General features: G+C 39.2%; 1 protein-coding gene across 1 annotated transcript; it reads right to left on the bottom strand.

Moving 5' to 3' along the window:
- Positions 1-3,869: 3,869 nt before the first annotated feature.
- LOC121179767 (metabotropic glutamate receptor 4-like) lies at positions 3,870-118,545 on the bottom strand. The gene is made up of 10 exons (XM_041034788.1): positions 117,979-118,545; positions 68,933-69,149; positions 38,615-38,750; positions 38,256-38,410; positions 37,813-37,953; positions 28,624-28,824; positions 19,106-19,242; positions 16,844-17,779; positions 8,183-8,429; positions 3,870-5,674 (listed from the first exon to the last, which is right to left on the bottom strand). Exons 1-10 carry the CDS (start codon positions 118,543-118,545, stop codon positions 5,625-5,627), a joined length of 2,787 nt encoding a protein of 928 aa, XP_040890722.1. The 3' UTR covers positions 3,870-5,624.
- Between the last annotated feature and the right edge of the window lie 25,634 nt (positions 118,546-144,179).

Below are 144,179 nucleotides of genomic sequence, written 5' to 3' on the forward strand. Positions count from 1 at the left end.
TATCCATATTGGTCATGACAAACTGAATTACGGGGTGTGGTTATCGACCCTGAGATTCTATCTCTGATACATACTAGTAAAAAAAAAATTGAATAAACTGAAGTGTAGAAATGTAACTGAATAAAAGGAGGTGCAAAGCGTGCACGAGTGAAAAAGCAAGGTACTGGTCACAGTGTCACAATAGACAAAAGGTGAATCTATGTAGCTTTATTGCTATCTGATAATGTAACAGCTGTACTGAAAGGTGCACGTCTTCTGTATAGAATATTTAGAAATACATGTTCAGTTTATGCAATAAATTCATTTATTTATCTGTTTTTTCCTGTAGGGAGGAACCCATCCAACACTTTGTCTTTACGCAGTCACTGAACTGATCAGAACATTATTCCTTTTATTGTGCAATAACTGCAGGATATTCATGAGGTACTGTTTCCTAGCAACATAGTGTATGCACTGTGTATAAGCTACAGTAAGCACATCTCCGACCATTCGTCATTATCAAAGACAAAAGCTGAATGAAATTTTAATTGAATATTTGAAAAAATGCAAGGCTACGATTCCTTAAACACAAGCAGGGCAAGCTTTTGTTTTTAGTTAATTTCCTTTACATTGAGTTATATATCTCCTTTTTAAAAAAAAAAAAACTTCATTCATACATTCAGTCACTTCTTTCCGTCAGGCTTGCTCCTCTATCTCTGTGAATTGTTGAGTTCTGTCTGTCTCTTCTTTTGGAAAATCGCGCCTCTAGATCAGGCTCCTTACAGCAAAGCATCCACTGTCAGTGTTGAGTCTGTTTACGATTGTATACACTAGCATTTCTGCACAGCTGAGAGAGCTCAGTCAAAGGACCCCTGAGAGAAACATCGCAGCATTGCCCCTCTCAATCCTGCTGTATATTGGTGCTCAAACGTGCTCATTCTGTCACCGGAGGGCAGTTGTATTGTATTATCTTCAGCTGCACATGGGAGAGGGCTGTACCAAGTGGATAGACATTGTATCTGCTCAGCTATTCATACTTGCACAAGGATTGTCTCAGCATTACTGTGTAAGATAGCTTTGACTTGGTCCCTGTCCACCGCAATAAAATACACTTTAAATGGTTAATGAAATTAAATTAGTTTTTGATGACTAAAACCAAATGAAATTACTTTTTGAGAGCTTTCTTGCGAGAAAAGACGGTTCGCGTTTACACTTTGTAGGGACTTTGACATGGTTCAATTGTCTTAGGAAAGTGCTCTGAGACCATTTCGAGAACATGTGAAAGGATTAATAATTGCACTGTGATCCACTGCTTGTGTGATGGGTTTTGTATATTCTCATTTTAATATTTCTCACTGCTGTGTGCGCAGTATTTGAATTAATTTACTCCACTAATCTGCAGCATTTGTCATTGTCACTGTGATCTCGTAACAATGAAGAGGGGTCTCTGTACAGGAGAAATACTTTTTTTTCTGGATTTTGTTGTCTGCTTTCACATCATAAGACCAGTTCATCCACAATGTGCAGTAATTGCACATATAGGCTATAGTGTCATTAGTTTACATAAGTCATTAGCTTGTGTCGATAAACCTCTTAAACTCCATCCCAGCATTTGTATCTCCCCATCTGCAATTACACAGTTGAGTAAATTGCATTGAACCTCTCAATAGTCATATCATTACAACTGCCCACAGAAATTTGTTTCTGAACGTATTTTGCCATTAGCATGCCGAAAAACAAGTCAAGTTGTCCTAAATATTCTTTGAGTCTACTGAAAATTGCTGGCTTTCAGGCTCAGACGCAATGAAGCAAAGAGAGGCCAGCTGTTGTAGGAATAAAACATACTCGCCTGTCTCCTCCACAGTTAGGAGGGAAGTCCTTAGTTATGGAAGCTAAAGTCTCTACTGAGTGGAGCTGAAAGTTTGCATCTCTTTAAGGTTATTTTTCATCTCTCTGTTGTCGTTTTATGTCTCTTTGTGGTTGTTTTGTCCCTATTTTCCCTCTCTGGTCATTTTGCATCTCAGTTATCTTGTTTTGTCCAGTAAATGATCCATATGGTATTTACTATCATAGAAGGCCAGAACATTTTAAAAGATTTTCTTAACAAATAACTTAAAACAGTCAATTATCAAAATTATTCACCTTTAACATAAACATCATGAAAGGTTTTAACCAGCAGTAGTTAGACTGTAGTGTAGTACACTATCAGTGTCCATCAGTATGTTTTTTTTTTAATGTTGTGTGATTTAATGTCCCACTCACACGGAAAATGTTGCAAGTTGTTTATTCTGCTCGATGCGTCACTGTCAGCATTATGTGGTATTCACCTCCCAGGCAAGATAACAGCTCAGTATAAATACTGAAGTATAGTTTAAGTGGTGGGAGTGGTGTTTTCATTTTATGTAGTTCACCATGTGGCCCTTAGACCAACACTTCTCTCCACTGCACACTACACTACTGTGGTTGTCATGTTCACAGTATGCTGTAGCTGTTCCATCTGCATTCACTGTTGGTAACTTTAAGCCTTCTAGTGAGTTGAAGTAATCATGAACTGTAATAAATTGTCTTTAATTTATTATTAGACAGAGTTTCTTTTTAAACTACAAACAGCATATGCTTTTTTTTTTAGTAGATGTTTTACTGGCTACTGTTCATGTAAGAAATGTTGACTTATCCTCAACATGTCTTGTTGATTTTGTTTGTGGATGTCTTCCAGAGAAGGAACTCTGTAAGATCCTGGTGGGGCTGATTACTGCAGTTTGTAGCTGTGGAGGAAAAACACTTTTAGTTATTTGCAGCTTGTGTTGGTCTTTAGTGTTATTTATTAATAATATATTGATGGACTGATTTATTTAGCTAGCACCAGCATCAGTGTCCTGCAGTGTCTTACAGATATAGATTTTATTTGCTTTATTTATTATGTTTAATGAATTATTTCTTCCCCTCAAAGTCTGTTTGGTGTTGCAGTTTCTTGGTGTGAGCCTGAGACTTTGTGCTGAATTCTCCTGTGAGAGAACTGAGCTATGATACTGTTTTAATAAGACACTTTAAATGCTTTAGCCTGCATCATTTTACTTAAATGGTTACATCATTTTCTAATACTGTGTGTTATTATTGCGGCATGAGATATTTCTTAAGTTGCTCAAACAGAAGAAAAAGGGACTCAGGAAGAATGTATGTCATGAAAACCCTTACATCACCAGTCTAAACACTGCAGACACCTCATTCTGTCTCTGCTGTGTAAAGATGATGTATACTCTGCTCTGTATATTGCAGTAATCTAGTACTTGTGCATGCACTTAGCACCCTCGCTATGCAACAACTGTTATTTCCGTGCCTTTTGTGTATCGGGCTCACTGTATCAGGGAGGCGTGGAGAAGATTATAGATCCTGAGAGCTCGCTGCATGCAGAGGCCTTGGATTCAAGTGGCGGCTAACCATTCATTTTAAATAATTTCATGTTTCCCTCCACCAGTTCTCTGTCCTTCCAGTGTTATTATCAGAGCAATTGTGGCAACATATTATTCAGAGTATGGCAGCCATTGTCTTGTTTCTTCAGGGCTGACAAACTTGTTTTTAATTTGTATTATTTCCTAACAACAGGAATAAAAAAAAAAAATACATACACTCACACAGAAGAGCTGCCAATCATTTAGCTGAGGATAATGTAAGTTTGCTAATGTATCACCCTGTTTTTTGTTTTTTTTTTTAATTGAGGAACATACTATACAAGTCTTGTATTGATAGTAATAACCTGTTAGGGGATATTCTGCTCTTCTTTTTTGTGACAAAGGGATCAAATTAATGAACAAACTAACTTGTAAAGGAAACCAGAAGATTTTCCAGGAACCTCACAAACCTGAAAACCGATGCTGAAGTTTTAAAACATTTTTAATAGAAATAAAATTTTGTATAAAAAAAACTAAACATGCTTCACACACTTCATTAGTTTTCATGAGGATTTACAAATACATAGTCAGATAGCCAGGCACTGTATCTTTTTGTACATTTTCCCCGATTTTAGGATATGTCAGGACATAAAGCAGACATCATCAATCTATTTAATAACATACATTAACTTGCCATTTAATTTGGTCAGCACTCACATTTTATTCTGCAACACAAATGGTGTTGAAAGTAATACAGAGGGAGGCATGAAAAGCAGCATTGAATTCACAACACAAATGACCCCACAATGTTTTCCCCAAGACATTAGAGGGCTTTTATACTGCACGAAGCCAACTATTAATCTGTTCAGCGAGCTGAGGGTGATGGATAGAGATATTGTATACTTTTGCAATTAGATTTTCATTTGTTGAAAAGCCTTACAACTTCCTGACACCTCCTCCGTATCATGAAAGTGCCTGAGGAGGACATGTATAGTAATGAATTTTCTCAGTGGCTGGTCCATTATGGATATCACCTTCAGGGCATATTGCACGATCCTCTCAAGGGCATACTTCATCTTAATCCCTCCCCTAATGGATCTGTACAGCTAAATTTTACCCTTACGCAACATGTGACCGAGAGAGTAGCTGGTGGCAGTGATGGGAGGGTCATCCTGGATGACAGCTTACAGTTAAGATCTCCTGGCTAAAATAGTGTTTATTTTACCCGGGAACTGATGCTTCAAAGCACATACAGGTATGCGGAGGGCAGTGGCAGTCTTGGGCTAGCTGGTAATACAAATCATGGCCTCACTTAAGCACAGATAAACAATCACTCACTAGACCTTCACCATTTGAGGACAGTTTTTAATGTACAATAGGCTTGGGCCCAAACAATTGTTAACAACGCTGCAACAGAGTTTAAACGCATTCCAGAGATATTATTTTTTCATTTTCTTAGTGTCTCTTTTTTTTTTTTTGTAACAACACAACACAGGATGTTGAAACTGGCATGCTCAAAATCAGCAGAGACCGTCTTATACGTGTAGTCATTCTTATTAAGTCAGTGGAAACCTGTAAGAGGAAATAAAAATACATGTGTCTGGTACAGAATTTGTTGCATTGTTGAGATGATCACGGTTTCCAGTCACTTGACTCGTGAGACCGAAATCATTTAGAAATAAAAAAAAAAACCACAAACCCCTCTTAGAAATCCATGGACCACGTTTTCATGCCTTTTTGGTGTTGATTAATCCCTTGTGATGCCTTGAGGATTTTAAGATTAATTATAGTTTGCAAAACCGGCAGACAACATTAAGAACACCTGAACATACTCTTGATTTTAGTTCAGTTTCAGTCAGCGCTGCTCAGGATGACAGGTAAGTCTTTGAAAGAGGGCATAGCTGAAATGTAAACACTCTAAAGGAAAGCTCCATCCTTGAGTCTCCAGGCCTCTGCCATGCGAGTATTTTTCATTATTCTTTTTTTGTGTGTATTCTTGTGAGGCAGACAGATGATGGAACCTTACAATTGTACTGTTACCTGTTCTGGTCCCCTGTTTTGTCCATCGCTGCACCTCTTTGTCACGTCTTTGGGCAATGCTCCTCTGATCTCCACCTGTACAATGACACATCCTCTTTTTTTCTTTTTTTTCTTTTTCTTTTTTTTTTTTTTGCCGGCCATGTGAAATTCCACAGCATGTTTTCTTCTCCATCCATCATGGTGGAAATCCTGGATTATTGTAAGAACCTCCATCCTTTAGATTGCATGGTTGCTGTAGCTGATGTAGGTTTGCTTTGTTGGGAAAGCTGAAAGAGAACAATGAGAAGAGGGGACATTGAGTGTCAAATAAAGTCAAGGTGAACTATTGTGACCTATGAGATGAGGAAGACCAGGGTGTGTGGGCATTTTAGTTTGACTCTGTTTCCCTAAGTGTAAGATGAATAGCTGAAAATTTGTGCTCAGTTGCTGACTCGTTCTCATGCCAAAGTGTAGCATAAAAGCCAATAATTCTTAAAGATGCCTCAGCTCTCTGGCCATATTTCCTTCAAAAATACATATCCTGTATTACCTACAGCACATGGGGGGTTCAGTAAAGCCCAGCGCCCCCCCCACCACCTCCTTTTCCTGCAGCTATCAGGCCTCAACTTTCCAGTTGTCTCCCCAGACCGTGTTAGCCGATTCGCTGAGGTGGAGCAGATAAATCCTGACATATCGCCACCAGATCTCGGCAGTTGAGGAAGCTGGCCCAGACAGGACTTTTTCAATTTCATCAAGCCATATATCCACACTGGCGATGACAATGACAAATGGTGCTTATTTAAATAGCCATGCACTATATAGCCCCTGTAAACGGTAACCCATCAGGATAAATTGCTGCTGGCTATCCATTCTGTGTCTTTGCCTTCGAGCCACTTATTGTAACAAAAGGCCCTATTAACCCTCCACAGAAACTTAAAGCAAGATAGGAATTAATGTTGCACTGCGTAGCTATTCTGATGGGCCTCACAGCAGTGTGCCATTGTTACCACAGTGCATTGTCATACATTTTATATTGATTTCTGCTTTTGTGTTAACAGTAAATGCAATGTCAGCTCTTTTATTCTTCAGTGAAGGGAAACATTTCTCACTACTGTTGGTATTAAGAGTAAGGAGTAAAAACAACTTTAAAATGTGTGACAATAGGCTGGGCTCCCTATTAGCACAGGTCAGACAGAGGGAATGAATCTCTGCTGACAGACGTGACCGACTGAAACCTTTCCCTGCCAGACGCAAGCAGAGGAAGAGCGTCTTGGATGTCCCATGACTAATTTCTGCTGACTCAGCTGCTGAAGTCATTATTTATTTGAGTGTGTCACAGTTACAGTTGTGCCAACCACTTCTTTTTATTTATTTATTTTTGGCATTGAGATTAGAAGGGCGTACGCGCTGAGTGATTCAGCTGCTTCAGGAAGGAGAGCCAGATGCCACTTGATGATTTACAATGTATTTAAACTCGGGCTGCAACAAATAATTTTCATTATTGATATCTTGATTATTATTTCAATCAAGTGATTGATTGATCTATAGCTTGTCAAAACATAGTGAAATATGCCCTTCACTGTTTCCTGGAGCCCAACATGAGGTCTTTGAATTGGTGGTTTTGTCCAAAATTTAAAGATATTGAATCTATATGGAAAAGAAACAGTTAAGAGGTGAAACTTCTTGCATTTGAGAAGCTGGAGCCAGTATGTTTGGCTTCATAAATAACTCAAACCAGTAGATTAAGTAGTTGAAGTAATTTATGAAAACTTTCACTGGCATTGAGATGAAGTTGTTTATCACTAAGACCACATTACAATTGAAGTAATTTATCTGGCTTGCAAATAAATTTCTTCTTGTATTTAGAGAAATCATTTCATTTTTTTGATATTTTTGGAATATGCTTACTCACTACGTGTCCATCAAATAAAGCTAGGTGCCCGACTATTTCCTGGCTGGGAGCAGAGACCAAGAAACCAGCTGCCCTTGAGACCCCTGCCTTTGATAAGTAATTGATTATCAAAATGGTGACTGACTAGTCAATTAATCATCCTAATCCTAAGTGTTTCAACACTAGTTTAAATGTTGCTGGGGTGTAAATAGAGAGAATAACAGTCAAAAGTACATGAAATATGTCAAGTTTCATGTGTAGCCACAAAATTCACTAATGATGAAAAATCAGGTCATCAAACAAAAACTGCAAAAGAACAAAACATGGCTTCTGAAGTATTCAGCAAGTTAAATGTAAGACTTTTTAATAACACACAGCAACTTATGTAATACCTGTTTCAGATGTGTTACGGGTAGGTAGGTATAAAATATAAAATATAATAAAAACCAGTGATAAGGACTGGAATTATTTACCTTCATTATGATTTTACTGACATTTACAAACAAAAACCTTTACCAACTTTACATGTTATAACTAGGCTGCCTAAAGGACTTTTTAATACCTACGGCCTTTTCTGAATACACTTAATTTAAATCTCCCCACACACATAATTGAGAATCCAGTAATGCTTCCTCTTTACACAGAATCCCGCCCCCCCCCCCACCCTTCAATAATGGTGGCACATTTACTGGATTCAATGAAGTGTTAAATAAATTGCTACACAGCTGTTAATTTGTAATTATTTTTTACTATGCTTCCTATCTCTGCATCAATTAATTTGATTTACAGTCACTGAAGGACAAAACATACCTGAAGGAAAAAACAAAACCAACAAAAAACAAAACAAACAACAACCAAAAAAAACCAACCCTAGGTACTTCCTCATTAGCATTCATGTTCTTACATTGTGTTTCGAGGCTTTCGCACAGCTCGGTCTTGGCTTCTCCGTTGGGTCTGAGTCCAGCCTTGGGGTTAAACTTGTTGGACATGGTGGCGGCGGTAACCACGGCCTTGAGGCTGCGTGTACGCTTGGGCACATTCTGCTCGGGGTGGAAGAGAACTACGTAGACCTTAGGCATGTAGAGCAACCCGAGGGACACTGAAGCGCTCAGGCTCACCGAGATGGTCAGCGTGGTCGTTTGGATGTACATCTGCAAGAGGAGAAACACCGAGCATGCAGAACACAAACAGTTTAGCCCTTTTTTGGGGGGGACTGGATGTAACAGATTTTTCTATATGGGCCTGTACGGTGCTGTGTATCATTCAGATTAGAGTGTCCAATGACCCGTTTGTTGGCCAAGCTGTTGTTGAAGTTTCTACTGTGCCCAGTAAAGGCTTCAGAACTATTTAATCCAAGCGACGTGATAAAAATTTGTTTTAAATCAGCATCTCATCTGCTTTTACAGTTCATGTGCTGAACCAGCCAAGGCCACAGTGTTTGTTTAATTTTCTGCCATACTAGTTTTAATATGGCCATCACGTCAACCTGAACACAGATTTGATAACACCAGTCGATTGAATCCTATTCTGACTCATAACAAGCAGGCCTATTAAAAAAGAAACAAGCTCATGAAAATTTTACACATGGTCGAATCCTCTGAATCATGAGGGAGGGCAACACTGAGTATCATTCTCAGGCTTTCCATTTTAACTGTTTGCAAAGCTGCGCCAAATTAATGAGTCATCTTCAGGGAAGCATTTAAGAAGAAGGAAAGCTTCTGTAATTTCTATACATTGCACTGTGCTGTGACTGCTTGACTGGCCATCTGAGAGAAATTAACTTGGAAATTGTGTTAGAGAATTTACAATGTGATGATACTGCAGACTGGAATGCATCCAAACATCCTGGTATTCTCTGCCGCAGGGGTCCCAACCTTCTGCAGACTGGCTGACGAGGGGAGGTGTTGGTACGGGCACAGCCAAAATAAAGTGCAAACATTTGGATATTAAAAACACACATTAGGCCTTTGGTCTCCCTACCACCTCAGAAGAAACGCTCAAGTTCTCAGTCTCTCACTGTTTTTGCTTTTTACTGTCTGCTACCCTGGTATAACAGCAATACGCCGCCTTCACACCATAATCAGGAGTTTCTGTCAAAAATTAAATCCAGTAAGAACACCAATTTACTTAATTTAAAGACCTACTTGCTTGTATGTTTTTGTATTAGTTAACGAACCTTGCAAATACAGTGCGTACTACAATAAAATAAGCTAAATTAAGCTATTCATCTGGTGTGACAGCAAGTCAGTAACCTTCTTAAAATAATGTGGAAAAAGTTGGAATAGCCAGAGATTTTCCTGTTCACCCAGCTCTGCCCGACTCCGTCCGATGGCCAAATGGCTCACTGTTGTACTTGTACATGAAACTAATATACAAGACAGAGGCGTCCACTGCTCTGCATGAATTTATTTTCAATATTGGGATTCAGGATATAGTATATTTACTCTAATGTTGGCAGGAGATGATATTCAGCCTCATCTCAGGAAGAAATCACATATATAAAAATATGAGAGGCCGTTATTATTGGCTGTTACCATGCAGGTGAACGCACTGCATCCAGTGACCCACAGAGTATGAATCCAAATAAAGAAAAGTTTCAGTGTAGTTTGTCACTTTTGCATACCAGTTCAAAGATTTAACAAAACTGTCATCGCTAATCCAAATTCAATCTACCAGTTATTTTCATTATCAATTAACCCAGATAATCTAGATATAAATTGTCAGGAAAAAAGTCATGGTTCTTCAGAGCCCAGTGCTGCTCTTTCATATGTTTCGTTTTGTTGGACCAACAGTCCGGAACCCAGAGATTATAATGATACACAACAGAGAAAAAAACAGCAGGTCCTCACATTTGAGAAGCTGAAATACGCATAAACGACATATACGACAACATAAACCATCTCTAAAGTATTTTCCACTTTAGGTTCCCACACTGCCTGAAGCAGATGCTTATGTTTTTGTTTGTTTTTCACTTTTAATGGCATTTAATAAGACACACTTTCATTTTCTGTCTTCTTAGGTTGGTTTATTAAATACTTAATAAATAATATTTCTTGAGATCAAAAAAAAAAGAAAAGAAAAAAAACTTCCATAAGAGCTAGATTGGTCTTATTTTCTCTGGAGGATGGGACAAGCAGATTTTCAATGTAAAACACTTCTGTGGGCGACAGTGATCTGAATCAATGGAAACAAGTGCAGTGTGGTATTATTTTTCTAAGGCGATCATAAGGACTGATTTATACATTACAAATTAAACCACTGTTGACTGAAATAATAAATAAATGTGATCTAGAAATCAAATCAGAACAGTACTTTTTGTGGCCATGATATTATAAAGAATTGCTCTTATTCAGAGGTGTTGCACTTTTAACTGTATTTTATATGATTCTAACTTTAAAGTAGTAGCTCTGTCTTTTGGCAGGGTGAGTTTTCATCAGCTACTGAGTCGCCCCCAGTAGGTCCCTGCTGGTTTTTCATCAAAGCATTGTAACATTTAGCTCCCCAGATGTGACCTCTGCTTGAATATCTTGTTTGTTTTTATCATTTGTGACTCTCCACGATGCTTTCCCTCCAGACTGGCTGCGTCTCATCTCAGCCAGCCCTGAGACCATGTGGGGACTGCTGCCTGGTGAGAAGAATGGAAGAATGGATGCAGTATGATAGAGGGACAGCTGCAGGGGTCCCCTCCCAGCTGTAGGGAGTGTTAACCAGTGAACTGCTCTGGGCTCGGTTCACTGCTGCCTCAGGGACAGACTGTTGAACCCAAGCTGTTACTCGCATAAACAGAGAAAAAAAATTTCTCTGCTGCTTTTCACCCAAGAATAGCTATCTTCAAAGCCAATCTGTGTGGTCACTGACATGTACTGTAAGATAGTGAGAGAAGAATGAAAAACTGTTCAAAGTTTACAACAGAGATTAGAAATAAGTATCAAGATTTTAAAAATGCATATTTTTTTCTAGATATCAATATATATTAATGTCAATATTAATGCAAAATTAATATTTTAAAATTTGCTCGATACACATGGCAACAGAACATGATTTTCCTGAAATAATAACTGACAATCTATTAATGTTGTTTGACTAGATTCGTAATAAAATAATCATTTCAGCTTTAGTTGAAATAAAATATTGTTCTGTCAGCATCAAGTTTTAAAAGCCAACAAAATGTCAGACAAAACATACAAGGATCATGACAAAAATGTGAAGTATTTGAATTAACATCCACTATCAACGCAATAAATTACGCATAATATCTGTTCTCATTCTTAACCGCTATGTGTTATTTGCAGATACCGTTGCATGTTTTATAAGCTAACCCGGTCTGATTTATCAGTCAGCTCAAAGCACAATATGACCATGTACTCAGAGTATGATTCCACCAAAAGTCTGTACGTATACAATATACAATACTAAATTCATGTCCAGTCCTTACTGGACAAATCAGAATATTTCTAGCTGATAGCATCAAGATGCCACTGTATTAAAAATAACTAAATAAATAAATCCTACTGTACTGCTTCATGGAGCTACAGTACATTTGCTTACAAATGGAGTCCTGTTTTAAGTGTCAGACCAACTCCAGTGTTCAGTACATTCATTTGTTTCCTCCTGATTGCAGTGCACCTGAGCATGCACCGACCGGAGCTCATAAAAGCAAGTTGCTGTATATCTCACACACCTGCCATGCCATCATCAGCTCTTGCCTGAGGCAAAACATAAAATAGAGGAAGCATGGCAGCATTAATGACTGAACGAGATGGGAGAAAAACTATGGGGATGGACGAACACATATGTGACAAAAGGAGGTAAAGGAAATCCCACATCACTGCCCACAGAGAGTGTAAAGAACGTCTGTGATAACTGATAACGTAAGATTAATGTGAGGTTTAATAAATGTAAACAGATTCTATTTTAAACCGGGGACTCCAGAGAGCCTCTGCTTCAGGATGCAAACTATCAAATTCATTTAAACTGCATAATTCCCATTCTACATTAAGCTGCTGGGTTATTGCTCAGCATGCTATAGAAACATTCAGCAGAGGGACTTGCTGCATGAGAATTCACTATAATTGCACTCTAATTAAGCTAATAAACAAATAGAAGCCTTAGGGGACACAATAATATAGCTTCATGGGAGAATGTCATTTATAAAGATCACAATCCTTTGGCCTTGATTAGCTTCACAGCCTGTTCACCCATTACTGGAGCACCCAGAGGTCAACAGCCAAGACCCAGGGGGCTCCTGTGCTGTAGGTCTAATGAACACAACTGCTCTCTGAAGTCCAAGATGTTGCTCAGCTCCCTTTGCTCTGTAGTATCAATCTTCATTATGTATTATTGGGCCTGCAGGACATTATAGTGAATAATGCTGTTTATCTTTGGCCTGAAAAGAGACAAAGAAAGAAATGGAAAGGGCCGCGGGGGTGGTAACAGGTAACAGGGACGAACACGGTGCACACACTGTCAGGAGCACACTCGTGTCTGACATTTGATCTCATTGAACTCCCTGAAACTCCCACTCTTTGTCTGACTAGTGCACTAACAGCAGTTTTTTGTTGTTGAGTTGACAGTGCCAATAGTGTGATGGAGACTTCATAGAGAAATAAACACCACCACTCAATTCATCAGTCCATTCATGCACTGTAATGGCAGGACCTCTTTGTGTGGGCTGATTGAATTCGAATTGAGCCTATTGTGCCGAAGCCTCATTCCCATGCATGCTATTGTCCAACGCCCCTCCTCCTGCCTCTGTCTTAGAGACAGCCGCTGATTTAGACTGTTTCTCCAGGTAAGCAGGTGTCACATCTATTCCTGAAGCTAGCACACAGTTCGGTGATCACGCTCCATAGATAGACCAGATGTCCCTGTTTGAATGATAGAGAATGCCTCCCATGGCATTCGTTACATTTATCCTGGCACCAGATGACAAATAAATGACTGTGCTTGTAATGCTGAGGCAGAGGGGCCTGCTGTAAACTGGTGATGAGAGCATAGGCAGCTAGATAAGGTAAATCAAGGCCTGGAGGAAGTGGAGCATTTAATTGCTCTGAAAGACGTGTCAACGTGGGCTGTGAGGCTTTGTGGGGCCTGTCATTTACAGTACGATGATTATGAGTTGTGTTTGCTTTGACATGTTAATTCCTTAAATAAGAACATTGTTTATGTAACAGCTCAGAGAATCAGTCACAGGGTTTGTTTTCTTCCATGAAGTCTAGCACAGCTAGGCAACAAAAGCCAAACGAAACGACAAAATACGTTGTTTGTAAATGCTCTTCAGATAAACGTATGCAAGTGCTGTGAATACCATCCTGCAGTTGGCTGGATGGTGTCATTTGTCTGTGGTATCCCAAAAAAAAAAAAAAAAATCATTTACATGATGTGACACATGCAGACATGCATGTGTCATTTCCACCAACTTGCCCATATATTTTTAGTCTTTAACAGTCAGGAAAGAGCATAAACCATGCGACTGAGTAAATATACCACACAACACACACAACACGACTGTTCTGCAATGTCTGGGGTTCTGGCAGTAGATGACCCCACAAATCCCAACTGTCATGTGTTCTTGTACCACAACAGACATGGACAGCACCCAGCAGCTGGCACGGTGTATGTGCAGTGCAGTTTGGGCTGAAAAAGCCAAAAAAAGGAGAAGAAAAGTAGGACTGCAAAGTCTGCAGAGGGAACTGGATGTGACTGAACTATGTAAAACAAAGCCAACTTCAGGTAAAGCTGTTTACCAACCGGGCTCTGCTGTCGGGTGACACACAGTGGTCTCTGATGTCAGTCACAAATATCAAATCTGTTTAATATAATCATGTTTAATCAGATCACACACCATCTGATTTTATCTGCTGTCAACACTATGAACAGACCCGGTCCAGCTCGGTCCGATCAGTTGTCAGGCCCAAATGATTTTCATAATCGCCTAAACAGACGTAGTGTGTGTTCCGTCCATTTATTATTGGAACAAACACACAACTTTGCCAGGGTTCAGAAAATGGTTTGGGTAAAAAAATAAGTACATTAGGATTACGTTAGGTTAGGGGTCATCATGGTTACAATAATAACCACAGATATGGAACAATCGTGGTTACGGTTAAAAGAAATGAACGTCAACATCAGCTCACTCAAATGAGTGATTCTGCAGACTTTGTGGCTCTGTGATAGCACCATACTACTACTGTTGCAACAATTAGTCACGACCGGGGACAGTGAAAGCAGTCTACAAAAACAACGAAACTTATAGCTGCACAGTCTGATTAGACTAAACCATACTGGAATGTGAAGTTGTTCAGACTCAACACTCAAAGGCCCTTTTGGTTATATATTAAATATGATTGTTCTCTCTCAAATGAATAAAGAAAAAAATTCAGAACATTTCCCTAAAGCTAAATTTCCATTTTGAGTTCCATTTCATGTCTTACCTTAACACCGCTCACGGCAAATGGTAGAAGTTTTCTGAATGATAAAAGTGGAACTATCTCCCAGCCATTGTGTGTACAGTTTTCTACAGGAAATAATAATTAATGAGTGACTCGTATAATTTAGAGCAAAAAATTGAGTGTCTCATTTTAAGTCTGGATGAGGGAAGTTTTTTTTTTTCTGAGTTTGTAAATTAAATTCATCTGAGGTATGGAAGAGGAAGAAACAAAAAGTAGGGCTTTACTTACCCTTCAAAGATTTTTTTTTTCACTTCTATTTTACTATTCAAAGCCATGCTAGCTAATGGATTACCTCATCCTCCAAAAAAGCTGTTCAATCTCTCTGTGATTGTATAATTCTCTTTCATCTTCAGAGAGGAGATGGGATGATTAAACAAAGAGCATGCTGATATCCATGGCTGCTGTTGACATGCGACTTAAGATGTGCAACACTCCCTTTAAAAAATAATGTGGACTTTGCACTTGGACTGCTTTTTCTTTTCAATGTATGGTATGTGTATGATAATCAAGAATGTATAGCAATGATAGTTGACATTTAAGTACATTTTCCTGAATGTATTTCAGTAATTGTAGCATGAAACAAGCGGTTTCTATTGACCTCAGCGGATCTTTCTTTGTTTTCAAAATCTAGAAGCTGTTGCTCAGTTTTACTGTTGACACCAGTGGATTTATGGGGTATGAAAAGGCCAGTATGGACATCCACAGCAGTTTTAGGCTTTGTGGTGTCAACACAACATGCAGCATATGAAAATCAGTCATTTTAGTGCTGGTCACATACTGCATTATTAATGTAATGCAATTGGCTGCGTCATATGCAGATTTTCTGCAATGCTGTAGACTGTAGAAATTATTTGGGGATGCTGAGCGTGATACAATGCACACACTCGGTCTCTCAAGAATGTTTTTTCACAAAGGTAACTATCACAGCCAGTTTTCCAGGCCAGCATTTTGATGCATTGTCTTGTTTAATCCCAAAGGGGAGGAGGTAAGGATTAATTTGTTGCATCTGTCAGACCCATGCTGGCACTGCTGATAGTGTCCATGCCAGTATGAGGCTTTTCCCTCTTGTCCTCTCTTGTAGCCACTGCCAAAAGACCTCTTTCAACTGGATCTACACATTTCTTCTGTGTCATTGTTGTACCCCTTTGGCGTTGTACCCAGACTGTCTACTCTAGATGTGAGTTCCAAGCCCTTTTGAATCCCTCTTGACCTGTACCCTCCCAGTGGATGTGGTCCAGGACCACGGTTCATGAGGTCAGGCACATTGATTTGACATGGGAATACGAGTGTGAGCTTGTGCTTGTGTAAACAGCTCATGGGTTTCTAATGCATTGTGGCATACAGCCGTCACATATATGTGAGTCACAGGCTTGCATGCAGCCTGGAGAGTTATTAGATAATGCACTCATAAATCTCTGTGTCCACACTTGGTAGATTGTAAGAGTTTTCACAATCTGAGACTTCAACATGACACCCCCTTTTTAGCTGTTGTTTTAGCTGCTGAGTTCTGTTAACCTAATTTCTAAAATGGCTGTTGTCATTAAGCAAAGGCAGGGCTGAACTGGTCATGGCTGGTAGACAACGGCAACCTGTGACGATGGGTTGTGTTACACATCTTTGTTTTGAGGGGTCACAAGCCAAAAAAGGTTGGGAATCACTGGTTTTATCTATGAAGATCAATCAAATTTAGTTTGCTGATCTTGTGTTTTGCCTGTAAAATCATCTGTAAAGTAATTAGCAACTAGAGATATCACACAAATGTAGCACAGTCAAATATTTCTCTTTGAAATGTAGATTAGTAGTACAGAGAAGCAGAAAATGAAAATACCCCAAGCGCAAGTACCTTGAATTGATGTAATGTTTTTGTTAAAATCACTGTCCAGATGTGCATCTGAACACACACTCCTACAATACTGTAAATGGGTTCCAAACAAACCAAAAGGAAATAAGAAAACTAAGAAATTAACAGAGGAATTAAAAAAGGCGAGTTAAAAGATTTGGTATTAGACAAACATTTGTGCGGCTGTGAAGATTTCTAAAACCCTTTAAGTATTGCACAGAGTTAGAAAAAAAAATGTCTGACAAAAGAAAACTAGAAGCATTTGTAAGCTTACCTTTTCTGTGGACTGTGAAGTGCCAAAGAAGATTGGGATGAATGCTAGCCAAATAATGCAGGTGGTGTACATGGTAAAACCAATAGGTTTTGCCTCATTGAAGGTCTCCGGCACCCCTCTGGTTTTAATGGCGTAGACTGTACAGGTGACCATGAGCAGCATGCTGTAGCCCAACAGGCAGATAAGAGACAGGTCAGAGATGTCACACTTGAGCACACCACGAGCCAGCACTGGGTTAGACGTCCTCTGGTCCTCATAGTCAATAATGGCCTTGGAGGGATCTACGCCAAACCAGATGCACACCCCGAGCAGCTGCACTGAGGCCAGGGTGAACGTGATGACTAGTTGGGAGGCTGGAGAGATGAACCTGGGTGCACTCACAGACATGGTTCCCTGCTCAAAGATCCGGTAAATACGATTGGTTTTGGTGAGCAGGGCTGCGTAACTAATGCTCATTCCCAGACCCAAGAAGATCCTGCGCAGGGAGCAGATTCCTACATCAGGGGTAGAAATCATCAGGAATGTTGTGGCATAACAGAGGAAGATGCCAGTTAGCAGCACATAGCTCAGCTCTCGGCCCGATGCTTTGACAATGGGAGTGTCGTTGTGGCGGATGAACGTGACCACCACAAACAAAGTGGCCATGATGCCAACGACTGCAATGAGCACGGGGATGACTGCCCATGGAGAGCTCCACTCCAGCTTAACAATGGGGATTGGAACGCAGCCTGTGTGATTTTCATTGGGCCGCAAATCAAAGCGACACATCTTACATGTGTAGGTGTCCGCCTGGTACTGATAACCATCACATCGCTCACAGTGCCAACAGCACGGGATGCCTTTCACGATCTTCTTGCGCTCACCGGGCTGACAGGGCTGGCTGCAGATTGAAGAAGGGATTTGACGGACACCACCAGGCCACTGCATCGAACGAACCTGCGAGGGAGGCAGAGAGACACAGGCATACATGAATGGACACAAACACCGACGAGAAGAGATTTGTGCTAAGCTGTCTGTATCCTGTAAAACGGTGGCGTGTAGAGATAGTGATGCTTTACTTATCCAAAGAGATCCCCAGCATCCCTGGAGGTGAAGGACAGTCTAGACAGTGGTTATTTGCTGTTCAGATGTTTGAACTTGGGCAAGTATCAATCGGTAAGATCCGATTCTACTTGGTTTTATTTATTTACTTGAGTGAAAGGGTAGCAAAGGTCAATCCAGGGGTCAAGGGGAAATGCTTCTCATAGATTCAGCAAAATCTTCCAGTGGGAGGTCAAATTATCTGAAGGGCAAGACACAGGAGGAAAAGGGGAAACCCACTGTTTGCTCTGCAGGGAACTGACACAGTGCTTCATGCTTTGCTTTTATTTTTTGCTTTGGTAAATGGTTGTTTGTGTTCAAAAATCAATACTCAGCTGTTGCTGATTAGAAGAATGCACGACCCATCCATGTGACAACCCATTTCAGAATACTACTCTCCTTTGTGGATTTTGCCCCTTTTACAAGTGTACTTGTAAAGATAAATGAAATTCCTCATTTCAAATGGCTTCTCTCTGCTCTCTTTAATGTTATGTTATCAATTTTATTCAATTGTGACTGTTTATCCAAAGCTGGTTTGTCTCTAAATGTGCATTTAATTAAGAACTCAAAGAGCACTAATTAAATACAGCCAGCTTTAGAGTCAGAACTGGCACGTTCCACAGTAGGTGCCTACCACAAACCTCGCCTTTTTTTATTTTCTTCCTTTGCACATGTTGTTGAAAGAGGTAAAGAAGACAAAGCTCCTCTCAAGCTGCTTCATGTGTTCAGTTGTACTCTCTTTTACTGGCCCAAGGCCTCCTCTTCATTTTGTCAAAACATAATTTGTTTGGTTCCTTTATGTAATTTACTGTTATAATAACGTTACTTCATCACACCCCCCCCTGCCCACAGTATTGTTTTTGGAAGTCAGTGACGCCGTCTGGAGAGATGATTTTAAATATGTCTGTCCTTAAGCTCTCATAGCTTTCTTTTAATCACAGTCCGCCCTGTTTATCATTTAAAGCGCCCTCTGGATATTTACACCTTTGAAGATGGCACTAAGCGCTATCAAATGGTTTGGGAGGAGTTAGTGAGCACACACGCAGCTGCAGAGCTGGGGAAAACAACTTTTCAGAGTGGGATTTTCATTGCAAGCACTAACACTTTTGAGCTCAATGCAGTCAAACATTTTGTGTTGACACAGTGTGTTTGGGAGCATAGGAGAGAAGGAGCAATGCTTACGTTAAGGTGGAGCTGATCTGTCCAGTGGCCGATGATTTTATATTCAGCCGTTCGGTTTCGGATCTGGTATTGGTAGATCTCGTAGCGTCCGGGGGCATCTCCATTTTCGTTGAACAGCACAGGGTTGCCAGCTATGCCTAAATGAGAGAACAATCATCATCATCATTTACTGCACATCACTGACTTATTTTCTGTGTTGTGAGCTTGAATCTGTGAGAGCAAACTAATGTGCTGCCATTGTTATTGCAGTTATTACAGTTATCATTCCAGCACATTAGAAACCAATATGATGTTTGTGAATCTAAATCACTTTTTCTTTCCTTTCTAATTTGGCAAGATGGCTGAGAACATATTCTCGATTACTGTGTATGAAGGAGACATTTCCTTATGAGAGCATATATACGCTAAGAATTATGGTCATATTGCATGATTCTTGGGCATATGCTGAAAGTTCAATGCCAACATTCAAAGCCATTGCAGGAAGTACAGTTCCTGTTTTGTTGCAAGGCAGAAAGTATGTGTAATGTGTTCTCTGACGTGGAGAATGGGCACGTAGTGTGTCTGATTTTCATGCCGTGAAAGACCAATGATTAATGTTGGCTTTTGTGACCACACGCTTACCAAGCCTGGTTCCAGACTTCTGAATCACTGCCCCCATTTCCGATTTTGTCGAGCAGTTCAAATATGTCTGGTATTTTGCTCAGTGACAGTCGGCTAAACAGAGATCTGCAGATGTAAACTGATATAACTGAGCTCAGCCTGACACCACTCTAACTGGTTAGTTGAGCAACCCCTTGACTTTGGTTGGGCTGAGGACTGATGGACCGGAGGCTGGCATCTATTTCTGCGCTGCCATGTATCGTCTGGGTAACAACAGAATATTCAGTATGTACTGGTCACTCACTCAGTTGGCTTGATACAGTCAGTTAATAACCAGCACTCTCAGGCATATTTCTAATTAACTAAGTTACACAGCCACCAGCTGTCTATTAAGAAAGGGTGTCGGATATATGACAAGTGGAATCACACATTGGACAAACCCTGGTACACTGGTGGGATTTAGAATGGATATGTCATCTTGCTACATAGCTAGCAAGCTGAATTCATAAAAACTACGGACAAGAAAACATCCCAAAAAACGGTTACAATCTCAAGTGTTTTTCTTCTCATCTTAACAAGCAATGTGCAAATACCATAGATAAATAAATAAATTTTAATTATATTCCATCATTAACATTCTGTCTGGCAAAAGGGTTGTGTGCACATATGGAGAACATATGCAGACCCAGGAGCAGCCTTTTGCAACCAGCTCCATTTTCCTTGCTACTGAGCAATGTGCATTAATCTGTTAGAATTTGTGCCACCGGACACAGAAAAACTGCCTTTGAACAGCTGGGTTTCCACAGAAGGTTCAGGGGTTGACAACTGACCCCCCTCCTGACCTCAAACACACTTTCCTCACCATTCATTCTGTCCTCTGCTTTATCACTGTGATAACAGTGTATTCCTGTGTGCTGTTTTAAGACAAGCTGTAACGATGTGTCACAAACAAAGCACTCCAAAGATTTTTCTGTAAGTTCCCCAATGGAAACTTGATGAGCCACGCTTCCAGTCCAGCGATCCGTCTAATCATGATGATACGTGGAAAGGTTCTCCTCAGAGGGAGAATGAGGGAACTTCATGTCTAATTGCTTTTCACATCAACTTTCACAAATGTCTACACCTCCCAACACTGATGAAAGCTGTAAGCCTGTGCAGTTTTTTTTTTTCAGAGCTGGTTTATTATTAAGTCTCCCAAAACACAATGAGCATCCCAGTTAAGAACAAAAGGGTAAACGTAGCCAATTGCTGCTGATGGATTTCTGCTGATGAGTATTTTTTTTTCTTTCTCTTTGTTTCGACGGTGGAGGATGCGGCTCTCTAATCCACATCTCAGTGAGTCAGCCCTGCTGGATTACGGCATTACCTTTTTACTCAGCCTTGCCTGTGTGACAATGCCGCCCACACCACAAAGCAGTTAGTGATCATGGGAGGATTACAGTGACTTCACGAACGAGAGAGGCTCTATGTTTATATAAACATATTACGCACATCAATACTGTTGGTAAACTGTCATATTTTCTATCTATCAGAGATCTTAATCATTCCAAGCATCTTTTTTTTTTCTTTTCTTCCAATTTCCTGAGCTTTTAAAAGCACTTTGAAGCTGTGTGCCTTTCACTGTCACGGTTGGGGTTATGTGCTCAAGCCTGTAAGTGCTCATATGGTCACCACTGTCACTGAAAGAGGAAAATGGAGCCTGAATGCCACACTGGTGGTTTTGAGAGAATAATGCAGTAAAACTACCAGCATAACACCACTGATATGATTATATTTAACAGCTTTATGGGTCTTTTGGTCATGCTTGATTTTTCGATTAAGACATTACACAGACTGACAGCTTTTTTTTCTTTTTTACTATAGCTTTAAGAAACTGTAAATCTGCTTTCATATGCACACATTGCACTTGTTACCACTGTTCATATATTAAGTCTGAAAAAGCCAATCAAAGATTATATATGTACATATATATGTGTGTGTGTGCACGCAATTGCCTTAACTGGTAATAATTTGAGATAGTACTCCTGTACTTACTGTTGTTTAGGTTCTTAAAAGACCTGTTAATCAGTTTGGGAGTGACAACACCTTCCAGTCCTGTATTTTTGTACTTTGATAGTCATGCGAACCTTTTGCTTGGATTATGAATTGTGCCTTTAATGTAGTTATTAACACTATTTTTAACTTTTTTTTTTCTTAATTTTCATTTGTTACAGGTTGATAAAGACTTTTGTTCAGCCACCACCCTGATAATGAGACCTTTTGCTGGGCTATGTCACATTTTTGGGTACATCTTTCCTGCGAAAAATCTTCATCAAAGGTTTACATTTCAGACAGACATGACAGCCGTTTTAAACAAATCAAAGAAGTAAGTAATCAGCAACCGCAGCAATAACAATGAACTGAATACCCGACTAATCACACTGCTGGAACAGGAGGTGAATAGCAAGTGATTTTGATGAAGTGCAGCTTATCATCAAACATTTTTCCATAAAAAATATATGTATTTATAAATGTAAGTATTACATTAAGGCAGGCATGTATGCATTACTTATGTAACAATCAGGGGTTTCTCCGATGTAGTCTGACATTGTGCCGGCCCTACCACATCACACCTCTCTGTTGGTAAGCACAATGGTAAAACAAAAGTATGACATATTAAAGCACTATGGAGAAACACTTCCCAGGGGTCTGTCACTCCTCTGGAGTGGTGTGTCTTCTTCATTAAGAGTGAGGAGAGTGGTTCATTTTGGGGCAGTATGGTCAATGTTTGAGTTGCAGATGAGGAATTAGGCCTGTCATGAGGCACAAAATACTTGTCTAAACAGTCCGCTCACCAGTCAGGGGCATAATGAGTTCCTCAGAGGCCTCTGCCACCGCTGCTTTGTGCTGTGCACTAATGTGACAGGGCAGCCTGAGGTCGCACACGTGTACCACAGGCTACTCGTTTGATTGTTGCTTTGTATGCTCTCAAAGAAATGCTGGGGTTAATGGAGTGCTTGTAATTACATGTAATATTTAATGACTGTGGTATTGCCACCGCCCCCCTCCCTTCCCCTCCACTGCACATACACACCTTAAGAATTACCAGAGTATGATCATTAATCCAACATGTGCTTGTTCTGCATGGATGCACAACCAGGACACCTTGGTGAATGGCAGCACAGCTTGTTGCCCTCTACACCGGTCATTAACTCTTAATGACCTGTACGCAGGCAAGTCATGCAGAATTTAGCACGGATCCACTTCATTTTTGAAGTGTGTGTGAGTCTTTCCTGACCCACCTGCCACTGTCATGACATTTGCATGATTATTCAATCATAGTATATAAGCCTCTGCTACCTACAAGTGCTCTCCAACTGGGCTTCAAATGTTGGCATTATTCAAGTGGTATTCTCTATTTAAAAAAAACCTTTATCAATCTGTCAAATGGTTTATTCATACAGCCACAATACATCTGGGCTTTGTGGCAACAAAGGAGAGAATATGGATATTATAAAATACTGTAAATTCTCACATACAAGCCAGTATTTAAATAATGGCAGAGTCTCCTTTAATAGCCAACATGAACAAATGAAGGGCTGGTAAAAAACATTAAAGAGGGGTGGAATAAGCCACACTCTAATAACTACCATGGTAAATTCAGCATAACGTACATTTCCACAGCACTAATTCCATCAGTACAACAACCATCACGTCATAGTCACTATTCTGTAAACACTTTCTCCTTTTAAACTGGCATACTGCCTTCAGTTTTTCCATCTGTCTCTCTGCCCTTTTTCCGAGCAAGGTCAGATGTTTCAAATTCAGAACCTACCAGTAATGGAATGGATAATGTCCCTCTGAGCCACTGAAATGCACTTAATGTGAAACAGCAGTGTAAGAAGTATTGAGTTTTACTGACAATGACTCAACCTGTGCTCCAAAAATTGGCAAACTGGAAGTGAAACTAATAAGTGAATGAAAACAGTATTTCTGTTATGTAAGAGTAACTCAGAGAAGCAGAGTAGTCAATAACACAGTGAGAAGAGCTGAGGTAATGGACATTATCCCAAATTTATCAAGACAAAGGATACTAACAGATGAATTTTCCAAGATTCTTTTAAGTCAGTCACTTGTTTAATGTTTTGTGATTAACTTATACATTTCTGTTGACTTAATTAATTAATCAAATGAATTGTAATTAAAAACTCCCAAAATTTATGTTTTATTATTATTAGTACTAGTTATGTTTCATTTTCGAGGGTGAATTGTTCTTGTTTCATGTAATGCATCACACTGGAACACAGTTCATTGCATTAAACATTTTGATTTTTATATTTTCACAAATACAAATCTTATTCTGTATATATGTGCTATATGAAGACACATGGAAAAATATTCACATTAATATTGTGACTGATTTGAAACATATTGCCCAGCTTTAATGTACATTTGGCCAGCTTTGGAAAGGGTATAACATTCTTCTTATTGACGTCTTAAAAAGAATACAAACAAGATAAGATACACTAATAAAACAAGGAAGTTACAAATGAAGGCCCTTCTCTTAGATAAAAAAGCCTGTTTCAAATAAAAGAATGCTTCTTTCTGTAGATGGGTTTAACAAAGGCCCTACTTGAGAATTTACAGTACATTTATAGTTGTGGGATGGTCCTACATTATGATAAATGGACTTTATATTTAGAAATGTCAATTCTTATCATGTTAGAGACTTTTATGAATAACAGTATTATTCCCAGGAAAGAAAAAAATACATTTGGCGATATGCAAAAAAAAAAAAAAAAAAATGTCAACTGGAATCATGTTTTTGAGCCACACAACAAAGAAGACGTTACACATCCTTGACAGGAGAGAAATAGGTGTGGAACGATGGAAAACCCTGAGCGTTCGCCTTTATTCTACTCTCCGCTGTCCCTGCTGAGAATGACGCAGGAAAGGCCACTGCTTTTTAGACAGTGGCAGAACAAAAACACTTTTCCCTGACGTGATAGCAAGAGACATGAAACACTGATGGGAAGCTTCATTCACTGGAGAAGCTTCATTGGCTAGAGAAAATGTAGAGGCTCTCGAGAAAACACACAGACACTCACGGACTAGTGAAAATATCCCAGAAAAGCAAATACTTTTGTCAGATTACTTTTCATCTTTTCTAAAAGGTTATCTGTCATCAGCTAGCTCACTGTGTCCCCTGTTGAGACCCTGACAGTCCACTGAGATATCACAGATAAATGGTTTTGTGAGCTTGCCAGGAGATTGGCCAATGTGAGAGTGTCTTTGGTTTTTAAGAAGCTTTTTGACATTTGACCTTTATCAACTGAGTTTCAGTACATACGCAAGCTAAGACACAATACATTTGCTATGGATATAGTCTTACTGGACTCTCGAGAGCGGTGCAGCTCTGCAGAGGAAGAAATGTGAATTATTTTTAGCAGATGTCTGCTAAAACTGCTGACAATGAACAGAAATATGTAACAATAGATTCTTGCTGGTCAGGCCTCAAGAATGATTCATCACAACAACAAAAAAATGACCTACTTTTACATACATTTCTGTCGGTTGCTATTTTGTAAGAAGAAGAAGGGATGACTGCTTTGTGTGTTTACTGGTGCGTAGCATACTAATATCACAACGCAGAGATAGATTTTGCCTTTGAAAATATAATACACAGGCCAGCAAGTCCAGTGTCAGCAGTTAGGTTGCTTTATGTATCTGGACAAGTTCAATATACTGCTGTGTGGTGATGCAATTAGATGGAGTGTAGTGTAACCTCAAGGCAACCCCTCTGGTCAGATGGTGGTGTCACATTTATACAGTTTGCCTGGTTAGAAACAAATTCAGCTCAAAAGGATCTACAGTACTGCACTGGAGCTTAATGCCCCTGCTTACAAGCTTAAAACCTTGTTGAAGCCACTTTATGAAGAGCACCACTCAGTCCTCATTGTACAACCAATTTTAAAAGTCATTGATTTCTATTGTGGATGCAATTACATGACAATCCACTTGTTTTTTTTTTTTTTAATCCATCATTCAATCGTTTCAATTTAACTGTATGAGATTCTTATAATTTTTACACCATTCTTGGTTTCTTTGGTCCAAACACCCCAACAGTTCGTACAGAAGGATGCAAATATTAGTGCCAACAGGAGGAATAAAAGCTGCCATGTCTGCCCAGAGTGGTTGCATTTAAAACTCCTACTCTGAACTTGGTGCCAGGCCCAGTGTTGTCTCTCATGTGAAAGAATAATGAGATAGAATAAAACATTACATACAGTATAATCAAATATAAATGGCGCACACTTTTGTAGACAATTATATAAACCTCATGTATCTAGACAAAGACTATTACATTTAAAAAAAAAAGTCTAATAAAAAAAGGAGAAAACAGAAGCTGTTTTACAACAGACCATGAGAACCACTGAACCCAACATACTGCATGTTGTGAACAGCAGCCCGTCTGTTGTTTTTCTCCCACATGCTATTGGATTCTGAGCAGCTCAGCTGGTGCAGTTGGGGGTTAAGGGTATTTTAATGGTTGTTGTTGAAGGAGACTGTTTACTTTTCCCACCTGATTTCCCAGCAAGTCGTGGGTTTCAAATCAGTGCCTTTACATTGATAAGCTCAAGTTAGTAAAGGCTGAGCAAACGCTGAATAATATATCAAAGACATGCAGTCAGGACACGAAGACTGAGAACATTTATCTCATTCCTGAGCTGAAAAATGTCTATGTTCATTTTAAGAGTTCAAAACTTCTATTTCTAGCTTCATACTTAAAACTATATACAGTCTTACTGTGGCAACCAAAGCAGAAGGCAGCTTGTTGCTATTACTAGAACCTCCACAAGGGAACCACCTTGAAATAGGTAGACTAATACCCATTGGTTTGTTGTTACAGTGAGAACACACAAATAAATCAGTAGCAAGTGATGTATCTGTCCCATGGACTTCAACTGACACAGAGGCTGCAGTAGAGGTTTTTTAGAGCAGTTACCTTAAGGTTTTTCAGGAAACAAAAATGCCAGTTTGAGCATACTTTTCACTGAAATCCACAAATTTGATATATTGGTTGGGTACCTACGTAGGACTGACGTCCGCTTCAGTGTCACCTACAAATCTCTTGCTGTTTCTCCAACTGATAAAATCAGGTGTCAGTAAGCACAAGACCACAACTGTTTGAATCACTAAACAAATCAGAGATGTTAGGTGATTCAGAGGCTTGTTCATCATAGCTATGATTAACTGTCCTTTAAATATGTCTATACACCAACAAGTGAATTCCAGGCTTCAAATTTGAGCTTGCCTACCGAAAACAGACAGACAAACGTATAAATAGCAAAGACACACTGGACATAAGGCTGCGTCTGGCTCTGGCAGCACTGGTGCAGTCCAGACAACATTAGGAGGTAGTTATTTCTCCGTACAGAGAACAGTAATGTTTGCCACAACCTGAACATTCCTAATGTCCAAAAGCAGTTATCAGTTAACGGTGGCATACTCTCTTTCATTATGAAAATGTCCCTGATCTTTTCTAACGTGAAAGCCTGCAAAATCACCCATTTGGTTTTTTGAGGGAAAATATTTTCTTTTACTTCTCGGATATGAATTAAACATTTAATTGACATTCTGCCAATGCAACAAGTAGATATTAGAATGACAAATTAGCTTGAAGAGCAGAGTTCAAATGAATAATTTATCTGTACAAACACTGCATACTCAAGTCTCTGTGAAAGAATTTTAATTGTCTTAAATTGCTTTGCTTTAAAAAAGCAGTGTCTATATAATGAAACTCTGGATCACTGCTCTTTGTATGAAAGCAGTTAATTATTAATATGCCTGTCATGAATGTGAACTTGACTAATAGCTGAGAATAATGTAAGGTTACATGGAGGAAATGGAAAATAGGTCACACAACAGAGGAAAGTAAGTAAGGTGCTGGGATCAGCCCCATGAGATGTTAAAATGACGTCTACAGGAAGAAAAGGTTTTCAAAACTGTCTCTTTGTGCCCAAAATGTCTTTCTAATACCTTCAAGGTTAAGTAATTAATATGAACTACTTCAGATTAATGAATTTATAAATGTCCACTGCCGCTGGGTTTACAGAAATTATTGTATTTGTACAATTTAATTCTAAAAAATACTAAATGTATCATAATCTTTATTATACCATAGTTTCAGAGTTTCAGCCTCGAGGGCAGGCTCAGTGTGTTGGTCCACCACTTTGGTCCAGACTGAAATATGTCAACAACCATTTGATTGATTGCCATGCAATTTTGTACAAACATTCATGTTCCCCAGAGGATGAATCCCAATGACTTTGGTGATCCACTGACTTTCTCTTCCACTGTAGTGATATGGTAAAGAACTGATTTTAAACTAGCCTGACTATTTATTGTATGAAGACGCTGAGGTTTTGTGTGACAACCACTGCCAATAGCCACAGTCTCTTTTAAACTCTTTGTGACCTTGTTTTGTTTGGTTTAAATGTCAAACTATCTCAGTTTGCTATGGTTATCATCACATATCATAACATTTTGCTTGGTTTATGGCACAGAAATGCTGTATCTGTAAGCTGGTTGCTTACATGTTAAAATGGATAATGTTTCCTGGAGCCTGTACAAAGCCTGGGGGCAAAAAAAAAAAATTGACAGGAGCAGATTGCAGTCAGCTCAGTGAACCCATAGATGTATTGTGAACTGCAGCACAGCCTTTGACACATATCTGCAAACTAAGTTTTGCAAATTTTTGTTTTCAGCACCTGACAACTCTGTACCCTTCAAAAAAAAAAGTATGGTTTCAGTAAAAGGGAGAATGGGAATGTGCTTGTCGTCTGAAATGTTTGAGAACCAAACTCCAAATAGCTCACATTAGAATACCTCTTCAGTTGAGACAAACAGGATTTACAGTATCAATAAACATCACTGACCTGCAAAGTTTAGACGGCGGATGTGCTTCAGCAGATGCGTGCCGTTGATAGGATCCATTTTAGCGCATAGGCCCACTTTCCCTGGGCAGAGCTCCTGGTGCATGTTGTGCAGGGCATGGGCCATTGCATAAACAGCATCAATAACAAACTGCACCTTTCCTTCCTGCTCATAATTTGAGTCCTTTCCTATCCGCTCCTGATCTGTAAGACACAGACACACACAGAAATCAGACACATCACATGCATAAACTATATTGTGTGATTTTGTAAATTAGTTACATGCATTTGAATTACGGAAACTGCATCCTCTCATGTCACTCATTTGGCTCACTGTTAACCATGTCAAGTGCAAGGCTGCGTCAGACATTTGGATCCATGTAGTTAAGCAATCGTGAGGGAGACTGAAAAAGATTTCACAAGTGGGTTTAAAATACTCAATCAGGAAAAAGATGCAATTCTATCAACCACATCATGTAATCAAGAAAAATTTATTCACTTAAAAACTGGAGTGGTTTCTGTGAGTGGGTCCAGCTTAAAGAATTATCTACTTGTGAGTTTGTCCCTGATTCTTGTTTGAAGTAGGCTGACAATGAAGAAGCATATCTAGTGCTTGTTCCAGACAATTAATATACAAAATGGTACCAAAAAAAGTTTTTGAAAAGACAATTACAGAATAACATAACACAAGATACTGATTCTGTTTGGCAACAATCACTAAAATTTATCTTTTCAACATTTCCCTCCTGTGTCACCACCACTCAGGAGAGCTACTCAGGTTGGACCAGACAGCTCTGTGCAAATCGGATGGAATGAGTTGAACCCTTAAAATGGAGGGTGTGGCATCAGTCCAAAGGCACAGAAGAAAATACATTGCTCCTTGGCGAGTCTTTTTTCTTTCTGTACTGAATGGGTCTTGCCTCTTGCAATTAGCTAGAAGGTAAATATCTGGATCGCTGCAGAGGAGCAAATCAATTCCAATATCTGGAGTGCAAGGTTTTCTCCTCTGGGAAATCTCATCAGTTAAAAACAAAAACTCTTTCTTGTCCTTCCAGCAGGAATACATGGACTTCCCTCTGAGTGATTCTGTAAACATTAAGTCTTGGACCTACATGTCAGTGCCAGTACCTATATACCTTGTGCCATTTTCTATTAGCACCTTAAAAAAAACTGATATACATTCCAATTCGATCAAATCCGAGAACTCTGACCTGTTTGACTGAGTGCCCAAGTGTGAATTCAGTCTATATAGCTTGAATGTAGGTAGAAGCCAAGCCAGTGAGGTATGAGAGAGGCAGGAAATGGAGACATCCATTCGCAGGAGAGGGATAATCCTCTCATAGGCTCAATGTAATAACTTGTGATAGGAGTTTATTAATCCTGGCCCAGGTTGTTCCATAGGTTTTTGTGATTGTTAATTGCTATGAGGAGGTGGGTTCTGAGGAGGAGATACGACATGCCAATCCTAATTTCTCCTTTCTCCTCATGAGTATCGAATCTAAGCACAGTCACTCGGTAACTCTGCTGTATGCGCACAAGTGATTATAAAAAGCAGGTGTGTTCAATTTAGATTAACAATAGACTAATTACCAGGGATGAGCTAATGATAGAGCTGCTTATATTTACATACCTGCCAAATGGAATTCAATTAAGCTTTGCAAGTTAATAAGCGCACAATGGGAAATTTGCTGCGGAACTTTTTTAAAAAATAATGGCTATACTGTTGAATGAAAAATTACCCAATGGTGTGTAAAAAAACAAATGTAGGCTATATCAAGAAACACAGGTCAAAGTAAGCCGATGTAAGGTTTGTCATCATAAGATGCATATTCCTGCTATGAAGGGTTTCTGATGCACCAGCTCTTTTAGCTGCAAAATTTAAATAGCAAAGAAACGAGTAAACACAATCGCCCCTTCACTTTGATGTTGGGATCTATAATAATCTAACATGCAGTATGTGGTACACTTATACCTCTGTCTGCTGGCTACAGTTTGGACTAGCAACTGCTATAGCACATGTCTTGGCAAAGTAATTTGTCACTGACATGCAGCACAATACAGAATCAACAATAAAAGAAGAAAAAAAAAACTGTCCCTAATTAAAATGTACGTTGTGTGATCTTGAGGACCGATAAAGCTTGCATCGATTCATCTTGTGTTGAATAACACTGGTACAGAGCGCAAATACTGAATGAAACAAGGCGACGAGCAGGACACATCTACTGTAAATACATGTTTCACTCTGTACCTCATGACCTTATTGATGTTTCCAAAAAAACAGCGGGTGTATAATTACCATAATTACCCTTATTCATTATCTTACCTGTGGTGTGATATTAAGTTATTTAATTAATTATCATATTTTGAGTGTTGTTGGTTTGGTTTTTTTTTTTTTTTTTTTTTTTTTTTTTTGTTTTGTTTTTTGTTTTTTCTTTGGTGGGAAGAGTCACATTTTCTGGCCCAGACCTTGAAAAAAATCATTTAATTAGCAAATATGTAAAATTCAATTATTCAAACAATTATGCCAGAAGATTTTCTTTCCGCTGTCAGTGCAGCAGCCCAGGCTGATGTTACAGACAAACTCCCTGACTTGATTGTCTCTGGCATTGGTGGACAACAATTCATATATATCAATGTGTATTGGTTATTATAATGATAATAAAGTCATGTACTATGTAACATGATCAATATTAAACCCTACTTCACCAAAAAATGTTAATTATATATACTACATGTGGTCATCTTCACGCCTATTATCTTCCGTTAACGTTTTGAACATGTGGAGGCGAGTGATCTGTAACCACACGTTTTGTAACAGAACAGTCATTTATCATGCAACATCTGTCCTCTTAAGGTTCAACCAATTTTCGATAGCCACTTCAGTCTGAAAGAGTGCTAGCCCTCAAATCAGCAGAGGTCTCCTTCTGTCAGCCATCTTTCATTTGCTACATCTCCAGCCCTTCATTGCAGACCAGGGGCGGTTTAATGTCCCCGATTATCTCATGAGCTTTTGAAATGCATGAATTATTGTTGGAGGTTACGGCTCAGTAATTAAGGGCCACAGGGCCTTGATTGGACAGAGATTGTCACAGTTTGGCCGGCATGCTTATGCCATGGGGAATCCTTTGAGCCAGAGTGGGTATGAGAGTGATATTTCTCTTGCAGGCTTGGCAGGCCACCCACACTAACTTTGCATTGTCTCTTCTCCATAAGACCATTTTCCCTTTTTTCCCTCCATCTCCCTCCCTCTCGCTCTCTCTCCAACTCCCTCCTCATTGGCATTTTGGCTCTCTCGCACACATTTTCCAGGCTGGCGTTTTGCTTTCAGACAAATCCATTCAGATTAAGCAAAGCAGAAGCAAAGTGTGGGTGTCTCCCACTCTGAGGTGTCACACAAGACATTTTGTGACAGTGTGTGTGGGCTCAAGACCTTTGACCTTTTTTCCAGCTTGCGAATGGCCACAGGCCATCCAGTCTCTTCCTGCCAAGCCAATTGGACTGGCTTACTTGTGCTACTTATTTCAGAATTCAGCATATATGAATACACATATGTATGTACACACGTATATACATATAACACACAAACAGTAACTGAAGCAACAAACAGTTATATTTGCTGTTAATCTGTTGACAATGTTTTTGATTAACTGCTTATATAAGACAAATTCTTACTTTTGAGAAGCTGGAATGAGCCAATGACTGGAAATTAATTAATTACTGTTGCCATTAAAGTTACCAAAATTGTTGTCAGTTGATTCATGACATAATCAATCAATCATGTTACTATTTTAGCAAAAAAATGCTATGCATTCTTATACAAGAATTGTGATTTTTAAAGAGTTTAATACAAGCTACAATTTAAATGAATACTTTACTTTTTTACTTTACACATTTTATGTGTGTAAAAATTATTAACGTGAAGTTAACCTGCAAATTTAGTTGTCTGTAATGAATTAACAAACTACAAAATAAAAATCTTTGCTGTAGTTGTCTGGTTTGCATTATCTCTGCATATCAGTGCGCCATGGGTTCCTCGATTAAAAAACCCCACTTTATATTGTTTTGACATCTGACAAGATGTCAAAACAGATCAGTATAACATATCTTTTTGTTTTCTTTTTATCTTTATGTATTAAATAAGTTTAACTGTGTTTGGTATAAACTTATTTTGTTTAATACTATGAAAACCAAAAACAGGCCTGGAATACCATTTGCAGAAAATATTCAACATTTAAACTGCAATCTCAATATTGGCTAGAAAGCCCTATTCTATATTGTATTTAACTTCATTATACAAAAAAATATCCCTCTGCAACAGACTGGCAACCTGTCCAAAGTATTCCCACTTCTTACCCAGTGCATGCTGGAAAAAGGCTCCTGGCCACTGCAACCCAGAGCAGGATAAGCCGCTTAAAAAATAGATGCTTGGATGAAAAAGCCAAGCGAATGCTTGCTTTATCTGCATTGCTGTTTTTCCTGCTGCTCCCCCACATCATTATTACACAGGAGAAATAATAAGCCTATGAGATGGGTCCCTGCTCTACCTCACCTCTCCTTTCCACATTAATCAATATCAGTTTTACATCTCCTTCATTCACAGATAAAAGACAAGTCTCAGTTTTTTTCCCAGTCACTCATGCCCTCCTTATCCTTTGATCACGCTGAGCAGTCTAACCCTCGCAGGACACTGATAATTCTGCGGCATGCCCCATGTGGTTCTACCACAGCTGCCTCAGAGACACAGCGGGGCTCTCCACCAGTGGAGAGGTGCCATGAGTGTCACACTTTAACCTCAAACAAATGCTGTGACACACTCCCTGCTCGTGAAGAAGAGCTGATGGTGAAGTTCAACACTAAAATGTCAGTAATGAGCAAGGAAAGTGACAGAAGAGATACTGACTGCTTCACACAGGTGCTTCCCACATTCACCTCAACTACAGTGAAATTCTTCACAATGTTGATGTGAGTGTGATCAGTTAGTAAGCCCTGCTGCAAGGGATTGTAAAGGAGTAAATAAGTCATGTCAGGTACATGAGCATTTATAATGGAAAAAGGGTTATACAAATTGGGTAATCATTAAAGGATCATTTACTTTTATACTGACCTAGACTGGGTTTTTGATGCCTTACAGTGTAGTAATCCCTTTGGTCAATTATTGGGTTGACTGCTCAAGATTTACAGGAGCTGCCGTACATCACATATTCTCTTTATTCCACATCCCATGGCAGAAAATTTTCTTTTGCTAATGCACAAAATCAGCTGCTAAGAACAGTGTCCAGCTATTTTAGGAAATGATTTAACCTATTTAAAATGAAATAAAAGGTATTTCTAACCTGTTTTTAAAGATTTACATACTCTTTAAAATCTAAGGTTGGATGCTTTTCTTTCCTTCCATATTATGACTCCAGGGACAGATGCATAAAAGCCACTTTAGATTCAAGACTAGAAGCTTTTGTCTGCACAACAGCAGAAATAAATACTTCAAATTTAAATGCTGACATACACATTTTTCCATACATCGCAGAAATTATAAGCACGTGTTACGAGTGTCATCCAGGGTGTTGATCAGACGGCACACTGTCACTGTCAGTCCCAGAGGAGTTCGCTGGTGCTCTGGCCGGTGGCGGGTAACCTGGGGGTCACTCTAACCAATTTCTAGACTAACTCATCTATCAGTATTATCTCGTCCACCCGAGTGTTACCCTACATATAACCTTTTGTGTTATCGCTTCAGAGTGCTTCGTGCTGGGATTTACTGCCTGTGAAGACAATGCCAGCTGTTTGTTTTGTAGACCACCTCTTGAGTAAAAACTGCAGTTCATCTCCAGTGTATTTAGCGAATCTGTACTATTTCGGCAAAACTGTTTTAGTTGTTTATTGTTTGGCCAAGATGTTGCTCTGTTAAATCTGGAGTCTATAAATAAATAAGCATGAAGATTCTCCTGAGTTTTGAGTCTCTACACCGGGGTATTTGTCTCATCATTGGATGTCATTACAGCACATGCAAGAGCGTGGTGATCACAACCACAATTATATATAAATGGATGTTAACACATCCTTTTACAACCGTACATATATTAGAATTATTATTGTCTTTGTGGCACTACCAACATCATCCCAGTAGCGTTTTGATTTGTAGCACAGTAGGCATATAGACGTAATCTTCTTCATAGTATATGCAATTTTACTACATGAAGCGATGTGAGTTCCAGAACCTTAACTGAGAAATCTTTTAGCGTTAAAATAACCAGATGGGAATGTCTGCTGGTGGGTTATCAAGTTAATTATCTACCTGACAAATCAACATTATTCATCACATTTATATAAATAAGCTGTAAATTCAATATTGCCTTAAAGCAAATCTGCTCACTGATTACAGCTGTGCTATAAATCCTAAATTCATGAAGGTTATGATGCTCAGTTTTTGCTTCGACTGTTTTAGAGAAGTGTTCATTCAACTTTATTGTTATTTTTGTGTCTGTAGTTTGTGGTGCTGGTGAATGGTGTTGCTTGATACTGAGCCCTGTCTCTAATATTTCATTCACACCATTTATACCAGTGATATACAGTAAATTGTCATATAAATAGTGGACAGTTCAAACAAATAAAGGACGGTCGCTCATAAAGGCAGAGTTTAAAAAAAAAAAAAAAAGAAAATATTGATAGGGGTGAACTAACCTGTAGCCTCACCACAGCTCACATTTTAAAATCAGTAAAATGTACATTTCCACAGCTCTAATGCCAATATTACAGTAACAGAGTCAGGCTCTATCCACCACTCTGCTGCTCTGAGTTTCTGTAACAGAGATGATGTTTTCATACTCATTCAAGTCTTCTGTCATTTAAACAAATGTGAAGATACCGGCAACAAAACGCAACAGTTCCTGATGGTTTGTCACATTAAAGTATAAGAGAAAGCCTGCAAGACTTTTAATGTATAGAAATAAAAGGCCTGTTTCTAATAAAAGCCAAATAAAGGCCTGAGGTAAATAAAGACCACTATTTGAGAATTCACTGTAAATGTCTATGAAATCAGGTAATTGATAATTATGTTGTTATACATTACATATATGTGTTTATATATTTATTCTTATTTCCACATTACTGCACATTTAACAATCAAAAATATGAGAAGATTATACTTGCAGAAAGAAAGAAGACTGTTAATCCACACATTCATAAATGCCACTGTACAGGGAATTTTAATGCGCTGAAAGAATAAAAGACTAAAAACTGTTTTGCCCAGTTTTCCTCTTTGATGTTTTCTTTTATTTAGCCAGATTGCTGCAGTATGTGAAACTCAGCTCAGTCACTGAAGTCTGGTAGTTGTGTAAAGCATGTGTGGACATACTCCTCACACACTGTCACGACACGTTGTTGTTTATAAATACCAGTGTCCGTGCAGAAAGTAGTGTTTCCAGATTGTGCGTACGCACATTTGGCTCCAGGGCAGTGTGGTGGCTCAATGGTTAGCACTGTCATCCCACAGAAAGAAGGTTGTTACTTTGATTCCCTTTGATTCCTTGGAGTTTGTGTAGTTTCTGCCTGAAGACACACAATTCAGTCGGACAAGAGGCTTGAAATTGCCCTTAAGTATGAATGTGAAAGTGAATGATTGTCCGACTTTGCGCCCTGTAATGATGTGCTGATCTGTTCTGCTCTTCTCTCCTGCATGCCCTCAAACTTCACACTCACATCTCCAACTTTGTTATGGAATATAAGGATGTTTTTCTTTATTTGTAGCACTGTGAGATAAGCTATCTTTATATCTTTATTTATAAGGCCTGTATAAAAATTGAATCATTAAATCATGTGTGTGCATCATGTAAGGCTGCATGACATGTAATTTGCAATGTATTACAGTGTGTAACTGTGCCATATTTGAAAAATAAATAGAATCTGGAATTGTGTTTTTGTTTGTAAATGTAAATTTAACCAGGGTAGTACCAATTCTTGAATTAAATTACAGGATCTAGCTCTCAGCCTATTGAATGAGCTTCCCATATCATTTTAGTAGAGCGAATATTAATAACAGCAGATAAAAAATCTGGTGCGTTAAAACAGTCAAAGGTACAAGACATAAGTCTTGTACTGCTGCAACAGACCAGTTACCAAGCTTAAAATGCTGCTGTCAGTGCCACTTATTGCTGGGTGAAGTTGGAGATCGTGGATTATTTCTGGAGAAATATTGCTTTTAAATAAAAACATCTGAGGGCTATGATGCATCAAGCTATGCATCATATTGTTCTACTGTTCCATCTCACATTCTTCAATGTGTGTGACCGTCCAGGGAAAGATACGGTGTTGGAAAAAGTGCAGCCCCAACACCGTCTCCCATTTAGAATAATTATTATTAGCATACGTCATAGATCTTGGTGTTAGCTGATTACTTGTCTAGGTATCTAATATTAGGTAATATTATATATATATATATATATATATATATATATATATATATATATATATATATATATATATATATATATATATATATATATATATATATATATATATATATATATATATATATATATATATAATTATGCCACTCATGTAATAAGCATGTCTTCAACCTCGACGCTCAAATGATGCACACATCTGCTCTTCATGTCCATCAATTCTGCTCTTATTAAGATTAAAGCATCCTCTGTACCGATCACTATTACTACAGCAAACATTACAGAGTCCTTTAAAGTACATACACAGAAAATTATTAAGATAAGGGAGACCACTGTGAGAAAACCCCCCAAGATAACACTAGTTTGACCCTCATCTTTTAAATATATGTTGAGCTACTTAAGTGGGTGTTTAAATCTTAATAAAATGTGCAGTGTTATTCCACCTCAAGACAGACTGTGCGATCCACAGCTGTATAACGTATGGCGCTGAGCCTGAAGCTTTAACCGTGCAGCCAAGCTAAGCCATTCACTCGTTATAGCCATGTGGGTAAACACTCTAGACTCAGCAGAAATATAGTGCCGCACTGAAATGAGCTGTGAGATGAACTGTGATTTTGAATATTGAATGTATGGCTGCTCCACTTTTAATAGGTGGGCACTGCTGTCAAAACACGTTCACCATGAGCCAAATGTGTCACCTCCCTGAAGACTTCAAAAGAATGTTTTCAACTTGGTTAAAAGTGTGAACAAAAAGAACATTAAATAGCTTTTTCCCAACAGGAGAATATCTTACTTGTGCACTTTTTGAGCCCGGACCCTTTCTTCACGGCGTGACGGCTGAGTTTGCAGTTGAAGTTGTTCTCCCAGAACTCAGCGAACCAGATATTCCTTCTGTTGTTCTCCAGAGTTCGGCTGATGAAGTAACGATCAAACCCTAGACAGATCAATCGGTTCATTGTCATTGACACAGTCAGTGTCAGAGTAAACAGCAGTGTTGCAGAGCTCCGTTGTTTTCTACAGTATAATTAATTGAATATTGCGTATGTTCGATTTACTCTGCCACTTTGTTTGATTGAATCTTAGTTTTTAGACGTTTGATGATCAAATGATAGTGGTTAAGCATTTCAAAGCAGCAAACACAGCTCTGCCTCACATGAAAAAAACATTTCACTGAAATATGCACATGGTTTTATAATACAGGCAGATCTTATGTATGCACAGTGCCCGTCTCTGTACCTTTGATGGACTGGCGCTTGGGCAGGATGGTGACGGCTCCCTCTGCCATCTCCTCTTGGTGCACTACCGGAGAGATCTTTGAGCCCCAGCTGTCTGAACCCACCCAGATGAAATGACCTGTCTGGTTGGCCTTTTTAGCTGCATGGAGGAGCCTCCTGCAAAGGTGAGGAAACAGATGTTGCCATCGATAAGGTCAGCTTCCCGACCAGCTCCACTTTGATTTTGTTTTGCAATTCATTACACAGTGATTTGGCAGAGCTGGACTGAAATATATGTTCAGACATGTTTTTGTACTGTCTGCTGCGGCCGTGTTTTTCTAATCTTCAAAGCGGCGTTAAGTAGCTATTACCAGGCCTTACCTGATATCGTCTTCGTTGGCAAAGAGTATGACGACTCTTGCGTTTGGGTTTTCTCTGAGTCGCCGGATGACCTTGTCAAACTCTCCCTGTTTGGGCTCCCGGGGAATTTTGACTGACTGGGAGATGCACACACCCCCTAAACAGAGAGGTTTATAGATGTCATTTCAACTGTAAAAAAAAAACTGTACAACAATACCTTCACTGTATCACATAAATCACAGAAATAAAAGATACAGTTGTGAATTAATCATGAAAAATGCTACGACACAGATTTAGTTGTGTGAATTGAATTTGAATATAATTAGATAGAAATGAACAATCACGGCTGACATAATGGGCTTTGTGGCAACTGAGGCAGCGAATTGTGGTGTGTTTCCCTAAAGAGTGACTGACCAACAGATGGATAATTGGCTTCTAAACAAAAGAAAAAGCTGTCTGAGATTTTTTTCTTCATCCACAGTATGTGGAGTTCACCATCAGATAGGTATCACTTGGGGATACATCTTAGCAGTTTTGTGGGATGGGGAACGGTGTGACAGAGTGTAGAAGTCTGTATCTTGCTGCACCAAATTATGAACAAGGCATTATAAATTCCTGTACAATCCTACCTGCACTTCCTCTAGCTTTACCTCACATTATCTTCACATTATCTGTGCTATGCTTACCATCTGTATTTTTGCTGTACATTTGACCTTAAGTGACATTAAGCACGTGTGGAGTGAATATATTGATATTTTTATGATGTTTTTATGTTTTGGACCTAAAATTACTTTTCATTTTTGTGCATGAATCTGTTAATTAGAGGAGACGTTTGTTGAGGCATGTGTGTGGCAGGGCTGCTTCATGGCTTTTGAAGCTTAAGTGTACTGCTGTCTGTGCACTGTGAAGCATTTCGTAACTCTCCTAACAATATTACACAGAGAATTTATGTGAATGATTTGTTGATAATTTGTTTTTCCACATGTGCAGGAAGGTTACACTGTTGTTTGGTGCTTTCCAATAAAACACTGAAAGACAGTTCAAGGAAATATCGCCCTCACCCACAATACCTGGGCAGAGGTAGACCCAGTACACATGCACACAAAAATGCTTTGAGTCCTTGCAAATGCAGACTGAAATGTGTTTTGTGGAGTCCAAACAAAGTTTCCAGTGCATCTCCAGCAGGATTTCTCTGGTGACATTTAGATTGTCTCAGTGTGGCATGGTTGTCTAGACTGTTTCTGAGCTTCCTGCAGCTCTCAGGACAGCGAGGACACTATGCCAAGACATGTCTTTGTATATACTCTACCCTGTAAATCCTATACTAATAAATACTGTAGTTATCACTGTAGTAGATGGAGACCAGGTTAGAGTCACGTAGGCTTATATAACACATCAAAAATGAGTTTGTTTATTTACAGTGTCACATGAAAGCCTGACAAAGTGTTCTCCCCCCCCAAAAAAACAAAAAAACAATCAAAGGAAATAACCAGCAGGAGTGAGACTACTGGAAATGATCAAACAATGAAAAATTTTTGAAGTTACACATTTTTCTCCATAAGCTGAGTCATGAATTTATGCACCACCTTCACACTCAGTGACCTGATACATGAAGCTCACACAGACAACAAATACAACAGCCAAAAGGCTTCCTCTGTTTTTATTTCAGGAGGTGTAAGGTAGATTATTGTCCTGTGTGTGTGAGACGTGCAAAACTCTGCAGTCTAGACTGCTGTCATTCTGTGGTCTTCCGCCTTGGTACCCTGCTCAATAAGGGGGCAGCTAAATCTGTCCCAATTTAGCTGTCTAAAAAGGTTTTGAGGTCTGAGACAGATCCCTTGTGTTAGATGAAACTGTCTCCTTCTTGTACAGCTGTCACCAAACCTCATTAAGTTTGAGAAGGTCAGACAGAATTTCTGACCCAGTCCTCAGACATGCAAAGACATGCAGAAATCTGCAACAGTCCTGTGCTGTCAGGTTTTGTGAAATGGTGAGCAGAATGAGCCAATAAGAGTTTATAACAAAAGAATCATCATCATCTTGTCCTGTAAAGATTTCTTCTTTTTTCAGCATAAATAAGGGGACATGTACGTAAGACGTCTTGTAAGATTTTCTCAGTTCAGTTTTGACAAAATTTGGTAAAACAAAACAAAAAAACAAAACAAAAAAACAAAACAAAAAAAAAAACAAAGTCAGGCTTTAAATGTTTGAGTTACATCATTATCAACAAGAGAAGAAATTAGATAAGATAAGTTTTGTACTTTCCTTCCCCTCTTGAGGAGTTGCTTTAGTATCTCACATCCTAAAAATTAAACAATACATTTGTAGAACCTGTTGAATTTGTTCTGTCCTTGGACCTTTGAGTCTCACACTTAAGTACTTTTACTCTTTATTTGTTACAACAGTGGACACTACACACTGTGCAGTGTGGCAGAAATACATTTTTAGCATGAGTGAACACTGTGGGAATACAATCCTCTTCCAGTTCTAGTGCCATGATCCTCAAAGTCAAATGCCAAAAAACATATCTGAGGATTTATTTAACTGAAAAGACCAAAGATCCATTTTGTTTTACTTCATTCATGTCGTGTTCAATTTAGTCGGTGGAGGGGCCCTTACTTTGTTTATTTTGCCCTTATCTAATCAGTAGTGATGTATTTGCCCCACGGAAATACAAAACCCATGCTAAGAGCAGTAAATGTTTATTATGTAAGGTTATTTCTGTAAGGTAACTTACACTGCCCCATACAGCTGTAGGAGTCTCATCCACACTTATCACTCATCCACTGCCATTTTAGTGACTATATTTCTGACACTATTTCCCCTGCATGTAGCAAGGGCGCTAATGAGCTCTGTAGGAAGACAAGAAGCCCATTCTTAATCTTGCCTGCAAAGCTCTGATTGGTCAGTTGTTTCTCTGATTGGGGTAAAATAGCCATCGATGAACACAGCAAGATTTGGGTGCACGGCATTTTTGATTCTAGAAGCAGGATGTGTGGTATCCCTAAAAATCACACTTCAACTGTCTTAATGCTTCAGATCATCTTTTAGTTTATGGTAGACTGCTGCAGGGAGTGTGTGTCTCCACTGCAGTCGTGAGAGCGTTTCATCACTTCAGCCATTTGTGTGTGATGACCCACTTGTCCAGTTGACTCAAACAGGCTCCATTATCAGTCATTTTGGGTGTTTACTTAAATGGATGGGTTTAGATAAGTGAGAAGCATGCAAACCACGCCATCACTCTGCAGTTTCTCACATGCCACAGTAGAGCACTACCCCGGTGTTGTCCTAACTATGTCTTCACAAAGATTAATGTAAACTAATAGTGACAAATAACTGCTGCAGAGTCAGGACAGCCACCGCCATGCAGTCTGTCTTTGCCACTATGGCTGAACCGCTTTCTCTCCCTCTTCCGTTTCTGCTTTTTATTCACAGAGAGATGCTTTATGTGAGATCAACACAATTGTAGAACATTTTTCAAGTGAAGGCATCAACAACCAGTGTATTTTTTTTTTTTTTGTATTTGAATTATGTGCACACAGGATTCCACCACCACAAATCAGATTATGTCACAACAGCATAAAGTGGGCACGAGACTTGAATGTTTGCCACATGAACAAATAGGTGGTTAGATGTATACTGCAGAGGGAAGACGTGTTTCCAAAGAGGAGGACAAACTGTCAAAATGTAAACTGATTTATGCTTTTAATGGCATTAGTTCATCAGAAACTAAATTCAGGTCAGTCAGTCTTTCTCTCGTCATAGCATGAGATCCTCACTCGAACAGTGTTTGTTAAAGCTTTGCAACGGCAGAGACATGGTGCACTGCATCTTCTGTGTCTTTGCCCATAATAATGAATATATTACTCTTCCTATTTTGTGCCCTGTGTTTTCGAAGCTCTTCCTCTGTGCTTCCTGCATTTTTCTACATAAAAATCACACTTATAATAAACCAGTTTTCAGTTTGATAGAGTTTCCCACAGCCAATACACACTGCAGTTAAAGTCACGATGATGTATTGAAGTCAATATTCAAAGATTAGGAAACTAAAATGAATTCAGTTAAATTTAACAGTATGTTTCACTGGCAAAGCCTCCTCCAGTTGGGATTTTTCTGCTTTTTCACTTAAAGGTACAGTAACCAAGAGAGATCAACACAGTGCAACTTCAGGAAACACAAGCAAAGAGACAAACTAGAATTACCTGTTTACATTCATGTCTGTCCAAACTCATATAATATAGGTAGTGAAAACCTTTAAAGGATTTAATACAATGGAACAGACAGATGGACGTACGACCCGAAAACATAATGCCATCGGCCACAGCTGTCGCCACCATGGAGGCAAACAATAAGTAACCGCTTTGACAACACATCATATTCATAGGGGAAAAAAAAGGAAGTAATGGTGCTCGCCATAGGGAACAATGAAAGTTAGTCACAACACAATAGCAGTTTCCAGGGAACACTAAAAACTAAAAAAAAAATGTAGTATACTGTATGGCATCAGATCCTTTTATTGTAATTCCGAGTGTGGTGAAGAACCAGTGAGAAATCCTGGATTAAAGTCTTAAGGATGCTGAACTCCAGATGAGCTTTCTACTTATACAGGAATTTTGGTGTCACTTCCTTCATTCTGTCTGTATTTTTACATTACGGTACCAACAGCACATTTCCTGTGTCACGGCTTTCATGTAATAATTCAAGGTAAAACATACAGTAATTTCCTGCTTACATCAGGCTTTGTAAAAAGAGCCGTGAGTTTGCTAACCTTGCAGCAGTCCCATAATACACGACTGCTTTTTAATTCCACTGCAAACTACAGCGTTCCTGCTCTATGCTCTAATTTGAATGTATTATGTAAAGACCTCTTTGTCACTAACTAAAGTTATTCTCTTAAAAAAAAAAAAACAAGAAGACACAGATGTCCTCGGCCTGAATACTGATAGCACTAAATCACCAATAATGATCCATTATTGCAGGATTAATGAGGATGTCTGTCAGTAAGTAATTTGATGGAGGTCAGAACTGAACGAGATCATACTGTATGTCAATCTTACATGAACAGTGGTAGATAATAACATCTAAAATGACGTGAACTATTCACCATAATAATGTTCTCAGGAGCTGTACTTTTACAAATGAAATGTGAACTGCAGAAAAGTCACAAAAGTTCAGGGAAGAGTTTAAGTGTTGAACTGACAACATATTCAAAGAGGAAAACCGGATTCTGAGAAACACGGTTTGATGCTCGGAAGTAACATTGCCTGTGATGGTTTTACCTTGCTGCTGCATGTACAATACAAAGTGTTTCCGGCGTGCTTTGTGTCAGGAGGTTCTTTTTATGGATATGTGAGGAGATTTGAAATAATCTCTACTTGCAAATTATTCTCTTTTCTTGCCAAGTGTAACTTTAACTGCCTTTGTGGGTCTGACGTGCCATACAAAATTACAGCCCCGTGATGGCGGTTCTCAAAATAAATTTCCAAGACATATTTTCCACAGTAAGCCCTATCAGCGTGGCTTGTTGTGTACTTTAATCTGTTATGCTGTGTCCATGCTCAGTTCATGTTCAATTAAACCAAAGAAATACAATACCATTAGATGTGAAAACACAATTTGTTCTTTCTCTGCTCCGCTGAGTTTCCTAATTGTACATCTTTCCACTGTAATTTGTTCACCACACATGTCTTTTTGTGTGTTTGGTCTGTGGCGCCACTCAAGTAGATAATTAACATGTGAAACTCGCCATCTTAACTTCATTGGTTTTTCTTTTTTTTTCAGCTCAAGATGCTTCTGACTTCAAAGGGCTGTTTCATTTTTGTGCATTTCTTTGACTTCAGCTTGAAACACTGTATTAAACCAAGTGAGAGCACATACAGTCCAATACCAGGCATCCACATATTGAAATTAACACTTTCATTTTACTCAGTATGTGGTATATACTGCAAAATGACATGTGGTTAAGTGTAGAGGCTACATTTTTACATAGGAAACTAAGAAGGTGCTATAGAAGTATACCTTTAAAGTCTATAATCTGTAAACCTGTAAAATACGATATTTAAAATCAGATTAGTACAGACAGATAAGTCGTCTTTATTTGGCTGTCTAACAAACATTTGAGTGACATTCTGTATCAGAATACAACAGGTGCTTTGAAAAATGCTGCCCAGGAAAAATAAGTGAGACCTAAAAATCAATATCAGAATGAGTCATGTTTACCTCTGCCAGAGGGGTGGTATGTTTGGAGTCTAGTTTGTTGGCAGGAAATCTTCAAAACTTATTAACAGATTTCAGAGAAACTTTGTGGAGACTTCAGCCAAGGGCCAAGGGACAAGTGATTAGTTTTTAGTGCAAATCCAGATCCAGGCAAAGAAACAGGAATTGTTTGAATTCTTTAAAAGGATGATTTGACATTGTACGACGGAACTTTTTAGACTATTGAAAACCAACTTTCTCATGGACTTATATGCTTAGATAAACTCAGATAAACATGATACCAATGGACATCAAAAGAAAAAAAAATTTTTTTTATGTGGCTTGTTTCTCTACCGCAAATATTAATCTGTAAATATGTAAAGGTCCCAATAATCAATATTTTTGTATTACTAATTTATTAAATGATTGTGTAATGGGGAATAAAGCTGCTGTTACAGACAAACCCACAGTGAATTATTTACTCAACTGCACTTCCCCTCAGTGCTGTAGCATCTTTAAGCACATTGTTTTGGTTTTAAGGTCCCACAACTTTAGGAAAATAAAAGCTGGAGCTGGTAGAGATCAAAACAGAGCTAAAATGCAAACAATGTGTAAATGATGTAGATGAATTCGCACTGTTTTGAATATGATCTACAATATATTTGTAGATATAATAATAATAATAATATAATATAATATATTTTTTCTTCTAGTCTTTTCAGTAGGTCAAACGTGCAACGTACCCATTCATTCTCCAATCGGTTTGCCCTTGTCCCCTGTACATACCACGGTACACAATGTCAATGTGGACACTGTAGGGGATGGCAGTGTCTAACCATTCACTCCGCTTTGGTCATGTGGGTGCACAGTGTTAAGATCATTATTGGTCATTCAGTTCATTGCAAATGCGCTGTTGCTGATTGTGTTACAAAGTAGAGTGTTTGTGCAGATGACAGGATAACACACTTTACCAAAATGCAATCCAATACAGCAATACCACATTATACACCTTCAAAGATTACTATACAACTGAATAAATATTTTTTTTGTCAAAAAAAGTAGTATTTTTTGACAAACAATTGTGTTTTAGTAAATTATAAAGGTAATTTCTTATGGTTTCACATGCACTTTATTAAAAAAAATGCTCTGATTGACTTGACATCTTGTATCCACACAAAGTGTTTGGATTTGATGGTTAAAACTGTTTTACTGCTCAGCTTCACAGATAGCAGTCATGAAACTACCAGGACACTAGTTTTGTATGCTTTTACAGGGTGCACTTTTTTTTTTAACAGGTCAGTGTCAGAAGTCACTTGCAGCTGCGATGAGACTTTAAAGTAAAATATTTCCTGTAATGGTTAATGTGCTAAAGCACAAAGGAGGAAGGACAACTGGCTTCTAACCTTTTGACATGTCAGTGTGAAAACTGTTAAAAGCTGACGGCAATAGTAGATGTTTTTCAGTTTTCATGCTTTGTCTCATATTGAATGGCTTCTTGTCATTTTGCTTTTATAAAAATAAACACACAAGCTCTTCTTTACACACATGCATTCAAAAATTACCAATTTTTGTAACATTTTCCATGCACAAAACCACATACAATACTAAAATCATTTCCCTCTTTGACAGGTGGGTGAAGTAAAGCGAAAAGAATTTTTCCAACCAATATTGCATGATAATGCAGTGCAAGTTCAGTCAAATTCCTTTCACCATAATAAATCTAAACATCTATATTAAAACTGCCAAGTCTTTTCTTTTTTTTTTTTCTTTACTGTCCACACTGAAATGTCAAAATAGAAAAATCTCCTCTACCCTCTGATTTCTCTTTTAGCTTAATGGTACTTTGGCAAACAATAAAATGGTACACTGACTCTGTCCATGGTGGTTGGATGAATAAGACATTTTGACAAATATGGTTGGCCACAGCACTTCAGGAACAGAAAAATATGTCAAACAAAACATCTGTATTGTGCTTTCGGCTGTCTTAACACACAAATAAGTGATCATATAGAAAGTTTGGGGTGACAGAAATTTGGCTTCCCAACACTGTTGTGAACTAAAATGACATAATTTCTTGTACAGCTCATATCCAGTCATGGTGAAGAAGTCAAAACCTGTCAGCGCTTGAAATTCTGACCTTTTCTTTAGTATCGCCTCCATGAAGCTAATCACTGTGATGTTTTTAAACACCAGAACACAGTGCCGCAATGAATCACCCCTCAACGTTTCAGCGACGTTGGATGGAGGTGGTGTCTGCCATATCACATTTAGGTTAAAATAACTTGAATTTAATTACAGAGCCCTCTGGAAGGCCAGTCAATCTACTCTTGTGCGATATCACTGGAGATAACCCATTAACAGACGGACTGACACAAACCCTTTACTGCAAACTTCAAGGCTGTATAATGTTCTCTTTTATTTTTCACCTCTCTTCTAAAGCAAGGGAAGCTGTTTCAATCAAACCAATTGACTTCTGCCTGACCTCTTTCCTATGACTACAGTCCAGAAATGCCATAGGCAAACTTGAATCCGCGCACTAAGCCCTAACAATAGGAGTGCTTTAGACTGTAGCCTACCTAATTGACTCTGTAATAGTGCCTTAGTTCAGTGCCACCAAATTGACTGAATTTTCAAGCATGCGTTGGCAACAGTTATACCATGAAAAATGACAAAAAGGCCTCCCGGTGCAAACTCCAAGTCCATGGCTTTTAATACCAAAGAGGAGCAACAAAACAGTGTTGATGTACCACTTAAGAATTTGTCACTTCAGGCCAATTGCGTACACATGTTAAAGACTCCCTCTAGTCCAAAATGTGTTTTTCTTATTGTTGCTTTACTTGTACATTTGACCTTCACTGTGCAGAATGACATGTGCAGAGGTTTGACACTAGAAGCCTGTTTTCGCATTTATTTGCTTTATTTGCAAACGTGGTCCAATAAGCAACTTAGACCACTTAACTAGGCAACTTAACACACACTTTTCAGTCCAATAGGAGGCATCTTGTGTCCAACTGTTAAACTTGTGAAATGAACAATACTGCAATTCAATACAACATACTTTATTTATCTGCCAACAAAGCACACAAAGCTGACTCACCTACACACATCACAGCAGTCCAAAAATACAAACATCAGAAGGAGTTAAAAAAAAACAAAAACATGGATTTATAACAGTGGCCAGTCCACAGCTGGCCAACAAAGTCCAACACCGCAAAAGCTCATATTATGTTAAAAAGGGGCATAGGTCCACATTACAAGTACATTTATCAGTCCATGCATTCCTGACGGCATTAGCTCAAAATATTCAGAGGGGACGTGTGGGGGCGTTGATCATCTTAGATGCCGTTTTAAGGACTTGTTCAGTATTTCACTGTGCCAGAGACCTTTGTGTTTTGCCAGTTATTTTAGAGCTGAGGTTAATAACAAAGTGCAATCAGATCTTGTCCTTTCGCCAAGGCAAAATAAACCAACAAATAAATAAATGAAAAAGTTGAAATACTTTTCACAAAAGAGGAATAAAATGTCAGTATTCTCTGAACTACTCAAAAGAAAGATGCTGCTGAGCCATTTTTAAATTTATTTTTCATAAATTCAGAATTGTTCCATAACCAAGAAGGAGTATGGGTAATTATAAGGATTTCCAATATTATAATTGAACATTTTTTTGTGGGGAAATTTACACCAGACACAAATTGATATTGAAAGCAAAGTATTTTTAAAAGTTTTAAAACATGTCTGGAGGTCGACTGTAATAAATTTAATATGTAAATATCCTTTAACCCATAATCTTAAACCTGCACTAATCAATATTTTTATGTTCCCTTCAGCTCTACAGAGCTTTTTAGCGTCTTTCAGCTTACTGTCTTGGTTTTCCGGCCCCACAACTTCAGTGTTTTGGTTCAGCCTCATCGCTCTCATCAGTGTCATTTTCAGCCACAGCAGGCAGCTGTTCTCACACACTTCGCTGCTCCCATCAGCCTCACAGGAAAAACCTGATTTCAGCAAAAACATTTTAATAAACCCAATGTACACTATCTGCCCAGCAGCTAGTGGCAGACAGACAAAGTTAGCAACTAGCAGGTGGACACAGTGGAGCCTTTAGAAGCTAAAGAACCAGGTATTTCACTCAGTCACTGGAGACCAAAACAGAGCAAAAAGAAGAGTGAATGTTGGACTCCATGTAAATGCCTGTGTTACTCCTATGCTGCATTTCAGAATAGCATTTCAGTAAATAGGCAAGTACTGGCTAATACTTTAGCAATATCAGATTTATAAGGTGCCTGTGTGATGTCCAACTTGTTGTGGAGATCTGTTCTCAGCTTTCCAAAAATGATTAAATTTATGCTGTTTTAACTAATCATAAAATTATGCATAAAAATCTGCACTTGGTACAGTGGTAGTAATCAGCTTTCTTTTGTTTTAATTCTCATTATTTTTAAGTGAGTATTTATTTTATTTATCTTTTTTGTTCCTCTGTTCACACAGAGTGCTTGAGAATCTTCAGAGGACTGGGATAATCCTGTTAATTCTGCCTGGACAAACTGGGCCTCTTCCAGAGAGAGTGTTTTTCACAACTCTGACCTGTCCTGTGCGAAAAGGGACTACGGCTTACCTTCAAAAAGTGTTAATTAAAAAGAGGGGGGGAAAAAAATCTAGGCACCATATGGAGGAGGCTACCTAACAGCAGGCTCCTACTGTTTTGGAATTTCACTTTGCTGCTCTTCTCTGTGTTTCTGTGGAGATGAGGTCATCTGCAGTGACAGGCTGACAATGATTAGGTAATAGGGCTTCACAGGCCGCTGGTGCTTTATAAATCTGCTCTGTTGGATCACACATGGCTCACACACAAATTTGACAACAACGATTTGTCTTTTCTGTCTTGTCAAAATATGAAATTAAATACCTTTCCACTAAAGAGAAATGCAATTTGTTGTTGTTTTTTTTTTTTTAGAGAGAACTAGCTCTTGTAGAGTGAACACAGAGAAAATATTTGCTAGTGTATATTTTTTGCTTAATATTTTATTGGTGTTATTGTGAGAGATACTGTGAGTGGGAAGAAAACTGCAATAACACAGAAAACCTCTTATGAGAGAAATGTTAAGCCTCAAGAAATAATACACAGCTGCTCGGGTGTATTTTTGCACCATAATTGACGTGCCACAAGCATAATTTCCCATCATTAGAGGGACCTGTTGCCTGGGAGGACAGGAGCTTCCAAGGAGGAAAATCCAAGCCCTTAAGCTGCCAGGCCTGAGAGATAACAGAGCTGCAGAATCACAACTGCAGAGATATGGACAAAATATGCGGACAACAAACAAGCCCTTTTTGCCCATTCATTATGCTGGGTTGTAGAAATCATATCAAGCATTCTGTTATACATTATGCAGACCTGGAGGCACATTTTCATAAAAACTCTGCAAAGCAGTGCAAAATGAGTGCAACTTCGAGACTGATATGTGAAGTAAAGCGTTTTCAAAATGGCTGAATAATGTGCCTGGTCCCGTTTCTCGGTAACTGTTCTGTGCTTAACTCTCTTCCCCTTCCTGCCCTTGAGACGATGCCTACCTTGTGCCTGTCCTAAAGAAAACCTCTCCTGCAGGAGATGAATGACCTCTGTCCATTTGTCATCATCACCTCCTCACCAATTAAATGCTGAGAAAATTCCGCAGTGGAAGCAGCTGCTTTCATCTTCTAATTGACTGATTGATTTGCCTGCTTTCCTATCACCCTGTAAGATGTTTTTATGATGCGATGCCGACAGTGTTTCGTTTGATTTAGCGGGCGCACTGATGTGGGAAGGTGATATAAACACCATTTGTGAATTCATATTGTATAAAGACCCTGCCTGCCGAGGAAACAAAGCAAAAAAAGTCAAGTGTTTTGTTTTGCTAATTTGTTGTTGCTGTGCAGTCCCTGTAGAATAGACAGAAATGTGGACAGAAATAATGCAAAACTGAGAACATTTTCAATATTATTATAAATATCCCAAATCTGAGGCTACTGTCTGCCCAGTGTGGGAGTTGTTTAAAAGATTTTGTTGTTATTGTTGATGTCTGGTTCATGTATTGAGAGCTGTGTCCAGCTCTGAGGACGAGCTATTGTTTAGGTATTTTCCATTCATGTGCGAGCTATATCCACCCCATCCTTCAGGATAGTTGGTGATCATGAAATAAACTTCACTATTTTTTTTTTTTTTTCCATTAGAGAGCTGCGTCTTGGTTATGAAATAAAAGTCTAAAAAGGATTTTGCGAAAGACTGACAAAGGGTTGATATCATGTGAAGCAGGTTTCTTTGGTATGATACTACTATTTGAAGATTAGAGGCCCCTTTAACCAATAGTTTTGAGCTGATATATAGTATCTTTAAATTTAATCTCGCCATATCTTGCCAGAAATGTTATTTCAATGTTCAGCGTTGAATGCATTTATCCATATAATCATGAAAATGACACTGCTCCCATTTAATCAACAACCACTGATTACAGAACATAAATACAGAAAATAAATACCCACAGAATAACATCTTAGATGTAGTTAGTTTTTTTTTTTTAAACTAAAGTGACTATAGTAGAACAAATGTATTAAAAGTGTCACAGAATTTGCATTAATATCATCAATCATCAAAAATAAACATAAAACACTGTAGTAGATGAGAATAAATATATATATTCTACAATAGGGCCATTCATTTGAATGAATTTGTTCAGTTCTTTGGCTGAGCGAGTGGATTTAACTCTGGTTCTCTCTACAACTCAAAATTATTCCATGTAAACAAAAACGATGGAAGACTCAGTCTAATTAACTCCTTCAGATGTTGACCAGAGGCCTCATTTATAACCGCTGGTTATGCACAAAGCAGGGCCTGAAAGAAGCATATGCCACTTATTATATTTAGTGTGTTATTTTATCAGCTGCGTGTCTATAGCCTTTAGATGCCTAACAAATACCAACAGGTGAGGTGAAGATGAGGCTTGCCAAAGCGTGCTCATTTTCAAGTTGAATGTGATTTATGAAAGGAAATTGCACGGAGGCGTGTGTGCACAGTTTTATAAGTCTGATTACTTTTTTGTGTACGCCATTTACGGCTTCTGTGCACACATACACTTTAAGTATGGATCCTACATGCTGTTTTATAAATGAGGCCACGGGTCTTGCTGTGAAAACTTGATCCAATATTCACCTTGTCTGTTACAGTATGTTTGACTTTGCACTGTCACAATGCATGCATACTTGGAAAAGCTGTTAAATGTGTCAGCAGGAAAACCAGCAGGAAAGGCAGTATCCGCCCATTTCGGCACTGAATACCCACAAAGCATTTTGGCAACTCCTTCACTCCAACATGAGCAGAGCTTGACCGTGATCATGCCAGCAACACACCAGACTCTGGCGCATAAAGAGAGTTCTACATAGTCGGGCTCTCCTGGAATTTTCTGGGTTATCCTGGATTAACAGCTCTGTGAGGCACTTTAATCAGGTCACCACTGATTTTGATCCAGGTTAAGTGAAACATGATAACTCTCACACAGCCTGGATGTGTTGATTCTTAGCTATGCATGTGGCACAGCTGTAGGGATGGCATGCTGGTCAGTCCACCACAAACTGAAATCTCTACAACAAACAACTACAAAATGGAGCTCAATGGCATTTGGTACACACATTGGCCTCCAGAGGTCAAATACTAAGCGGTGTGTTTATATGCATTGGAGTAACCTGGTTCACCTTGTGTATACATATATAATCACTCAGAAAACATCAATCAGATTTCTCCCCAGCCCTTCAGAATCACGTCTTTCTTATTTTAACCGCAGTGACTGATGACGTTGTGTCGGTCCTGAGGTTTTTTTCTTGTTTGTTTTCTGTGCGTGTCTGTATAGGAGCTGAGAGGAGGATAGAGTGGAGCTTTCCCTCACGGCACAAATGTGTCTGAATTTAACAAAACAGTCAATTATTCAGTGGTGGAAGCTAAGTTATTTAGACTTCTAGAGGAAACTTTGTGTTAGTTTCAGTTTCAGTTGGACTTTGGATGGAGTTGTTTTAATAAGGATGTGCTGCTCCTTCATCTGTTTACCTGTGTATGCGGCAGAAAAATCTTTGTACTCCAGGAGAAATCTACCTGGGGAAATCAGGTTTCTCTGATCCACGATCCGATAACCGAAACCAAGTTTCCTGTTTACATGACATTTAAGCAATGAGTTTTCTGGAGGAAGCCAACTGTGCCCCGGTTACTTAAGTGCATGTAAATGCAATGAATTATTTTATGGTTTTATTTGAGTTAAACGTCTCAACTTGGCAGGAAATTTGGTGCAGATATTCATGGTCCCCTCAGGATGAATTGCTGTCCTGTTATAATGTATTTGCATACATTTTTGTGCTTGTGTGTGTGTGTTTGTGTTTCATGTGAATGTTTTTTCTTATAGATTTGATATTTGGCGATAATATAAACAGAGCTGACTTATTTACATTTCCTAAATATAATCATTAAGTATCAGTTTGTCCTCAGATAAACAATTTTAGATTTTAGATTTCTCAATTGCTGGTCGTTTAAGAACAGTCTACACACAAACTGTGAGCACAATAGCCATTGTGCACGCAGATCTTAATGCTGCACTTAATACGTAACATTAAACAAAGAAGACCGTGTTGTTGCTCACAGAGACAGTGTCCTAAAACAGCATTCTGGTATTCAGTGTTTTGTGTGCAGAAAGGAAAATATCTCTCACACCCTCTGATGTTGTTAAGTGCTGGGCTGCTCCAAACCAATTTTGCATCAAAGAAGCAAGATGAAAAGAATTCAAGACGACAGTGATATAATTTTCCCCGAAATCTCATGCAGCAACGTTTTCTCTGCGCATGCAGCATTCTTGATTCGGCACAATTCAAACATGTTTCTCTATTCACAAAATGCCAATAAATATCACAGTGTTGTTCACAAATAAGCAGTTTGTAAACACTGCACTCTTTTTCCAGGCCTAACCTTTGGTTCATAATGAATAATACTTAAAGTACTAGTCATTTACTGATGGCCATTTTAATTTTTAATTACCTGTAAAACCTGTTTTGCATATTTTATATTACTTGATTGTAGGCTTAAAAAGAGCTTCTTTAGACAGCATAACATCATTTTTCAACATGGCCTCTTAATGTTTAACAACACTTAACAAAGGGCCCTAATATATGTGCCTGTCTGTGGTCTTTAGCTTTTCAGCTTTTTGTATGAGGGTATTTTTGAGGTGAAAGCTGGTTTACAGTTACTCTTGTTGTATGCCCCATGTTGGCAGTGTTGTACAAGAAAAATACATTTATGAAAGATACATACAGATGTGTGAAAACAAGAGATCTTGTAGCTGTCAGCCCAGATTTGGTTTCAGAAGTGAAAAAAATGACTGGAAATTATATTTTCTGCACCTATATGATCACTGTGCATTCATGTAAATATAGCAAATATCATATCATGAAACTGGTTATTGTGACATATTATGTAAATTACCACTTTACTAATGCACTAGCCCTAATTAAAATCATGTTTAGCTCCATCTATACATAATACTGTATGAACACAGTAATAATTAAAACCGAATCAGATGAAGGTATCAACATTTTTATCAGAGCTCCTCTTGTCTGGAAAACACCTCCATATTTTGTCTGGACAATTTTAATACGAATACATATACTCTTATCAACAGAAATGGCTTATGGAGGGTTAGTGACGGGTATGCAGACATTCACACATTTGCACATGGGAGTTGTCCAACACTGCTACAGTGCATCGCCACTGGGTCAGCTACACAAGCACTGAAATGGCTTAGTAATGCCACAACAGCATACATGCATATATTTTCTCCCTAATAGTGTCACTTGCCTGGCCTTCAGGGCTGAAAAATCTGGCGTCAGTGCCTCGATCAGGCGCGCACTGACAGTAGTTACAAAGTCAATTTGGCCCCCCACGGTCAGCCTGTCCCAGCTCCAATGGAGTCCTAAAACTGGGAAACTTTCTGTTATGAGCTGGATTCTTTCACCTTCAGGGTACTGCTGTACCGCACTTAATTTATTTATTTATCTTTTAATGCACACTGGCACATTAACTAGTGCCCTCAGCTAGAAACATCTCGACCATTCCTTACAGACACAATTCCACTCATTTCATATGGTTTAAACAATATGAGTAAAGTCAGATAATGACGAGACTTTAATTTGCCAGAGGCCTCGGGGCTCGCTACCGGAAGATTCTGATGTTCTCCTAAAGACGTGGCATATCAGCCACTCAGCCAGCCCAGTTTATTTTCATGTGCTAATTTGTGAAATGTAGTAAATATTCCAGTATTATGACTGAAGGCAAACTGTGGATGAGCATTGTATTTAAAGATAATTTGGATTAGCTAATGTGCAGAATAGATTTGCTGCAGCTTTATTTAAAATGGGTTGATTTAAATGTGCGCAGTGTCTGCTTAAATATTAGTTAAACTGGATGTCTACCTTATGAAGCCAGCACTGCTGTCTGGACATAATATTGTTATTACAACATCCCGTACTTCTAGGGAAAAAAAAAAAATTAAAATGTTTTTGCTGCACTTAAGATAATTTCTATTTTTCATTTATTTGCAAATTGGTTTATATGATTCCTGCAGATGGAGATTTATGGGCCTTATTCCAGCTTTACAGTAAGAGACAACTAAGCAACAGTACCTTTAAGAATAAGCCTCATTTGCATGCAGAGATAGATGTTCTGCTTCAACAATGAAAGACATGGAGATCTGACTATTTGATGCCTGCTTTATCTTTCAAGCCTTGTCAAGAATTCTGTGGAGAATTCACAGAAGAGCACACATATTGTTCATCTCCCAGTTCTATCATAAAAGAACACTTGATGGAGGAATACAGGCCAAACATAAAATGAATAACAGATGACTACCTGACATCTTCGTCCTATGGCAAACTACCTTAAAGAAAGGAGGTTCTTAAATCTTGAGAGACACATAAAGCAAAGAACCACAGTTTTTATCATGTTACTCGCTGTTTTAATGAAAGCTTTTGTCTTGTATAGTTGTCAAATGAACACAGTGATACTACACAAACCACCATATGGTATGTAAAAACACACCTCTTTCAGACTGCTCAGAGTCCTACACTGTTGTAGGTACTGCAGATTTACCTATGGCTGAGACAAGATAATGCAGGGTTTTGCTTTTTGTTTTTTTTGTTTTTTCAGGCTTGTACTGCAGCATGAAAATGACAGTAAAAGGCAAGACAAGAGGATCGCTGCCAGATCTTCGCAATCCCATTCATCATTCATGTCAGTGTACATCAGAGCTCTGGGTCCAAATTTGGTAATCCTGGATCTGGTTCCCTGGCCTGTGAGCAGACCTAGTCAAGCAAGACTACAGTTTCAAGTCTGCAGGTCAGCTCAGTGGGAGCTGTGTTAAAAGTGGGCTAATCCCGTGGACATGGTACTATACCTTGAGCACAGCACCGCAGTCTAATCTGAGTAGAGAGTGAAGAGCAGAGAATCATACAGAGGAAGAACCAGGCTAAGCTTGCACAGTCAGCCAAATTCATCGGCTGACACTTTCATGGATCGTGAGAAGAGATAATCATCCCATCATTCTATTATTTTGTAATTTCTACATTATTCCATTAAAGGTTATATCATTACTTCTGGTAGATAGCTTGTGGATTGAACCACACTCGGTCGAAATACATTTTTAATCATATCTCCTGCTCTATATTAATCATGACTCCTCTATAATTTTTTTTTTCTGTGAACTCTAACGTAGCAGACCTTTATGTCTTTTTTCTACAGTTTTATTTGACAGTAGGAAAAATCTTTTCATTTGCTTTACACTGCCATGATATTTGACTGAACAGAATCCCTATTCTTCAGACAGAGCTGCCACATCCTGTAGAAACAATTCAACTGCCAAAAAGCACTGTGTCTTTTCCTCTGCTGTCTGATGTGGGAGATGACACGTTCTGTAGCCTCTAAGCAGAAAAGCTTTTCACCGATGGGAAATTTCCTGACTACCACGAGGACAAGCAGCACCTGTTGGTGGAAACACTCGCTGCCTTATGGCTGTGTGCTGTGTGACTGATGCTGTTGTCAGTCGTGAACAGGTGGATATACTTTTTAAAATTCATGAAAACTCTGTTGAGCTGCAGCGAAGAACAGAGTGAGAGAAAGTGAATTAAACTGAGCATTTTTTTTTTTTTTTCGCTAGCCTTTAGACTTTGACCCATTCTGAATCATTTGTATATCTTGGCAGCCGGGCTACAATAATTGATGCCATTCATTACATGATTGAGGGGGGTGTTTTTCTGAGGTGAGTGGAGGGAGCCAGACCATTGCTGAGAGCAACTTACACTGTGATGATTGATAGGAGGCGAGCTGCATAAACGCAGGAGCATTGGTTGCCTAAATGCAAGTGAGTGTTACTCTCTTTGCCAGCTTAGGGCAAAGCCATTAATAAACCCTGCAAATGATGATAGCTGTTGTATTGATTCTAGTTTGCACCCTCTATTCCACTAGCCCCTCTTGCTCCAGTATTTTGCCTCAGTAAACACAGGCATTGAAACTGTTGACCCGGGCTGTCTCCGACATTGATCTCCTCGCTGATGTTGGGACGCCACATTCTCTTTGTTTGCGTGGTAGCTTAATCCATTGCTGATGGTACCAAATGGATCAATACTAGAGGAAAAATGGAAGTGTGAGATTAAAAATCATAGATTTGTCCCTGAAAAATGTGGCAATATCCCACCCCGCTCCTTTGCAACTGATTGACCTGCATACCACAGGAAACCAGGAAATGTACAGTATGTTATGTTCCAAAACAAAATCCCACAGGGAAATGGTACGCTCTGCACTGTGATCATAATATGGAGGCATGTTTGTTTTCTAATATAAAGTGTAAAGAAAGAACAGTTTCATTTTGATCCCTTCTTCCATCAGACAGACAAAAGAACAAATGAGTAGTGAAATTCCTGAGTTACTGTTGCTTGCTGACTCCTGGTTGATCAAACAGCTGTTTCTCTGCATTCTGCAAACATCTCTTTTTTTTTTAGCCTTCGAATTCAGTCCTGCTTTGTCTCACCCACACGGCTCTCTCTCCTGCGCCCTCTCCCTCTCTCTGTTTCAACTGACTGCTAAGCGCCTTGTCATTTGTAATGGAAATGGCACGCCCTGAGTCAAAGTGACATTATGTCAAAATTTTATCCTGTGATTCCTGCCAGGCTAAATCACTCTTGCTCTATTCCTCATTCAGAATTAAATTAGAAACACTCTTGCAGAGCCCCCGTAATTTCAAAAAGACGCCAGTGTAATGTCTCCAATAACACTTGAAATTCTGAATACTAGCCAATGTCTTTCACTCAAGTTTCACAGAGAAAGTTGCAAACTTCCATTCCTCTTTAGTGAGTTTGAAATCTTCTCGGGGAAATAGGGGGATTATGTTCAACTTTTAAATGGCAACAAACAAATGAAAGACTGTTTGTTTTCCTCCTTTCCAGTGAAATGGCTGTCTCTTCTTATACTTGCACAAAGGATAGACTTTTATAGCATTTTCCTCAGACTCCTGCTGTTTGTCTTGGAGACTGATGGGCAGTGTCACATTTTTTATGAAGCTGTGAAAGGTCTTTTTTTCTTTCTTAAAGTCTAACAGGTAAAAAACAAATAAAATGAGGAAAGCCAAAGGGAATATATTTAGTATGCCTGAATGCCCCGTTGGTCAGAAACGCAAACCATACAGTCCTGATTAAAAAAAACAAAAAACAAAACAAAACACATTAATCAGTATATTGCAGAATATAAATCCTAAAAAGTGTGTTCTTCTTTAAAGAAGGTATTTTTTCACCAAGTACTCGGAGGCAAACACCTACCCACAATACATTAATGCATGGTGGAAGTACTTCTTTTCAGCTGTCTTCAGAAAAGCTAATGGTTTTGGTGAGAAATAACAATAATTCTTCTGACATTCCCTTCAATCAACCCTTGATCTTGAGTCTAGCCCAGACATTTTCCTGATTTCATCAGAGCTAATGGGACAATTGGAATCCTATTTGTGTCTCACTGTGCAGCCTATTACCATATGGAAATTTTGCTCAAAAGCAACACTGTTTGTTTGTTTATTTATTTATTTATTTATTTGCAAAATCAAATTCAGTTTCCACCATCAAGGTTATTTCAGCATACAGTGTATAGAGATTGCTTGTCCCTGACAGTCAGTGGTTGGTTTTCCCATCACATAAGCCTCCAAAGCCCCTCCCCCACACCTGACAGCACTTCCCCTGTCTCTCTGACACAGGGGTGACTTTCCCATCAAGCATCTTGTTTAACGTTGGTTCACCAAGCCTTACCCAGAGTGCACCTTCAGGCACAGCCTCCAACTTCATGAAAAGGAGTACCTGACTTTTACCTGCTTGTACTGCTTTACCTCCCGCTACCAGTAAAGTTGTAGTGTCATCTAGTTTGCAGCAGTTCATGGTTGTCATGAAACACAAACGCCCAGTAAATAAAAAAATTAAATAAAAGTTGGCTAGCCGAATAACTGGCAAAAGAACTACTAACCACATGTACTTGCTGGCTAGTTAGCTTACTTGCTAACTTGTGCAGGCATTGCTACACTTTCTGAATTAATATTTAACGACAACTGCACTGCATTGTGGTATAGGGGACGGTAATGGGGACTCCAGGCTGAGTTCTATCCTATCCAATTGTTCAGAAAACAAATCAATCTAACCACTTTAAAACCTCTATGTCTGTGGAATTACTGTGTGCACTCAAGTGTTTTCATTTTTCAATTTTCATACACCAATAGCAGAGTGTGTCCAGCCCACACATTCCTGAGAAAAGGTCTAATCAAAATACCTACACCACTTGAACTTCCTGAAAAACTGCTTATTCGCGTAAAACAATATATTTTGTGACCTCATGCTGCACTTGTGCATTTAACTAAAAAATAAATTAACCGGTAATCTTTCAACAATCATGCCTTTCTGCACATAAATCAAACCATCTGTCTCTCCATAACAATTAGGCCACTGCTTTACGCTAAACACAGGAAACACATAGACTGAGGTTACATGAGAAGTTTGTGGGTTTTTAGCTAAAGCCACTGTCTTTGACAGTGATGAAGAGGATACAGAGTGAAGTTAGATGAGAAGCTGATTAAACAATATTATCTTCCACCTGCTCATTAGCAGGAACAATCTTGAAAGACACAATAGTTCTGAAGGGAAATATACTGATGGAAGTGTTTGAGGCTCTTTTTGGACTCTGTCATACAAAGCTCCATGCTGTGCAGTGCTATACTCTATACACAGCGTATAATAGAGCTTTCAAGCAAAGTCTGTTCAAATGCAGATACTGTACATGATAGAATGGTAAATGGATCTCATTTATATATTTCAAGAAGACTCAAAGCTCTTTTCGCTACAAATCACATTCACCCATTCACACAGTGCTTTTTATGAACATCACTATCTTGGCCAAGGACACTTTGACATGTGGAGAGGAGGAGCCAGGGATTGAACCACCGACCTTCTAACCCGACCCACTGTTTCTCCTGAACCACAGCCTCCCTGTATTACTCCCTTGTACTACGAAAAAATAACGATTCAGTCTGTATGTCAGGTCAGATGTCAAGACAGAGACGCAGTTAGTTAAAACAGAACTTTCATTAAATAATTCCCACTAGATTCTGCACTTTCAATAGTCCCTGTCCACCAAACTGTGCTCAGATGCACTTTGACTTCCCTTTGATTACTTTAGATTTGTGTGATTATATTCTCCTCATCTTTGCCTACGTTAAATCTTATTACTGTTGCTGCTGGAATGACCTAATTCCCCCAAAGGGATCAATAACTCTAACTCAATAATCAGATCTCAAGACTGATGCGGCTCTACTCTGCCACTGGCTACACAGGTTTAGTAATCCAGATGCCAAGTGTGTAAATTAGAAAGAGACTCCCACAAAAAGATCACAACTAAAATAAATTTTAAACAAAAAATTTGATAATATCAGCTAGATGTTTTTGACAGTGTGGACGGATAAAGTCACAAAACACATTATTCCTAGAGGGGTTCCAGATAGCAATTAACAGTATCCAGACCTCTCCCCGTTTTATCGCTGCCCAAATAGAAAAAGAAATTTCAGAAATTGAACAAAGTTCCTTGAAACATCATCAGCATGGGGCAAATGATCAAGTTTGGGGTCTGTTCCCAGAAAACATGTTCATCTGTCACTGTTTTTGTCTGTTACAGAGCTGGGTTGGTCGTTTGGCAAACAGAAAGTGATGCGCTTTATTTCCAAATGCTACAAGATTATTTTCAGAGGCAGTGGCCTTGCTTTGTATGGATTAATCCAACTAAGAATTAAGTATATTAGAAATAAAAAAAATAAAATAAAATAAAATAGCACAGCTAAAGATGCTGCCTTACATTTTTGTGCCATACATTTATATGGCACAAAAATCTTTTGAAGTAAGTCTTTTATATAAATGGGCAATGAATGAGTGAGTCATAGAGTGGAGCCACAAATTTTCACTGTCTAAAATCCACTTAAATAACTTGTTCTGTTATTTGCTGATTCTTGAGATGACATGAGAAGTTTAATGGTGTTATGTGAATCTGGTCAGAGGCTGCTGTATTAGACTTATGTAACTCAGTGGAGAAACAGGCATCCCAATTGTTCTGTGGATGTGCTCCTTGGAAATGTTACATCCACAGCTCTTCCCTTTAAAGACAAATACATTACACATCTTTTTGTGCGAAACAATGCCCACCACCACACTCCCTTCTGGGGGATCAGTGTCCTGTGATGAGCTGGGGGGGAGGGAAAACAAACAGGCTTTATCATAAACACATGAATGACGTGATTGAGCTGTTTTCCCCTCTAACAGTACAAACAATAAAGACCAAGAACGTTAACAGGTATTAAAAAAAAAAAAAAAAAGAAGAACACCAAAATATATCTGTTTCATTCTGTACTGTGTGTACACTCCCTGGCCAGTTTATCCTGCATAATACAACCACAGTAACAAACATATAGCTAACACATCTCTGACAGTGCCAATCAAAACTGAACATTATTATCTTTGCAAAAGAAGAATTCGTGGCTAAGCTGTTGCATTAGATTTTACTTGGTTAGTTTTTACTCTATTAATGTGAACCTTCTCTCTCGTTCACTGTAAAGTCAGTCAAGAGATTCTCTTTAAATTAAATACTGTGTAATTATGCAGCAATGACTGACAAGTCAAACATGGTTAACTCCTGTATTTATTCAATTAATGTTTAAATTATCATTTGTAATTTTAATATTCACTGTTGCAAGTCTTTTCAAGCACTGCAGTATTGTATGCTACTTCAAGATGTCATGTTCTCTAACAAGTTGTCATCGAATCTTTGTAGTATTCAATAATACAGTATGTGAGCCAAACCGAAAGATAAGAATATGAAGCCGTTTAGAAACTGCTTAGTGGAAGCTAAGAACATCTTATCCTTCTGACACAAGAGATATTGATATGTTCCAGTGAAGAGGAGCTGTATGGATTAGTTGCAGAACTGTAATCCAGATTAGTTGCATGAGCTGTCCAATTTATATTATTGCTTTATGTCTTATGAGAAACTCTTTCTCTTCTTAACAGTTGGGAAAGATAAAGGCAGAGTTAAGAATCTTTGTTGCACAACTCAATTAAGTTTGTTGCATCAGTTCCTATTTCGCAGATGTGTTTAATTTATTGCTTTTTATAATGCTTAAAGTCGCTATTCTGGTTGTTGGATACAATCTGATGACTGGTAAATGTCATCTGGGCTCCATGTTTTTTTTTTACAACACAGCAGCTTCTTGATAGGAAGCACATTTGGTGTTGATCTCTTTTAGTCAGTATCCTCTTTTTTTTATTATTATTATTTTCCATGTAATTATTCATATACTGTATTAGCTTTGCAGCCACTAACCTTATCTGTACCAATTCACATTGCTTTTTGTGGCCAATTTGTGCAGCATCCCCGGGTACTTCAGGATAAATTAAACTGCCGCATCCCCCGTAACCTCCCCCACACCCTAATCCACTGCTTTGGTTTTCTGCTCTCTTGACTGGATCAGTGACACAGCTTCTCTAATTTTCTTCTTCATTTGAATATTTGCTAATGTACATTTATATTACACAGTACATTCTCATGTGTTTTTATCCATATGTCTTTCTACAGGGGATATCAAGATCAAGATTCAAGCAGCAGCACTTACTTAAGAAAATTGGCATTTACTATATCTCTGCATAAAGAAAGATACATAACCATTATGTCATTGACAGGAAGCCCTCAAGAGAGACAGAGAGAGGGAGCGAGAGAGAAGATGAGTGATGGTTATTCAGCCATTCGCCGTGCCCAATTAAGCAAAGACAAGTAATTGTTTAAACAAATTGCAACAGGACATATCTGAGGCACTCAGGGGTCATTTGCGTGATGTCAAATAATAAATAAAGGCATAACTGGCTGACACGCCACCCAGGGGTGTGAACCAGAGATTAAAAGGCCATATGGATAGAAGCAGGAACATCGCCGAGTGTGCTGTGATCTCCTCCCTGGGTGACTGCGGCCTTTTAGAATACAGATGTTCAAATGTGTCCCTGTTGCTCTGACTGGAGCCATGCTTTTCTCTAATCCAATCACCACAGCCTCCTACTTCATCCACTGATTTACCTTGCAACTAATATGGCTATTTTTAAAGTACAAGTCTGGTAACATTCTACATTTATCACATGAAAACACCAAAATCAACATAGAATTGAACCTACATGCAAGTATTGTCTGTGTGTCCAACACCTAATGTGTCTTATTCCTCTGTGCCACAGAACTCCACTGTGATCCAAAAACACATCAGTGAGCCACAATGTTCCACTGGATGATATATTCCTTCATTTTCACGAACATGTGCCCTCTGGTTTATTTCAAGTCCGACCCGCATACACTGTCTTGCCGCCGTAAATTCAGCTGTATGCAAAGTCTAGCCACATATTTGTCCATATTTGGTTGATTCTTGAAGTACAGCCCCTGGAGCAAGCAGACGTTAAAAATTAGCCTTTCTTCAAATGTTGATGTACTGTTACTTTTTATTTCATGAGCTTGGAAAATAGAAAAATACAAATGAAATAACTGTGAATTGTATAAAAGTCATTGGCCCAGAGGTGCACAAACTTTTACAATGAGCATTAATCCACAGCTGAAAATAAGCCACAAATACTATTCGCTCCTGTTAGAGTAAAATATGTTTAAAACAATGGTGCCCTGCTGTTTTAGTAAATAATAAGATTTTTTTTTCTGTAAATTGAAGTATCCACAGACAGACTAGGGAAACTATAATGTACTAAGAGGTGAACACGTTGGTAGATTTGATCTTTTCGTTGGATTTGATTACTTCACCGGCCTTATTCTTTAAATAAATTATTCAAAGAAACAACTTCTGATGAACCAACAGAACTTTGTTTTTAAGAATCGGTTAATAAAGCGTAATTAGGCTCTACCATCTTCTGTTGCAGCTCATATTTTACTTTCTGTTGCCGGGAATAACCTCAACCCAGTCTAATATTGTCTGTTCTCTGCATCTACAAATAAATCACCCAGGAGCAATGCAGAGTTGTTTGTGTTCCCCTTTTCTCCTTCCTCTTCTTCTTCATTTTACATTCCTCACATGTGCTTATTCATCCCAGCTCTGTGGCTAATGCTTGTAATCCTCCTCATCAAACAGGGACGGCAGTTACTCCATTAGCAGGGTTTCTCATGTTGATGTCAGGCAGGCCATTGGTTTGCAAGGGAATCTCGTTAGGGTTCTTATTGACATTGTGTTTCATTAACTTGATTAATGACATCTATTGGGCCATGCTCCCCAGTAATCAACATCTCTGCAGAGAAGGGCTGTCTGCAGCCGAAGATGAGACTCTCCGGGCTTCTTCTGCCCAGTGGTCCACACTTGACTGGCCTCGCTGTCTCCTGTTTGTTTCATAAAGGCGGCACTCAGAAAGAATCTTATATTCATAAATACCAAAGTAGTAGTCAGTAAGCGACCATGAAGTGGACCCCAGATGACCATTACGAATTTTCCATTTCCGAAACTGTGCGTGTTTCAGAAAACTGGCTCTTTGAAATTAAAGAAATAAAGCATTCTGTGTCCATTTGAGACAGGAATACATCACTTAACATGACCCTACCAAATTATTTGGTGAAATAGGTTCTTACAAGGCTCATGTCCTGCTGTTTGCTTTACTTTCCTCACTATTTAGATATAATTACAAGACACTCATCAGCAGGAGAAAGCTTTCGCTAAAGAAATCCTTTATCCTTCTCTCTAATTCAAATATACTGGTAGCATAAGTTTTGAGGTAACATTTGAAGGACAACAGATACTTTTTCACACATCTGATGTTTTCTGAAATAGTTTTTTTACAAAACAAAGTGATTTCTTTCTCTGTTTCTGTGTATCCTACATCTGCACTTATATCTCTCCCTTCGGAGGGGGGGGGGGTCACATCCTGGGTCAGCGAATGCGAGATGAGAAGCTGCTCACCTCAAATACCCCGAGAAGAGGAACAATGAAGGCCACTGACTCACTCACAGCTCTAGGCGCTGTTTGCCAAGGAAGAAAGATACAAAAGGAGAGATAAAAAAAAAACCCCACCTGGAATTCATATTTACCTTTCATCATCTGCTTTTTACCTACATTGTACTCATTTATATTTGCGAGCTCTCTTAAGGGAGAGAGGGGAAAGCTGTGCTGGTGTAACTCTAAGCAGGTGGTTGCTGGGCTGCCATGGTTGTTACTGTGGGAGCTGACTCGCATAATTCGCCTTTTCGGATTATTTTCTTGGTGCATTCAGCTCAAAACAATGAAATCCGGCAAAGTAAGAGCAGAAGTGCAGCGTCAAATGAATAGTGTATATGTAATACAATATATCAACATAAAATCTTTCCACCATCAAGGGATTTGCTGGCTTAATACTGTAATGGAGAGCATTTCAATTAAGAGATCAAACTAAATGCTAATCACTTGGCAGGAAAATATCTAATGACTAATATATGTTGATTTTTCAGAGCCAATTACTTTGATTTGATTTGATAAGATATGTGTATAAAGTCTAGAAACTGAAATGGGCTTAAAATGTGTTTACTCAGAGGACTGAGGACTGAATTTGTGGTTAAAACCTTGACCTATATCTGCAGTCTGTTCTATGACTAAAATATTTTAAACTGTTAAATGTTGTTTACATAAATACATTTGTGGCTTGGACTGTGTTCAAGCATTACTTTTTCGTCAATGTTGGTTTCCAAGTGACGTGCACATAACTCTGTTTCTTTTTTTTTCTTTGTCAGACAGCAAAGATGTTCCAGGATTTGGAAACTAGACAAAAACTTATTTTAAGCAACATAAGCTCCTCGTGGATTCGTGGTTCTGCCTTGGAGCTCAACTGTGTCCAAAGATTTGATGGATGGATAGATGGAGGATTGTCATTTGAAACTGTTATAGAGAGATTTATGTCACATTATTATGTGGCAGTGAATAAAAAATAAAAACAATGACAATGATAACAGTAATAAAGTGAGACGTCCATCCTCCCCTGTCTGAGAAAGACTACTCGTCTGGCCAAGAGTGAAGGGTCAGGGCATCACACTTTTTGAATGTGTCACAGATGGGGGTGATATCAGGGTATTGAAGTGTGAGGATGGACTTCCATTGGTCAGCAGATAACATACGCCCCAAATCATGTTCCCAGGCTGTTTTAATCCTGTCCAGAGGCAGACATGTCAGCATGGAGATTTTCCTGCACAATGCTGACAGTGCGTCTTCAGATAGTGGGTCAAAAGAAAGAAGTGTGTCAAAAGGGTTAGTGTCGGCTTCTTCAGGAATGCACGATAGATCAGAGCACACAGTGTCTGACCTGTAAATATAAAAAGAAATGTGGTTTGAGGAGGTCGTGTTTATCCGTATGTTAGCAACCCAGTTATGGTGGCGGATATGAGGTAGCCCCATGCCCCTGTCTCTCTGGAGTCTCTCAAGTCAGATCGTGCTTGTTCACTGTTTATTTTGCCATATATATGAGGAGACGACTGAGTCTAGTGAAACATGGAATGATTTTGGGACGAACACTGGTATACATATGCAAATTTGGGGAGTATTTAAATTTTTGGAGAATTTAGAATTTGTGTGAGAGGGGACCTCTGCAGTAGCAACGAGTTGACCTGATTTAGTAGGGACATGAAATTTTCATGAAAATATTTTTTAAATTTCAGTGTTAGTGCCACTCCCAAGTAAGCAAATTCTCTTCCTTTACTTTTAAATGGTATGTCACTGTAGTCTAAGTGTAAGAATTTTTGTTTTCTCAAACTCTGTGTGTGACATTGTCAAATTAAAACCATCCTCTGCAACATGACCACATGGAATCAGTCTTTATCTAGAGTCCAAACCTAGAAACAATTTGCAGACACACGCATTCCCTGATTTTTCAACCCTGATAAAACCCCTAACATGCTTTACCCAGCATGACTTATTTTCCCTCCCTCAGCTGTCCCTGACTTGTGCCCAGGCGATTAAGTGTTCAGAGAGTGACAGACATAATTGATGAGCAACCGCAGCCAAGTTGGTCTCATTCTGTCCAGGCACAGTGCAAGCCGGAGACATGAGCAGGACACCTTAAAGTCTCATCCTTTTAATTACACTTGTACTTAGTCAACCAAAACACTCATACTCCCAGGGAACTCCTTCAGTAGAGCAATTTGTTGGATGGGAGCAAAGGCAAAGGGAGGAGGATCCAAAGATTCGCACAGTGGGCAAAATAAAAAAAATCTTGTTGCACAGAATATTTATGGCAGAAATTATGCTTCTCAAAGTCAGCCTCTTTTACTTCTCCGTACTACAACATTTTGACTGAACTTGTATATTTAGCCTCAATCTTTTTTTTTTCTCAACAGACTGAAGTCTGTAAGATCGCTGGGTTAGTCTTGGGGTTACAGGGATACGTGATTTAAAAATAAAACCACAATCTCGGGTTTAATCCTGAAGCCTAATTTACGGTTTCAACATAAGCGAAAGGAGTGTAGTGATATAAATACCTCAAAACAAACTCAGAAACCTAATATACAGTCAAAACCATTACAATACTGAGTCAGTGATTACATAGCTTCAAAGAAAGAAAAAAAAAAGTATTTGCACATGTTGCAGTACTGTGGCTGAACAGGTCCAGTGTAGAGACTGGACAAAAATGGAGAACTACAGCTTCTGCTGATGTGCTGCTTTCACTGCACAGCCAGAGTCGACCAGACGTAACAGTTTTTTGATTTTGTAAATTACATGTACAGTCAATTTACTACACTATAAAATGAACCTGGTCTCATTCTGTTCTTTACAACAGAAGTTATTTTGCTTTTTACTGAGAAAATCCAGTAATTGTCTATGGACCCCAAAAAACTAGTGTGAATAAAAGCTGTTCCTGGCCAGCATAGTACAGAATATAGAACAGAATGAGTTGCATATGTATCTATGGTTCTATGAATTCTGGATGGCCGTCAGATGTTTTATCTAGACATTAAAACGACTGAAAGTTGAAATGCATTGGTTTGCACAGGGAGAGAGATCAAGGAGCATTGCAGCAACGATCTGACAGAGCTATAAGCGGTGTGGGAGTATCAAAGGTCACGGGGTACCAGAGGGGAGGGGCGGTGCGTGTCAGGGTTTGAATCTATTTTTTGAATTGGTGAAAGGGCATGTTCAAGCTAAAATGGGGTGTTTATTTGCTCTTTAAAGTTAATCCTCAGTGGGTTCAGCAGTACCGACAGCCCCTTCACATTTCACACAAGTCCTCTGATTCTGTACTGAGATTCTTGGGATTTAAAGCCCTTCATATCATAACTGCATGTGTAGCTGTAACAGACAGACACCCTGTGCTGTTTTAAGGCATCTGAATGCTCTGCAATGTTACATATTAAAGTTTCCCTTCAATTTCTGGCTGTTTGTATGTTCTGGGATCAAATCTCTCATTCGACCTCATTAATCGATCTTTGCTTGCATGTCTCCGAACTTCACCGATTTTCTACTGTGCAGTACGTTCGCATGGATAACATCTTCCCACGCCCCGGCGGTAATGATATATGAGGCCAAGAGTACTCACCATCCTCCCGAGACTTCTGAATGAAAGCATCGACGCCGCTCTCTCCGTAGTTTCCTTCAGAGGCCACGGTGGAAACGTAGTTCCAGCGCATGGCCTTGACAATGTCAACCATGGCCTGGGCCTGGTAGGTGTCTGGAGGCACCACGCGGGAGAAGAAGTCGTAGCGGGTGTTGTCGCTGAGCTCTGGTGCTGTGGAAGCGTAGCTCACCTGGGGTATCTGCAAAAGAAAGAATATTGATAACATTATGAGCTTCTAGTAGCTCCAAGTAGTAGGAAGGGAGTGAAGAATATAGACACAAGGCAAGGCATTTTTGTTAGACCCTTTAACAACAAGGCAATCCAAAGTGCTTTACATAAGACATAAAAGGCATTAAGATATAAAAGAAACACAAGGCAATACAAAAAGACACAAATAAATAGGATTTAAAAAGACTAAAACAAAAGAGAGGATAAACAAGATATATTAAACAGAAGAATACAAATTACAGTGCAGCCACTGTGTAGTGCAAGATATGAATAAATAGTCCCAAACTTAATTTAAAAAAAGGCTGTGGCAGACAGGAACATCTTAAGCCTTGATTTAAACAAACTGGAGCTCAAGCAAACCTCATTTTTCCAGATACATGGAGAATAAAAACTGAATGCTGCTCTGAGAGATCTGGATGGTTCATAATGTAGCAGTGTATCAGAAATGCATGAGCCATTCAGTGCTTTGCAGACCAACAGTATTATTTTATAGTCCGTTCTTTGACAAAAATGAGGCCAGTGTAGAGATCTGAGAACTGGAGTAACGTGATCTACTTTCCTGGCTTTAGTGAGGACGCTTTGAATAAGCTGCTGCTGCCTGATCGATTTTTCAGAGAGACCGCGAAAGAAACTGTAGTTTAGCCTGATGAGGTTAAACACATTGACAAGCTGTTCTAAGTGCTGATGAATCTCCTCTTATTCATGATATATTCCTGGGATAACAGTCGACTGACTTTGCAATAATCTTAATTTTGGTCATTAAAATTTTGCACCGACTTCAAGACTGCACCAAGATGTCTGGCTGATTTTCTTGTGGTCTTTCATGTTTGACTTCAACGTGACTTTTAACTTGTTCTTCTTTGGCTCGAAAAAAAAAAAATTATTTCTGTTTCATCTTTGACAAGGGAATAAGCATGAGACAAGTAAAAATTTTAACCAGATTTTCAAAGAAAGGTCTGGTGGCATCCAACAAGCTGCCTTGTTTTTGAGACTTAAAACAGAGCTACTGATCCTGAACCCCCGCTGAGCCTTTTAACGCCCAGCCTCAGTGCTCCCCTGTGCTGCGGCAGGCTGGCCAGTCCACAAGCTGAGATGATGAGCATGTCAGACTCATGAGCAGGGATCACTTGCTAAACATATACGTGTTTCTGAGCATCTTAGCATATAGCATGTTTTACCCACTACAACATGCTTGCTAAGCTGTTGTCTCTTACTTAGATAGAAATAAATGTAGTCAAGCTTTATAAATGCGAGAAGTTGCATCATGGCCGGCTTCTGCTACTCCCACTGCTCCAAAGATTTTACTAATGGATGTTACAAAGAACGAAAAGTATTACATAAGAAACTTATGTAAAATGGAAAAATAAATAGGTAAAGCACGAAGCCTTTCTTTTAGATCATTTTCTGGTGGTTGTCGTTCTGTTTCTCAACACAGGTGACTATTTTCAGGGATTGCACCGTGTCGCTTTCTGTAATAGGTAAAACTGTGTATGTGCAAATGGAATGTTTCATTTCAATGGCACACTGATTCACCAAACAGAAGGCAGGGGTGTTTCCTGGTAATCATACACAGTGCGCCTTTTTGACGAGGATCTGTCGTCATGTTTTTGAGTCTCTAAACAAAATGAGGGGAGGGTGCACTCGGTGAAACATGATCCTAATGAAAAACAGCCCTGTTTTCCCTCTAGATGCCTCTTTGCCACATGCAGCATTTCATTATCACAGACAGCAGACCTGTAGGCTGGGACACACACACACACGCACGCACGCACACACACACACAAATAACCCCCGATATTAAACATCTGACTACAAGGAAACCTCCTCCCACCAAGAGGAACAACGCTGTGGCTCTGCTCACTTATTTATTTATATTTAAAAATATATAAATGAAATCTGGACTGACTTAAACCTTGGCCGGTCCTTGACAACAAACTACCTGTGATACAGTAACTACAAGGCAAGGTTAGAAAAGAAAAATGGAAAAAAAAAAAAAACACACACACACACACAGAAAGGTGGTTAGTTGGAAGGGATCTTATAAATTATCCAGAAAACACTAATGAGTCTGCATAAACCAGTCGTGTGTAGGTGTGTTAGCTGTTTGTGTGCTAAGGCACCACTAAAATCTCTAAAATGATTCACCATTGCTGGCAGGGGTCAGTAATGGCAGACAGTCGTGTATAAATGCCTAAATGGCCAGGTACCAGACTATTCACAGGTGTTTGCACTTACTAAAGACTACCACAGATATAATACTAGGCATAGTCAAAATTCATAGACCTACATCCTTTCAGTGTGTGAGGGTTAATATTTGTAAAAAAATCTATCACCGTTGTTAAAACCAGGTGTAAAATCTTTTTACTTAATGAAACACAAAGGGGAGAGTGTAAAAAATATTCCATCTACTATGATTAAATCTGCATGTCAAAACTTTCACAAAAGTCAGTAATCTGCAACAGTAGTTCTGTTCTTGTAAGTTCTGTTATATGCATCACTCTTTTGTTAGAAGCTTTTAATAGTTTGTTTTATTTTGTGTAGTTTGGACTTTCAGGGTTATGTCTGAGTCTACACTTCTAGCCGCTATGTCAACTTGGAGGGTGGGGGCGTCTCTAGTATATTAATTTGCCGTGTGCATTATTACTTATGTATTTTCTTCAATATTTCTTACCTCCTATCAAAATGAGAAATATTTTATTCACTCACTCGCCTGCCTGGTTAGAGTCAGCTCACCTCACCTGCAGAGCAGCCGTTCCACTCTTAACTCCTCCGCCTGCGTTTGTCTTGTGTTTGATCTGTTGGCCTAATTTTGTGTCTCGGTATGTCCATGTTTCATCTAATCTGTCAGCGGGTCCTGTTTCATTACTACACGCTGATTCTAAGCAGGTTTTCAATATGAGATGTGTTCACACTAAAAAAGTAACAAAATATTGTATACCCAAAGCAGAAGGCTTCAGTGTGCTGTGGATGCAATGCACACAGGAAATTGAGGAGCTACTCACAGCTGGAAAAAAATAAATAAAATGAAAAGAAATCTTGGAAAACAAAAAATCTGTATTACATCTTTTGATGACTCTGGCAGTGAAGCTTAATTGGCATTAGCTTTCCAGATTTGTAGCTTGATTGACTTTTGTGTCACTTCCTGTTGGTATAAAATGGTAAAGTATGTTTTTATACTAACTGCTGATAGGGCTAGCTTGAACACCGAACATAATAATGGACGCAACACCAGGGTAGAAGTTTGCTGCATGAATGTTGAAATAGATGAATAAATGAATGAAAAGCATATACCAGCCACCACAAAGGTGCTGCTGCACCAGGGCGGAGAGAGAGAGAACAGTTAGAAAAAAAAAAAAAAAAAAAAAACACAACACCCTGCTTAAATAGACTCAGCCCTCAAGCCAGCACAGGTGCTTGTCAGTCAGTTGATCAAGCTGGAGCTGGAAACAGTAAACACCAAAACAAAACAGGATCTAACACTGCTAAAACAATATTTAATTGTACAGAATTTGTATGTAACTTGTATTTCAGGGTACAACTGACATGTTTTCGTTTTGTTTTGGTGAATATTGTGTTATGTGTAGGTTTTGTAGTGTTTTTTCCCCCTGTTTGGTACATGGAGTTTATTTGTGGTATTTTCAGTTGCATCCACCGCAGCCTTATCCATGCTTGTCCAAGCTACCATAGCTTGGTTTGAAATGTATTCATGAAGATAGGTTAGAGGCCAGAGCCATTGAGGTGCTTCGCTTCAGTACCGGGACCTTAAGACGATTCCCTGGGCGAGCCTCGGTATGGGAAAACACGAAATAATGATATGGAAAACATAATAATGGAAGTGAGGGCATTCATGGAGTGGAATTTTTACAAGCTCACCTAAAAGCACAACATAGTAGTGACTGAGGTTATTCAGGAGGAAAAAGGCAGAAATTTTTAATGCAACTAAAAGGCTCCTCGAGAAACGTACAGTATCTTTACTACAGCTACTCCTCTATTGAGAAGTGTTGGTGGCATTTCTAATAAGGTCTACAAGAATTCCTGTAATTGCTTTTAATGCTTAAAAATGCTTTGCTCAGTGGAATTAAAACTACATGATGTGTCTGTGTCCCTGCAATTTAATTTACTGTGTTGTTATATTACAGTAATTAAAAAATGGTTCATCTTATTAAGGACTTGTTTCTTTTTCCAGGTGTGTTGCTCTATTCTCCCTCCTGCTGCCCTTTTCTGGTTCCCTCCCATATTAGGAATCGTACAGAGACAGATGGGTCTGCACTGCACCAAATGATCAAGTGTTTCTTTACATTATATTGACGGAAAACCGCTAAAGAGGCGTGAAGAAAAAGGGACAACTCATGAGTATGCACAACATGACGCATGGATTAAAGTGTTGAACACCTTGATATTTATCTTGCATCTAAAATGAACAAAAGTGCATTATTTGAAGGAGCTCTTTGAATTGTAATTAAATGGGGAAAAGTGTGTTTCCTTTCCTGGCATGTGACTTTCTCAGTTATGACACCCAACATCCTCACTGCAGAAGACTCAGCAGACTGCAAAGCTGTTTAATTGTCATAACTATTAACAGGTACAAGTTAGGGCTGAAAATAGCAGATTTCTGTAACACTGCGTCACCCTGACAATCTGTCACTGTCTGTGAAGGTGACAAGTTGCTGTTTGCCGAGAGAGATCTGCAAATTTTCTGTCTTGACCAGAATATTTCACCATCCCACTTTAGTCTGTGCTCTTAGCATTTAGCACTGGAGTTTGTGAATGCAGTGAGAAAACACTTCTTACACCAATTTTAGAAAAACTGTTATGCATGAGATAGAATGTAACATCAAGGCATTCCAGTGTGAATCATGCCCCAGCGGCATGTTGTATTATGTCTATTTAGCTGTTAAAAAAATAAGCTCTTAGAGCAGTACCTGTTTCTGCTTGTTATTTAGTCACACCAACAGAATTCATAAATTTCAAGTAGTAATGTATTTCCCGAATTCATGTGGAGATACGTTGATATTTAGGTGTACAGTTTTATGCATCAATCTTTCCTGGATTATTTCCACAAACTGACATCTCACTCTGAAATGCCTGATTTCTAACTCATATTTTGCCCTCAAGACATTTAATAGTAACAGTTTCAAATGCCCTAAGATCATCTTAGGCCCTAAAGCCTAATACCTAAAATTATAATTTGGCATAGAAATATTGTGTTGCATCCCTTTATGCTTTACAGCATCGTTTCAGACCTTTTAGAGACTATCTGCCACCACATTTATCTCAACTGTTGTTTGCTTTGTTGAGCATCCTGTTGAGACAAGGAGCAACTTAATGATGATAATGTTGGGACCTGAGGTGTAGGTGCAGTATTTTTTTTCTGTGCAAATTATGTTGGAATGGAAAATAGCTGACTATATTTGCATCTGTAATTCAGACACCTGACAGATCTTTGCAACCTGCAGCGCAGTCCAAATGCAGAGCATCTGCTTCAATCACGCTGCATATGGAAAACATGAACGGGTAAACACAGTTTATCCTTAGTACTTGGCAGTCTCATTTCAGCACAGAAGAATTCTGACTTGCAACGTCGCACAAGCTAAGCCGGGCTGTGTTTCTTAAGTCCCAGCCATATGATTAAAGAAATACAATAAACAACAAAACCAGTAAGTGTATTCCCTCATAATTAGTGTAAAAGAAGCTGTTTTCATATAACATATAATTTTCAAAACAAAATCCTTTAAATGACTCAAAAAAAAGATTCAAAAGAAATGAGGGATTTACATTGTGATTAAAGCTGAAACGATTAATGGATTAACTGATTCAGTTTTGATTAATTATTTAAGGTACCCCGTGGAGTTTTTACCCCAGCAGTGCTGTGAAGTAGTTTGTCTTGTGCATGCATCTGAGGGCGCACATGCAGGTGATGCAACACACAGACCTGTCAATAGTTTCAAACGATCATTACCACCGCTGCACAGTGATGGTAATGATACACAGCAATGTGTCAACGAAGGCAGTGAAGAAGAAGACTGCTAGTGAGTAGACAATGATGTAAACAATGCAACTTTCGAACTTTACACAAAAAAAAAAAAAAAAAAATCGGATCTGCAAATGTCTTATTTGGAAGGAAATGCACTCAACGTATTTGTTACACCTCAGGTATACACACCATGGTGACTACCACTGAATGTAAACATACATTTTGTTTAGTTTCAGTTTTATTTGTTTACAAAAAACTTCACACAGCACCTTTATCGAAAATCATTTTCAAGCACAAATTCTGAAGCAAGGGCTGTGGAAAGCTGTGATGGCTCCTTTTTTCCCTATGTTCTGACATTTCAAAGTCCAAACAATTTACTGATTTATTGAGAAAAAATGAAGATAATTGTTAGTTGTAACAAGTAACATTATGTTTTTACTAAGTTTGATTTTTCCTGGGGACTACATTGTTCAGTATGTTTTTGGTTTATGACAGATGTCTCTTTATCACAAAACTGTCACATAATGAAAATTAGACTCAAATTGCTCCCGTGTCTGGAGTCCAGATTGTCCCTCAGCTCCTTCATTAAATTAGGATATATTTTTAACACACACTACACTAAAATAAATACATTTTAACCCGCCCACGTCCAATGCCCTTAGGCAATTCTACCAACATCATAAACATTTAGCACCTCTGCCTGCTGTCTTTAAACAAGTGCAAATGTAGAGAGGAACAGTCATGATAATCATGCACTAAAACATCTGCCAGTTTTCAAAGTCTAAACAGTTCAACGACTGCTCTGCACTCATGAACAGCGGGCTCTGGCATTGTTTTGCTCGGTGTCAGAGAGCTACAGAACAGCAAAGCTTGCAGTGCGAAAAGCTCCTCACTCTCACAGCGGGGGCTTTGTGTGTTGGCTGCAATACAGCAAAGGCTGCATTATACCTCAGTGTCAGTGGGCACAACGGCAGGGTACTCGCTATATTCAGGCAGAGATAACGCCGGCAGTTTTCTGCTCCAGCTTCATGCAGATTAAATTTACTGAAATTACAACATCAAATTTATGTTGTTTAACTGCATAATGGACACTTATTACAGAAATAGCATTTGCAATGAAAACAACAATAACTATAATATTTTGTTTTCATGCATCCTCAACATCTGCACGGGCCTAGACAATAGAGACGCACATAATTATTTCATTCACATAGCTTCTTAATGCAGTTTAGGGCCTGTGAAGAAATTCGGGTCTGGACAGCGGCTGCAAAATAAAGAGAAGTCGTTTAAATTTTGCAGCGAGGGATGCGAGTGAACTCTTTGAGTCAAACGCACCACTTCAGTATCCAGGCTTTCTCCTTAATTGCTATCAGCTGCTGTTGACACTGAGGGGAGATTAAAGTTTCACTTTGTTACTGTCAGGGTAAGTGGAGCAGCAAATAGCTGAACCTCCTGAATAGAAACCCAATTCCTGCATAATGATATAACAAAACAGATTCTCACTGCTCTGGGAATGAACAACAACATAGCACTGAACACAATGGGGACATTTGGCTATGATTCAGACTGATGGATTATTATATAAAGGGCCTGTATAACAGTGAAAATTAATTCATTATCTCCATTATTTTCTTGAACTTCATTTCTTCTGTTTTCAGTGTTTATTTTGACGTGCAACTTGGTTACAATGAGTTTAGGATGACAGTTAACTGAGCTTAAATAGTAAACTGTGTCTAGAATAATGCTGCCTAATTTCAGTAGCTGCTGCCAGATCCAGCCATGCAGTGTGGTCATACTGTCAAATGTTCAGCCCCAAGAGGCTGGCGATAAAATCTCTGGGCATGCTTTAGACCTTTTCATAATATTTCCATCCCTCGGTTTTGACATTTAATATTTTGACATTAGATTGAATTGAGAGAAGGCAAAGCCAATAACATTGAGCTCATCCTGCTTTGTCTTAGAGACTGACATCACCCTACTTCAATCATGCAGATCACTCTGGGGAACCGAAGTCTCTCCGCAGCCGACTTCAGCTCAACTGAAGTGATGGTAACTCTTCAAAAAGGACTCGTGAACTGAGCTGAACTCACCGGTGACGTGACCGTTAAGGATGAGGTGGCTGCCTCAAGATGTTTGTCCTCAAACCTGGAAAAATTCCATCGAACTCGCTGCCCCGCTGATGTCTGACATACTGTACAGATGGGCTTAATTTATGAAATACTCTCCGGCCAAAACGAACCCCCAGAAGAGACCAATTCATGCTGAATTATGAGCCAGAATAGACCATTTAATGTAGAGCTGCAACATTTAGTCAATTAATCGAAATTAACAGTACATCAACAGAAAATTAACTGGTAACTATTTTAATAATCAATCATTTTGAGTAATATTTTAAGACAAAAATGCCAAAATTCTCTGGTTCGGCTTCTCAAATGTGAGTATCTTCTGTTTTCCTTAGTCTTATGTGAAAGTAAACTGAATATCATTAGGTTTTAGACTGTTGGTCAGACATTTAAAGATGTCACCTTGGGCTTAAGGAAACAGTGACAGCCATTTCTTACCATTTTCTGATATTTCCTAAATAATTAATTGATGAATCCCGAAAAAAAATTATAAAATAATGAAAGTAATCATTCATTGCAGGCTGATTTTAAAAAGTTGTATTTTCACCTTATAACACAAGTTTGTTGTAAAAGATATCATTACTGTTTGACCAAATAAAACCATGTCTGCGGATGCTAAAATTCTGAGCAGTGTAATCAAATGCACAAGGGGAAACTTCAAAATCACACATGAGCAAACCAGATAGCTAAAATGCTACCTTGCACACTGAGGGTGTGTGGGTGTTTGTGCATGCATGTCTGCTGTCTGTTCTGTTGAAAGACTTTCCAGATATTGATTTTTGTGCTGCACTTCTGCTTTGCATGCTCAGATGAGCTCTACGAGTTGCCATCCCTTTGATTTTGTCTGGAATTGATGAGACAAATGACCTTACAGTTACTGAGCAGAGCATTCTGTCTGACCTGAGATTCTATTAAAAATTCTACAGACAGCAAATAAAAAAAGGTGACTCACATTAGCCTGCAAACTTAAAACAGTGGGTGATTTGAGACCTTCCTTACTTCTTCACATCGCTTCTGCTTGGACAAACTCCAGGAATTTCTTGAAAAAGGTACAAAAGGTAAGAGCAGTGGCTTTGTGCTGCAAGAGAAGCTGAACTTGGAGAACTTCTGAATGTTGTTTAATCCTGTGGCAGAACCTCAGACCCCATAATGAGCTGTTCAATTTTTCCAGCCTATGAAGGAGGAAGTCAATTAACCTTAACAATAATGACGGATAAATCAAGTTGTCACAGTGCAGTAACATTTAATGCAGTTTATTGTTTCAGACAGCAAGTGAATGTTGTTTCTGTTTATGGCAGTCAGTGATAATCCATCAGCGCTACAGACTCCATCATTTATACTTCAGCTTAAACTGTGTCCTGCACATAAGCAGCTAAATGCTGGTACTTTGTTTCTATTTTCCATGTACCTGTAAGTCTTTAACTATATTGTAGATTTGAATAGATTTTTGATTATAATTGACAGAGTAAGCTACAGTTATGGGTTTACAGTACAATTAGCAGGATATTTCACTGAACTTCGCTTTATGACTGTTTTCCTTTTATGTCAATCTGTGAAAAATATTTTCTGATAGAAAATATGGTCATCACTTGGAAGAGCTTTGAAGCAGTTACAGTCTGGACGCCATATTGGTCCTTTCAAGATGACCATATGTTATAGAACTGCCATCAGAAGAGCTACTTATGTTGAAATCTACTTAAGAAAAACTATATTCTTCTACGCAAGTAACATTAAGGCTTCAGCAACTTTATACACTATGAATTCATCTATCTATACTGTTATGATTAATCAATTAATTATCCGGTTTACAAAATTTAAAAAAATAATTAACAATAAAGTTATTCAGTATTGTTAGAATTAAGCTTAACCTTAACCTTAAACAAGCTGCACAATACCACAATACTGACATATCACCTTTTTAAGTTGATATCAACTTGTTTGTAAACAGTTGCGTATTAACACATTCCGTACTTCTAAGTTGTGTTTCTGATCACCTGACAAATATAAGTCAATTATTCTCTCTCTTCTAGCTCTGATTTTGGTCTCTACCATCTCCCAGGGGAAATATCTGGCTCTTTAGCTGCTAAATGCTACACTTTGTTCACCAGCTAGTTGCTAACTGCAAACTCATTCCGTTCTGCTGTTTAGTGTACGACAGCATGAGAGCGGTGAGAGTGAACCAAGACAGTGAATCTATAGAACAGGCAGCTAAACAATGAGCACAGAGGAGCTGCAGGTACACACTGTCATTTTACAGATAATTATTATAAAAGCACCAGCTGCTTTAACCAAACTGATTTTTTTTAATGTTGGTATTTAATGTAAAATAATAATAATTAAGATCCAGATAAAGTGACAGAACCTCCACTTTATCTGCGCATATTCAGTTTAAAAAAAAGCTTCAATCCTTCACATTGCTCACACTTGACTACTCCTCAAAAAACACACAAACAAACACTCAACGGTAAAACAGACAGCAACAATGCAAAGTGAGGTGGTGCATACTGAAAGTGGAAACTCAGTCACTCATCATCTCTCAGATCCCTTTGGATTTCTAAGATGCTCCGAGGTTCCTTGAAGCGCTCCTCATCTGCTAAACATAGCATCTCTCCGTCTGTTAAAGACCGTGTGACAGCGGAACAACAAATCAATTAACTGAGAAAATAATCGCCAGATTAACTGATAATGAAAGTTGCAGCCCTAAAACCAAACACTTAAAAATTTTCTCTCAGGTTCTCTGGGGTCCCTGTGGATATCTAACATGCTCGAAGGGTCTCTGAAGCACTTCTCATCTGCTAAACATAGCATTCCCCCCATCTGTTAAAGACCTTATGACAGAGTATGTGAGGAATCGACTCTCTGCTATCTGGGTCTCAATCTCCTTGCTCCCTTCTCTGTGTGCAACACAGACAGCACCTCTTGTGACCCTTTTCCTCAAGGTGCTGAAGTTTGTTGAAAACAAAACCACTGAGTCAATCAATGACACGTAAAAGAGGTCTGACTGTTGTTTTAGTGAGCCAAAAACAACTTTACATCCCCTGTATAGTAGAGACGAGGACTGACCCGCCCCCCACCCCCAAAAAAAATATACAGCTCCATTTCTGTCTGTAATCAGTGGTGTGAGTACAGGGGAGTTGTTCAAATTTCGTGAGACAACAGCATGAGAATATCTGAAATCTGACCACAGAGGATGTAACTCCAGCACCATTTTTGGCAGCTCAGTGTGTCACAGTCAGCCCTGGTCCTGTCCTACAGATCCATCATTGAAAGCATCCTCACACCATCAATCACAGTCTGATATGGCTCTGCCTCCCGCCGTTCCAAGGGAAGCATGTCATTCAAACCTCTGAGGGGGTTATCGAGTACCGGCTGCACTGCATCACACACGCACACGCACGCACGCACACCTGCACCATAACAGAGCGAGGAAAGTGGCAAAGAAAATTTCCGCCAACGCTGCCAACTGGGACAGCCACCTGTTTGACCCATTTGGTTTACTTAAATCACCTGCCACCACAACTGTCTCTTCACATGGGCACACACTCCTTTTCAAACATGAGTCAGAATGAAGAGCTCACTGACATGTCAGACTTTAAATATTTACATCACAGCTCCAGGCTGGCGGTTCAGATTGCATTTAGATATTAGTAAAGATGATTAGTACTTTAAGCTCATAAAGCGCAAACCGTTTATTAGCCTGTAAGCAGCTGCCAGCTCACAGACTTTCAGTTTTCTTTATGTTGCACCATACAATAAGGCACCATGTCGAGATAATGAGTGGCAGCTTCACATAACTAATGTAGAGGATGATCTCGCACAATGACATTAACAACATGGAAAATTGTCTCTGTGCCAAAGGAATGTAAAAATACATGATCCTAGAGTTATTTAATTAGATCCCTTTAGCTTTTACTTTCTTTTACAAATGTGGACAACCCTCATTTGTCCACCCTTTGTATATCAATCAGGGTAGATTAATTCTTAGAAAAATTACATGCTTACAATTCAGCACTACAAACAACAGCCTCCAAACTGACCATAAAGTTGAATTTACGCCTCTCTGAAAAAAACAGAATAAGCACCTTCATAAATACAGGGTTTTTATTGGAAGACTGTTGTATTAGACTGCATTAGTTGAAGCTAAGACGACCTAATGAACTGGCAACTCAAAGTATTTTCTTTACAATTCTTTAAGGGCAGTATTGTTTTGATTACAACAGTGTTTGTTGCTGAGATTATTAAAGAAAATGTGATGTATAAGTTTGAATTTTTCATCTTGAATTTTTTTTTTCTCCGAATTCTCATGAGCAATCTTATTTTAGACTTGATCTGAATTTTGGCCAACTCAATAAGCAAAAAGGACAATCCAGTATTTTGATTGTTGGACTACTGGTGTATTTTATATCTGAATTTGTGAGCCAAACAACAACAACTACCTGACCAGTCATAACAGTGAAAGCACAAGTGAAACTAATAACCTTAGTGATGCTCAGGTCCACTGAAGTGTCCATAGAAAGCCATCTTAATGAGTCAGTGTGCAACCATCCTTCATGTTATGAATTACACCTGAGCTTTTTCCTGCTATAGTATGTCAAAATATCTGCCATGAGAAAGGGCTATTAATGGTGAGCTGCACACAGATTTACCCATGAGATAAATTATATATATACAATTTAAGGCTGGTGTTCACACACTTGCGCTGTGGCCAGCGCCTTTATTGGCCAACAAGTCGACCTTCACAGGTCATTTTTATTTATCTACTTTTTTTTTTGCCAGAGTAAAAAAAAGAAACAGCATCCAGACAGTCTTGAATCATCTCCAGTATTTCCACTACAAATCAAAACAAATCCAAGCAGTCAGGTACAAAATCCAGCCACAGCAGCCACATCCCTGTGTCCTGCTCCACAACACAGAGCTCACATGGGGGATTCCTCTGCTGTGCATGGCTGATCAGCTGTCACTAACACTGATGCAACTGGTAAGACATCAGTGAGGCCCTCACACGATGAAAAATAGCCACAAGCACAAAAGACAACCACCCCACCCAACACAGTAGCAGCAGAGGTCCACAAGTCATGCAGCTTCACATGACACACACACACAGACACTACATCCACTGCCAACACTTTGACCAGGTACCTAAGGAGGAAAAAAAAGTTTTAGAGGTGGTTTGGGCAGAATAAAAGATGAAACTAAAACTTAAAAGATGAACAGTGGCAGTACATCTTTGAAGATAAATCCTACAGACAAAATTTTATCCACTCTTCTTTAGCTTCTAAAGACCAACTTGCCTCCAACAAAATGTTAAATCATGTAGTGTGATGACACTCCAGACTTATATAAAAGTGACTGATACATCACGACAATTGGCAGAAATTATTAATCATGGTTATAAAATGAAGGGAAGAGGAAAAAAGCAGTCATCCGCGGGGTCTCTTTCTCTGAAGTGTGCTTAAAAAGATAAAACCACACAAACCAATAAAATGCCACTTAATAACACAGGTACAGAATGTCCTCTTAAAGACCCCGAGATTCTATCAATACCCAACCATCAAAGTTATTGCACTGCTGGGGACAGAGTGTCAGGAAGAGGCAAGATGTTTCCCTTGGCCCCAAATTATTTTTCCCAAACTGGGCAGACCACAAAGCTGCACAGTGTGACTCGCACTGACCCTTAAAAAGGGCCGTGGCTTGTATGTCATCCTTTAATCTGCACAACTTTAAACACACAATCTTGAGTGAATCTAGAGCCTTATCCGTACTGGCAGGTTATGCTCTGAGGTTACGCTCGCTTTTTGTGTGGGCTTACATATGAACATCTCGGGTGTTTTCATTTTCAACTCGCAGCTATCCGTCCAGCGGATGGGAATGAAAATGGAGCAGCTGCATTTTGGGATTTATTTAAAATTCTGTGTGATTTTCTGTTCTTTAATGTTGATGCGCCGTGTTCCTGAACAAACTGAAAATGCCACAGTCTTCCTTTGCTTCAAACATAAAAAGGCCAAGAAGTCATAACATGCTCAAAGCGTCTCTGCTGCATATTCTCTACAAACATAAAGCATTTTACTGACATATTTGTACACAGCATGTGTACAAACAGAATGCGTCGCAATCCAATTTAATTTAAAGATTTTACCATTTTTCACACTAATTTTCTGAGATAAAAAATAGGTGAGTTGTGGTGAAATTGACATAAAGAGTTTGCTATTGTAAATGCCTCCACAGCGACATCAGTCTCACTTCACTGTTGGTCAATAACCTATTATGGACCTCTCATAAAATGGCTGGATATGCACGATTGCTCATGAATCATTACTCTGGCCTCCTGTTTTGAGGAAGTTTTTGAATTGTGTCTTTATTCTGAGTTTATTGATGAGAAGTTGTCAGGTATTAAATAATAGCAGAGCAGGATCAAGTTTAATTTAAAACCACAAACAGTGTTTGTTAACAAACACATTCAGTTAGTTTTCTTTCTTTTACATCTATTAGCTTCAGGGAATGTTAGATGCACAGCAAGTGGATTAATTGTCAAGTCTAAAGTCTAACGTTTAGTGAACTATACACAAATTATGTAAGAACAGAGAAACTACTGCTCCAAAACATTTCTAATTGTTTAAGATCAAACTTTTAAAAAGTGGAACAGATCTTCATGTAATGTGGACACAAACACAGACCAAGCACCAGCTGCAGTTAATCCATGTTTGATTCTGATTGAAATTGTTCTGACTGAAGATTTCAGGTCATTCGTTTACATGGGATGTGATTTAATACAGTCTGGTGTTTATATGCATTGACACATTTAATAGGGAGAGTTGCAATATGCACAAAAGTGATGAATACATAATGCCGATTATAATCAGAATATTAGGCTCCATGTAAATGCACTGTCTTGGAGTAGTTTGATGATTGTTCAAATCTGTGTATAAATGAGCTGAATTAGCTGATTAGCTAATTAATCAATTATTTTGAAAAATACACTGTCCAGTGTGAGGATTTTCTATTTTTCTCTGTTTTATATCATCACAACCTAAACATCTTTAGGTTTTGACATTTGAAGACACTGAATTTTAAGGTATTTTCCACCAGTTTCTGACTTTTTTTGTCCAAATACTTCATCCAGAATTGCAAAAATAAACAACAAATTCATCGATAATCAAATAATTGGGAGTTGCAACTGTAGTGTATACCATAATTTGTCTATCCAGAGTCCAACACAAAGGTTTTAAACAGTATTATGTAAACAATCAAACATTCGACCAAAACCACTGCAAAACCACTGACACAGAGGTGCTCCAGATCTAGGGAATGAAAATAAATAGCTTAAAATGAAACTCATAAGAACAGAGAGTCTGTAAAGATTTAGGGTGTGTGACTGTAATCACGAATGGTTGTACTCAGGAAAATGATTTTTTTCCTGGTTCTGGTTACTGTGATAAATCATACTTACAACAGCCTTCTTAGAAGCTCTGGCCTGGTTTTGGTCTGTAGGTGAAACTTCACAAAATAACCGTTTGGTAACATTAGCATTAAACATGCTGTGAGGAAGAAATTTTCCAATTTCAGCAAAATAGCTTAAGCGAATTTTATGTTTTAAATTTAATCAGATCAATCAATTTCAATCAAAACTATGGAGGGCAGACTGCCGGCACCTCTGCACCATCATCAAGTATCAAGTATGGTCTTTTGAAAAACTGTCCCTTCATCACTGAGTGCATCGCAAATTAATTAATTCAGCAAAACAACACTGCCCAGTATTCCCCTCAAATGTAAGTATCACTTTGTGCAGGCAGGTGCAGGCAAAGCTCCGAGTACAAAAGGCTGCTTTATTTATTTATTATTTGTCTTCTTTTCACGGGATGGGTAGCTGCTAGCTGTTAATTGTGAATAAATTTAAAATGCAATAATAAAAATTCTTCTTCTTATGATTTTCATTAGTATGCGAGGTGCTGATGGCAGCAGCTCTGCATATGTTAACAATATCCACACAGTTTGCAAAGCCAAGGGAAAATGAAGTAAAAAGACCAGACTAATGGAGGGATACTTGCAAGCTTCCATCTCTTTTATTTGATAATTTAACTATAAAATCTGGTTCATGACCAGCTTTTGTCTTGATTGCAATCAGGAGTAGGTTCGGTAGGTAAGAGTACTGTAGCTTGTGTTTTTTCACACAGTAAAACTTACACAGAAGTATAGAAAATTATACCAAAAGCACCATCTGCTCTGGAAAATGTGGACTTCTCAGTGAGTAAAAGAAAAACCTAAAATATCAAACATTATATAACTCAAGTTTTAACAATAAGATCTGTTACATTTTTAGAAAATGTATGTAGAGGGAGTAAAAACCTGGATAGCCCTAACTGAGCTGTCAAACTAAAAGCTGATTATCCTCATTAAGTGCCCAGATGACAGTTATCACCAGCCCAATTATCCATACCACATATCTGTCATCCTACTGGAGAACCTGTCTGCAAACCGCAAGAGACATAACTCCCACACTGCAATTCATAAACTTGTTTAGTCCAATCTCCAGCCTAAAGATCAAGCTTCCCTGTCAGCTCAGGATAACCCGTGCAGTCTCTTCCTTACTTATTCTGCCCCTGTTGCTTTCTTTTTGTTGTTTAATGAATAAACGACTCAATTATTGATGATCTCTGAGTTCTTTAATTATTAAAATGTGCCTGTAGTTGAAAGCTGTGCTGGGGTTAATGCAGATGACATAGTGGCTTGGAGAAAAAAAAAACACTTCCTGCTTAATTGTGATGATTAGTGCTGGGTGCCCATTGATCAGGCCTGCAGTGTCACAAGGTGGAAAAGTGGAGGAAAAGAAAAATGGATTGAAAATATAGGTATACAGTGACAATGTGCTGTTGTGCAAATAGGCTTTTACTCTGATTTTATTTCATTGCATTAAAGGGCAGATGATAAGGAGTTGGTATTTTGGGTTACTTGCAGGCACGTAAATACAAAACTTATTTAAACAACACTTACTTTATCATCAAAGTTCCCCAGTTTACCATTTATTAGCAGTATACACTGTAATAAATTGTTTATAACACAGTATAAGGTCGTAAGCAGACAAAAGGACATTTTGTGATAATGTACAATATGTGTCTGCAGTTATAACTTCTCCTATAAAGACTTTTGTTTTTTATTATTTTCATATTATTACAAGTGTATTTGACAATATATTGTTATCCACTGAGTTTGTACAGAAACCTCCACTTACAGTTGTCAACAAATACATTCATAATAACTTCTTACAGCTACATTATAGTGTGTTATAAACATTAAATAAATGGCAGGTAACAAATAATTTGTCGGAATTAAATTGTGCTGAAAACTCTGATCCATAAAAACATTGGTCAGAGCAGCTTTAACGTTATAAGAGTCTGTTACTGCAGACATATGTACAAAGTTTCTATGTGCTGCATGACAATAATTCTGGACAGTGTTAGCTAGTAGTATCACAGTATTTTTAGCCAGTGTTACTTGTTCCTGTGAAGCAGACGGGTGCTGGGTGCCTTTGCTAATTGGCATTTTGGCAGCACTACGAGCCAGCAGGCAGCATCTCATTTACTGAGTAGTTTGCCTGACAAACCTGCCAGGGTGGCACCTCCGTGTATTCACTTTGCCTTAACCTACAAACATTTGCAACTAAATATTCTTTCTTTCTTCATAACATTAGATTGTCATCACAGAGAAAAAGACTCTAAGTGTGTAAGACGGGTAATGAAATTGGATGCAAGTGAAGCAATAATGCATAGTCTCATTCTTAAGAAACTGTTGCACATCGAAGTACATGAAGAGACAATATTTTAGAGTGCAGAAGACCAGCGAGCAGCACCAACAATAGAAAACAGCTGCCTTTGAATGGTGGATCAGGATGTTGGATTTATCATGCTCTCAACATGACCTCTTCCGACTTGAAATACACAAGCCCTTTGATTGCTTCAGCCTCCCTGACATGAGCTTTCAATCAGACCCTTTGAGAGCAATTCCCTGGCCAGGCTCTGTCATCTATATTTCCACAATTGTTTGGAGTCCTGATTTTGAGGAGCACTCAGCGACCGATCGGTTTTTACCTCGCCTCACCTCCTCCCTCGTCTGCAGAGATAAAGAGATATCCAGCCGTTGTCAAATAGTGCATGCACACTCAATTATCCATACGACTGTTGATACTATACAAACTCCTTTTGAGGAGAGAGACAGAATCAAATCAAAGGGTTCCTGAATAATGCTTTGATGTATAAAGTATTTATCTAAAAAAACACTTCTTTGTCTTTAATTTTCAGGACAGACAATTAAATCAACCTTAAACTTTTGACTCATAAAGTGCAGTTACTTCTTTTAAATGTGTCTGATGCCTCTGTTAAAAAACTCAGCTTGATAATGTATTTTCAGTAATTGACTAATTTCCTTACGTGCATGTGCTGAGGGAGGATGAGGTGGAAAAAAAAAAGAAAAAGAAAACAATGAAAAACTGCAATGAATAAGAAATGGGAAGAAGCATGAAGTCAGCAGAGGCATGTTTAAGGTAGATAAGGTGAAACCAATTGACGGTTCCTGCTCTTTCCCAGTGGCAACAGACATTTTATTGGCAAGTCAGTAAGATAGTCTCCCCGGCCCCAAGAATAAGCTAGAGAATTGCAACAGCTGGAGAAAATGCTATTGGTCACAGCGAGTCATTGAAAATGGAGGTCTCAGAGCTGTGAGCTTCTCCCATGAAATCCTGCTTCTCCTCTTTAGAAAGGTGTGGCATATTTCTAATGAGATCCCTCCATCACGCTTCAAGTCAGATTTCACAAAGTAATTAACACATTCAGTATGACGTACGGTCTATTCTGCTCAGCCTGCACAAACTTGTCGAGACGTGTGAGTTCGTGATCTCTTCTGTTCTTATTTGATTGGAAGAAGGATGTCGATTCAAAACAGTTGCACTCTCTCTAAGTGCATGATTTGTTTTTTATAATAGGGCTAAAAAACTAAATTCTGCACACTAGCACGCCTCGCATTGCAGTGGATGTCAAAGAAGCAGGCCTCACGCTATGCAGGGAAACATCTCATCATCCATGCGTTAGACGCTACAACAGACAGTTTAGTGAAGGGTGGCTGAGGAAATGTGTCAAATAGTCCTGGGATGGTGTCCCTGGACACTCGGTTTCTGGCATGTGCTCCTTGATCAGTAGACTTGGGCAGCCTGGCACATGGTGGGAGGGATTGGCAGTTCACAGCTTGCTTTCAGGCCCGGTTGGATGAATGATTAAAACAGCATGATGGGCAGCTTTATAACATAGACAGGGTCACAGAGGCCTGGCAAGTCACTCGCTGACAGGAAGGAGGAGGAGGTAAAAAAAAAATCCACTCAGAGCGCTATTCATGGCTAATTAGATCTGACGGGCAGTAGAAAGTGAGTTAAAGTGTAATCTATTCATAATCACGATGTTGGGATGAATATTGAATTTGACACATTGCAATGGATTCAACCATGTCTACGAAGTATGAATTAAGGTCACAGAAGCTTGTAAACAGAAGTCACCCCACAAGGTTACTGTAGATATTACCGAGCCATACTGCAACTAGGGCTGCAACTGATAATTATCAATTGTTGCATTATTTAATCATCAATGTGCAATGTTAAATCTGCTACAACGAACATTTTTATATTAACACATTTTTTTTCGACTTTCAGCGTCTTTCAGTGATTTGTTTCGATTTTATGACTCCCAAAGCTGCTGTTTTGGCTAATTCTCACCTTCAGCAAAAAACTTAATAAACCCACTGTGCATTGCTTAGCATCACACAGCAGACAGACAAAGTTAGCAGCTAGCTAGTGGACACAGTGGAGCATTTAGCAGTTAAAGAGGCAGATATTTCTCTCAGGAGTTAGTGGGCAGCAAATCAGAGCTGAACAAAGAGTAGACTTACATTCACTGTGTGATCAGAAACATGACTCCAAACAAAAGCTAATGTTTCTCTATTAAAAAAAAAAAAAAAAAATCTGAAAATAGTATTTTTTTTAACAATAATAATCCCCTAGAATTTGTTTTTTTCCCCCCAGAATTATGATCAAAATACATACTAAGCTGGAAATATTGCACATGAAAAATCTATTGATCAGCGCTCACTGGTGGACAAACTATGTAATGGTGACAATGTTTCTAAATGATTTCACACTTAGTTTGGCATTTATATAGAGAAATTTCTACTAACGAGTTCACTTCAGTATTCCACTGCAGGTTTAATGTCAGCAATGCCCGTTTCACTTTTCCAGGGTGCAAAGTAGCTTCCTCAAATTTCATGTTGTGTCCAACCGACAGTCTCGACCCAACATGACTAATTTGTCGCAATATAAAACAGAGAAAAGGAGCAAATACATATTTTCAAAGGTAGAATTAGTGAAAAACCACGTTAATTGATTATCAGAATTGTTGATTTGCGTCTTTTAGTCAACTAATTGATTCATTTACTAGCTTTAACATTTTACTTCAAATCATTAATAAAAGACATTGTGGTCTAGCAATGGTCCAACTTTCTCCTGCATAATTCAGGAGATGCTTCCAAGACTCGGTTACTATGTTGTGTGACTGATTAATACAACCTAATTACTCTACCTAATTAAGCAGACTGCCTCTCAATCTTTGCTATCGTTGACCCCCGCGCCCTCCCCCACTGTCTTTCACTCTCTCTCCAATGTGGCTGATCCTGCCCCTGTTCTCTCTTATTGTCTCTCCTCTTGCTAATATGGAAACGGTGGCAGTGGGTGGGGGCTCTGTGATAGTCGTCAGCTGTAACAAAAGGAGACAGATTCAAACCTTCAGATAGGGTCTAGTTTATCCTCATATTTAATTTCATATCCTAAATCAGCTCAGGGTTTGTTCATTAATATTGAGCGCTGTTCCTGCCAGGAACTTATGATTTTCATGAGCTCATTAGTGATTGCACCACAGATCATTGGGGTCGGGGTGAGCAATTATAATGCTACAAGTGGAAAAGCCAGCTTATGAAAAATATGTTAATCAATAATGGCTTTAAGCAAACTGGTTCCAGCTCTAAAAGCATAATAATGTACAAAATTTACTTATGTTTTACCAAAAGAATTAAATCAGGATAGAGGATATAGATGATCTAAGCCCACCCTCGATTTCCCATCATTTAGGGTTACTGCTGGAACAATTATCAAAATGAGCATTGTCGCAGAGAGTGGCCATGAAGTCCAAATTACAGCCAGCGAGGGCATTCTCTATTCCTTTTTCATCCATTTAGATAACATGACCTGGAGAACGGTTTAAATAAGGCACAGCAACAACAAGGAGGACCATGGGAGGATTTCTGTTGGCCAGCCTGTCTGAATGATTTGTGTAGGTGGTCAGGGAAACACTAAAGGTCCTTGTGGAAGTTAAACCTGATTAGAGGGTAAACAGTATAATTTGTGATAAGTAGGCCTTCTCCATGGTGTCCGTAATGACCAGACAATGAATTCATGATGGTTTTTTGCAGCCTACCGTGTCTCCCGGGTTAAGGTGTTTCTATGAATAGCATTTGTTATTTAGGTAAATCATTCCTAATTCAATGTGTGTGTTTACGATTGGATTTAATAAGATAAAACGAGAAGACTGAGCCTAGCAGTGTTATTTTTGCTTCTGTTTTTTCACTCAATTCAAAACACAGAGGCTCACTGGGGAGGAGAGCATGTTGCTCGTTTTCCCTTCATCAGCTGCTTATCTCTTCTCTGCTCGTATATGACAACACGTTAACTTTTCATGAGGACGATTTCAAGGGTAAAAACATGCAGTGTGTACTATAGTCTGTTTTATTACAAAACCTAAATGTCAGATCAAAGTTTCACCAGTGAGGCAGAATGGTAAGACCTAGAGAGTTAGTAACATTGTGACTGCTGCATTTCTGTTTTGTTTTTCCTGCACACTGATTCCACTTTACCAGTTCTGGAAGTCGCTCTTTGCTCAGTTTCACACATAAATTTCAGTGGTTCAGTCTGTGGTCAAACATATCTGGAGCTGTAGACATGATGTCCTATGGGTAACACTGTAAAGCCCCCTATGTAGCATTCATTGGCAGTTTATGAACACTTAATAAATGGGTTATAACACATAACATAGCTGTAATCAAATGTAAGGACATTTTTAATGTATAGAACTTGTCAACAATTAAAACTTTAATTACAAAGACGTAATCTATACAACCACGGCATAGACACCAGAGGAGCATGGGTATTTAGACCCATCCACCGTTTCAAAATTATGGACAAAACATAATTTCTCATAAACAAAGATGAAATAATTCAAACTGCCACAATATAAACCTTTAGGATTGTTACATGATCTGGGACAGCTCAGTGTTTATAGCAGAGAGGATATCATTTAAAAGAAAATTTTTAAAAGGGATGACAACTTGAAGAAAAAACGCTGTGGACCCAGCAGCCAACTCCGCTTTTTCATACCTTATTATCTGATGGTTCAGTTGTTATCTATTTCTAACTAGCTGTGTAAATTTCACTGTACTCAGGATTGTCTGTACATACAAAAGACATAGGGTTTAAACCTATAGAAGCACATGTATATGCTATGCAGCTTCATCTTTAAGGATTATATTTTCATATCCTACATACACCGAGACTGAGCACAGCAGGGGGACCAGCTGAAGGAGGATATCTAATACCAGGCATGCAGCCCCATAAAATGGGTGTTCCTGTGTACTGTAGTTACTAATCTCATTACAGTTCATTCAGCCCCTTGGTTCGTATGGCTACACCCACTAGCTCTAGTAGGCTATCTCAAGAGATTGAGCTGAGAGAATTAGAGAGGAGCACTTAGCTCTGCTTACTCACTCTCCTCCCTTCACTCTCAAATCCCAGTTCTTTGGAAACACACTGTGGAAAGATCAGATGACACAGTGAAAGGCTCTTTTTGATTCTCATCTGACAGACTGTAAAAGCATCAGTTTCATAATTATTTTCAACAGAAGCTTCTCAAGACCGAAAGAATTGTACAAGCATAGCTTTCATTTGACGCTTCTGTGTAAATAATGTTGATAAAGTGTACTGCCAGAATTGTTAAAAGGTGACTGTGCTATGCGTCCTGTGTCACGACAATTCACAACACACAATTTTACTCGAATGTGGGTGTCGGAGAAGGGCTTTTTCAGGCCCGCGACTGCTTTGACAGTAGTAGCTGCAGGGCAGAGCCATTGATCCGAGTCCTGAATGTTTGAAATGGAAAAGATCAATCAAAAGCAAAGGGGTTATCAGATTGTATGAAATCTAATAATATGACTCTCACAAGGAGAGCTCTCTGCATCAGTGTAACCATCGATCCCTTTCTCAACTTGCTGTTTCAATTAGACAGCTCTTATCAATGGCCTGTCCATATGGAATAATACCAGCCTAAATAGATCAGTATCTTTTATGTGCTGTCCAATATTACAAATATGTCCAATATCGTGAACAGGGCCACCTGGGATGTAAATCTTTGTACAATATTGTAGTCTGTGCGTCAGATTGTGGCACAAACAGTTCGCTCGACAGGGTACAGAAAACATAAATATTGGCAAGTGAGAACTTTCCATTTTGTTGCAGTGTCCCCTGCTGTAGCATCAAAGATTTCTCCTGTTATTCTCAGAGTAATGGGAAGCCTTACAGATTTTGACAGTTACAGCAAAGGGCTCAGGTTGCAGGAAGATTTATTTTGTGCATGGAAATTTGTCTTTTTGTTTTACTTGGGTCTTTTTAGCATAGGCATCCATTTGTTACCGAGTCAACATTTTGAAAGGAATGGTCCCTGAAGATGGAGTAATGACATCACCTCTTCTCCCACAAAAGACAATGGTGCGCACTTCACCAAACGGTACTGACAGACAAGATGGGAAAGTGTCCTGCCACAGATTCCTCAATCATTTTGTCTCCAATGAATTTTTGAGGTTTCTCCAAAAGCATTTATGCGCCTTTTGCAATCTGCCATAATAGCGTGGGAATTCATAGCTGTGCAGATAACCTTATGTAAATCCCCATTTAATGTGACCTTCTTTTCCTTTCATGGAACAGGGATGAGTCACCAAAAAGGGCGGCTCAAATTCCATTACCGAAGAGGCTTTGGGCATGAGCTAAAAGTAAAAACATGGCAACACCCAGCCAAAATGAGTCCCAAAATAATTAGGTTGACTCGGATTACAAAAATGTGAAAATGAGGTACTTCTGTGAAAAAGGAAAACATTATATTCGTAACACTTTTTGCCAGCTGATTAAAGATACATGCCCAACAGCTGTTTTTTTTCTCCCTTTGGTAAAATATGCATTTGCTGACATTTGGCTGAAATTTGAGGTTACATTTGACTCCTCTAACAATAATAAGTCCTCATCTCTTCTCTTCTCTCTCCTTTCATCATTTCAAGTTAATTTTACTCTTCTCACCTCACTAACTTCCTATTGTTCCCTTGATTCTCCAAAACATAGTCGAGAATATCTGTCTTGTTTCATTTATTTCACTCCTCTACACCTCCCGCCTCCCAATCGGCTTTCCTCACCTCCCGTAGCTACTGCATGTGTCACTGTAGGACCAAACATGTAGCAGTGAAGTTATCAGCTCAGCACGGTCTGGTTAAAATAGACCATGACTATCAGCATTAGAGGGGAAACGGGCTTAACGTCGGCCTGTTAGCTGTTAGTGTCTTTCATGTGAGCACGACTCCGGCTTATCAGCCCCCCATGCCGTGTCACCCCGGTGATAACTGTGACCACAAAACAGCATTACAGGAAGACATTACAAGAATTAATTTATTGCCTTGTTTCATACTTCAATCGCTGAATTTGATTTAGAGGTGCTTGTTTTGGAGAATCAGGGCAAAGCCTCAAGATTGAAGGGTCACATTTCATAAAGGGGTAAAGCGGTGCAATTACACTTTTAATCAGCTGAGGTTCACTAGGGGAATACAAAGCACCTTGTGCGTGGATGACTGAATCATAGCCATCTTCATAGTCAGCCACTGACAACTGATCAAACACTATTGCCATTTGCTGATTTGTTTTATCCTCTTTCTGCACCCACAAAATCATCTTAAGACTACATGGGTAGCCAAGTTCAAAGAAAAGAATAATAGTTTACTGTGAGTGGTCTCACTGGTCTTTTGTCTGATCTCACAACGTTCATTTCAAAGACATGGGGGAAGATGCAGCCTAACAATCCCTGATTTAACATGTAACTGGAACAAGAGGCAGCTTGAGTGTTTCTTCTTGTACATTTTTGGGGGCACTCCGCTTGGAGTTAGAGTCACAGCGGAGAAAATACCTCTGAGGTTTCTGGGCACAACAGTCTGGGCCTAAGGGACTGTGACCAGCCCCACTGAGTCAGTAATATACATATAAGCGCACAATACACCCACACATTCGTTCAGATACTCCTCCTCCTTGTAGTAATGCTGACATATCAGACCACTGTTTGTCACTGTCATATTTTCCGAGCCTCAGCTTAAGAGAGCATCCATGTGCAGTCGGCACTCATGCATTTTTCATGAATACCCACTGGAGTTCTTTTGAAAGACTATGTTCTATAGTCGCCATCAGAGTTTGGTTTCTGTGTCTGTGATATGTGGTGGAGGGGAGAAAATTGCATTGCCCCCTGATAAAGGCCACAGAAGATGAATACGCCTGACGGAAGTGGAACCTTTCAAAGTAGGGCAGATTAATTAGAATAACTATGACCAAGTCTCCAAACTTATCAGAAACAGAGGCAAAAATCATCGTTGGAGGTTCCATTTTTTTTTTTTCTCTTAATATAATCACTTCTGTTCTCTTAGTGGTGTATTTCAAATAATCCTCTTGCTGACACACCAGACTTTTATTATTTCACAGCAGAAGCTATGGTTCAACAAATGCTATCAATCTCTGCAATACGGAGGTCTGCTTCAGACACCCGCCTCACCGCCTGGCCCCTCCTGGGCTGAATGGGACACAGTCAGCAGAAGAAAGTGAGGATATCAGAACGGGAGTGAACTCATTCAGCCACGAGAAGCCCAATCAACTGCAAGATGAAAAATACTTTGATAAAGAAAGGGGGCGGTGTCAGTTTAAATGGAGAGGGGAAACCGACAAAACACATTGTCAGTTAAAAAGGTCGACATTAAAGCCACAAAAATGTGGAGGAAAAAAGAAGTGCATGATGCGGGAGTGGAGGAGAAGAGGGATTTTCTTGTCTTAGAAAGTTAAAATCCTCATCTTTTTACTCCCACAGGTTCAGATACATGCTGTAAGGAGGAGACGCTTAATTAACTTCATCTTGTTCACCTCTGAGCTCAATTTTTTAAGAAATAAGCTCTTCCTGCAAAACGTCAGAAATACAATTATATGCTACACTTATTCCTGACAATTCAATTATCATCAAACATAAAAAAGTCTTAATTCCACACACACAACATTTTCAACGGTTCCATCAGTTAAATGCTATATGGTGTACAAAAAAAAACAGCCAAATTAGGCTTTTAAGAGTCATACCCGTCAGCAAAACATTTGAAAAAAATTTTTTTTGCTGTGACTTTAAGGCCTGTATTTGACTGACTTAGAGCACACAGGCTTTGAGGGCTGTAAGGGACAGATAGCATTCCCACCTCAGATCATTTTCACGAATGTCAGAGGTAACCAGTGTTAGGAGCGACTAAAGGAAAATCTCCTTCCTCGGCACCACTTCACACGGAGATTTGATTTACTGTTGCATGTATCTGCAAGAAAGTGATAAACATGTCTCCTTCTAGCTATTCAGGGGTCTCCTTCTCTTGTCCTTACAGTGGGAAATTGCAGTGGAACATGGAGAATGAGCAAACAGCTCACGACTGTGGCAAATATGTTACAGTGAACTTGGGATTGGGTTAATGATCGATAAAACATTTATGACAGCATTATTACATATTTATTTATATTAGATGATTACATAGCAAGTTTAAAATAAATGTCATGCTGTGCAAGTGTAACTACAGCTGATTAAAATTTAATTAGTTCAGGGAGAAAAATAAAACAATTTAATAATTAATTGCAGAAAAATTAAAATTTAATGTTTCATCTCATCAGCTGAATACACCATTCACTGTTAAATGTCTATGTGATCTGATGTCCACATTTATACAACCTATAAAATTGTATTTGTATTTTTATTTATCCCTACTGAGAAATTGGAAGCATTACTTTGACCTTACAATAACTTGTTAATAATAAGTAGCAAAACAAGTAATTATAAACAGATGAATGTTTTTTGGGAAATGAGCATAGATTGTGTTTCAGGCACATGATGTGATTACATTTCTTTGGCTTTGCCTTTACCTTTGGATTTGGCTACACTGGCAATACTTACTGACCCTCACAGTCACGTTAAGAAAGTTAAACAGTTTCATTTGAGGTCAAGTTTAGGTTTCGGTAAGATCAACCAATCTTACTAAGCTTCTAAGAGGTCTTTAATCATGGGGAAATATTGGGGGGCAGAGGGTATTCAGATGATTTGATTGATTTGATTTTGTTTTTGGATGTTTTGTGCGTGTGTGGACAAAAACTTTCAGCTGAAAACTTTGACTTTTTCCACTGAACTGAGAAAAAAAAGATTTTATTTTGTGTTTTCAGTCTGCACTCAAACAGAGAGGTGGTCTGAAGTGCAGCTTGTTCATCTGGCTTTTGTTTGCTCCATGAACAGGATAATTATTTTGATTTAGATTGATTTTAAGCATTAGTGAATATTTTTGCTTTCTTTTGTCCTGATGCGTCTACTCCTGTGCTCTTTTAACAGAGTTTGATACCAATTTGACCCTTGATATTCAGTAATTCCTTTGTATATGTATGTGTAAGACAGGAGATTGTTGGCCATATTCATAGCACTTTAGAAGTTTATGATTTCATAAATGACTCATCAGAGACTCCCTGTTATTCGTGAGATGTTGCCAGTTCATTTTATCCCATGAAGCTTGATGTATTTTTATTCATAAGTATAGAAAGAAATATTCAGGTCCAAGTCAAATGTATATGCTCCCTAACAGTTTAGACTCAATATGGGTATTGCTCTAAATTTCTATGCTAATGTATCCCACCATACTTAGTATCTTTAAATTAAAGGATAATTCCAATTTATTACAAGTGGGACCTTCTAATAACATCATTCTCACCAAGATTAAAAGCTGAGATCTGGGAGCTTTACTGAAAATACACAATCAGTTTAGATGGTTGTACAGGTTTTAACTGTCTAATATAAATATCAGCCAGTTTGTAGACAAACTTCCTGACTTAACTGTGACCTACTGCATTTGCTAGAGTCGAGCCTGCAAATAAAGTGGTATATTATCAGTCTGATTGTCAGGCTTCAGTTACCTAAACTTCATTAAGAGGATGCAGCTATTGAAGATCACAAGGATGAACAAAATGTAGGAACTACTATATACAGTATGTGTATAGTAGTGACTACAAGAAGCTGGAGTATTAACTGTTTTCTTGTCTTAGGTTTAATTTCTTAAACTTAGTATCTCATAAAATTAGAATAAATAATCAGCATATATCAACTGTCAGGTGATGAAAAAAAAAAGTGAAACACACCAAGTTAAAACCCATTTGGTTCTATTTTTTGTCGACCATCTGTCAGAGAAAAAACTTTGTGCTGCCATGCACTAAAATCAAATATTCACTCACTGTGCGAACAAATTTAACAAGCAGCCATCATCATCAATAAATTAATGATTTATTAACTAAAAAAGCACTTAAGATACCAGTCTTAACTGCAGAAAAAAGGGTGAGTTTGGAGATTTTAACAATTAAAGGACAACTAAGGTAAAGGGTCAAATTATTATAGCAATATAAATATATACTGTCCATTGTTTAGTCCTTTTCACTTTACAAACTGATTTCCTGGCTCTTTAAAGGGATAACAGAGATTTAGCTTAAGTTAAGTTTGGGAACTCGCAAAAGAACATTAAAAGAAAAATGAAAAGATAAGTCTAAATTCTTTAAGTCTAATGAGCCCCACCCACCCCGCCAGACCACCACCAATCACTTCATATTTGTATTTATGTGAAGTGTGGAGCGTGTAGGTTATGGTACATCAGCCAGTGAGTCATTTGTTCTTTGATTTTGTCCTTCAGGCAGCACGTGTCCCCAGGCTTGGTGCAGATTTAACAGGGTACTTACGTTGCCTGTGGGGTGGCACTGCCCTAGAGACTAAAGTCAGGGAACAAAAGTCTCTTATTCGCAGTAAATGCCACAGATTATTGTACATGAAAGATTGTAAAATGACTGTCTGTCAAAACACTTGTAGCCTTCAACAGTTAACCTGTAATGTTAAGGAATAAAACAGGCTGCTTCAATCACCCCACAGCAGCCTCTGGTTTTACTGGTTTTATCTACATGATGGAACTGACTTGTGCACTGATCAAGGTAGCTGCTGGAAACGCCTGCTCGGCTGGGACAAATGTCCTTGGGATGCACCAGTACAGTAATTCCTGTATCGTCCTTTATCCGTCCAGAAAATCTTTCAACAGTTAGCTAAACTGGACGGCCGCCGGACTGTCGGGACTCTGTGGAATTTTCACTACTTTATGCTGCAGTGTCCCTCAACACAACAGGCACAGTAAGCAACTTTCTCGTGCCTCCTCAGAAAATCTCTGGGCTACTTTTGAAGCAGCAGAGTCCATGGTATCCTGACTTTTAGTCCCTGGTAAGAAGCGGGCTACAAAAACCTCCCATGATACAACTCGATAGCTAAACTGATAAACTACTATAGCTTTTGAATTCCACGCATCCAGTTTCGTAACAGACACTTTTCATTTAAAATAAAAAATAAAATAAAAATAAAAGCTCGAGCTGATATAACTGGATCCATAACATAGGGAAGGTTTCAATGAAACCATTTCATCCCTTCTCCCTCTTGATGCTTTTCATACAGTCCATTCTTTTTTTGTTTTGTGACTAAGATTGTTGTGACGCTGGAAAATGAAATCCAACTTCAGTGTTCACTTTTGTGCAGAAGGCAGCTGATTGTTTTTCACAGTTTAGCATATGTTGGTATTTGGAGCTATTCATTTTGTCCTACAGTCTGACCGGAGCTTTTGTCCCTGCTGACGAGAAGCCCGCAGCATGATGCTTTCATCATCCTGCTCCCCAGTAGCCGCTATATTCTGTGGATTTGAAGGGTGTGAAGTGATGTATCTTTTGTGTTGAATTTGTGGAGTTATTAGTGCTCCTACACTATAACTGATTGTATGCAGGAGATCCAGTATCTTCTGGAGAGGATATGCTCCCTCATGGTTTCTTAAAACTGACAGCATCTTCTTGTGCAATTAAGACTGGACCAGCGTCCATTTTCCATCTTACCGCTAATCCCAGAACAGAACAAAACAAAACAAAACAAAACAAAACAAAACAAAACAAAACAAAACAAAACAAAACAAAACAAAACAAAACACTCAAAGGGGATTTAAATACATAGAGTGGCTAGACTCTACCATACAGCACTGCCCTTGTTTTAAGGTTGCTGTGGCCTCTTAGCTTCCCTGATGAGCCCCCCTCTTGCACTATCATCCATCTTGGAGGGACAGTCTGATGTAGGTGAGGTCCTGGTGGCAACACATTTCCTCCTCCTTTTGATTATGGTGCTCTCTGTGTTCCATGGTTTATTTGCGGTCTTTGAAATCTTTTCCCCCATCTTTTTTTTCTAATCAAAAATGTTCAACAATAAGATCAAAAACATAAGTATTAGCTAAGTTCTTCACTGTATGCTGATGCTCACCAATTTTGCAGATTTAATCATCCAAATAACAATTAGTTTAGGTAGGTTTCTAATCAATCTGGAATATGATTAGATAAGTGTTGTTTTCTCTATTTTTTTAATAAATGCAGTTACTAAATGTAGTTAAACTATAATCTAAAGAATGCCCAGTATGACCAATCAAATTAGATATTTTTTGTTTCATTAACGATAAATGAAAACTGAAACAACCCTCATTTCAGGCTCATTTTAACCTGGACCTTGTTTTATTCATGTCCATGTTCCTTTATGTCACAGATACATTTGGAGTAAATTTTTGTTTTTTCCACTTCCTCACTGCAGAGCTAAATTGCACTTTTTTTTGCCTGGGTGTCTAGCTTTTCAGCTGTGTCCTTCAGGGCAAATGGACACCAAACATCAACCACACAATAACTGGGTTCTCTGTAAGAACAGAAGCCTGTACAAGATGTAAACAGTGTTGATGCTACCAGAACAATCACTTCAGAATCCTTTTTTCTGTCCATTGCCGCTTCATGTCCGTATGTAGCAAAAAGGTGTGTCATCATTGTACAAAGGAGAATTGAATACAGACCCCTCATCACTGGTTAAGACTTACTGCATCTGTACATTTGGGGGCATATTTTTTAGGGTGTCCCTCTTCTGAACAGGCCATTAGACAGCCATACTCTGTGTTTTCATCTTGAACATTTAGCATCAATACATGAACTCAATTCAGAGGTTTCGGCATGCGCTGCCTGGAAGTAATATACCCAGCTACTCACTGCTGTCTAGCTGGATACTTAGGTAACATGGTGATGTGTGCTGTAGTTTTAAGTTTAATAACCAGTTCTTGCCCAACACCTCCAAAATTATGGATCTTTATTCGCCCTATGAATGAAGAGGAAGTTAGTGCCATGGAAATGCTCCCTTTCTTGCCTACTTCTTTCCTATAAGATATAAAAGGTAAATTAATGTTAAAATGCAAGTTAAGTCGTTGCCATTTTACAGCTGGACCAAACCTACCAAGGGATGCAGCGCACATGAGGTTTAGTCTCTCACAGTTGACTCTAATCACACAGAGTTTGCTACTCCTCCTGCTTCTCACACTCCGGTGAGTTGATGTGTGAGTTTCTTTAATTAAAGCACAGTCTAGAGCGAGTCTACAGCTGTGTTATCAGCCTGAGACCGAGCTGTCAACAGCAGGTTGGACTGCAGTCGGGTCTGTTGCTCCATCTTGTCCAATCATGTATATGTATATACATGACGTAGCGCAACGCGCCGTCTCTCGGAGCGACAGCTGAGCTCCGACAGTTGCTGTGGGTGAGACAGCGAGAGAAGCAGCGAATGATGACGAGGAAACAGCTTGTAAGTTAAAAATAAGTTGATTCTTTTCAAAAATGACAGCTCCGCTGTTTTTGTTTATTCAAGGTTCACAATATTGTCAGGACAAAAGGCCAAATCTCTCACTGAACTATTTACTGGAGAGGTAAATATGCCATAACATGCTAATGCCAGTTAGTGTACTTCTGTTGCGTTAATAAACGAAAACACTGCAAAAAATGTGGCAGTGAAGTGGGAATATGCCTGCTATTTTTGCGGGGGGGGGTCACATTTAATTAAGGTCACATTTTGCCAGAACATTTATTTTCAAAAAATAAATGGGTTTGTAAAACTATCTCAACCCTTAAGATGTGCATCCAGCAAACTGCAGAGGTTTTAACACTGGAAAAATTAACATATAATCTCCTTAGTGACACATTCTCTACAGTTTGGCTGCCATGCATAAAGTTTGTTGAGTGCTGACAGTAAACACATACAGACACTAATGATTCTTTCTTAATGAGACGAGTGAAATCACAAAATATTATCTGCTGTTTTAATCATGTTCTGCTGTTTACTGTATCTGCCGGGACTGTACTTTGTCTTCTTTAGATGAACATATACACAGGGACATGTACGAATGTATGAAAAATATGAATCTAAAAACACACATAGAAAATATAATGTATGTAAATTCATCTGATTATTTTTTCATGATGGATGAATTTAAATGATTATTATTCTTTGCCATCATGCAAAGAAAAAAAAAAGAAGTGAAATCAAAAACTGGGATGCATCAAGATCGAAGAAGAATAAAAAGAACAGTCCTTTGATCATATCAAAGAACCCCGAATCAAAATTAAATCGTGAGAAACTTAGAGATTCCCACCCTTAGTTCTCCCAGCCACCCAGGACAGATGTTGCCTCTACTGAAGCAGCTGACAAGATATTGGTTAGAATTGATCAGAAAGACACGCTATGCAACTACTTAACATTCCCTAGCAGTCAGAATTCCCCTAATTGCTTCATTGATGCTGTTCTCTCACACAGAACATGAGCCTGGCATTTAACGCCACCAGAAAACTAAGTGAAACCCAAGAGGATTGTTATATTAATAGGTTTTCCCTCATCTTCGCAACACTTTCACCATAAACACCATACAGCAACATCTACTGTATGTTTATCATATTTCTTATTTAAAAGATAAGTCTGCATGTTGCCATCCTCAGGCAGATCCAAAAAATAACCTCATAATGGAAGATAACTTTAGCAAAATACATAGAACTCACTCATGTTAACCAAGTCAAATATAAGTGGATAAATATTTTTGATACAAGAGAAAGATTCAATGGTGATTCCATCTCTCAGAGGACAAAGTATTTTTTAATTTTTATAGCCCGCTAATATTAAATAACATATCTTTTCTAGTGCATCTTTGTGTGTGTAACTTTTATAAAGACAAAACTCATTTTTCCAGCAGCGGGAACACCATTCATTTCATTACATTGTTAACACTCGAGTGTGACACAAGGCTGTCTCGAGGAAACTTCCACCGTGTGTACGTCATCTCAGCAAAGCCTGGCAAGGCTTGGCTGTGGCCTGTATCCGCTACATGCGGCAGCGTCTCGGCCAGAGGCAGTTTCCATGGGAGGATGCGTTCCCAGATCTCTTCATCATCTAGAGCGTGCTAGACATGTGTGTAATGGTCCCTCTCATGCCTCACTGCAGACTGCGTTCAGCCTGTGAAAACTACATAGAGAATTAGATGGCAGGGGGTTGACAAACGCTCCTCCACAATTCCCGACAGGTCCAGTGGCCTTTTCACAAATAGACGCCCAGACTGCACACACAGGTTAGAACCACTTAGGCACAAACACAAGCACCCGCATGCCCACGTCCCTAATGTGTGCACGTACACACACGCTGGTGCACGTGTTCAAAGGGAAAACACACAAGCAGAGTTTGTTTGCAGTTTCTCTGCACTGTTTGGCATTTTGTCGACTTCAGTGTCAGACTGACAATCACTGTAGATCAAGCCAAATTGCCTGTTGTCCAAGATGTCTCAGAAACAAGCTAGCCTAAATAATTACTCACTCAACCATCATCCAGCAGCCTTATGAGAAACACCACAACTTTTTGTGTTTAGAGAGGTTATGATATGTCAGATTATTTTTTAACCAGATGTCACTGTGAAAAAAAAAAAAAAGTGCCATAACAGGATTTAACTTCTCTCTACACCCTGGTCAATCTGACATTACAGCATCTTGACAATCGATCTCTGCTGCTCAGCCAAGCTGCTTGATAAGAAGTGCTCAGACTTCCCATAGACAGCTTATTATGTTTTGTGGGCACAGCCTGGCCTTTTCCCTGTCTGACACCAGTCTATTACAGCAGTGATCAGTAAGCAGCTGTAATCACCTGTATAGGAGTTGTGGGAATGATAAGGATGAAAAGCCACCAAAGACTAGCCCCGACCATCAGAGATCAATACATCATCTTGTCCAATAATAAACCACACCGACCTTTTACCCGTCAACAGATATATTAGAGCACAGTGCGATATGGACCTTTCATGATAAATTGACATCTGCAATCAGTAGTTTGGCTACATCATGCACATGGCTGGGCATTTGATATCATGTGTTTACCATGATAAGATATGATAAAGCACACAACAATTGTTTATTAGGGTTTTTTCCTCAATAATACTAAGACTGGGGATATGACACAATCACATAGTTCACTGATCTGTAAATGCATCCATGAAAATATTTCATCAAGCTTGTGTAGCTCAATATCAAATCAATAGTCTTCCATTATTTCACAGCCAGATTAGCACATGCCAAAGATCACCATAGCTACAGGCAGGGCATCGACACACTCTGAATGGTGCTATTTGCATTCAATCCACTGCCATTCTCCAGCTGAAAAACGGTCCAGTGTAGTGTGGACATGTCTGTCCTTTCCCTCTCTTTACTCCTCTGGGCCTGATTGGTTATTAAGGACTCAATGCAGACACGGGGGAAATATCATTTTTCTGTAGCTGCAACTAATGATTACTTTTATGAGCATCACTTTCTAGATCAATCGCATAATTGCTTTGTCCATATGTCAGAAAATGATGAAAAATGCTGATCCAAAACCCAAAGTTATTCAGTGAACTATCATATAGGGCAAATGATCACATTTGAGAACAACATGAACGTTTAGCGTTTGTGCTTGAAAAGTGGCTCACATTATCAATCAATTACAAAAATAGATGCAAATGAATTTTCTTTGTCTACTAATTGCTTCAGAGCTACATTCTTCTTCTCTGAAGTATTACAAGTTCATTTTGCTGCAAACCACAATGAAAGTACCCAGACAGTCTGTGTAGTACCATGTTACACCATCACTGAGCGACAGCAAACAAACTCGTGATTTTGTAGTGCAATGCATTTACTGCACTATTACATGTTAAAACATTCAGTGTTTTTTTTTTTTTTACACTGTTACATTGTTAGATATCAATAATGGATGATGTTCAGAGTATGCTGTGATGGAATAATGCTATAATTTTTGTCTTCCCAGAATCTGCTTTGTCTACTCTTACCTGATTTCCAAGAACAACTCTGAATTCACAAAAAAAAAAAAAAAAAGATATATTAAGAGCTGGATGAGCCTGGGTTTATAACTGCGGCGCAATTACTTTCATCATTAAATAATTATAATCACTATTATTATCATGATTCCTTTTAAGTAATCATTTGCTCTACAAAGAGTCCTAAACATGTCCTTCAGAAGGTTAAATTGCTTATTTTGAACTGCAAAGATTAGTCGACTAATCAAGTTGAGCAACAGAAAAATGCCAGATATTTTCATTATTGAATTATCATTACACTCATTTTTTAAGCAAAAATAAAAAAAACAGTTGCTGGTTCCAGCTTCTCAAATGTGAGGATATGCTTCTTTCACTTCTTTCACTAGACTGTTGTCAAACAAAACAAGCCCTTTGAAGATCTTCACCATGGACCATACAATATGGTATCAGGCATTTTTACCTGCGTTCTGACATTTTACAAACAAAACAATTTAACATGAAAATAATCGGCAGGTTAATCGATAATGAAGATAGCCGTTAGTTGCAGACCTAATTACTACATGATTATATAACACAATTCGCTTCCACCAAAAGCCCTATTTGTACATTCACTGCACACCTGCTTATTCATGCAATTATCCAATCAGCCAATAATCTGACAGCAGTGCAACGCATAAAAATCAACTCAGATAACTGCTCTTTACAACTGTGGTGAACAGAAAAGCATCTCAGTACGCACAATATGTCAAAACATGAGGTGAATGGGCTACTACAGCAGAAGACCTCATCAGGTTTCACTCCTGTCAGCAGAGAACAGAAATCTGAGGCTGCAGTGGGCACAGGTTCCCCAAAACTGGACAACTGAAGACAGAGAAAAAATGTAGCCTGGTCAGAGGAATCTGGATGTCTGCTGACAGACACAGGCTGTAGGGTCAGAATTTGGCATCAACAGCCTGAATCCAAGGACCCAACCTGCCTTGCGTCAACAGTCTTTAGGCCCCTTAATACCAATCAATTATCATTTGAATGCCACAGCCTACCTGAGCATTGTTACTGACCATGTACATCCCTTTATGACTACAATTAACCCACAATCTAATGGCTACTTACTGCATGATAACGCACCATGTCACATAGCAAAAGTCAACTCGGACTGGTTTCATGGACACAGCTGAGGTCAGTGTAATTCAGTGGCCTCATCAGTCACCAGATCTGAATCCAACAGAACACCTCTGGGATGTGGCAGAAGAGGAGATTGGCAGCAAGAGTGTGCAGCTGACAAATCTGCAGAAATTATGTGATGCAATTATGTCAACATGGCCCAGAGTCTCAAAGGAGTGTTTTCCAGCATCTTGTGGAATCAATGCCACAAAGAACTGAGGCTGAGAGCACAGGGAGGAACTATCCAGTATTACTACTGTGTCCCTAATAAATTGCTTGGCAAATATTTCACAGGCAAACAGTGGCAAATCAGCAAACATTTAACCCATGGCTGCAGCGAACTGTCTATTGAAGCTACAGACATTGGAAAAATTAACACATCTTCTTCCTCTTTATTTGATTTCTCTTTTTGGTCTTTGCTAGTGTCAAATACAACATGAGTCTTGAAGGGCTGAACGAATCTGACATTTGCCACTCATCTTTATTTCAGCAGTCGTAGGTTTTCCATACCTGCTTATTCCTATTAAGCACTATTAAAGGCAAAGAGTGGGCACAGAAACGGGTGATTTACAGTCTCCAAACTGACCTGACCTACATGTGTTTGGACAGTCAGAGGAAACTGGAGCATCAGGGGGAAACTCCCAACCATCACGAGCTGAACATACAGACTCCACAAAGAAAACACCAAGACTGAGATATAAAAAGCAGAACTCCACACAATTGAACAGATTGAAGGCCTTTGAACACAGCTGGATTTTTCTGAGGGAAAATAAACACATTTTCGTGTTTAGTCCATTATGTTTACATTTCTCTGTTTATTTGTTTTTCTTGATAAAGTGTCCCCCAAGGTAACAGTGTAGCTGTGTGTGTCTATCATTCTACCAGCTAATCAGCTGGATTATAACAGTCCAGTTGTGTTTTAAACATTTGGTGTGACTTAGCAAACTAAGATTAAGACTGGAGCACCTCTCCTGAAGAAATGCAAGTGAGCCACTAATAGCTATTACATTCAGTGTTACTGTGTGTGTTAGACAGGAAGAACTGTCATTTAACTGAACAGAAATACGCAATTAAATATGTAAACAAACAGCCTGTAAGACGCTCATGCACATATGTGTTCAAAGCCAGCCACCCCCACACACACACACAGACAAACGCAAGAGTGTCTGGCGTGTGAAGAAAACTGACAGATGGTAGAAGGTCTGGATCTGGATTCTGGATGGACGTTTGTCAGCTCCCGAAGATGCAGAAATGTTGTTACATCTGATTTGCATTGACAGTCAGCCGCTTGGATTTGGTGAGATGAGATCACAACTAAGGCAAAATATAATTACAGAGCAAAACAATATAATTATACAGGAATACACAATATACACTACACGGAAATCCTACAGAAGAGGCCAGCACCTGCCTCCAGTCATTTGTCTCCTCAGCGCAAACAAAACAGAGCCAAAAAGAAAAAACTTAACGGGAACAATCACAAGAAATGTAATCAGGAATTACACCTGATTTAAAAATAATTTAAATCACTTCCAATCTTTCAACTTTGTGAAATCTCAAAGATGAATCTGTCATAAATTCTTGTAAAGTGTCAGTCCTGTGGCCTTGTCGTCACAACTTATCTTTTTCAGACAAGTGAGTCACCACAAATCAACACTTACTCAAGCTGCAGCAAAATTACACAAGAGGAAAAGCAAAAATAAAGATAGTGTGCAGTGATAGTGCGATAGTACGCAACATTCGGTTGTGTACAGTCCTCGTGTACAGCAGTGGTGTGGTGTTTATGTGGTTATAGATACTCAAACTAATTGCATGTATTTTCTAAGTTCCAATTTATAGAACTTATCTTAGAACACTTACCTTTATCAAAAGGTGTTTTGTCTTCTCTGGTGTGCAGGACTAAAATGTGTTTATCCTCTCAGGGGAGAAGCAGCAGTTTAAGATAAATACTGTCCTCTGTGTTCCACTTAAATCTGGGTTGTTTGAGTTGTCTGCATATGTGATTTTCAATAAAAGTGTCCTCAAACGCGAAAATTGCTGTGACTTGACATCACAAAGCAAACAAGTGCCCCCCGTTTTAATTCCAGCAATAAACATATGTTAAAGGTTTCCATGATAGGCTGTAGTTTACACTGACAAGCTGAACCACAGAAGTCGGCAAAGACTTTACAACCTAAAACAGTGGTTCTCAACCTGGAGGCCAGGACCCCCACAAGGAGTCGCAAGTTGAATTTGAGGAACTGCACAAAATCTATTTCTGCTACACAAAGCTAAGTAATTTTTTTCTTTTTTTCTTCTAACCTTTACTTTGTTCGTAGTGGATTAAGGAGTCATGTTGCTTACTGCTCAAGGGGAAAGATGTACAGTGTAAACCATGTATATGTCACTTCCTACACACGAACATTGTAAAAGAGGAATGTGCAGTGAAAATGAGTGCACCTCACGCAGAGACAAATGCAACGGAAATAAATGATGAGGAGGAAAAATGTGAGAAGAATCCTATAACATGAGAGACATGACCTTAGAGTAAAACAATGTATGTTTTGGTTGTTTGCCAATTTTACTGTGTTACTATTTTTACAGTCTACATAGTGTTATTGCAAAAGTCAAAGGTGCTTTAAGTGATTCTTTTCCTTGTATTAATGATCTTTTCATTTTATCTTGCATTGTGAAGCACTTTTGTTTCGATATGAGCTCAATAGATTCATTACTGATCATCCTTGTGACACTTGATGATGACTGAGTTATCACTGGGGTGATGGTTTACACACACGTGTGATGAAGCAGTGGTACTGGCACCATAAATACCCACAGTCCTGCGTGGCGACAGCTGCTTTGGTGCTGTTGAAGAACCAGCAATCAGTAAAACTGAAGTTCCTCTTTGTCGTTCCTCTCAGTCACAGGTGTAATAAGAGGTGGAGCAGGCACATGTACTGTATCCATATGCAAACAGACGTTTAAGGGCACTTCAACATCCATTTAAAGCAAACTACAGGAGTGGAAATGAGGCTTGTGCTAGCCCTAACCCCATGTCCACCCAGTTCAACAATGACTAAGATTTTATAAAACAGAACCATCTACACATGCAGCTTTATAAATCTGTCTTTGTGCACAGTTTTAGTTATGCATCTACACAATCTTCTGCTCTAGGTCCCTAAAAATTATTCAAATAAATTTTTTTTGTTGTTGAACTGGCAGGTGACGAGGGTCAAAAGAAGTCACTGCTTTGAAGTCAAAAGGTCTGGGAACTAATGACTTAAAACTCCCACACAAATCAACAGCCAGTGCCAATAAATGGTATTGAACTACCCCAGTACCTTCATATGGCTCACAAGAGCTGCAGAAAATGGCAAAGCAGCAGGTCTATCAGCAGCGAGAGGGGGGGCTGGATTTTGGTCATATCAGGAATAATAAAAAAAAAAAAACACTTTCAACAAAATGCCACTCTCATATGTTGAGACAGACAGAGCCTTGCACTGTAGCTGCTGGCTGTGTGTGCATGAGCAGAATGAAAAAACATGGATGATGCTGAAGCCCCCGTGATGATCAAAAGAACATCAGGTTACAGAGTGTAATGACTTTTTACTGATCAAAATCAAAAACTGAGGCAGATCTTTATTATTACTGTACATTAAACATAACAAAAAAACATGGAGGGAAAAAAAAGGGAGAAAGAAAGGCCTAATAGCTGCTCAATCAAAACAGTCAGCATTTTGTTAATGGAGTAGTTGGAGGACAGAGAGGGCAGAGGAAGGTGGGGGAAAAAAACATGGCATAGGAAAATACAGAAAATGGAAAAATATCACCTCCCTGAACTGAGCAGGATTATTATCTGCAGCTCCCACAATGACTTACAGTACTCTGGCCAAAATGGCTCTCATTTTAAAAGTAACAATGCCCTATACTATCTTTCCATTTGTGCTGCAGCTTTCCTTTTGATGCAATAATGATACAGTCCAGTCTTCTATGTAATAAAGAATGTAATATATTCCCAATGGAAATGTGCTTATACTGAAACCTATAAGTAAATCTAACAGGGTCATTTTGTATCAAATCAGTTGCAGCACCGTCATGAATGGGTCCCAGAAGCAAGGCCTGTAAAATATTACTGTTCAAATTCAATGATTTCAGACTTTTTCAGCCCTTGATATTTTTTCATTTTTATAGCCTCAAAAACGCCTTACCTGGGCATAAATCGGGCATAAATCTCTTGACAAGTATTGTTCCTCACCTCACCAGACTTTGTAGGACGTATGTATGTATCTATGCATGCCAAACCCATTTTAATAAGGCCCTAGATTTAGAAAAAAAAAGTGCAAACAAGTGATATTGAGGGTATTACTACAAACCCATATTTTCCCACCAATATGATATCAATCATTATTTTTTCTGCAAACACAATCTTTTATTAATTCTGTGCCAATATTTGAGCCCTGTGCCACCAAAGCACATCAATAATAAAACAAGGTGTGGTGGCATATTTTGGCCATTTTCATAGGAACGACACAATATGTGGGGTTGCTAGTAGAAACATAAAAATGTACATGGATATTGCTCAATGTATGGTTATTAAGGGTAAACCACACCAATGTTCATTTTTCCTTCATACATAAATAGACACAGATTTGAGAAATAATTTTACTTATGGCAGAAAAACATCCATTTTATATTTTATTGTCTCAGTATCTCCATGATTATTGAATTCATCATAGGGATTGTATGAAATAAAGGATAAACATTTTTTTCAGTATATTCACTGGAATAAAGGGCATTTGAGATGGGAACTGTGTCTCCGGTGAGGTCCTGGATATTGAAAGTGAAATATTTTGATAAAACCTTTGGTATAAGGAGGAATAAGTGGTATCATAATATAGGTTTCCACACAATAAGCTGTGTTTGGCTGTGTTTATACATGTAATTTTACAGCGTGCATGTTAGAAAGCTACATATGGAAAATGTACTGATATGCATGTTGAAACATGTCCACACAGTAAAACCATCAGTATGTGCCCTTGCACGTTATCAAGGAAACACCAAGCATGTACCCAATTCAGTGCTGTTGTTCAAGTTATAAGGTTAAAGGATAATAGTTTTCTAATGACCTACAATAAAATGAGATTGCAGAAAACACCTGTTTCTTTACTTCAATCAATATGGCAGAGGCTAGGACACAGGGACGTGGAGATAATAAGGGAATACTCTGCTTTTTCATTGTGGATGTTTTTTTCCTAGAGGTAAACAATATCTTTAACTGTGTATTTATCTATGAAGGGAACATGGAAGGATATTGGCACTTCTGTACACTAAATGACAATACATTGAGCTATTTCCACTTACAATTTCATGCTCTTACTTGCTACCCCACGTACCATTTCAATCCCATGAAAATGACCAAAAAAATGTTACCACACCTTGTTTCAATTAATGCCCATGGGCCAAAAGAATGTCAAAACACTGGATTTGAAAAAAAAAAATTTACAGGCCTAAGTTTTGGGTCCCAAACACACACAAACTTTGAGACCGTGCTGCAATCACTTTCCTGGATTCTGTGTGATTTGACACGCAATGACCCAACAGTAATTGCATTTTTTTTCCACAGTATGACTTGAATGTGCCTCTGTAAATTACACAACTTTGTCACAGCCACGTGAATCTCTGGCAGCATCAAACTGCATGAACTACATTGTATATAACAAATTGATTTCACAACAGTTCTGACTAAAGTTTAAACATGTCACCTTGTTGCATGAAATTAAAGCACATAAACAGCCAGGAAGAAAACAAACTTAAATGGCTTCGTAGTGATGCAGTCAATGTGAACAACTGTATCGTCACTGGCTCACTGAATGAATGGGTTTGGTTGAAGTGAGATGCCTCAATGGGCTGACACTACTTTATCTTGATTTAGCTGTCATTCCCCCAAATGAGCTGCTAAATCAATTGTGACACAGGGCCGTCATTCTACTATGTCACTGGAAGGTTTATAGCCGAATAAAAACCATCAGAACAGGACGCGATGGAGCGTGAAATTTCATCAGTTTTTTTCTTGTTTTAAGAACTCACCATATGAGGCCGAGAACAGGGTTAAAATAAAAGAGAAATGTGCCGGATACGTGAGGGCTGACTACCATAAAAGAAACCACATTATCACCTGTGCTATTTATCAGTCTTTAAAAAGTGCGGGCAACCACACTGATGAAATGCCATAAACAGGGTAACTAATTTTCAACCGAGCAGTGTAAAGAAAATGAAAAAGTGCCATATAAAATAAAACCACTCATGCTAGATTTCAAGGACTGTCAAACAGAAACAGAACACAATTCTGCCATACGGTTAACTCCTATTAGAGTGGATTTATTTATTTATTTTCACCTTTGAACTAACAGCTTTGACTTTTTTTTTTTTTTTTTTTTTAATTGCCAAAAGAGAGAAGAAGAAATATTTGAGGTTTTGTGGTGCAGTAACTGATCATACCAATCAAACGTTAACCGATTTTTTTTCTAAGTGGTCTGAAGCTAAAATGTTTACAGGAGCAGAAGATCAACTGGGGAGAAATAACCATTAACTTTCTAAAAGAGGTTGCAACAAAGCAGATGGTGAGCACCTCTGGGAAAGGGATGTAGTAGAGCTTTGGCCACAAAACAGCTGCAGAATGGATCAGCTCGCTCATTCAAGGAATCATGAAAGAGGCTGTCAGCTGCTAATGATATCTGCCATCTTCCTCACAGTTTGCTGTGTGGCTGGGTTTCCTCTATATATATATGCATAGACTTTGAAAGAGATTGACGCTGATAGCTTTTACCTTACCAGCTGTCATGTAATGGTGGCTTTACAAAAAGTGATCCCCCCCCCCCACCAAACACACACACACACACACACACACTCAGAAATGAGTCACAGTAGTAGCAAATGCAGCAGTAAAAGCAAACATTAGCAACTTCAGACTGTGAATTAGATATTTTTTAAATGGTGTTTGAAATACGTCCTTTTCATATGCAAAATGTGTTTCTCTACCCATCATCCATCAAGCTGAGATACTGCATGTTTGCAAAAAAAATTACACCACGAGTCACTACTGAAATCTGACATGTCTTGGTTCTTTGTATTAGATTACAGTATTACTGTATTATTCAACACAATCCCGTTCATTATTTACACGCTTTAACCAGCCATGTTATCATGTACAAAAATCCCACAAGAATTAATGAGAAATCAAGGCTCAGAGATGTCAGCTGAGGGTAATCTCTAATCAGCAATTGATAGCTTATGTTGTTTATCCAGCACTAAATATTATGTGCTGTACTTTTTGTTGACTGTTTGAGAGTTCAGGCCAATTAAACTGCCTAACATTAATTTCAGCAAAGAGCAGCGAAAGAACAGCACACGTTTGGATCAAATGTGTAGGTATTAGTGATTTGGGTTTTTTTTTGTTTGTTTCTGAGACCTTTGTAAAATCCCAGGTAGATTGTTTGCCATGGCAAGACAGTTGACAGGATTCCCACACAATATGCAGGCGCATAAATAATAATTCTGTAGGTCAGCTTCTGTGTCTCCAATGTGAAACTTAGAAACAAGAGCATGAACTAAGGGTAAGAGAAAATGTCAGAATGAGTGGGATGCTGAAGGTCTGTGTGCTCTTGCATGAAAAATCATTTTCTTCTACTTTTCTTCCTCTAGATGGATGTTTGTTTTTTTTTTTACTCTTCGGTGGTCCCTGTACTACTGAAACTAGCCACTTCAGTGAATGTGAGATGGTTTGTCCAGCCTGCAGTAAGCTGTAATGTCAGAACAAGGAGCCAGCAAAATGTTTTCCAGTGAGCATTAAAGGCTACAACACTCTGAGCTTCTTATTCCTGGGTCGCTGCCTCTCTGTTCCTCGTGCACCGCAGAACGAAACAAATGAAACTTATCAAAATACTTTTTCTTTTCGCTGAACAAGAGCCAAACTTTCATTACAGCTGAGGTGAAAAGGAAATCCCTGTCAGGACCTCCTGTTGAGATAAATATGTAATCGAGAGGGACAGACCTGGTTGTAGAAACTGTGTTGTAGGTTACGTGTGTCAACTTTATGGGCGCATCTGCTACGCAAATGAATAATGTAATCATCTGACATGGCTTGTCTGTGATCATGAATTATCTTTTCCCCAACTGCTTGTCACAGCAGCTCCCCCTTCACTGTGAACTACACTAAAATGTTCTTGAGCTGCAGCTCCTGGTCCCTGTGTTACCGTTACATAAGGTTGGAGTAAAATATTCATCAAGCTGCTTCGGACCAAATCTGTATGCGGCTGAGTGCTGAGGAAACACTTTTCTGTAAACCTGCTAACTACACCGGGGTGGCTGTTGCTGCTGGGTTTAAAATGGTTCGCGTGCAAATGTGCTTGATTACTTTTGTGTATGATGGTGTCAAGTCTTTATATACATGTTATGTGTCTGAGTGGTGCAGCTGTGCATATGGTGTGTATGTGTGTGTATATGTGTGTGTGTGTGTGTGTGTGTGTGTGTGTGTGTGTGTGTGTGTGTGTGTGTGTGTGTGTGTGTGTGTGTGTGTGTGGATGTACAAGCATACAGTAATGCGCATGTCTACATGTCTAACAGTCTGCTTGTCTTCATCAGTATGCTGAGTTGGTACTCGTGTGCATGCACTGCCTCCATTTAAAGCAAACATTTATGTCTAGCCGCAGTGCTGGTAGACCTGGTTGTCCCTCTTCTCTCTGCATGCTAGATCATGCAGCAAATGACACGCTGGCACAGGGCGTGTTACGAGACGGCCGTAAACTTAAAACCTTCCGGGGCCATCAGCAGTGTCCGTCAGGATCGGGAGAACCAACTGGCATCTGGCTGACCTGTGGATCCCTGGGAAGCCATAACTCAAGACCCTGCCTAAATGACCACACACCACTCTCCATTAAAGGTTTACTGTTTAATCTATATAACTGACCAGACTGCTTTACATCATGTCAGGAGCTTACTCTCTTTTTTGATTGTTGTAATGACTGTTATTCAATTAGAGTGGATGTTGATTGATTGGCGACTGCCTTGGAAAGTGTTTGATTTTCAATAGTGGGACTCAGAAGCACAAGCGATAGCAACTGAAGATAAACTGGCAAAATCTCACTCTGGTGATCTGCTCAGCCTGCCATCTGACTGGAGCTGCTGTCTTAACCCCCAGCTTTCTGAGAGGAAAAAGGCAGAGGGGAATGCTAATACATACATTGAGGATAAAGAGAAAGGAGATCAGAGAAATCCAAATTAAATATGCAAGGACACCGCTTACGTGCATTAACGAAGAGGGAACGAGCACTGTACTAATGACGAAGGATTTGAGGCTTCCATGTGAGAGTGGGATCAAGAACGCCCCGCTGGAGATGCTCATTACTGTGGCCCACACCGACTCTTACCTGGGTGAGCGCGCATATACGCATATTTTATGTGTGAGGAGACAGGAAGAAATACAGACATCATGCACAAGGCTTTCGCATGCTCGACTATGTGTTTATCAACGGGCGCCGCACACTCGTGCAAAGATGCACACATAAGCTGAAGAAAAGACTCGTACATACATTAGAACAAATGATGCACGAAATTTCTGTGTCTATGCGTTCTGTCACATTGGGTTCTCTCAGATTAATGCTGGGAGCCTCAACAAGCTGCATATATCCCATGTGGTTTGTAAGACTCAGGAATCAGGGAGATTATTAAATCATACATAGACTGCAGGCTGTTGCTGTGGAGTATTAAATTAACTAATACACAAAAAAAGGATAAAAAAAAAAAAATAAAACCTCACTAGAATCTAGGGGCTGTACCTAAATCAGCCTTTCCAAATCTACTCACCAATTTGATATTGATACTTTATTCTATTAAGTAAGGTAGGTATTGTTTTTTGTTATCTAATATTCAACAATCAATACACCTTACCTAAAAATATGACTAATGCTATAGGATTCATGGCCTCCGCCCAGTTGTACTTACAGCGCAGCACACCTACAGACCAGCCGCCCGCCACTAAACTCCTACAGTATAACAGCCTACATGTGAAGTCTCACGTTTTACCACCAGCTTCACATTTTACTGGCTTTACTCGCATCTAACACAATCGTCACCTTTGACAACACCAGATCTCCGCAACTGAATAAAAAGTTCATACAAATCTTAATCTAATATCCTATCGCACCACAGAGCACTTCCCCTGCATGGCGCTGGCATAGATGGGAAAGTGTTGATCACACTAGAAGGCAGTAAAGGAAGCAGTGCCAGAGTCTGGTCTGGTTCAGTAGCAGTCTAGCATTTTGGCACCGCGGCTGAGAGCATCGGAGAGGGCGAGCAGAAAGACGGGTGAAAAAACAGGGCATGCATGGCGCTGCTCTGCCTTCAGTTTCCACCACCCGTGGCTGCGACTAACGATCATTTTCATTACTGTTCAATCAGCCAGTTATTTTTTTTTCAATGAATTTATTGGTCTATAAAATGTCAGAAAATAGCGAAAATGTCAATCTTAATTTCCCAGACCCCAAGGTGACGTCTTCAAATTATTTGTTTTTGTGCAAACAACACTCCCAAACCTAAAGATACTGAGTTTATTTATGACATAAGACGGAGAAGCTGTAACTAGGGAATGTCTGGAAGCCTGGCTTGAAAAACGACTTAAATGATCATTGAAGTAGTTGCCGATTATTATTCTGTTGATTGAATAATCGATTTGTGAACTTTGCAGCCAGCTACACTGTTATCCTGTGCTGCTCTGTGCACAATGTTGGAGTGAAAAGTAAAACAAAAACAATTTGGCAAATGCTTTGAAAAAAATGAGGTTCAAATCTGCAGCTCCTCAGCTGAGGATTCGAAACAGCAACGTTTATGGAGCAGCCCTATCAAAACCCAGCCAGTAATCAGTAAGGTTAACACCTGACCTGCTGAGGAAAGACACTGGACCAGCCACCGTCTCACCTCGCACTACTTTAAAGCAAGACAAGAGGGAATATCGTTTGAATTAGACATGAATTTTCATGCGAGATCAAGGTGAAGGAAAACTTTGGAGTCAGGATTATAATCAGCTTTTTAACACACAGGATCTGAAATACATTTTGAATTTGGTTTTGAAGTCTGAGCGTTATCTGAGGAAGAATCCCTCATTCTAATTACCACAGAATTTAAATAAGCCACTACCCCGCCGGTCCCAGTGAAACTGATTTGAGTTTTATCTGCGCTAAAATGTGTAATTGCCCGTGAAACAATTTCAAACACATGACAGTACTTTATAAAGAGCAATTCTTTCTAAAGCCAAAGAAAGGTGTATTATTTTGCGGGGAGTGGAGCCGTAAACAGCAATCAAACCTTAAGTAATGAAAAAAAAGAGCTATTATGCTTGCCATGGCTAGCTGGACAGAAAATAAAATATGTGTTAAATAATTCATCAAATGTCCAAATGTCCATGAAGAGAACATATTTTTTTCCATAGTGTAAGCAGATGTAAACAACAAACTGATTGGAAGAAAGGCTGTGGGGCAAAAATGAAATCAAGTAGCATCCTATTAATCACTTCTGTATTGTGACAGGCAATACCTCTCACTGCTTAGCAACCAACCCCTCCAGGGCAATAGTCAGAGTGATGTGATTTACCAAGGGATCTCCTCTCTAAAGTTATGAAAGTGTCCATAGCGTGGCAGCAGATATCTTACACATATTGCTCTCTCATACTGTTCAGCAGCTTATGTTCTTTGTCAGATCATGTTGTTTATTAATTATTCAAACAAATATATAAGAGGATCAATAAAGCAAAATCTTCACAAATCATAGTTTTCGGTTTCATATCCCGTTCAACAGCTGCTGTTGTCTGCTCTGTGCGTTTAATGCATACTAAGAAGTGGACAGTCAAACCAGACAAGATAACTGTGCCAACGTCTTACCTTGAACAGGCGTAGTATGTTGGCCACCATGATGGAGACGGAGCTGGAGGAAGCTCCAATGACGCCCACCACCCTCTCAGGTTTGGTGATGATGGGCGCTCCTCCACCCAGACACTTGACGTCTGTCCCGTCCTTCTCAATCAGAGCCTGCACGAAGGTGAGCGACTGCTCCAAGGCATGAGTGTCCCTGGAACAGGTGTCCAGGATACGCGCTCCCAGTGTGATGTTAGGCAGCAGATTATTGTCATTATTGATGCGGTCAAGGGCGAAGAGCATGGCCTCTAGTCTGTGTATGCCCTTCTCCTTCTTCAGCTCCCCACACGGCTTGCCATCGTGGCCCCTGGCGTGTACTGGGAACAGCCCACCTAAGGAGATGTCCCCGTCTATGCGGATGGAGTTCAAATGAGTGTGTCCTGGCCCTTTGGGTTTGGCAGCCTGTGCGGCCTTGAGGGAGCTGTAGAGAAGCAGCAGCAGCAGCAGCGGCAGAAACAGGCTATTTCGTTGACAGCCGGTCCGATCCGGTCTACACGCCGGGGGTTGAAACATGACCACGGCCTGAGCACGCATCCGCACCGCACAACCCAACCCAGCAATCAGAAAACAACAGAAGCCAGGTATTATTTTATGACGGCCAGAGGGTTAATTGCAATACCTCTTGAAGCAGTTGGCACAGAAAAGGCTTCCTCTCATGTCTCCCCTCTCTCCCAGGCATTCAATCAATGTAGAATATGAGCTTGGCTCTTTCACAGGATGTAGTTCTGTTCTCCTCTCCTCTTTCGCTCCCTCACTCCATCTGACCACAGCGGTGGGCAGCTGCTCTTGTGTCTGCTGTTATTCACACACTTGCCTATGGAGATCCTCCACTTGGGGCATTAAGGAAGAACAAAGGTGAACGATAAGCTTTTTCTCTCTGTCTCTCCCTCCCTCTCTCTGTGTCTCTTTCCTCTCCACCTCAATCAGAAGTTTTTAATCTCCCCTGTTCCCCTGGGCAGGGATTTGGTATATGTCAGAGCCCTCAGGCCTGCTTAGGTCCACGAGCTTCAGAGCAAATTCCTGAAAGATGAAAAAGAGAGGAGTAGTGAGACAGTGGACAGAGAAAACAGAAAAAAGGCAAATGGATTTGTATTGGTATGAGCGTTTCAATACCTCTTTTTTTTTGGGCTTAACCTTTCTTACTGCAGCATTATGTGGAATGAAGAGACAGTTGTGCTTCCAAACTCATTTCTCTCTCTTATACAGTCTTCCTACATCTACCGCTTCTAATTCAAAAGGTTGCCATGGACTCTCAAGGTTGACAGGGCTGAGAGTCACATCCCACATGCTTCATTTTCACCTACAAACCTTGCCAGCGAACACACTCAGCCTCTATCACAATATTTTGACTATTAAGTCCCATTTTTACTGTTGATTTTACATCAAACTGACAAACTGAAAAGGCACTGACTGTTTTACAGTTGCAGTAACAGTGACAGCTGGCACTGGAGGTAGTAGTAGGCTGCTGTTCCGGGTCGGTACTCTGCTACGAAATTATTATTTTCCAGAAAATGTATCACCGTTGCTGCCACGTTACACACTTCTTCAAAGCATGTTAAATCATTAGAAAGATTAGGGGTTTAAAGAGAGGTTCAAAAGGACGGAATGAGCGTCTGATAAAGCTGATATCTCTTTGTATCAAATGGACCACTCCAACATTACCTAGGTATTTCTTCTTACTACAGGCAAAATCAATTACATATATTATAATGGAATTCATATGTGGGTCTCTGTGTTTCTTAGGCATCTCTACATCTGTGCCTCGCAGGGTAGAAAAGTACAACAAACCAACGGGGGTAGGGTCTGAGAAATGAGTCTGAAATTGTAATTATGCCATTACAGATGGAGAGCAGCTTTTATATCCAAAGTGGGCAAGAAGAAAAATATCCACCTTCAAAAATCACTGCATTAAGCAAGCTGACTCCTGATTTTAGGTTGCCATTAACACTGCAGATAAAGATACCGTACATTTTTCAAACATGACTGAAATACCATCCGGATCGCTGCCTGTAATTTTGCCCATGAAGGGACAGAAATATTTTCCACAAAGTGAGCACTTACAGAAACACACAGCTTCAAAATATTGATAACCTTAAGTCTAAAACCTTATTTTCAGCTCTGTGACACAAGTTGTTTTGATGCGGTTCAGTTTATTGTTTTGCTGCTGTGAGGGTTATTAGATGCAGATTCTATACAGATGTAAGTGTTGTAAACAAGCTCGCAGGTACGTAATGCAGATTTAAAGCTAGATTTTGAGGTTCTTAGTTCCACACTGTGATGCACATCTACACACTCTGACAATATCATTCCCACCTTTCTCTTTTTTTCCTCCTCTGACACACACACACACATACACCGCATGCCTGCCAGACAGACACATAAAATATGCCACTACAAGCTATCTTGTATGTACATATCTACACCCTGTTCATTCCTAAAGGTGTAATAGGCTCTGAAGGAACAATCTCCCGGCACACGGTCACAGAATAGGGCTGGTGACATTGGTTTTCCAGCGGAGTGGGTTGAAGCCTTGGATCGGCAACGGCTGAGATTCATTGAGAGCATATTGGAAGTGACAAGGTCCTTTGAATACACCCAACTATCTCCTACTGAGTGAGAAGTAATTTTTCAGAGTTGATTCACTGCAGGTCCACTTTAACTGCCGCAGAGCAGATGACAACTGGAAAGCCAGCCACCTCACCTTAGCCCCTGTAACCAAATACAAATCCATGCACCAGCATATCTAACATCAGGGCAAACACTGAGGCGGAGGCAGTGAGAGCTGCTGCTGCCAACATATCGTGGTATAGATAAGCAAAAAAAAAAAAAAAAAAAAAAGGCTGTGAAGAGTTCAAATAAGAAACTGTTCTACAAGACTGCAGATTTCAAGGCAGATGTCATCAAATTTCATGTTTGTACAAAGAAAGAAGAGCTGGTGGGGAGAGAGCTCATCTATCTCCTTCAAACTGAAAAACAGCCAGCGCCATCTGAAGGAGTATCTCACGTGCAACTGAGAGGAAAAGATCTTACACCTCACAAGATTACATCAGGCATTATCATGTTAATCAGCTTGTTTTGTCTTGTTCCAGATGAATATCTCACGGCGTTCCCTCTTTGACCAGGATGTAGATAATTCATTCTGTAATCTGAAAGATCTGCGGTGCATTCAGGGTGGGCTGCCTATATCCTTTGAATGAATCATTTCAGAAAGTACCGTCACTCTGCTGAAACCTATAAATCCCATTTTAATCAAGCACTGGGGTCAGGACAGAACACCTTTCAGAGTTTTATTCAACATGACATGTAACCGAATCAAAAGTGCAGCATTAGCATACTCAGTGAAATTACACGTTATCAATGCTTTCAGTCTACAGCTTATTTGTAGGACTCAGTTGTAACACACATTCAGTGCTGTGGCTCATTTAACAACCTTCAAGCCCGACACAATGTAAATCTACCTCGGTTTTGGTTTGCTTTCGAATCACTGCAACGAACACTGCGCTCACTCACAAAGAAAACAAGTTACAAGGGCACCAAATGAGAAGACAAAAATGGGTGTATATTTACAAATCAGCCAACAGAAAACGCTTACCAACAACAAAATGTCAAAGACAGATGCAGAAATTACTGGAGATTCATATCAGGAGAACAACCTTTCCTCAGGTGCAAAAGCATATTTCAGACTATGCATTCACTTCAAAAGGCCATACAATAACCTTCGGGCAAATAAAGTGTGAGTTTTTACTTGGCCTCGCAAGCTACAGCAGCAGCTGACTCTAAAAGAACACCTTCATTCCACCTTCAACACCAAAACTTGTCTGTTTACAGTACCCTATTTTAAACAGTTTAAAGATTTCCTGCATTTATTTTCTGCACATTAAAGATGTCTGTTTTTGTAACATTATTATAGAGGATTCAACTTAATGAGAGTTCTTGACTGAAATATCATCAAATAAAACTATGATTTTGAATGTGCACAAGAAGACACGGTGTGGGTGTTGTTTTACATTGTACCCGGTCGTGCTTCGCCTACACATCTGTCACCAAGACGAGTTTTCAAGTGTACAGACAATTTTGATATTTAGGAAGTGCTGCAACAGTCTGTTCATATTTGAAGCAGGTCTAGAGACAGTTTGTGTTTTAACAGAACATAAATAGCAAAGTCATTGGGGAAAGATGGGATCCAGAAAGATCTGCAAACAGAAATATTGTAGACTCAGGTTGCTTAGAGTAACAATGCTACAAACAGGATCTCCTTTCACTGAGAAATATGGGTTCCTTCCACTCTTTCCAATCCACCTGCCTTTACAAATGCACTTCCCCAGGAAAAAAAAACATACACATGTTCCCTTTGAAGCTGAAGTATGTGCGCTGCAGACCAGCCGCTCCACCTTTAAACTCCCTCATATTTTTTTATCGCTTCAAATTAGAAATTTCACAGCTCTAGCCCAGTCCAATCAGCACTGCAAAAGGAACATTATAAATACAAACAATCTGAAATGTATGTATATTTATTTTCAACAAATTATTCCGCTCTTCATCTTCTGAGACCTGAGCAGCTGCTGGATGGCAAAGCCAGCCAGGGAAACTTTTAGAGATGCTGTAGCTCTGCTTTCACAGATGGGCAGGAGGGGCTGTCTAATTGACACTCCAGCATGTTGGTGCTGCACAGCAGATCAATAGAAAGGTAGAGGAAGGCTGCCCTGAGGAAAATGAATGGAGAGAGCAGGCCTAAGCTGCACATAAGGACTGGAGAGCCTAGAAGAGGCTGCCACTATGTTTCTACTGAAGGGAAAAAAGGACTGAAATGAGCCTTGAAAAGGATGCATCAATAAGGTGGATCAAACTTGCAATGCTTTTCTTTGTTCACGTTAGTAAGTGGGGTCCGGGTAATACCTTAATTTTTGAGCAGAAAACACAGAAATCCTCAATACTATTTTGTGCAATACACAAAACTAAACTCGTCACCTGTCACTGAGCTGCTTTTCAGATCAGCTACTCCAATTCTGTCACTGTTCTGACAGAAAACATTCAATGTTTAGTTTCACCAGCAATTCTATTCTATTGTTGCTGCTTTACCATTTTCAGTGTCATATTGTGCAGCATTATACTGCATTCCCATATCAATCTACAGTTACATAAGATATAAACAATAAATTATTTAGGACCACAATGAATGTTTACTTTCATTATCGATTCATCTGTCGTTTATTTCCTTGATAATTAGATTAATGGTCTTGTTTTCCCAGACCCCAAGTTCTGTCCGCCCAGCAGCCCAAAACCCTCGGACATTCAGACATAGGACAGAGAAAAGCAGAAGATGGTTACACTGGAGAAACAAAAAATTGAGGGTGATTGATGTTTTTGCTTGAAAAATGACTGTTGATTAATTTTCCATCAATTGACTTGAGATGATACATCATCAATGCGAGGATCATTTCAGTCATATCGTACGCAAATGTTACAAAACATTTTATATTTTTCTTGAGAGGTAACAATTTATCAAGACATCAAAATTTCCATCACTGCACATTTGCTACTAAAGTATGTGCATAATTTTGACAGAGCGAATCTTCAGGGCTTCATACGCCTCCATGCATCACTACAGAAAAAGTCTTGATGAACAGAGTCCTTTTTGCCAGCTGTCACACTATGCATTTGAGACAAAGAGCAAACTTAATACAAGTCTGTGTTCAACTTCACAACAGAAAGAAACCTCCACTCGCTCAGTTCTGCGCAGCCTGAATGTGGGGTTTCTTCTCTCTGACGCCTCTTAAGCTGCAGCACCTCAGCAAAGCCTTGCAGCGGCTGAGCTGTGTTTCCCTCAACCTTTGAATACTCACAACAATAACTGACCGCAGTCGTCAGACTAAACAGTTGGCAAAGAGGAAACGAACTCTCAAAGCAGAGCTGGCTGAAGTGCACACTGTAATAAAGTGAACCAAATTACAGAAAATCACAGCTAAAGCTTTCAAAACAATTATCATATCAGCGGACCACTTATTTTAGTTTGCTCTAATCACGACACTTGTTTGGTTCATTGTGCTCACATATTTATTTATTCCATACAACCTTTAGTACTTTTTAACTGAGTGGGGTATGAATGCTGCTGGAGAGCCAGGTACGAGTAATCACCATTTCCGCAGCAATTCTTTTTCCATCTTTCACTCAGTAGGATCACCTTTACAAACCTGAGGGAAATCTACAGGAATAAGTATTTCTCTCAATAATAATAATAATAATAATAATAATAATATCAGTACAAACTTTAATAAATTTCTGCAGCACACTTCTCAGAGTGCTCAAATACTCAAAACTGTTTATTTGAAGATCTCTTCAGTATTTAAATTCAATATAGAGGACAGATAATTATTTCTAGATTCTGCAGTAAGGTTACTCATTAAGTGGTATGCCAGTGTCACAGTGTAAGTCCTTACTGCTTATTGTGTTAATATGTCCGGGTTGTGCAGTTTGTTCATTATTTGTTTCTTAGTTGTACGCGTCTCAACTTTCTGTACAACATATTACACAATTAATTGATATATATCAGAAAATTGTCACCAAATGCCCATCACAGTTTCCCAGAAACCCCTGGTGACTCTACTCATTGCTGGGCTTGTCCTAACTCCTAGAGTTTTTTGATTGATGTGTGATTCAAAATTCATGCTGATTAATTTTCTGTTGATCAGCTAATCAATTAGTCGATTAATCGTTTCAGAGTGTGGGAAGGGAATAAGTAATTTTTTAAACGTGTTTAAAACATGTGACGTACTTAAAGATGGAGTGATAAACAGGTTAATACCAGCTGATGGGATCATGTCCAGTATGATGTATGGATTTTGCACATCACTGCCAGAGCAGTGTGATGGGAAAAGCGTTTTTACACAAAATAAATTGACTGAAATTATCCCAATCTCGCTCCCTTGACATCCGTGAGGAGCTTGAATATTTTAAATCTGGGGCGCATTAATTACAGAAACAGCAAAAATGCAGTTGACAGTTGTGATTTATTTAGAACCCTGAGATATGTGGTAAATCTTGCTAAGACATGATATTATGCAATAGCTGACTGTGGCTGTTTGATTTCCCTTCCCTGAGAACCCTGAGGAAACACGGGTGCAATTTATCTCTTGAAATATCAACTCTATGACAACCACACCAGAGAGCCGCTCCATTACTGTGCCAGCTACAGAAATTTCAGGACATGCAAACAAGGCTTATTAACACGAGGCCAGAGCTACGCTTTTCCAACACAGCAAATGTAATGTGTTGTTTTGAAGATACCGTAAGTCATTTGGAAGACAAGGTTGAGAACAGAGGGGAAGAAGAAATGGGCCATCCCTAAATTTTTTGTTTACTTGCACTGGATGCTATTCTGTGCAGGCTAATGGAGGGCTAAGATCACTGAGCTGCATCTAGCGGGAGATAAATGGACTGAAATGTGAGAACAAGCCCTGATTCTCCTGCACTGGAAGACGAGAGGGAGAAATCTCATGCTGCTTAAAAAGGATGAAGATGCTACGAGGGGAAACCATCGGGGAGTCAGAAGAGCATATTAAAAATTGTTGACTTCCTGTTCACTGACTGGCTGATTCAATGACTATCATCTTGCTACAATAATGAAACACACACCCCCGCATTCCTCAGTTCCCACCCCCCATCTTTACAGAGTCTTATCCTTTCTTCACTTTGTCTCCTATACCCTTGTTTAGGTTCTCCTTTTGAGGAAAAAAAAAAAAAGTAGAAGAAGCACCAACTCTACTTGGTATTCATCACCGCTACCAAGTTTCCTCCCTATAAAGCTTTCAATTCCTGCCTATCATCACTTGCACACCTTGAGGCCTGGATTGAATATGATTCAGAGGGCAGGCTTGAATCTTGAATCTACAGGTTAAAATATATCCAAACGTCCGGGTCTCTAAAAGCCTCTGGCACTGACGCCTGCTCTTTCACTCACTCACTCACTCTGTGAGCCTGGTTAATGGTCCAGTGAAAAGATGGCATGAGGTGAACCATCTCCAGCCTCCTGTTGACTCTAAGCGGCGCTTGGTAATGATGCCTAGCATACTTCATCTTGTGGGTCAAATACGCTTTTGTTTATTTTTTTTTTTTTTTACTTGTTTTTTTTAGGATGCAAACTAAAACAGCTTAATATGTACAGAGCTGTGACAGACTACATCACAAGCCATCACAGTGTAGCGTGTCCTAGAAAGTGTCTGTGTTGGGGGGAGGGGGGTCACAGTCGATACAGAAGGCTGCTACTTCTCAGACAGATTGATTGATTTACTATATCTGTTGAGCTAGACCTGCCTGCCTGTCAGGATTAAGGAATTTATGTCTTATCAAACCTGCGCCCCCGAGAGACCTATTTCCAACAGAATCACCTGAAGCTGCAACATATGGAAAACTAGGGCATATCAGCAATAACAAGTGGCTTCGAAGTACAGTCTGTGTTTGTTAGATTTTTAGAGATGATGGGAGCGACACAATGTACAGTCGCACCAACATCAAGTGCCTGAGCGAAAGCTGCGGTTCGAGGTCGAGTCTCAATCTGGCCTCAAATCTGCTTACTGAATCTGAGTCCTGAGTCTCTTATCAAAACATTTTACATAAATTGCTGGAGAAAGAGAAAAATGTAAGTCTTCTAAGACCAGAGTTATCACCTGCATCACCTTCACAGAACCGCACATACACATTTTTATTTCATGACAAGCTAATACAAAAATGCATAAGCCCCACAAAGTACAACTGTGTAAAACTTTGCCATAATCTTTGACCAAAGTAAAGAACTTCTTCTATTCTAGTGTATCTGAGAGAAGCTAAAGGATGGACTGATTGTGAGAAAATTCAAGTGTCTTCACCTGATACTTAGGGAGACAACAGGGGACGGGCTAAGCAAACAGTCCCTCATATTCCTACACTTTCTCTTCTGTAACACAGAAGAAATTGGTTTGTTGGGGGGAAAAAAGTACAATATGTTAAAATCTAGTTTCAGTCCCACTTTCAGAGCCTCTGCCCATCAATTTTAATACAGCTACCTGCTGGGCCTAAATCCCACAGCAACCCCCACTACATCCAGAAGAGCGTACCAGTCCTCCCTGTTACCTAAAACTGACTGTGAAAAATACTTGACTCTGAAGCACTGTTACTTGGACCTGGACCAACACACAAAATAGCATTCAGTTTCATTCTCAACCCAGGAGAACATTTAAATTAGATTTAGATTTATGTTCACTTAAAAGAGAAACTATACAAATATACATATAGAAGACTTACTACCTTCTTAAAACACAAAGCTATGCACCAGCCTACTGAATACTGTACCAGAATATAGGTCAATAGTAGAGCTGTGTGGACTAGTTGATTAAAATAGCCAATTATTTTGTAACTATATTAGTAAATTAATTATTTAAGTCATTTATTAAGCTAAAAATGCCCAAAAATACACGTTGGAGCTTCTAAAATGTGAACATTTGTTGGTTTTTGCTGAGTTCTCTATGACATTTCACTAATCTCTATTTTTTTTTTGACATCTTATAGACAGAGAAAATAATCATTAGATATATTAGTAATAAAAATAATCCTTAATTGCAGAAACCACGCAACACTTATTCACAGACCTCATTTTATGCACATCAGAAAATCAATGCATTGTATCAAATTAATGACTTACACAACATCCCTGCATTCATCCATCTATATCTATATCTATATATATTTATATGCTTTACATAACAGCCTGTCTTCAGTATACTCTATAGAAAAAAAAGAATTTAATATCCCATTTACACTGCAGCTCAAAGGCAAAGCAAGGGTGAAATCCTCTGAGCTGTAACAACCAGATCATGTTAATCAATTACACACAATCAGGGCTCACACAGCAAACAGGTGACTTTGACCATTAATTTATCCAGACGCTACACAGCACGAGCGACCGCTGACAACTTCAGCCCACCTGCCTGTAATGTAACGCAAACCCAGCCAAACAAGGAAACGCACAATTAAACACAACAGCCTCCACCGTATTAACAACCGTGCAGTTTACAGATCGTGCCACTGTAAAGCCAACAAGCACAGAGACAGACAGATGAGGGGTGCCTTTCACTCACCACCCATGTGAAGATGAAGACTATTGCTCCTCAGGGCGGAAAAGTGTTGAATAGCCTCACAGTTTTCCACCGACTGCACTCCGGTTCTTCCAGGACACAGGACTCCATTGATATTTTGACTAATTTTAAGTGGCCATGTGTCTGTTGTCCACCTGTTTGTTTATTCCTCCTCTGCTTCTACCCTGTCGTCGCAGGTCCAGTGTCGGAGTAGTTACGGCTCCCATCACATCGATTATTTTTAAACATTAGTACTTTTAGAAAGTATAGTTTCCTAAACACTCCAGCTCTCTAACCGCGCCTGGCGCTAGCTACACGCACGGTAGCTAATAACTGCCTTTAGCTTAAAGCTCGGTCGTCTGTTGCCAGATTTGACCGACAAAAGTTGCCCAATCACAGCCTAGAACCCGCCCAATCGTCGGCAAAGCAGCATTTTTTTAAATCTACAAAGTCTTTCAGATTTGTTTCATTAAAAGTTAAAAGTCTTCATCAATTTAAACAGTTTAAGCTAAAGCTTTAGAGGAAACATCGTGTATAATGTTGACATGGATTCTTAGACTCTGGGCCACAACTAACAGCCATTTCTTTACACTTTGCAAAATAAAGTACGCCGAATTCACTGCTAGTAGTTTCTGTTTGCTTTGTATCATCGGATGTATTGACAGCTATCATATATGAGGATTTACTGCTTTGTTTAACTTATGTGATTGTAGAGTGAATGTAATTCAATCTGAGTTTTCGCTGGATGAAACAAGGACTTTGAAAGTCACATTGAACTCTAAGAAATTGTAATGGGCATTTCTCACAATTTTCCAATATTTTCTACACATTTTATAGACCATACAATTTTATAAACTGATTGATCTATTCATTGGGAAAATAATCAGGAGGTAAATCAGTAGTGAAAATAAGTTATTGGCAGCGCTACTCAGGATTCCTGGAAGTTTAAGCAACCATAACAACTTTACTAGCTATTGAATGTGGTGGCTGTACACCTGTCAGCTTGTTTCAGTCTATTTCATGTAAATGATCGTTAGATTGAATGCTTTTAGTAGTGAAATAGCCCTAAAAAGACCATTTTGAACGTGGTGTTGCCACTAAAAGAGAAAACCAGTACTGATCGAGTACATGATGGTGACTAATCCCAGCAGAGAAATTCAGACAAACATAAAAAAAAAAAAAAAAAAAAAAAAAAAAAGATTTTAAAAATCCAACTAGGGCATAAAATAAATAAGGGTGGTTATTTTTGCAGAGGTTCACTCTAGAATTCATCACCACGATCCCATTTATGCAAAGTGGCACTATCACCTGTGTCAGACCACGTTTTGACCAATAGTTCATCCCTATGTAATGCTGTAATTTTGAAATACACCTTTTTAATACAGGGAAAATGTTTATATTTTTGTGTGTAGGACAGAATGTTTTTTTGCAACAGCAGGTACTGGATCTATAGGCTGTTCTACAGAGAGACTTCGTTATATGATGCATGTGGGGAATCTTTTTTTATGCATAATTGATTGAATTATACTGCCAGCTCAGGAGTCTGAACACCTGTTCCTTAACCTATTAGCTTACCTTTCAGCCACCCTCAGGATGAATCCTTGCTCCAGTAAAAAAATGCTTTTCATTGAGAGTATGAGTATGGATTTCATTTTTGTGTTTTTCAAGAACACAGTTCTCATTATCCTTCAAACTCTTGTGTGGATCAAAGACAAATACACTCAGATGTCCAAGCTAGCGGTTTATAGCCCACAGGTCCTTTGAGAGCTGCAGCAGATGTTGGCAACACAAGGACTTTCTCCAAAGCTGCAGGTGGGCATGGGCACTCACCGTGTAATGCATGGTCAGTGTGTAGGCTGGGTAGCCTTCTGTTCACCAGCTTTGTCTCTTTCCACACGTGTGGCAAAATGGTAACCGGCAACAGTGTCTAAGTCACTGCTGATGTCTTTGTTACCGGGAAACTGGGATGGGAATCGTTGACAGGGCTTGTCAATAAGGACTCCGAAATTTTCTGGTGAAATGTGACAGGAACTCACGCAGACCTGAGCTCAATTGCACCTTGGTAAAAAAGAAAAAAAAAAAAAAAAAGGATTGTGAGAGCTGGGGTTGCAGCAGAAAATCCTGCAAGTGAGGATGGTTGCAGTGAAAAAAGACAGGTCCACAAAGACCACTGATGTCAGACTATGTCATAATTGGTTCTGCAGGGACAGGTGACTGGATAATTTTTGGTTGAATGAGGATTAACAAATCTTTGCCAGAGGTCCCTGTACACTGTGTGATAACAGCGGTCTTACAGGTTATTTGCATGTCACACTCTTAAAGATGGGTCTAATAAAATCCCAGTTGCAAATTTTGTCAGACCGTGCAATATCAGTGTTTTTAAGAACTGACATACATACACTCCAATATGGTATCTACACATTGTTATTGATGACTTCAGTGGGAATTCATGCCATATTGGGATCAGTTAGCAGATGCAGGACTTAGCTGCAGTCCCATTGGGAGACTTTGGTCTTAAATCTCTAACAGTGTCAGAATTCTGAGGAAGCCAAAGCTCCAAATGTCTCACAGTGTGATCCAGGACCACAGTTTTGGATTGGCAACCAAAGATTTCAACCCATTTGTTTTATAAATCATTAGTTTTCTTCTATGACACTATAAAATTGCACAGTGCATACAGGCATTAAGTTGGAGTCTGTTCTGAAATGAAAATAACCAGCTGACAGATCTGTACATAAAGGTTCAGATAGAGTAGTATTGTTGTGACTGTTGATGGAGATTATCCTGACAAACAGGACAGTAGGAGGCCAACCTAACCACTGCATCTTCTGGGAGAAGAGACAGGGGCAAAGAAGAAACAAATACCAGAAATTCCCTACAAGTGAGAATAATTCACATGTCTCAACTCCACAGCCTATCGCAGGTTTTTACAAGTGTGTAATTGCTATGTGACACTTTGGGAGACAGCGCAACAATGCAATCTCAAATGAGATTATCTGAATGAAAAAGAAAGGGACATTGTTAGAGGAGAAAGATGTCTCTTCGAGAAAATAATACTGCCTCTTCGTCTGCATTCATGTCACAATTCAAACATCAGTTTTCCCTGCCATGCCTTCACAAGTTGCCCTGAACACTGTAACAAGTCTTCAGGGGCAGGAGAGAAGGATGTCACTGACAATTTTATAAAGTGCAAAGCTTGACTGCTAATGAGATTTTTTTTTTCTACCAGTAGTAAATATAACAAATCATTTCCTGTACAAAAATCTTCAAAAAAAAAAAAAAAAAAGCAGATTAATACTTCTGTTTAATACTTACTTTGTGTTCTCATTGTGCACAACTAAATGAACTTCCATTTATTTATTTTTGTTTGCTACAGTTTTGTGGAACTTTGCTCATTGTGGCGTTGTTTTGTTTTATGTTGCGCAGGCTTTAGACTGCCCATGTGAAACATTTCTAATAATGCCTCCTTTTACTTAAAACAGTTTTGGTTAATGGGCATTCTTTTGATGGCACTCACAGCCTCATCCCACTGCGGTGTGTGGACATCTCCACTGACTGCTTAATCAGGTGCTAATTAACTGACATAACCTTAGAAACCAATTTGTGATTACTTTTCTTTCCACGTTCATGGCCCATTATGTCTGACAAAGATATATTTGGAAATCCATTTGGAAGATGGTACTATTTTGCAGTATCTGAGGTAATAACTAAACAAGGACTTGACTGTGCCTAGAAATAAATTTAATTTTAAAAAGTTAGCGCCACTTATTAAACTGCCATCCAATTTGCTGTGATGAGTGTAAGCGTATACAAGCACATCAACTCCAACCCTGCAACCGCATGAAAAACAATAATGCTTGTGAATATGAAAAGTGCTTCTTGTGCAACAAAGTGTGGCTGATGAGATATGCATAAATTCATGAACAGGTGTAATGTGTTCCCTAAAAAACTTGAAATGGCCTTTCAGCACAAACTGAGAGTGACTGCAAATTATTTATGTGAATTTTAAAGGACATGCAAACACAGTTACACTAAGGACTCTATTACAAAAACCTTGTGTCTGAAACCAGTGATTTTTTTTATAAAAATAAAACATGTCATTCTGAATGACTTCATAAAGCCAGATATACCTTCAAATGACTTCCACTCTGATCACAGCTTCTCATAGAGAATCTTTAACCATGCTAGCACAACACATGCAGTTACCATGTTCTGCTTCCCTAGAGCCACAGCTCACTTAATAATGTGGCAGGACTATGCAACTGAAACTATATCTGTGGAAATCTGTATAATACGGTATAATTTATCTTATGCTATATACAGTAAAAACAAGGCGAGTCTCCAGCCATGTTGTGGCTCTATGAGGTTGTGCTTAAGCACAGTGATGCTTTGAACTACGTGCTAACTTCAGCATGGTAACATGTTCACAATGCTAAGATCTTTAGCAGGTATAATGTTTGTTATGTTCACCATCTTAGGACCTAATTTGCACTAAGCACAAAATACAGATGAGACTGATGGGAATGTCATTAGTTTAGCTGATAGTTGTACAACTAATATATAGGACAAATTAAATTTGGCCTCAATGTGGGGCTACAGGAGATCATTAAAATGATTACATCCTGAGGGAGGCATGGATGTCTGTATCAAATTTCATGCACCTTCTTTCACAATAGATATAAAAAAAGTTGTTCAGATATCATAATCAAAACAAAAATATTTCAACCTCATGGTGCTTGTGAGGGGATCACCAAGCGATTGATATTTGTAATAAATTTCATAGCAATCCATCCAGTAGTTATTGAGATATTTCAGTGTGGACCTAGGTGGTGGATCGACTGAAAGACGTTGCTATCCATAGAGCTACAATGCTAATGTGGCTAAAAACAAACTGTTTAATTTTATATGTGAATACAACAATAATAACAAATTTTACTCATAGTTCAAGTAAAGCAAGTTTAATTTAGCTGTTCATGATTTTTACATGTATATATTAATAATACATGTCTTAGGAAAACACTTCTGAGCCACAAATTAATAAAACTATCCATTAAGACATTAACATGTCTTAAATGGTGTCTGACAGTAAAAGCTGAAGAATGCACACGTGTTACTACAGCTATGCTTTTTCTACTGCCAAGAGTCTCATCATACCAACAACAAACGCAGCACAATGTATGAGTCCCGCCTTACTCACATTACTGTCTAAATCACATTACAAGTGCATTTTCTGTATGCATGAAAACATGATCTATGGCCATCAAACTGCTGCGCCATCATAATAACGGTGCAGTGAATGATAAATGTTGTCACAGATACGTGAAAATCTTACAATACATTTCCCGAAATTTCATCTCCCCGGGTTTTATGTCTATTTAAACGCAGTCACAGTCTCGAGAGACTTCAGAATGTTAAAATTAACACAATAAATGAACACGACAACCCCAAATCTTAGACCTTCAGCTGAGAATATAAGGACAATCTTCACCACAAAAAGGCAAACCTTGTTTTGGGCAATGCAGAATTACATTTTGGAGGAACTACCAGAGTGCCATGAAAAGGGAAACAAACATGTCTTGTTTTTTACTTGACAACCATGTATTTCTGAGTTTATTTTGAAAGGGTACAATTTTCTGAAACCACAGAAAACAACTGTGTCTGAGTCCTTCCACTTAGGTTACAACATGAACATTTGGGATTTCAAGGTTATCACTAAACAGCACTGATATGTTAATTTGTCCATGTAAAATCCCTTCCATCCTGTTTTGTTATGATTATTTTCGATCTGATAAGAAAAAGATATAATAAATAGTGTCCTTCCACTTGCCATCCATTGCACTGTGTACCTTTCAAGCTTGTAAAATGCCCAGCAGGATAACAAAGAAAGAAGAAAAAAATCAATGTAATTGAACACTGTGTGGTCACTGTGATAGCGAGTGTAGATACAATTCTCTAATGTTAAAAAGGGATAATGTGCATCAGCAGCATGTTGCACTTAAATGAGCCTGTGACAGCACAGCTGAAGCTGAACAAATTTAAAATCTGAAGTGCCAAAATTGGACGATATAAAGTTTCAGGGGCTGAAACCTGCAGCGAGCTAAAAGAAAAGGAAGTGCTAGTGACAGATCACTCATTTTCTGTAATTCTAGTTGTCATGGAGATGGTAGTAACTTGTCGTAATGTCAGGCTTTGATGTTGCTCATTAGGCCAGTAATGATTTGTGGATAGATTGTAGGTGTGGGAGCTGTGTCTCTTTTGAAGCCGTACGCTGGCAACCAGGGTACTTCAGACACTAGTGTTTACTGAGAGATCCCAGCTATTTTATTGCTCCTAATGTCATAATTTACATTCTGCTAGTGGACCCTAATGGATCCAGTGCTCCACATCTTCCCTCTTTGTTCCACTGACTAATCAATGGAAATGTACATTTCAATCTTTTTGATCCTACATTACATTGCAAAAGTGTTTATGGTGGTATTACTCTGAGTGGAAATATTGGTATGAGTGTTATTACTATTATCATGATAATTATTGTTTTGCAATTTGCAATTTTTGGACTCATGATGGAACCTTTATAGCAGGTGGTTCATCATTTTTTTTGCCTGTGATGAGCCATTGTGCAAAATTCAGGCAGAGGATTTGCTTTTACCCCACACAGTATGACTCCTTAACTCCCGAACAGATAGTGAACATCTGTCAAAAACTGTCAGCAGTGTGATGGCGTGATGGCGAAAGAGTCAATATTTCACCAACAGCGTGCCAGAGTTATTCCAAAATCTAATGGCGGCTCTATATTACATTTTGAAGCTACAGCAGGTGAGTTTTTTTGGGGGGGAATTTTTGCCTTTATTGGACAGTTATTAGTGAAGAGGGAGACAGGAGACATGGGGGAGAGATATGCAAAACAGGTTCACGGCCAGATTCAAACCATGGACGCTGTGGTTCTGTGGCCTGCGCTCTAACCATTCAGGCCACTGGAGTACTCAAGCAGATATGAATTTCATTTAAAAACACATTTGCTTTATCAGTCAAATTCAGGCTGCAAGCTATCACACCATGTAACTTAAAGTAGATTGATTAACTGTTTACCCAAATTAAATATGGTGTTGTGTAGCCACAGAAATGAACTTGAAATAAAAATTGTTTAAAAAAAAAACTAAAAACCTCCTAATCAGCAGTAAGCAAGTGCTCTGACGATAGAAAACTGAACTCAGCAATGTTTCTTTTGCCAGCTCTGAGCTTTTGCCTCTTCTGTCCCTTTAAAGCAATCACAGACTGGTCAGTAATGCTGTGTGCAGTTTAATGACTTCTCAAGCTATGATTTGAGGGTGCTGAACTTTAAATTGTCAAAATAGTTACCTGTCACTGCCATTTCGAGCCGTCATCACTGCCAGCTTTAAGCAATATGAATCCACATATTATTTGTTGACAGCTTGTGACAAGACAAACAATTTTCATGGGAGTGCTCCAGTCCAAGCAGGAGTGCACCTCTTCCTATGCCTCTGATTGTAGGTCCTGTGATTTTTTTTGAGTGTGCATCATGGTGACATACAAGAGTTCTGGGCATATAATCATATAGAGTTTTGTCCCCAAGGCTTCCTGCTCCAGCCCCTGTCCTTTCCCTTTGACATTAAGACCGGAGCATGCTCTGTCAGAGGAACAGCCCCGCTTCTGCCTTTTAATGAAAGGTGTTCATCATCACCTTGTCAGCAACAGTGTGTGACCACGACAGGTTGACGCCACTTAGTCTCCCTAAGGGGAGCTTCTGCTGTCAAGCAGAATTTGCAGTCCTGCCATTTTACCTTGACAGACGAACCAACCTGGACAGGACAGGAGAGCGGGGCCACATAATGGGCCCTCCAGTTGTCTTCCCCTTAAAAAAGTGGATTGGATGACATTTGCGTCTTATCTGAGTCTGCATCTTGTTCTGCTGTGGTAGTCATTCTGTGTTTACAGCAACAGATGAATCAGAACATCACTTTCACCATCATTCATCGCCTACGCCATCGCATCGTGATCGTGGAAAGGCCCTCAAAGGTCACCGTGGCGGAGATGACCGGTCTCTCCCTCGGATGCTCCGAGCGAATGCTTCGCTTTGCCCCAGTTCCCCTGTGTGGCTGAGCCCTGATCGCAGGCGAAAGGGAGGTTACCATAATGCTAGCTGACATCCTGAGAAGCTGTGATTGCTTAGAGGGCTTTGTGGGCGGGCTGGGTGGAGGGTGTGGGTGGCTGCAGAGGGATCGGGGCCATGTCTCACAAGGACCTTTAACAGCCTTTTAAAAGCTCTGAGAGGGCCGGCCTGACGCCAGCCACTCACAGGAGAGAAATCGCTGACAGAGCTAAAGGGAAGAAGGGCGGTGGGGAAGAGGCACGCTGGAGTGAGCAGCAGTTCCTGGAATGCCTCTGAGTTCATCACGTAGTCCTGTGATCCTGGCGATGATCTAGACATTCCACAACCTAATCGTCACTGTAGTCACTGTGTAATTACAACCATTTGCACTAAATAATTCACCAGAAGCAACCGCTGAAATAACATCCAGCACTCATGGAATGCACTTCTGTGAGCTTTTCCACTGCAGCCTATTACACCACTTTAGTCTCTGTCAGGTCAGCCTGGCCTCTGAGATAGAAACATCCTGCATTAGATTCCCATGACCTGGTACCGCTCACAGCAAGCTCACACAGTGCTGTGTTTGACCTATAAAGGTTTTACTAAATTGGCTAATACCGTGCTCTGTGCCGCTGAATCCTCTGTTTCTGTGGACAATCATCCATCGCCAGACAGAAAGAAAGACATTATCCAAAAAGAACACTAAAGTCCTGGGAAGCTTTATTACTCTCATTTCTTCAATAACTCCCTCAGACTTCCAGTTGTGTGCCATATTTCATCTCGGCACTGAAGAATGAGTTTTCTGACAGTGAACATGAGAAATGCAAGAGACTCAATGGGCACGGCTGGAGGGGGGGCAGCCTACCCACAGAAGATCACAGCAGTGGCAATGAATGCATCAGAAAACGCTGCTGTAGGCGAGCATAAGTCAACAGTGCCTAATGTGAGCCTTTGGTATGCATGATGTTAAATAGATTGTGAAAATGCTCTTTTCATGACTAAGATGGAGCTTTTCATTAATCCTGGAGCTGAACCTGCCTCCGCAAAACAACGAGCATCCCTCGCGGGAAAGACAAAACACCCACGGTGGGCTAGAGGGATCTCAGAAGAGCTCTCATACAGCTCATGGACTCACTCTCTCTTTGCATCCACCCCCTTAGCATGTGTGTGCATTTGTGATTTGCATGTTTGTAGATACATGTAATATGTCATATGTGAAGAGTGCTGTGATAAGTGTCTGTTTCCCTGAGCATGTATCATTTTCTGTGTGTGTCGGTGCCTCTCAACATCATGTACATATGCTTTTGTGCTCTGTGTGCAAAGTGTAGGTGGATGTGGTTGAGACAGATATTCACAGAACTTAAATCATATTCTGCATTTTATGTGTGCATGTGCAGCAGTTGGTCAGAGGAGATATAGGTTTTTGATTTTATTTTGGGAAGCTCCTGTTAATGATAGCCACATGTAGAGGATTAAATCAATAGAACAGAGATTCAGTAAATATTCACGTGTGAACGCTGATAAGTCTACTCAAGCTACTTTTTTATTCACTACCAAAGGAAAAAAAAAAACACTACAGGAATAACTCGCACAACTCAGTTCGGCACAAATCCCCCCCCCACCCGCTGCTTGTTCCTTGCCTTCTCTCTACCTTCCTTCCTTCCTTCCTTATTTGCGTTTTCCATAAATTAAAAAGAATGTGTGTGCAAACACATTTGTACACATACACATACACATTCATTGATTTGCAACCACAATTTGAAACCTAAATTGCGGCGTTGGCGCTGCAACTGAGAAATATTATCACATAAATTGAGTTGTGCCAGTTTGCTTTTATGTGTCTGCATGTACATCTGCACCAGTGATTGCAAAGTTTCACTTTAATATGCCGGTGCCACTGGTAGCTGTAAGAGGAGCGCCTCAGATTCAAAATAAAACAGGTTTCACTGTCAAACTGTCATTCTGTCATGCTTTGGTAAAAAAGAAGGCAGAGACAGTTTAATCAGCTATTGCAAAGTTAAATGAATCACCACAGGACATCAGGTGATTCAGACTTCTCTGTAGTGCCCGTAGAAGCGCATAGAATTATCACCCGACTGCATTTCTTATCAGGTCCACTGAGCTTTTTAGCATGTTTCAACCCTGCTCTAAACAGCAGACAGACAAAATTTAGCCACGAGCATTTAGCAGTTTCCCTCAGGAATTGGTGGAGTGCAAAACAGAGCTAAAAGGAGACTGAATAATGAACTCGCATTTATCAGCTGGACACAAATGGGACTCCAAAATAATGCTTGTAATGCTTCATGTCTGCTGAAGATATAAATAAGACAGTGTTCGCGACCATGTGCAGTTGAACGTCCTGTTTTTGCTGACCCCATGTGGTTTAACTCCTCACCTTGCTGCAGTGATGTAGAAGTGCACTCACTTACTGATGGTAAGTTACTCTTTAACTTGCTACTTTGGCAGAAAACAGTGACAATTTGTGGCAATTGTTATATTGCAATTGTCAAATCACAAAACAGTTTTTGGTCCACATTATGTTGTTTTTTTTTTAATAATAAAATAAGTTCATATTTTAAACTTGCAATAACAGTTTTGTTGTTGTTGTTTCTGGTCTCTATGGGAAATAGCTCTGTGGCTTTTGTTTACCAGTTGCTAACTGTGTCTGTCTGCTGTTTGGTGCTAAGCAGGTAGTGTACAATGGATTTTTTAGAGCTTTTTAGCTGAAAACAGCTGCCTGCTGCGGCTGAAAGTGATGAAGCTGCGGACAGCTAAACAATGAACTGAAACCCAGTATTAAGCGACGGTAAGTCGAAGGGAGCTGGAGATTCAGGTGGTAATTCTCCGTAGGTTCACAATGATGAGTGACCCCTTTCACATTGTTTTCACATTGTCATTTGAGAGGAGGTTTCAAGGGAAAGTGAGCACAAATGGAGTATATTGAGTGCAGTGCAGCGTGATCACAGTGGACTCTTGCCTCTGTCCGGTTCCGCCCACATTCAGAGGTGGAAAGAATATAAAGGCAGGAGCGTTGCTGTGTTGTTAAATTTTACTCAGGCCACGTTTGAGCAGAGCAGCTCAGAAAGTTGAACTATCTGGTGAGTGTACTGAATTCTATCTATCTATCTATCTATCTATCTATCTATCTATCTATCTGTCTATCTGTCTATCTATCTATCGATCTAAAGTGAAAGTTTTTTAAATCACTTAAAGTACCCTTGTTATGCTGTGTAGTAAAGGTGGTGATAGAGATAGAGAGATGAAGTATGTCTAAATATGGCTTCTGAATATCTTGTACGTGACAGCAGCTTCTTTATCTCTTCTTTCATTATGCAGGTGCAATCCAGGAGAAGCACTGAAATCAGCAAACATTACACAACCATCCATGAATAGCAGGAAAGGAAATAACAGGTGATAGTTTAGGAAAAGAGGAAACAATGGTTACTGGTAACATCAGTGCTGTCACAGCTCCCATTCTCACCCAAGGCTCCCAACTCTGGCATCACTGTAACTGTCACTGTTTGGGTGGAAAAGAGGGGTGAAATCAGCTCAACACAGGAGTCTGTGACTCTCCTTTATGACAGCCATGGGGGATGGGGGGCAAGTGGGGGGTAACACTGTAATACTTAAAGCAGGTAAAATCAATATTTTGGTCATACTTCCCTTTCAATTCCCCTATTGCATTTACTAGCAGTGTATAAATATAAAAGTACATTTTATGACACACTATAAGGTAATTATAACTTCTCCTGTGAAGAGTATTATTTATTATTTAATGTTTTATACAACTGTGTTTTATTATATTGATATCCATCAAGTTTTATCCAGCAGCCTCCACTGCTGCGTGTCCACAGGAGGAGTTATATTTATTAACAAACACAATAATAAACACTTGTATCTGCATAAAACGTTATAGTGAGTTAGAAACCATTTATTCAATTTTTATTTACTGCTCACAAATGCCAAATAGGCGGACTTTAAGTGAAGCGTGACCACTAGTTTGATATTAACTAAGGATCAGGTGACACCTTGAATGTGAATGTGCTTATGGTGATGAACTCGATGCTTTTTAGCATCTTTCAGCAATTTCTTTTGGTTTGCCACACCGTAACTTTACTGTTTTGGTTCACTCTCACTCCCATTGCTTTAGGTGACAGGCAACTGTTTTTAAGCCAAAAAGCTCTAAAACCCCTCTGTAAAATACCTGCACACCACCACACAGCAGACACACACAATTTGCGACTAGCTGGCGAACATAGTGGAGTATTTAGGAGCTAAAGAGTCCCTCAGGAGTTGGCAGAGACCCAAAATAGAGCTAAAAAAGGATGAATGGCAAACTTACATTCACCAGGTGACCAGAAACACAACTCTAAATCAGTGCAGAGCAAAAATGAGCAGCTGTTTGGTTTAAAACTCCTGAAAAACGCGGTTTCAAATCTGTTAAATATTCACTGATTCATGGGAGCTCGGCACATCGCCTTTTCCCAACTGAGCTTTGCTCGCTTCAAACGAGTGAGAGGAGACGCAGACATAATCAAAATCTCTCATCTGAAACAACCAAAATTGTCTGAACTCTGGCAGAAAATGATTTTGTCCATGAAGGCCCCCATCACACACAATAAGAAGCTGAGTGAACAAAAAAAAAAAACGTTTTCAGAACCTTTAAGGATTGATTTAATTATCAAATGGTGTTATATACTTTAGGACACCTATTCTCTATCCACCTGCCTCATCTACCTTTACTACCTCTACTACTACTGCTATTACTGTTTCCATGCGGGTGTGGTTTCCCAGAATGCTTTTTGACAACCTCCAGAGAGGAAGGGTGACTATTACAGCAACTTCCAGCAATTTTGGACCTGTGGGCACATGGATACAACTATCTGTCCAACTAGTTTGTGAACATTTGGCTGAATCTGTGATCTTGGCTGTCCCTTTAAACCCAAAATGCAGTATTCTTCCCCACTGCATTTTTGGTCTGTTGAGGCCACTTATGGTGGAGAAAGTAAAAGTGAAAGGGCAAGAGTGATACCTCTTTTGTTCTATGATGTAGGCCCAGTGCTCCCTGTGCAGTTGTTGAACACCGGTGCACCAATAACTGCTTACACTGAAGGACACAGAAACTCACAGGGTTTTTCCCATATTTTGTATGTCTCAGCTGTTTAACTTTTCTTTATTTATTTCATCATGTATTTTACACGAACAAAAATACTCAGCCGCTTGATGCTTCAGTTTACACCAAATTTTGGACACAATTTTTCATGAATTTACTGCACATAATAATATAAATACAAGTCTCTTGTAAATCATAATAAATATGAACTCATAACATCTAACACCCCCCACAACATAAGGAGTTGAAGGTAATTTGAACAGTTCATGTCGCTGAAATAAAGTAATAAACTTATGGGATGAATAACACACATAAATAATATAATTTGGCCTATTTGGCACAATAATTAGTAGCAGCATCAGTACTGTCAGTCAGTCATAAATGAATCAAGCCACTGTCTCTGTACTGAAAACAAATGAAGTACATCTCATTTGTTTAGAGAGTCTGAAAGTTTAGGTGCTTTTTGGTGATGGACAACTTATCAGATATTACTGATGCAAACCCTGTGCAAGTCCAAGTAAGTTAAGCAGGCAAACCTAAAGAGGTTTTTTTTTTGGGGGGGGGGGGGGGGGGGGGGCGTGATATTATTTCATGTAGGTCTGGAACTCCAGGCATGGACTGATTGAACAAATGGACTAGGGCATGTAGGGACATTAAATGGACTTGAGTAAAGGTGAATGTGAATGTAACTTGATGACAGATTCACAGGCGAGAGGCAAGATGCTCTCGAACCCTAGTGTAAGATAATGTGTATAATCCACTGCAGGGATGTTAAGTGCACTCATTTCACACTCCATTTCACACTGCCCTAGGAAGAATCTGTGTGTATGATGACTCAGGAAATGCACAGCATCACTCTTCTGAATCTTTCTGTCCATTGTTAATAATTTGGAATCTAGTTTTTTTTTCTTTTTTTTCTTCACCCTACTTCACAATTAATGATATGTCAGGAATATAACAGGGGCCGAATCCATGTTATGTGTGAAATTCATACTGGTCGATGGAAGTCGGTATTTGTTTGCAAAGATCCATTACCAACATTAAAATGCTATTTGAAGGTGTAACTTCTACCTGTTGCTTTATTTTAAATTTACGACCTAATGCACAAAATTTAAATAGTTTAACCTCAGGAGACAGTAGTGTCTGTTTTTATGTGATATCCTGTTGCAAGGACAAACATTTAATTTCCATCTATCAAGACAGATAGAAAATCTTCTCAGTGAGCGTAAATGGTCCATTATAGCCTAATACAGAATAAATGGTCTTCAAGAACTCCTTGTGATGTAATTTATTCACATCATGTATCCATTAGCTTAAATATCAAGGACCTTCATCTATTTAAAAACATTTTTATACAACATAAACACTTAACATACCAAAATCTCTCCTCAGAGGGAGACAAATGCAGTCGTCTAATTGTCTGATGTTTTCCAGAAAATCTGACAAATTACCAATGTGGGAATGTTTCTGAAGGAATATACATCTATGTGAGTATATATGCATGTGTGTGCACATTCTTAAATATATAAACGCAACATGAGGGCATGAATTAGCACAGATTTTTATTTAGTCCTATATTTAGGTGTTTTCCCTTTTTTTCAAATTAAGTGACCTGTTTTTTATTTTATAGACAAAAAAAAACTCAGTATACTGTGTTTGTAGTGTGGCCATGTTTCTCCTTTCCCCTGCCTTTAATATGGAATTGTTTGGAAAACCTCCCCAGTGAGCAGATGGTGTCTGCCGGGAGGAGAATGAAGCTGGAACCTGGGCTCCACACACCGTGCACACACTTGCCCATTTCCAGCACAAGCCTTTGTAAAAGGGAACAACAGGGGTCTGTCGGGAATTTAACCATGGGTTTGTTTTGGGAAACAGTGCACACGTTTGTTTATTGCAGTCTTGCTCTTGGATCCATGCAGCAGCTACAGTAAATGATGTGAATAGTGGAGAGTCTCTCTGCTGACTGGAGAACAGGATCAAGCCCCCCCCTCTCTCTCTTGAAATGATTTCAATCACTTTGATCATTGTGGTTTCCATCAAGTGAATGTGATGTGTTCATTATATGACCCCTTTGCCAACAGACTGAAATGTAAAGAAGCATTTGTGTTCTCTTGGCAAGCTAATCTACAGTATGCTGCTGTGTCCTTGTGTATTATTAAACTGAGAAGGAGGCAAAGCTACAGTATCTCCTCATACCTGCTTACACTCTGCCCCATGACATATTAAAGGGAACTTAGCAGCAGGCAAACCAGGGGTCTTACGCTGAGTCTGCACTTGCTAAACTAACTCGGAGGACAAGATAAGCCAGGCAAAGCTTGGAAAAGTAAATCTAAGGCTGTCTGAATAAGCCCTGCACCTCTCTACCAGCTACAATCTACACACAGTGTTGCTCCCAATCTCTCGGTGGGGGAGATTTCTTAAGCATGCTTTGTAGCTAGATCCAGGTAGGCTATCAGTCACTGCAGTTGTGAAGAACATGCCAACAAAAATAACCCGACGTGAGACATAAAATCTGTCTCGGGGGAGCTCAGAGGCTGGATGAAACTGAATTAAAATCTCTCTTTTGCTGAGTCAGACTCTTTAGATAATTACCCACTGATATGAAGAACATTTCCCCTCTTGGCTCTAAGTTCAGAGGGAATGCAGACAATGGCATATTTGACTGTAATCACGGTAGCCCCCCCACCATGAATTGAAGCTATGAGAGTCAGATAGCACAGAGCTAATCTCTGGCCCCACAAAAAGGCCTGAGGGACCAGCCCGAAATGGACGCATTATTAATACTATGGTTTCTTTGTGAGTCAGGTATCTGTGCTCGTGTTACGAACCTTGACCACTG

This window comes from Toxotes jaculatrix, chromosome 3 (genome assembly GCF_017976425.1).
Source record: "Toxotes jaculatrix isolate fToxJac2 chromosome 3, fToxJac2.pri, whole genome shotgun sequence".
In the NCBI taxonomy this organism is placed as follows: Eukaryota; Metazoa; Chordata; class Actinopteri; family Toxotidae; genus Toxotes; species Toxotes jaculatrix.

Bases quoted from the DNA above. Each gene is read 5' to 3' on its own strand.
- LOC121179767 (XM_041034788.1), bottom strand. From the start codon at position 118,545: ATGCGTGCTCAGGCCGTGGTCATGTTTCAACCCCCGGCGTGTAGACCG. The intron at 37,954-38,255 runs GTACAGAGACGG...TGATCTGTCTAG, and splicing joins CAAGCGCCAGTCCATCAAAG to GGTTTGATCGTTACTTCATC. The intron at 8,430-16,843 runs GTAAGCTTACAA...CTCCTCTTGCAG, and splicing joins CTTCACAGTCCACAGAAAAG to ATGTACATCCAAACGACCAC.